Source organism: Acomys russatus, chromosome 23 (genome assembly GCF_903995435.1).
Source record: "Acomys russatus chromosome 23, mAcoRus1.1, whole genome shotgun sequence".
NCBI classification, from domain to species: Eukaryota; Metazoa; Chordata; class Mammalia; order Rodentia; family Muridae; genus Acomys; species Acomys russatus.
Genome location: NC_067159.1, coordinates 10,190,199 through 10,317,078, shown reverse-complemented (window position 1 = coordinate 10,317,078; position 126,880 = coordinate 10,190,199). Strand labels below are relative to the sequence as shown.

At 49.4% G+C, this 126,880-nt stretch overlaps 2 protein-coding genes across 4 annotated transcripts; both read left to right on the top strand.

The window, feature by feature from the left end:
* The first annotated feature begins 6,969 nt into the window (after positions 1-6,969).
* Positions 6,970-50,385, top strand: Slc6a17 (solute carrier family 6 member 17). The gene is made up of 12 exons (XM_051165599.1): positions 6,970-7,118; positions 24,590-24,962; positions 29,828-29,985; positions 31,731-31,857; positions 32,544-32,725; positions 33,969-34,079; positions 43,769-44,010; positions 44,268-44,460; positions 46,629-46,821; positions 47,404-47,563; positions 49,233-49,395; positions 49,861-50,385. The coding sequence occupies exons 2-12, from the start codon at positions 24,677-24,679 to the stop codon at positions 50,227-50,229; spliced, it is 2,184 nt and encodes a 727-aa protein (XP_051021556.1). The 5' UTR covers positions 6,970-7,118; positions 24,590-24,676; the 3' UTR covers positions 50,230-50,385.
* An 11,973-nt stretch (positions 50,386-62,358) lies between these two features.
* Positions 62,359-83,020, top strand: Kcnc4 (potassium voltage-gated channel subfamily C member 4). 3 transcript variants are annotated; one of them, XM_051165590.1, is made up of 4 exons: positions 62,359-63,452; positions 72,960-73,896; positions 75,797-76,000; positions 78,421-78,605. In XM_051165590.1, exons 1-4 carry the CDS (start codon positions 62,772-62,774, stop codon positions 78,588-78,590), a joined length of 1,992 nt encoding a protein of 663 aa, XP_051021547.1. In that variant the 5' UTR covers positions 62,359-62,771; the 3' UTR covers positions 78,591-78,605. The 3 variants fall into 3 exon arrangements, with proteins under 3 accessions (XP_051021547.1, XP_051021549.1, XP_051021548.1); XM_051165592.1 differs by lacking the exon at positions 78,421-78,605 and adding an exon at positions 82,491-83,020 and having other exon boundaries at positions 62,363-63,452; XM_051165591.1 differs by lacking the exon at positions 78,421-78,605 and adding an exon at positions 82,553-83,019 and having other exon boundaries at positions 62,365-63,452.
* Positions 83,021-126,880: the final 43,860 nt, after the last annotated feature.

The window sequence follows — 126,880 nt, the reverse complement described above, 5'->3', positions numbered from 1 at the left end:
GCCTGCGTTTGGAAGCATTGTCTTTCTTGTATCTCGGTGAAGGTCAGCATTGTCTTCTGACCACTTGGGCTGCTTTAGGACTTCTTCTACTAGGTCCTGGCCTATACAGAGGGAAGCTGGGTACACCCAAACCACCTCCAAGTTGTTCTTGACTGATTGTATAAGTCATTCCTCTGCAACTGAGCGTAGTCCCTACTAGAGAGGTTTTTCTCATATGCAATTTATTTGCGTTTGAAACCCAAGGTACTGCTATGTGACAGGAGAAGAAGTTGGCTGCTGAGCCATTGGAAGGACTGCCATCCCCAAGGTGGTCACAGATAGCCCTGTGAGGAGGGGCAGCTGCCACTCTGTGCTACCTCTGCTCATGGAAGTCCCTTCCTCTTTGTGCAACAGATAGGTGACCTTCAGAACACGGGTGTATAGGCCAAGCTCTCTCCCCACTGAGAGTCTGTCTACACAGGGTCACAGGATGAAGAGCACCCTCATTTCTAGACCCCCCCACCACATTCTCACTGTATCACATCCCCATTTCCTCTTCCTCATGATCACTGTAGCTTTAGCACCTCACAGGTATGGAAGCCTCACTCGGTACCCACTGCCGATAGGGATGTATTGCTTAGGGGGAATCTCACAGGCATCTCAGGCATTGTTGCAGGCCATGATGGTGAGTGGCTATGGGTGGGTAAAGGCAGGGAATTGAGGAGACAAAGGTGCCTGAGGGATGTATGCAGCAGCTCATGTTCTAGGCCCCTCTTTTCTATATCTCCATGGAATTACATGACACTTGCCTTTTCCTTCCGGTGAAATGTCACATAGCCGCAGAGATTGGCTCTCTCATCTGAAGCCACTGCATTCCAACAGCATCGTGTTTATTTTACAGGTTCAATAACACAGTAACAGTGATAGAGAGAGAGACTTCCTTATCAGCTGTGTTTTAGATCTTAAACACTAATTGGGTGAGATTTGCTATCTTTGCCAACTAAACACAATCTGAGGTCATGGAGTTCCCGTGGTGGCTGTTGGAAAATGCCCAGTTTACTAAATCAAGGGTAAAGGAGTTCCCCAAAGTGAGGGTATCAGGTATATGATGGGTGGTCACTGAACCTCTAGCTACTCTCATCAATACACATTGATGATTATATGGCTCGTGTGTGTGTGTGTGTGTGTGTGTGTGTGTGTGTTTAATTGTTGAATAAGAAAATTTCCCCAAATGTAATGGCTTAGGGGCTAGAGAGATTTCTCAGTGGTTAAGAGCACTGACTGCTCTTCCAGAGGACTTGGGCTTGATTCCCAGCACCCAAGTGACAGCTCACAACTGTCTGTAACTCCAATTGCTGAGCCATTGGGTGTGCATGTGGTGCACAGACATACATGCAGACAAAACATACAAATAAAATTAGAAAATAAGTAAATAAACAATTGACTGAATGAATAAATGAATTCACACATGCAGGCCCATGTCTTAAAACATCAGGGTTTTTTTGTTTTTGTTTTTGGTTTTGGTTTTTGGTGTTTTATGTCTCATGAGTTCCGTGGACCAGGTGTCTGGGAATACCTTCTCTGGACAGTTGCTTATGCTCCATGCAGAACTGACACCAGGATCTGCCTGGAGTCTGGACAATCTCCTTCCAGGGAGACTTGCCCACTTGCTGATAGGCTGTGGACAGTTTTAGGCCAAGAGCCCAGCGAGGGCTGGGGGCTTCAGCTTCTCAGTGAGTAGGCCTGTCTGCGTGGGCTTCCTCATAGGATGGTAGTTCATTCAAGAACAAGATTCCAGGACACAGACAACGGCACTACTGCTTCCTCATAGCCCATTTCTAGAAACAGTCATGATGTCAGCCACCTCTCTTGTTTAAGCAGTCATGAAGGCCAGATTCAAAGGAGAGGAGGTAAGGACTTCACTTCCTGAATAAAGTGCTGTCAAAGAAGACAGGAGCCATATTTTAGAACGCTCGCATTAGGGAAATACCAATAACTGTCACTCAGAACAAGGAAGGTGTCATTATCTTAGACTCTGTGTGTTCCACATACTCAGAAGTTACATACGTGAAAGGAGACCCACACCACAAGTCCCCAGACATCAGGAATAAGTGAAAGAGCAAAGGTTTTAAACACAGCATGAGCTCTCTGTGTGACTTGGGTGGATTGACTAGCCACACTAAGTCTTAGCATCCCCGTGACAAGATGAAGGTACTAGCCACATCGCCTTCACAGTATCACAATGTACAGTTATCATATTATGCTATATGTTATGTAAAAGGGAGATTTTTTGTTCAGGATGGTCAGAGGAGAGATGGTCTGTGTCCATGTCTATGTCCATTTCCGCCTCAGCACCTACACTGTGGCTTGCTGTCATGTCATGAGCCCTCCCACCAGTGATGCCTTTCAAGCTTCGTCTATGTCTCATTGCAGTTTTGATGCTGTGGATTGGCTTCCCTTCTAGAAACTTCTGCAACGCACACTGTCCTCCCAACTCTTGCCTCCTTGTAGTCTTTTCTGATCCTCCTTGCTCCTGCCTTAGAAGCCAGGCCTCCTCCCACCGAGATTCTCTCCAGACCATCTCCACTCTTCTTCTGGAATGTCTTGGCCACACCCTCTGTTGTTAGGTCTCCTGAATTTGCCTCCAGCCTGCTTTCCTACTCATATTTCTAACTACTCCCTGTCTATTCTTTTAGTAAATATCTGTGGCGGACCCATTCTGTGTTGAGGACAGACATGATCTCTGCCTAGAGCTTTCACATCAGCCAAGGAGACCATCTCAAGTAGCCAGTCGCATCTTTGTTTGTTTGTTTGTTTTTTGTTGTTGTTTATTGTTGTTTTTCCAAGACAGGGTTTCTCTGTGTAGCCCTTACTGTCTTGAACTCATTTTGTAGACCAGGCTGGCCTTGAACTCACAGTGATCTGCCTGCCTCTGCCTCCCGAGTGCTGGGATTAAAGGCATGCGACATCATACCTGGCTGCCAGTTGCATCGGTAAATACCTAAATACAGTGTGACAAAGGCTACAAAGGGGATGATACCCACTCAAGAGACTGGCTTTACTCTTCTCCACAGTCAGAAAAATCTGGAGGATTCTGTTGGGTGAGTGGCCAGGAAACAAGGGAAGAAGAGGGGCCTTGACTGATTCCAGGCAGAGGGGGCAGACTGGACTGAAGCCTGAGCCAGGAAAGCATGGGAAGACTGGGAAGAGCAGAGAGAAGGCTGGTGGGGCAAGTGGGCTGCAGGAAAGGCTCAGGAGGGAGGAGTGACAGATGAGACTGGAGGCAAGAAAAAGCCTCAAGTCACCTTGGGCTCGGGAAGGGCGCCTTTACATTTTCACTTCTAAAAGATTCCTCTTGTGTGGAGAAAAGAGCTGAACCTGGAATTTGAGTTAGGAGATTATGACTGTCCAGGTGAGCGATGGTTTTACTTTAGGCTATGAGTGCGACAGCAGACTTAAAAAGACGTGGCCAGACTCTAGAGGCAAGCAGTAGCTAAGGTCTCCAGGAATGATGGATATCATGAAGGGATGAGAAGGAGGGAGGTTGCAAGGTGACGGTTGAGTTTCTGGAAGGGAGACTTGGAGGTGGGACAGAAGGCAAAATGTGGACTGTTTTGCAGGAGGTGGGTGCCTCAGAGTAAGAAAGTGGTTTTAAGAGGGCTGTCCGGAAAGGTGGAGTAAGGAATTGAGTGTGTAGAGCTCAGGAAACTATAGAATGAAGGTGTCAGCAACAGAGAAGATAGTTTAGGCAACAATCCAGAGTGACAAAGGGAGATGTCTGAGAAGTCCACTATATAAAGGCCAGCAGGAATACTACAGGGGTGAGCAGAGGGCAGAAAGAAATAAGAGTGGGGACTTAAAGAAGGAGTGGGATCTAAGAAAGTGTGGTAGGAGGGTCAACAAAAGGAGGAGTGGGGGCTAGAGAGATGGCTCAGAGGTTAAAAGCACTGAGCACTGACTGTTCTTCCGGAGGTTCTGAGTTCAATTCCCAGCAACCACATGGTGGCTAACAACCATTTATAGTGTGATCTCATGCCCTCTTCTGGCCTGCAGGGGTACATGGAGGCAGAGCACTGTATGCATAATAATAAATAAATAAATCTTTAAAAAAAAAAAGGAGTGGAAAATGTCCTGCAGGTTTAGTGAGTCAGAGGCCACAGATGACATCCATCTTGACATCATGGTAGAGCAGAGCTGACTAAAGAGTGAGGGAAAGAGGAGGAAATGGGGACAGAGACTTTGGAAGCAGAAAGGTGGGGTGACTTTTAAAGGAGATATTTGAACATGCTTCAAAGCTGCCGAGAGAGACTCAGTAGTGAGGGAGAGGTGGATGAACTAGGAGAATAGATGGCGAATGTTGACTGACGCTGTCAAGAAGGTGTGGCCATGGGACCCAGGGGCTGTGTAGGGTCTGCATTCTGACAGCAGGGGATGCTCCCCTGCCCTCTCAGGGATTGGAGGGAGGAAAAGAGTGCAGCTGCCCAGGCAGGTGCAGAAGGGGCTGGCACACCTGCTCTGTGTGGAGGAGCTTCTGAGGACCAAGGCAGTTTCTGAGACCAGGGAGGCAATGAGTAGGTAAGAAGGGTGGTTGACAGAATAGAAAGCTGAGGTTGCCTTGACTGGAGAGAGGAATCGATGGACACCCAAAGCCGCATGGAGGCACTGGGAAGAGTCTATTCAAGGCTGGTGACCATGAAGGCAAAGGGAGGCGGATTCATACTGTGACTTATTCCCAGAGAACTTAGTATGAAGGAACCAGCTATTGAGTTTACTCAAGACTGTGGCCATCAGCAAGTGGATCTGATCATACAAGGGCCTTCGTACCCGTGAGGCACACTGTTCTTAATATGCCTCAAACCTGGAGTCGCTTTACCTTCTTTTCCAAATCTCTTCTTTCTAGGTTTTTTTAAAATTGTTTTTTGTTTGTTTGCTTTTGTTTGTTTCAGTGACAATATGATCACCTAATAACAGTCATTTACAAGTGCATGTGATATTAGGTAATTTAAAATAATCATCTCATGTGATCATCATAACTCTATTTCCTTGCAGTGTGCACTATTTTACACATGTGGAAACTGAAGCCCACTAGGCTATAGATCTTAGTCAACGTGGGTAAGTAATGGCACCCTAGATACAAAACATAGGTTCATCAGACTCCGAAGTTCTTTCCCATCGCTACACAAACTCAGAAACCCCTTTCCTTAAAACCACCTTATCTGAGGGTTTCCTTCCTCTCACCCCGTCACAGCACATCAGTTGCCACTCTGTATCTCTCCCATTACTTGCTTCTTCCTTCCATGTACCTCCATCCTGCTGGTTTCCTGGTTAAGTCCATAAGGGCAAGGGTCATGGCCCGTCTTGTCTGTTATGTCTGCAGGACTGCAACAGTGCCCAGCAAACTGTACTACGTACTTGTTGATTAAAAGAACTGTCTATTGGGAGAGACCATTCTCAATGGGTATCTTGCATTTCCAGATGTCCCATGGGCCAAGGTACTGATGTTTTTTTGGTTTTGGGGTTTATTGTTGTTGTCGTTTGTTTCAACCTGATTTGGTAGATCTTTGCTTTGGAGGGCAGTCTTGTTTGCTGTCCATTGGAGGCAAATCACCAGCAGGTTCTCTTGTAGTCCAATATAAAACATTAGGCTTCCCTAAAGCTGAGGCTCCTCCCACAGGAGTTGAGGATTATGAGGAACTGAGCTGCCTGTGAAGTCTGTACTGTTTGCTCTGTCACAGGTAACATAAGTCCTTTGTCTCTGACTCTGGGGTTTTGTGTCTTCTTCTGTCAGCCTCCATAAAAGAGGCAGGCCAACTAGTTAGACTGTAGGTGCAGAATCTCAGTCTCCTCAGTGTTCTGGTCTTTCACTAGGTTAGTTAAGACCTTCCACTTCCTCCATCCTCCCCCTCCCCCACCCCCAAACAGGTGCCTGCCTGTGATATACTACAGGTCCCCTAGAGCACAGACAATCGGTTCAGACTTCCAAAACAGCAGCTAGGCAGGTCCTGTCGCCCTGTCTAACCTCACCTCTCACCACCGGCTAGCTCTGTGTCAGCTCAGGGAGCCAACCACCTTGTCTGCACATACTCTTCACTTCTGCATTGCCTTGGGCATACTGTCCCCCCCCCCACCGCCGCCCCCGCCCCCACAATGGCTGCCCTTTCCCCTTTTGTCTATATATCTTTTGGGACCAGCATCCTTCAATACATTTTTGGTACCCAGTCATAATTTCTCTCTGTCTCCCTCCCTCCCTCCCTCCCTCCTTCCCTTCCTCCCTCCCTCCCTCCTTCCCTTCCTCCCTCCCTCCCGCTATGCTCATTTGTCAAGGTTCTAGGAAACTGAGGTGTTCCGGGCAGTAGGATGGAAGAGTGGCGGAGGGAAAGAGCAACCCAAAGGTAGGAACAGGGGCAACATCTACATAGGATGGAAAGACTAGCCACAGCGCGGGATTGGATTCCTGAAAGGGTCAAAAGGAGGTGAGTCTGTAAAGACAGGTAAGGTCCAGGACTCAGAAGGCCTTTGGCCACGGGAGCCCATTTTCCTGAGAGCAGATGCTCTAATAAGAGCCTTCAGGTCTCAAGAGGCGGCTCTTGGCAACCCCTCTCCTGCTGCTCGCTGCCCACCCCTCCGCCCGTGTCGGCCATCAGAGCCTCGCACGCAGCCCGGGAGCCTCGCACTGACGCGGGCCCGCGCGTGAGTCAAGCCTGCGTCACGGCGCCCCGCCGCCAGGGTGGCCTTTCGGAAAGCGAGGGAACAGTGCGCGCCGCGCTCCGCCCAGCTCCGTTCCGCTCCGCAGAGCCGACGCGGCCAGGGCGCGGGGAGGGCGGCACTCGGCCGGGGCCTTCGCAGCCACGCGCTCCTTCTGCGGCGGCACCTGTGCCCCGGGGCGGCTCCCCAGAGCCCCAAGCAGGCGGAGGGCCGGAGCAGGTTTGGGACTGGCCGCAAGGGAGGGAGTGAGGAACTAGCTGAATCGCGTGCGCCGGCGCGCGCAGCTCCCGGTCCCCCCAGCCTCGGCCGGGGCCTGTCGCTGCCTGACTCCAGTTGCCCTCGGGAAGGACGGTGCACCCGCGACCCGTCGGGGGAGCACGACCACTCCGCGGGAATTCAGGGGCCGAGTCCACGAGACGGCCCACGCGGGACAGGTGAGTCGCCGTCTGATCCCCGTCTAGCATCGCCGGGCTAGCTACAGCAACTTTGCTTGCTGTGGCCCCGCCCCAGCCAGGAAGGCCAGAGGCCAGGGTGCAAGGCGGCGCTCCTCCGGGTCTGCACGACCCTACGCTGGGCTGGCGCGGGGGCTTCTCCCGGAGCTTTAGCCACTGTTGCCTGGCGACGGAACCCGGGGCGGCGTTCGTCTGGCGCGTCAAGGGTGCTCCGCAGCTTCTGCACAGGTTGGACTTGAGCTTCATCTTCTGGAGCTCAGGATGCCCCAGAACTCCGGAGGTAACAGGACAGATGCAGAGGCGAGCACCGCCGGGGGACCAGGGAGGCCAGCTCGGTGGGTCCCTTTGCTTGGAGCGCGCCTAGGGTGCAGCTTCACGGGGAGGCTCTGGCACGGCTGGCGACCCCAGCCTCAAGTCACTCGGTCTCCGGCCCGTGACCTTGACGGTAACATTGGCTAGAAAAGCAGAGCCTTCCCTCCCGAGATGAATATTTAATTCCCAGCCCTGGGGCTGCTGCTTCACAGTGAATTTGGAGCTCGAGTGGAAGAGCCCTTCCTCCCTCGAGGGAAGCGCGTCTGGGGATCGAAAGGCAGAGAAAGGAGACTTGCACTGGGGGCCACAGTCTGGAGGGGCCCGCTGCCTGGAGAGAGGCCTCCGACACATTTATACCTGTGCAGACGATGCTCTGCTCTGAAGGGACGTTCGCAGTATGCCAAGGCTGCACCCCCCCCCCCCAGGGGCGCGGCCGCCTTGGAAGGAAGCCTGATGCTTCAGTTCTCTTTAAAGCCCAAACAGCTCTGTCAGAAGTTCCGTGGCTACTGGGACCCAGTTACTGTCAAGTGGGCTTTAGTTTTTGAAAATTTCCCTCCCTCCCTCTCTTCACCTTCCCTCCCCCATCCTTTGCTCCTAACCTTCTTCTCCTCCTCTTTAGAAATAGTTTAATGGGCCATATGAATTAGGAACTTTCTAAGTAGAGCTACTTTGGTAGGCAAAGATCGTCCGGCTGCGATCAAGAGGCAGATTGGGTTGGGTGCAGGCAATGGGTATGGAGAAGAGAGGTTGCTGTTGCCCTTCTTAACACGAACTCCCGGGACCTGAGAAAACCCTGGAAGGGTTCTATAAAAATTGCACCAGAACTTTAGTATCTGTCAAGCTTTAGTGGGCTTCAGACTGAGTGGAGCTTAAGCATCTTGTACGATGCCCGGTAAGGTAGGTCCATCTCCTGGGAGAGAAGGACTTTGAGGTCACGCCTGGTTGCCCTTGGCTATGGGCAAGGCCATCAGAGACTGTGTTTCCTTTTCATGTTGGGAGCAGCTGTGGCTAAGTAGGTGGTTGAGTGAACAGAGTGTTTCTGCAGCTTAGCCTTCAGTGACTCAGTGCTGGAGGTGAGTCGTGCCCACCAGCTGATTACAGTTTGCTTAGCCTGCGTCACAGAGTCGTGGTGTGCCAGCTCTTTGTGAATTCCTTGGAGTTCTTTAGCAGGACTCCATGAGAGGAAATGCCCTCAGCTCCAAGTAGCATAGGGATGGGTAAGTCTTCAGATCTCAGCTTCCTTTCTGTTAACAAGGGACTGTTGAGCTCTGCCCCCAGGGGATGGCTGCTGAAGAGGTCCTGTGCTCGTGGTTACAGTTTGGCCTAGTGCTCCAGCATGTGCCAGCATGGTGACCTTGGGCAAGTCACTGTATCATGGAAATGCTGTCTCCAAAGTTGTTAAGGAGGATGCCATTGGTACCATTTTGTTTTCTTACTTTGTGAGCAGTGCTAGACAAAGCAGGTGGTGCCCAGATGTTGGGTTCCCACCTCTTCCCTTATGAATTGCAGCCAGAGATCATTTCCCCCTCTCTCTGCTGTGCTCCTGAGCATGGTGGTAGTGGTGGTGATAATGGTGGTGGTGGTGGTAGTGGTGGTGATGGTGGTGGTGGTGGTGGTGGTGGTGGTGGTGGTGATGGTGTGGTGGTGGTGATGGTGTGGTGGTGGTGATGGTGTGGTGGTGTGGTGGAGGTGGTGGTGGAGGTGATGGTGTGGTGGTGGTGATGGTGGTGGTGGTGGAGGTGGTGGTGGTGGTGGAGGTGGTGATGGTGGTGATGGTGTGGTGGTGGTGGTGGTGGTGGTGTGGTGGTGGTGATGGTGTGGTGGTGATGGTGTGGTGGTGGTGTGGTGGTGATGGTGTGGTGGTGGTGGTGGTGGTGTGGTGGTGATGGTGTGGTGGTGGTGATGGTGGTGTGGTGGAGGTGGTGGTGGTGATGGTGTGGTGATGGTGATGGTGTGGTGGTGGTGGTGGTGGTGATGGTGTGGTGGTGATGGTTTGGTGATGGTGGTGATGTTGGTGGTGGTGATGGTGGTGATGGTGTGATGGTGGTGGTGGTGATGGTGGTGGTGGTGTGGTGGTGGTGGTGGTGATGGTGGTGGTGGTGGTGGTGGTGATGGTGTGGTGGTGATGGTGGTGGTGGTGTGGTGGTGATGGTGTGGTGGTGATGGTGTGGTGGTGGTGGTGGTGGTGGTGTGGTGGTGGTGATGGTGTGGTGGTGGTGATGGTGTGGTGGTGATGGTGTGGTGGTGGTGGTGTGGTGGTGGTGGTGGTGATGGTGTGGTGGTGGTGATGGTGTGGTGGTGATGGTGGTGGTGGTGGTGTGGTGGTGGTGGTGGTGATGGTGGTGGTGGTAGTGTGTGTAGGCATAGGAAGGTGGCCAGATCCTGCATGATTGAACCCACAACTCAGCTTCACATGGACCTAATTCCAACTTTCAAGTCTCCTCTGCATGGGGTAGCTGGAACAAGGACCAGGCTAGTGTGAGGTAAGCATGTATGGCTACCTACAATAGCCCCTGGATGACTCCAACAGAGAGACCTGGACTTGCTGGTATTATTTATGACAGTGGCCTGTTCCCAATCTGGGGCACTTGCTGAGTAGATTTCAGGGGTTCTTTCCACTTGAGTGGGTCTCACCATCTCCCTAAGCACATGACCTGTCTATAATGGTGTTAGAAGCTTCTAAAGAAATGCTCAGCTGAACTGCTGTTGGCTTTTCCTAGAGAGGAAAGAGAAGAACAGGCCTCCCACTTTCTTAAAGGACTCTGGACTTCTTGTCCTTCCCTTTTATGAAGTGTCCTGATCTAGGGATGACCTAAGATGTGTTCACTTCAAGAATGAAGGACATAAGATGCCCCAAGGTAGCAAGAAAAAGTCCAGGCTGACCTATGGGACCCCAGTTGGCTACTGGAAGAGAGAGAGAGAGAGAGAGAGAGAGAGAGAGAGAGAGAGAGAGAGAGAGAGAGAGAGAGAGAGAGAGGGTTTACACTGCTCACTCTGAAGTCAATGCCTTCCCTATCTTGTCTGGAAACATACCCCATGGCTGACAGAAACAGAGACGAGAGGATGCCAGAGCAGCAGCCTCCTGCCTGGTCCTCTCCCTCCCCTAGACTCTCCTCTCCAGTTTTGCTGCCGTAGGACGATCCATCATTAATCCCTTTAAAACGCCAAGATAAGCAGCAGAAGAGTTTTAAAAAGAAGGTGGATTGGAGGTACACCCACCCCACCCCTCACCCACCCCACCTCCCATTCCCCCACCCCACCCCCACCACACACACACAAAGTCTAACTTATCACTGGCTTCCAGGCTATGCTGCAGCAAGAAATCCTGACAGCCAAATATCTGAGAACCAGAGAGGGAAACAGACAAACCAAACCCCACCCCGCCAAAAAAAAACCTTTGCCTCTCAGACCCCATGGTACTAGCCTCTCCTGACCAGCATCCTAGGCTGAAAGAGGTAGGAAGCACAACCAGGATTGCTGGTGTGCTGTCCCAGACACAGATGGGACAGTGCTCTGGGGGAAATCCTCCCTGCATTCCACTCTCTTTCATACCTCCCCTCCCTTCCTCTCTTCCACCCCCCCCCCTTTTCCTCAGGTGTCTCAGGTAGCCCAGGCTAGCCTCTTACTCATTATGGAGCAGACAATGACCTTGAACTCCTGACCTCTCTGCCTCCCAAGTGCCAGGATTACAAGTGTACAATAGCGCACGCATGCTTTTAGCAGGAGGAGGCACAGGTCTGAATGGTAGCACTTCGTGCTGTGGCTGACACCCACAGAAAAATACTCAGTTTTTATTAAGGCCTCTGTGCTGTGCTAAATGCTTCTGTACAGGCCATCTCGTTCAGTCATCCCCGTGATCCCAGGAGATAGCTATTACTATCTGTAGTTTATAGATGTGGATTTTGAGGTTCAGAGAGGTTAACTAATTTTCTCAAGGTCACTCAGATTCGTGAGTGGCGACCTGAGACTTGGCACGTGCTTCTGTCAGACTTCAAATGTCATGTTTTTAACCACTGTGTGATGTGTTTCCAATAACAAGGTCTTAATAAATGTGTCTGGCAGTTTAGGCATTTATCAGAATGAAGGTTTATTAAAAGCTGCGGGCTCTGCTCTTTAGACTAGTGCCCTGGGAAAGAGAGAATGAGAAACTGATAGAAAATGACCAGACTCACGTGGCCAAGGTTTAAGAAACATGACGTTTGGTTCCAGGTGAGCTAGAATCCAGAAAAAGACCCCAGACTCTGCCTTAGTGCTCTGCTGACCTGCTCTCATCTTTCTCTTCTTTATTTCATGGCTCCAGATTTCACTCCCTTAAAGTTTGTCCACTTGGGGCCGGTGCCTGGAGATAGGAGGGTTGAGGTGGCACCGGTCGGATGCTTCCCTGAGAATCTCTGCATCGGCAGAATCAAGGACAGCAGGAGTTGATGGGAGCTCTGGTGTGTCAAGTTTCCCTGATGGACAGTATGTGCCAGGGATTTGCAGTCTCTGATAAGGCCCAGACCCCAGAGCCAAATTGCTGGCGCATCAAGGTTATTTACTGCATCTGTTGGCAGAGGCGGTCGGAGGGGGGATCCTGATTGCTTCCTGGTCACTACCCATGGAGACTCTCCTCTTCTCAGGTTTCTACCACTTGTGACCTTGGCTTTTTTAGGAAAATAGGCACCTGGTTCCTCTTGCTTATGTCTCTTCTCTCTCTCTGAGAAGTTGTCATTTCCAGAGGAACAGGATCATACTATCCCATCTGGCCTCCCATCCTCAAACCACCACCACCAGAGACCTCAGAGGAGTAGTTCCTGTAAGTAAGGCTAGATAACTGAAAAGTAAGCATTAATGGTCCCCTGCCCAAGCAGATAGAAGCTACCCAGAAATCTTTGCTTCAGGGGCAGCCATTTTGTAGAAATCCAACCTGCTGATAATTCTTTTCTCTCTCCCTCTTTCCACGAGCAATTAAAAGAAGATATTAAGACATTCATCAATGTGCAAATCCAGTTATTTAAAAACGCATAATTAGACATTCACTGTGCACAGAAAACTCACATTTGAGAAAGGCAGCATGATGAAGCTCAGAGGCAGTATGAATTATTAGGGAGTCACTAAAGTCATCTTATCTCAGAACCAGGTATATTTTGTCAGAGAATGGTTCTGGGTCCAGTGAGTCTTAGGCTGCCTCCATCTACAACTTGGAGTTGAGGTGTAAAGGCCTGTTTCTTCTGTGGTTCTACTGGCACGGGAGTGAGGCTCCTAAGGACCAGAGGAACCCAAGATCTAAGCCCTGGTGGCACTATGTTCACGAGCTTGCCTAGCCGCTCATCCGCACATGGCAGACTGCCTAGCCCACCCCATCATTTATTCCTACTGGTTTAACTAGAATTTCATACGCACTACCAGTTGGCCACTCATTCTTTTGTTAGAAAATAGAGTTCATTGGTCCATACTCCCCAAGCCCTGTCAATTATATTTTTCTCTGTATAAGTCTTCCAGACCCTTGTGGTTTAAAGACCCATGGGAGCTGTAAGAAGAATATAAGGGCTGTCCACTAAAGATGTGAATGTCACCCAGTAGGACGGTCCCAGCAGGTGCTGCCAGGTGAGAAGTCAGTGAGGACCGTTTCTTCTTGTGGGATCTAAGGGAAGTAAGAGCCCGAGTTTTTCTGCGGGTCTGTCTGCCTCCCAGGATGGCTGGGTGGGCGCTGTCCACGGTCCTGCCACACTCAAAAACCAACTGGCTGCTGGTAATTTGTGACTTCCTTACAATAGCTAGGAAGAATCTGCTTGACCAGGGCCCCACAGGCAGTATTCTAGATGAACCCAAGGAAGTACGGAAGCTTTTGACCTCAGAGAGATGCTATGGTCCATGAGGCTTGTCTACTGGGCCTGTGGAGGTGGATTTGGGTGCACCATTTTGCAAGGCAGCAGAACATACTGCAGATGTTCCCAACTGATGCCGCGGGGGGGGGGGGGGGCAGGGGGAGGGTGCGTATAGTCCAGAAACGATGATGCCCAGATCTCTTAGGATAGCTTGGGAGTGTCCTTTGGTTGTGAAGACTCCTCCATTTACCATAATATTCCAGGCCAATATTAATTTTTCTGTGTACCACGGCTTGTAAACTGTTAGAAAATACTGGCACATGAGAAAGAATCTGTACTACAGAGCTCGGCAGATCACAGTGTAAAATTCAGCTCTTGAAATTAATGGGTGGGTAACCTTGTACATGCTGGTTGCAGTTCCTTTGCCTAAGAATCTTCAGCTATCAAACGATGACTGTAAGTCATTGTGAGCATAGTAGGTCGTTGTTGTAGCTTGTTCCCAGTAAGGATTATTTTCTTGCCCAGCTGTCCACCAAGCTGCACAGAGGGCTGGTGAGGAAAGAGATCCAACCTTTCTTGCTCTTAGGAGGGAGATGCCATGTGGGGACTGTAATTAAGGGTTTCTGATTACGATCCCTTCAAGTGCTCTTCAGAACTCTGCTGGGTAACTCAGGTAATTGGACACTGGTCCTTCTGTGTCTCTTTGAAACAAGAGAAAATAATGAGTTTAAGAAAATCCAGGACACAAGATTTGGCAGATGCTAGGAGACCCATCTTCCACCATTGTGAGCCCCTGCGGGTAGGGAAAGAAGAGAGTAGCGCCTTCAGTCATTCCCTTTTGTTTTCATAATCTAATTTTAACCTTTTTTATTTCTTAAAATTGGTATGTACATAGACCTCCTGTCTGGGGCCTGGAGTGTCCTTCAACAAGCTTGCTCCCTGTTTTCTTTTCTTCAAAACCTATGCACCATGCAGCAGCCCGATCCAGGCCATCGCCATCTCTCATCTGCCCTCCCAGCTTCTCCAGTTGTTGCATTGCAGACAGCTATTGATCCTTGTGAAAGCAATTGTGTCAGATCCCATCTTGGCGCACAAATCTCCGAGATCTTTCTGCTAGCCTCAAAGAAAACCCAAATGTTTTTCGTGCCTGTAGGTCATGCCTGCCCTGTATATCATCTGTCTTCCTGCTTTGACCTCTCCCAATATCCTTTACTCAAGGTGTTCTGTTCATGAACATCTCTGTTGCTTACATTCGTCAAGAACCTTGGTGCTGGCTTGGAGCCTTTGTGTTGTCTGGTTTCTCTATCTTGAATGCCTTCCCAGGATATCTGAATACCTCATTCTCTGTCTGTTTAGGCCCTCGTGTTACCTTATCAGAGTGTGCCATTGTCATGCCCTATACATCCCATAGCACCCCTGCCCCAACTCCATCCCCTCATACTTTGTATCACATATCATATATTTATTGGTTTCCCTGAATGAGAATATAAATACCACGGGGCAGGAACATAATTTCCTCTGTCCTCTGCTGTCGCAGAACAGACTGGCACATGGTGTAGAGTGTATGTTTACTGAAAGGAATAAAAGAAATGAAGAAAAGAGAAAGGAAGAAAACAAAAAACATTTTAAAATGTACTTTCAGTGGTTGGAAATCTGCCCAGGAATCTGAGCTCCATTCTTCCATCTCAGGAGGACAATGGGAAGCCATTTTAGCCATGAGCACTTGCACTGGGGTCCTGTGAGCCTGTTCCACATCTATAGGCATCATAGGACTGAAAGGTGGATGTACCTATGTTCCTGACTGAGTCAAATCCTTACATTTGTCTCAACTGAAGGAGGCAGCCAGTACTGGCTTGTGGGGAGTGGGGAGCTCTGTTGACCACGGTCCTTATGCTTTTATACATGCGAATTAGGAGCTATCACCCCCATTTTATCAGGTCCAGAAGCTGGGTTCAAAAGAGGTGTGGTTGTGCACACCTTTAGTCCCGGCACTCGGGAGGCAGAGGCAGGCAGATTGCTGCTGGTGGATGGCAGAGCAGGACATAGGGTTAGTTTTTCCTGCTTTTAACCTCCATGTCCTCCTATGATTACAGCCAAGTTGGGAGTCCAGCTCTGGAGTCAGGCCAAGACAGTGCAGATCCAGTGGCCTCCGATCTTTGATGGTGCCCTAGTTGCTTTATTCCATCATTTCCAAAATGCACGTTTCGCTCACTGATACATCTGAGAAGCAGGATGCAATATGCAATCAATGTCCATTTCAAAATGGCGGCCATCTATGGCAGGGTGACCTACCTCCGTTGTCCCAAGATCAGAGGATCTTGAGCTCAGCGAAACATAGGCAATTCCTTGTACCCTGCACTCTGTCATTTGTAAAGTGTAGCTACCAGAAGTATTTTCCAGTTATAATTATGGAACCATTAAACAGACAGTGGCTGAATGGTGCTTAGCACCATGCCTTGCACAGAAGTGGAACTGAACCAGTGCGTGCAACATGTGTGATGCAGCTGTTGTTGCTATGGCCACACCCTTAGACTCCTTAGAAGTCCCTCAGAAGACAGCTCAGCACCTAACCCCATCAGGGTGAACTCATGCACGTGGGGCACCATGCCATCTATCTTACATACTGAGTGTGCATTTCCCCCCCTCACATGAAATGGTAAAAAGGAGACAAACAATTCTGTTTGCACTGGCCACACCCACGGCCTCCAGCGCCAGTTTCTCCCCGTCTGGACCATCTGCCCCTTTTCCTGCTTCTTTTCTCTTTTGACTAAGAAAACAAAATTTTAGCCACACAGAACGCATTCAGCAAATATGAAGGGAAGGTGTGGGGGGAGGGGCATTGCAGAAGGCACCGTTGAGTCCTTGGCTTCATTTGTTGATGGGGACCACCTCTCCCTTAGCCCTCTGACCACTCTGTGTCACGTGGTGCCCATCCACATTTATTTCTGAGATAAGGATGAATCCCATCTGTGAGGTGGTGAAGACGGAGTGCACATACTGCTCCTTTGAAAGAGGAAAAAGCCAATGGATCGCAGTCAGGATTCTTGGTGCACCTTAGTTTTACACTTCTATCCGAGGGCATCCTTGGAGGCATGACATGCTCTTGGAAGTCGGAATATTGTGTCAGAGAGAAAACATGTTTAAGCTATAAAACTAAACTCAGACTGGGAAAAAATAACTGAGGGGAAGTAAAAACGCAGGTTTAAAAATTTCATATTACATGTATTGAGCATATAGTTATTAATAGGAAAACCTCAGAGTTTGGTCTTGTCAGATCAGAGACCACAACATGAACCCAACAAGGGTGTGAAATGGGATGATGAGAAAAATCGCCACAGCCTGAATTGACTCCTCAAGGAGCTTCTCCTTCCACCCCTGTGGTAGCCAGATGTGGTTGGTAGATGGACCCCGTTCTCTGTTTCACAGATGAACAAGGCACAGAAAGCCGGCTTCTAGTTCTGGTCCTCCCCCCATGCTCGGAGAGCTGCATTGGATTAGCACCCTGGCAGGGGCCTGTGGCCTTCTGGTAGAGCTCAGTGTCCCCTCGGCTAGCTCCTCACCCTGCCTCTTTGTTTTAAAGGCAGCAGTTGACGTTTCAACATGAAAAGAAGGTTGTTCTCAGAGGGTGGGAAAGCAAGGACTCCAGAAAGTCCGTGTCTCACACAGGGGAATTTGTAGAGTGACAGACGATGGCTGCACAAGGGACAGTAAAGGATGGATAAAGAGCAGAGAGCTTGGTTCCTACAGTCAAGGGATGTCTTGTTTGCAGAAGGAATTGGGCATATGAACAGCTGGCTATCCCAGGGAGCCAAGGTAATCTTTCGGAGTGTGTTGAGAAGGGTAGCGGAAAGGGCTGTTAGTGGTCACTCAAATAATTATAGAAGGCATTACTTAGGTAAGGTGAAGAGGTGAACGCAGGAGGCATCTGGAGGCTGAAGGCATGGAAAGGGTTCTGTAGAGGGAGGAACTGAAGGTCATGGAGGGAATCGAATGCCATGAGAAGGGCTATGAATATTCTTTAGAGGACAATGGATCTGGGAGACATGGTATTTTTAGCAGTTGCTTCTGAAGACCACATGTAATGACCAGCAAGATGACCTAGCAGGTAAAGTTACTTGCTGCCAAGATTGATGGCTTGACTTTGGTCCTGGAGACCCACATGGTAGGCAGAGGGAGCCAACACCTAAAAGTTGTCTGCAGAGCCACACATGCATGCAGCCATGCACAATACATACGTATGCACACGCGCACACATACACAGCCATGCATGAAGCCATGCACAATACATATGCGCACGTGCACACACACATACACACACACACACACAGAGAGAGAGAGAGAGAGAGAGAGAGAGAGAGAGAGAGAGAGAGAGAGAGAGAGAGAGAGAGAGAGAGAGAGAGAGACAGAGAGAGACATAAGCAGGATGGCTAAGACAAGTGAATAAAGAAACTATCAACTATCAAAAGTCTTAAAAACTCAAAGGGCCCGAAGCAGAGCAGGGTGGTGGGGTCAGGACAGAGATGAACACACTTGCAAGCATGACATTTGGATGGCATGAAGGAAGGATGAGTTCAGAATGGAGCTAGGGGTCCCTGGAGGTGTGTCCTGGGAGAAGAAGCCCCAAGAAAGCTGCCATGGAACCATGCAGGATCTGTCAGCTCACCTTTGGTGACTATCAGAAATTTCGGAGAAAATAATTAAAAAAATAATCTGCAGTACAATTTGTATCTCTGATAGCAGCCCAACCTGTTTCGGGCTGTGTGGAAGCCCAGAGGCTCTGAAGTAATTAGGAAAACTGCTGGGGTCACAGCTACTTGTCACATGGAAACCAGGAAGCCACTGAGCACTCTCCAAGGGGAAGGGATCCGGCCACATTTTTGCTTCACCACCACGTACCCTTGAACTGGACCTTGGCCTTGAGGCCTAAAAGCTAGAGCTCGTTGTTATAAACTTTAGGTAGCAGAATTGGCCACACCAGAGACCAGAAAATGTGTACACTGAGGTGTGAATAGTTGGGCTAACCGCCTGCTTTCCCCAAGATGGCATCTTGTTCACCTGGCTTCTCTGTGGAGTCCATGTCTTAAATGATCTGATAAAAAACTTCCCCGGACAAAAGCTACCCTGGAACCAGCGGGGCTGACCCAGCATTCCGGGAGAGTCTTCCCTCTGTATTCAGTGGCTTTGGGGTAGGGGCCTCGGTGTGGCCCTGCTCACAGCATGAGAACAGCCAAGCCTTCCCTGTGGCTGATTACCAAGGTGTGCTTGAACATTTGTTGTGGAGCCATTAGAGCTCTGTCAGGAGACATTTTTACCCGTCTGCCTCCTTGTCTCGATATATGCCCCCCCCCCTCCTTTAAAGACGATTCACAGTTCACTGCTCAGTCCTGCTTTTCTCACATGAGCTATTCTGAGCTGTGAGCCACACGGGTTGCTAAGTGACAAGCTGGCACTGAAGGCTTGCTCTGAGCTCGAGCCCCTCTGTTGTGCTTTAAGTAATTGAGGCATTCCTTTCAGAGTACTGTGTGACTTCACCGTCTGATGTGCTGCTCGTGAAAGACTTTACAACCCCAGCTACTACAGGGGGATATAGAGTGTGGATAGGCTGGCTGTCAACACCTGCACACTACACTCCAGCAGCTGAAGGAGAGTGGCAGGACAGACAGACAGACTGCAGAGCTCACTGCACCCAGTGAGGGTTGGTGCCTTGCTCATGCCCACACGCAGGAGGGACACACTCTAGATATATGCTGGAAGGTTGCACAGATTCCTCATTTGCACACAGGGACACTGAGGTCCAGGGGAGTTAGGGTGCAGGTTCCATATCTGTCCCATGGCTGGCCCTATGGGATGTAAAGGAAGAGAAGAGAGAGATTGCCTTCTCAGGATCTTGGTGTTTGTCCTAGGGCTGTTTTAGGGCATTTGGCCATTCCCACACACTGATCTGAGCTGGCATTTAGCCTTAGACTAAGGCAGTAAATGGACTCCAGGCTCAGGCAGGGGTGTGAGGGCTAGGGTTAAGAAGCCTCTGGTACCATCTTCCTTTTTTTTTTTTTTTTTTTTTTGGCTTTTTCAAGACAGGGTTTCTCTGTGTAGCCTTGGCTGTCCTGGACTCACTGTGTAGACCAGGTTGGCCTTGAATTCACAGGGATCTGCCTGCCTCTGCCTCCCAAGTGCTGGAATTAAAGACGTGCACCACCACGCCCGGCCCATCTTCCTTTTAAAGAAGCTGTGCAGGGCTTCTGAGATGGTCCAGGAGGTAAAGGCAACTGCAGCTAAGCCTGATGACCTAAGATCAGCCTGCCCATGTGGTGCAAGGAGAGAACCAGCCCTCACAAATTGTCCTCTGATTTCCATGTGTGCCACGGCATGCACACATATACAGATGCACATATACATACATAGGCACCCAAATAAATAAGAAGTAAGAATTTAAAGCACAGTAAGGAAGGTGAGTGTCCTGGAGGATGAACAGGTAGAGGAGGCGACCTGTGAGGCGTGACGTGTGCTCTGCACCACCCTTGCTCTGGGTGGTCCTTCTGTAAGCGAAGTGACACAGTTCACAGCTTGCTTCCCTGAGTTCTGTGGCTCCTGGCCTGCATGACAATTCTCCATGTTGTGAGGGACACTTGGGACATACCTGTGACAGATAAAAGAACGGAAGCCTGGGCAGTTGATACACAGCGGTGCTGGGATTTGAACCCATGCCGAGCAAAATCTGTACCCCATACTATATGAGCATGCAAGAATGTTTTAAAATGGCTTCAAATGAGCACAAGTCCTATATATGAGCTGTGAGCTATGTTTTTTTCTATTACTAGTAACAGTGCTTAATTAATTAATTAGTTAATTAATTTTTTGGTTGTTCAAGACAAGGTTTTGCAGTGTAGCCCTCGCTGTCCTGGAGCACATTCTACAGACCAGGCTGGCCTTGAACTCAGAGACCCACCTGCCTCTGCCTCCCAAGTGCTGGGATTAAAGGTATGCACCACTACTGCCCAGCCGAGTGCCTATCTTTTATAAGTAATATTGCTGAGCTTTGTGATCCATGCCTGTAGCGACATGGTGTTTACCTGGCTCTTCTGGGCTCCAGGGTGTGATGAGTGGGGTGCTGGTTAGAAGCCTCAGGAGGGCCCAGTTCTTCTATGAAGAAGGAGAGTGTCCGGGCTACAGATGTGGCTCAGTGGCAGAGCACTTGTCTAGTGTGCACAAGGCCCTGGGTTAGATCATCGACACCACAAAAGAAAATAAAAGGTGGACATTTCTGAGGTGGGCCAAAATGTTTCTCTCAACCACCTACCTCTGCTCCCACTGGCAGCTCACTCTGGCTCTTTCTGAGGGGGAAGAGGGGGATCATGTAAGCAAATATAAATGGGAACTTATGTGTAGTTTAATGGACCAAGTTGAATAGTGTCAGGCCTCCAGGCTGCAGCTGTTGACAGCTGGGTCCTTCCTTTGTTCCTACCTCTGTGCTGGGCACATCCTTCCAGCCATTTGCTATGCCTCCCAGCAGCTTTCTGGGAGAGGGCGTCTGCCATCAAACAGAGCCATTTTCATCATGAGATGGGACCTTAAGTAACTAATGGGTCTTGCCCAGGAGCACACAGCTAGTATGTGGTCAATACCTCATCGAGAATGTCCATCTAAGTCCCTGGTGTTTTTCCTGCCCTCTCCTCTCTCTCTGGCCATTTAGACCACATTGCTATTCTTGAATTGCTCATGTTACCCGTGTGTGTGTGTGTGTGTGTGTGTGTGTGTGTGTGTGTCTGTGTCTGTGTCTGTCTGTCTGTCTGTCTGTCTTATCTCTTCTAGTGCTCTCTCTTGTCATTTAAGGCTCAGCTGCAGAGCCACCGTGATGTTTTCCCTGACTTCTCCCCTCCTCAGCATGGCAGGGAGGCAGGTGGCTCCATTCCTCCCATGCTGTTTCTATTTGTGGTGCACATTACTATTATATTTGGTATTTATTTATTTAATATCTGGCCCTCTGAAAGAAATGTGAACGACACAAGGGGGTCTGTCTTGATCACTGCAGTATCACTTTCCCCAGAACAGATCCTGGTATGCCTCCTTCTAGCAACCCCTTCCCCCAGATCAACAGTGTTGATCCTGACTGGATTAGTGGAATTCCCTGTTAGGGTGTCAGGAGGGCCTGGGCAGGTTGAACAATTCATTTCTTCCTTCTGAACCTTAGTTTTTAAATAACACACACACACACACACACACACACACACACACACACACACACACACACACACATGCATGTGAGTGCACGCATATATATCCATATACCTGTATATCAAATACCATAACTTGGCAATTACAGGGTCCCTTAAGCTTTAACTCTTTAGAATATGGTTCTGTCATCACCTGAAAATAATCGTTTGAAGTAGAACTTCCTGATTGTGGCTATAGCCCAATGCCGCATCTTGCAGGCTCACATCAAAAGCTTGCATCCTGCAGACGCAGTGGTACAGGGGTCCCTAGGCCCCTATCCCGTAAAGTGGAGGACACTCTATGAGTCAGTGACATCAGGAGAAGGAAGGTCATGCAGCACTGGGCATGGCCCTGTGACTGCTGGTCATGCAGCTGCATCTGTCCTCTGGCTTTCCAGCTGTGTGCTGCCTTTGTTCCAGAGTGTTCCTAGTTTAAAATGGTGCTACTTTTCCCCCCATATTAGTGACTAGAGCTGCACTTCATCAGGTACTTAAGGGGAAACATGTGCTTTAGTTGGTTAGCATCGAGATAAATTCTGTAGCTGCTGGGGAATCTTCCCTGGCTTTCTCCACTTTGAGCCTGATGATCAGTAAATTAGACCTAATGCATTGTAGAATGCTCTCACAAGTCCTACATAGGAAAGGTACCTGGAGAAAATTCTAAGCCAAGGTATCTCAATGACTGCAGTCTCCAGATCCCAAACCTGTATCTTTGGTTCTAATCTGCAGTAAAGGCCTTCAAGGTGGGTTGCAAGGGATTAGTAGGTTCCCAGACAGAGTGCTTGTGAATGCCTAAGGCTTCCTCCATTTGAGTGGCATGTGGCCAGGGACTTTCTGCATGTCCATGGGGGCACTCATCCTGACATGCCAGGCCTAGACACTGGTATTGCATAACTCCTAGAGTACCTGGTGTAGCATGGGCTACAGCTAGGAAGACAGCCCTGAGGGCTGAAGAGCTCACAGACACATAAGTGCCACCTTGGGCACCCTCTAGGACACAATGGGATGTTCTGCCAGCCCACTATGGAGCCTCAATAGTGTTATGTATTGGGAATTCTGAGACCTTTTAGGGAGGCTGAGTCTGCCCCAGTTCCTCCAAAGCCTGAGACCCTGATGTCATTTTCCTGGGGTGAAAAAGGCAGTTGCAAAAGATTCACTGCTGTTCTTGAACAAAAATAGCAGTCTAGTGTCACCTGATGTGGTCCATGGCCTGGCATGGATAGAGCTGGCCAGTCCCACAGACTAGCATTGATGGTTTCCCCACACTCCCCCTCCACCCCCAATCACATAAGTCTCACAGCTTTATCACAAGTGTAGCAGGGCTGGACTGCTCAGGCACTAGCCGGAGTTAGCCAGGAGAGTTGTATCAACCCCACAAGAAAGAATGCCCTGTGTTCTTCTGCACACAGTGACGTTGCCTGTGCTTTTCAAGGGGGCAGAGACCCATGAGAACAGTGAGCCTGGCTTCCAGAGACAGCTTGTTCCTGTAATAAAGTAATTACAGAGCTGGCTAATTTACATCCCTAGAAAGATGCAGGGCACCGGTAGGCTGGGGTGTGTGTGTGTGTATGTGCTTAATTTTAAATCCTCCAGCCTCTCCCTTAATGAGGAGGTGCCTTGAAATATAACAGAACTCTGGGATTCTTCAAAGCACTCATTTTCTTGGTGCTTTCTTTCTTTAAGGGAAAGCACGAAAGATAAATGAGGGATGGCAGCAGAAGGGGCGGGTTTCGCCTCCCCCACCCATGTCATGCAGACATTATCTGCCATAAAGCTGTCGCTGAAGGATGGAGAACCAGCTCTTGGCTGCAGTGGCCCTCAGATAATGTCAGTGCTGAGCAATGACCCAGGATTTGTTGGCACCAAGCAAGCGTTTCTAGGGCTCTGGTGCCAGAATCCATAGCTGAGCCCGGGCAGCTCTCCTGCCAGGAAAATGAAAGGCACTTAGAAGCTAGTGTCCAGGAGCCCCATAGTGATTCCTGCAGAGCTTCCTGAAGCACAGGTAGGCCTCAGAGCCCTCATTTCTACTGAGCTCCTGGTGACTCTTTGGCCCACAGGCTATGTTTTGAACAGGAAGAATTTAGAGATGTCAGACACTGGCTTCCGGTGTGTCTTAGTTACTTCCTTGTGGCTGTAACCAAAGACCTGACAAGAAGCAACTGAAGGGGCTGGAGAGTTGGCTCAGTGGTTAAGAGCACTGTCTGCTCTTCCAAAGGTCCCAGGTTCAATTCCCAGCACCCACATGGCAGCTCACAACTGTCTGTAACTCCAAGATCTGACACCCTCACACCAATGCACATAAATTAAAAAATTGAATAAAAATATTAAAAAAAAAAAAGAAGCAACTGAAGAGAAGAAAAAGGGCTTCTTTTTGCTTTATAGATTAAGGAAACACCATCTGTTGTGGAGAAAGCATGATGGTGAGAGGTGCATGAGGCTGCCTGCTCATATGTCTCCACAGTCTAGGAAGCCCAGGCAGGGCATGCTGACTTATTCCTTCCTTTCCCCCTTTTCATTCAGTCTGGGGCCCACCCAGCCTGTGGAATAGTATGGCACACATGCAGAGTAGACATTCCCCCTCAGCTCACTCTCTCTGGAGATACCCTCTTAAAACACTTCAAAGGGTTACTCCCATGAAGCTTTTCCTTAATCCAGCAACTTGATTGTCGAAATTAACCACCACACCAGGATCCCATCAGGTGGCTGTGGCTAAGTGGAACACAATAGGGGTAGGTGTGAGCCACGGTCATGCTACGTCGGATGGGAGAACGCTGTGGGCATTTCCAGAGGTCTTGGCCACACTAGGCTCTGCGTTCTAAAAGATGGATGTCATGCTAGATGACTTTTATTTGGGTTTGGCATATGGTTTTGTTGGTTCTGCCACAGCAGGTTACCAGGACCTTCTAGTGATGCTCAGGTGACACCTATAGGAAAGCAATGTGTTTGTTTACCTGAAGCTCCCCAGTGAGCATTCCGGGCAGGGTGGGGCAAAGGCAAGTTCAACACATGAGAGCCTTGTCCAGCATGAGATATCTACCAGGGGTCTGATTTGGATTCTGTCTACTTTAGGCTCCTTATTTCTAGCATTGTCATTGAATCCTCTGCTGCTCACCTTCTTCCGCAGGTTTTTGGATGAGAAAGAGCTGACAGGAGCCGAGCCCCACCTTTTCTGTGTGCTGGGGATCAGGGCGACGCAGCCCCAGCGGTACCCATGCCGAAGAACAGCAAGGTGACCCAGCGTGAACACAGCAATGAGCATGTCACTGAGTCAGTGGCTGATTTGCTGGCCCTCGAGGAGCCTGTGGACTATAAGCAGAGTGTACTGAATGTGGCCGGCGAGACAGGTGGCAAGCAGAAGGCGGCGGAGGAGGAGCTGGACGCAGAGGACCGGCCGGCCTGGAATAGCAAGCTGCAGTACATCCTGGCCCAGATTGGCTTTTCTGTGGGCCTTGGCAACATCTGGAGGTTCCCCTACCTGTGCCAGAAAAATGGAGGAGGTAAGAGGTACCCAGTAATTGATCAAGGGTACCCATGACATAGGCTGGGATGAGGTAGAAAGGAGCATGCCTTTGCAGAAGCAGAGCTGGAGTTCTTGGAGAGAGGAGCGCGGGGTTCTAGATCAAGACTCATAGAGACACATACACACACACACACACACACACAGACATAGCTGTAAAAAGGCTGGAGGCCATGATGAGAATGTGGGTTCTGTCTCCGGGCTGCCACAGTTCAGATCCCAGCCTAGCCCGTAGCCAATCAGTCTGCTCCTGAAGCTCTCTGTGCCATCAGTGCTTACTCGGCAAATTGATTGTAGGAGTACTTCCTGCCTCCAAGATGGTAGGAAGGATTAGATTAAATGACTTTTTATGTACTACAGTGTTAAAAACAACTGTTGGCTGTGAATGTCAGACACTCACGAAATATGAAGCACTGTTTTAAGCACTTAATGGATATTGGGCTCAACTGCTAGGAACTCCTCGCTGTGCATCTTGGCGCAACCAAAGCAGCTGATTTACACGGTTCATCTGTCGGCTCCTCCAAGCAGCCTCGTTTAAGGAGGAAGGCCGTTGTCTTTACTTTAGAGACTGTAGAACTGAGGTACAGATTGGCTGGGTCATTTTTTTCCCTGGTCCTGAGTCATGAAGGGTTGATGCTAGTGACAGAATCCCACCTGGTGGGCCTGGGCCTGGCCTGTGCACTTTACGCCACATGGGCTGGCTGTTGCCATCTCTGCCCTCATAACACAAATGGCGCAGACCTAGGCAGGGAAGGAACTGCTGCTGCTGCTGCTGGCCTTACGTTGCACCTGGAGGTGAATTCCTCCTGGGCATTGTGGCTTGCTATAAAAGTGTCATTGGCGCTGACAAAGCACCCAGGGCAGGGAGATATCCCTGTCTCTCCAGAGTGTGGAGGTTTATCAGAATTTTCCAGAGGCAGACATTTGAAACCATGGGAATTTTACAGAAAGTGAAGGACGTCTTAGTTAAGGTCATGTGTTGCAGGGTTTTTTTCCCCCTCCTGTCCCCAATCTCCTGGAATAATGACTCATGGGACTCAAAGTATTATTTACAAATATCTAGGCCATGTAGCTAGGCTCTTCTCTGACTAGTTCATAATTTAAAATAACCCAATTTTAACTAATCTACATTTTGCCACGAAGCTGGTTTACCTGTGCTCAAGTACAGTGGGTCTGTGCTCCCTTACATCTTGCCAGCGGAATCTCACCTTTCTGCCTTCTGGATGCCCCACCTCCTGTATCCTCCCTCAGCTGTCGGCTGTTGTCCTCTATCGACAGATGGTGCGTCCATACAATTAGAAGATATTCTTTCTACACTCATGTTTTAGTTTCTTTTCTATGTGATAAAATACTCTGACTAAAAGCAACTTCAGCAAGGAAAGAGCTTATTTGACATATACTTCCAGGTAACAGTCCATCCATCGTTGAGGGAAATCAGGGCAAGAACACAGGCAAAAACACCTCAAGAAACTATGAAGAAACACTGCTTGCTGCCTTGCTCACAGTATGATACTTAGCTAGCTTTTTTGTATAGCCCACATCATCTTCTCAAGGAATGGTGCTGCCCGTAGCTGGCTGGGCTCTCCTAGATCAATTACTAATCAAGGCAACCAAAAACAAAACAAAACAAAAAAATAAAGCAAGCAAACAAACAAACAAAAAACATTTTTCCAGGGACCAGTCTGATCTGGGAAATCTCTCAGCTGAGACTCCCTTCTCAGATGACTATAGTCAAGCTGATAGCCAAAGCTACCAAGGGAATCAAAGGCTGCATTTCCAAGCCCACACTTGTGTTCCTGAGAAAGCTACCAACAGGGAGTGTCAAAGCTCCTGAGTCTATGGGACCATCCTACTCCAGCCTGTTGCGTGGCTACAACTTTGCAGGGATTTTGACTCAGCTTCTTCCTGTCTTCCCCCAAGGTACTCTTGCCCCCAATTCTGCCCCATTCAGAGAGACACCCATCTTTGTATTGGTGACTTTTCTCATTCCTGGAACAAAATACCTGACAGGAGAAACTTGAGAGGAAGGTTTTAGTTTGTCTCAGGGTTTCAGGGGTATCAGCCCATCATGGTGGAGGTATGAATGAGTGTCTCTGTGCCAGCACAAGCGCACTGGGGAGTGATGACAAGGCCGGCCAAGAAACAGAGAGAAATGCAGGATCAAAGACCCACCCCAGTGACTTACCTCTGGCAGCCAGACCCTACCCCCTAAAGGTCGTACCGCAGCATTCTTGCTCGGTCTGCCTGTCCAAAGAAACACCAACCCTTTATATATCTGAAGTGGCATTTTTGTAAATTAAAAGTGGGCACATATCAGCAATTTCAGATGGGTTTTGCCTAGTATTTTCAGTCTGTCTACATTAGTGGTTCTCAACCTTCCTAATGCTGCAACCCTTTAATGCAGTTCCTCGTGTTGTGGTGACCCCACCCATAAAATTATTTTTGTTGCTACTTCATAACTGTAATTTTGCTACTGTTGTGAACCATCATGTAAACATCTGTGTTCTTTTACGTTCTTGGGCCACCCTGTGAAAGGGTCATTTGACAGCAAAGCACAAAACTCACAGGTTGAGAACCACTGGTCTACATAGATGTCAAAATAACAGCAAAAAGAGGTCAACTAATTTGTTCAAAGTTTCAAAGTAGGTAGCAGATCCTGGATTCCAGTCTTGATGATCTGACCCCAGAGTCTGGTGTGAGCTCCTTTTCAGTCCATATCTCAATAAACCTGGGCCGAAAATGGGCTCTTAAGCCCCAGAAATAGATAGGGTTTTCCAAAAGCAAGGTGCAGGGCATGACTAGGGTTCTCGGGAACTGCAAGGATCCAGCCTCCGCTCACTGTTGCTGTGCTCTGCTAAACATCCTAATGCCCCGAGTGGTGCTCCCAGCTGTTCAGTCCTCCTAAAAGACACCACAGCATCAGAAGAATCCAGAAGAGGGCACTGCTGCATGTCCAAATGATTTCAACAATGATTGGCACATTGAAGTGTCTTTAGTTATCTACAGACTCAGCTCACCTAAGTGTCCTGTCCTTGAGCCCTCTGGCCAGACTGAACTCCATGTGGTCATTACCTACAGTCATGATTGGGATAGAAGAAACTTGGGCTGCAGGAGGCCAGGCCTCCTCCTCCTCCTCTTCCTCATTATTATTATTATTATTATTATTATTATTATTATTATTATTATTATTATTAGCCACATACCACTTTTAGAGGCTCTTCTCTGTTTGTGAGAAGAGGAGAGAGACATTTATAGGCAATAGCAGCATGCTCTGACACTCTGGCGCCCATCTCCCTGTACATCTTGTCCCACCCAAGGCAAAGTAAAAAACTAGTGAGACTTTTGTTGTTGTTGTTGTTGTTGTTGTTGTTGTGGTCTTCTTGTTCTGTTTCTCTCCACCAAAGACTAGAAGGCTGAGTTAAAGACAGACTAGGTTCTTTAGTCCCGCCCTTCTCTGAGCATTTCATGGGGCTGCTTGTTAGTGACGGGGTGAATGAGGTGTGTGTGTGTGTGTGTGTGTGTGTGTGTGTGTGTGTGTGTGTGTGTGTGTGTGTGTGCATGCTGCTCTGTGAGGTTCAGTGGGAAGCTTCTCCTGGAAGGCTCTCCCCATGAATTCCCTCAGCAGACGTGTGCTCAGGTGGCCCCCTATGGTGTGACCAACCCAGGACATTTGTATACACAAGCCTGCTGACGTTGCCCAAATGAATCCAAGGAATGTGCCTCCCACGAGGTCTCCTAGGATGGCATCTGCACCTTCTGTTACTTCTGCATCCCCCAAAACCCGAGTCTGGCACAGAGGAGACCCGTGGCAAACAGCTTCTGTTGCCAACTGACAGATTTTGTGTCCAGTAGAAGCCTGACCCCCAGGGTTCATTGGCAGATTGAGTATATGCCAGAGAACGGTGAGTTACAGGGGACAGGGCAGTGTCACTGGTGGCTTTTGGAGACTCCTCACTTGAGAGGCTGTCCCTGGAGGTGCTAGGTAACCCGGGAGACAGGGACCAGCAAGACAGTTTGACAGGCAGGGCCTGGCTGATACTGTTGCTAACAGGGCCATGTTCTTGGCACAAGTCTTGGTGGGATGCACTCGACCATGTCCAGCCATCGCTTTAACTCTCCTGCTAAATGCCCTGTCACTTGGAATGGAGTTCCTGTCCGCAGCTAGGTTTAAGACAGCAAGATTAATTTGTTATCTCCAATCTTCAGCAAGATCATTCTACCCTTTATGATTCCCTTATCACGCTTTCCTGAACAACTAATTTCTCTTCCATTCCTCCCAATTAGCTGTGGATTAATGGTGATGCTGATCAGACCCTTTTCCTGGAGAGTTTCCAAGCTCCGCTTCTCTGGAGTTGCTCAGTCTGCTGTGTCAGCATCTGCCCCAGATACCAGCAGGCTGGACCACAGAGTGGGCGGGGAGGGGGTGGGGATGGGAGTGAGCCCTTGGGAATGAGTGAGCAGGAGCCATCATGTCATCTGGGTTGGTCGTGGACAGGTGTCCACAGAGTACTGTGTGACAGTGTCTATGACTTGACATGATGTTCCCTGAGAGGCAACGAGGCATCTGTTTCTGGATCCAGCCCTGTGAACGGGAGGCCCCGGCATCCATATGCCCCCTCCTTTCACATCTCAAGTCAGAGAGGATTGGGGAGAAGAAAGCCTGAGTGTGTCAGCGTTGGAGAGATCACAACCCTGAGCCACACGACTCACAGAGAAGCTCCAGACGGCCTCAGAGATGTGGCTGAGACTGCGGACATAAGATGCTACGTCTCCTGGCCACCCATTCCCTCCCACTGTCACTCTGACACAGACCTTACTCTAACAGCCTTTCTCTGCTCCTTGCAGGCGCCTACCTGGTGCCCTACCTGGTGCTGCTGATCATCATTGGCATCCCCCTTTTCTTTCTGGAGCTGGCTGTGGGCCAGAGGATCCGCCGTGGCAGCATTGGTGTGTGGCACTACGTGTGCCCCCGCCTAGGGGGCATCGGCTTTTCCAGCTGTATTGTGAGTCCTGAAGCTGGGGGCATATGCTATGTGGGAGGCAGAGGGGACACGTTTGGATACTGTGGAGGAGGTCACTGGGTTTATAGGCCAGAGTCCTTGCTAAGACAAGGGAAGCAAGAGGGACTGTCAATAGAACTGCTTACAGCTGGGATCTCTGGTCACCATGGTCACCGTATGTCCTAAACTGAAAGTTGATGGCGCTGCCAGAAACCACATGCAACATTCACAAATGATGCAAAAGAGGGAAAAATGTGACATGTTCACAAGAATATCTCAGTCCCTATTAGCTGGGGACAGATGGACTGTCCCTGGTCCCCACCACTCCTTACCTTCAGCTTTGTATGAATTCCTTTACCTTTCTTTGGGAAGCATGTTTCAAATGTATGTGGCTTAGGACCCCTTGCTGGTGTGTAAATGAACAGTTGAAATACTCAGAGGGGAGGCCTGAGATTTTGGGTGACCTCATGGGCCTTGGATGGGGACTTCTAGGCTCATCTATGGCTGATGATGAATACTTGCTGAGAGCTGTATACAGCTGAGGAAGTTGAGCATCCCTTAAAGGCAACGCCCCTACCTGACCATTCTTACACCTGAGATAAAAACTGAAATCTACTCCAGGGACTCTGAAAGGACTGAGGACTCTCTCAAACCCGGTGGAAAGGTTATCCTAAGTCAGCTCGGTCCTGTTGTCAAGCCAGGCATCAGCTTTGTATAGCTTACTCTGGTCAACTACAGTGTAAATGCAAGGTTGGCTATGTGTGCACATGCAAGAGTAGGGGAAATCTCTACTTGGACTCCAAACACCACAGTTAATGAGATGGATGCCGCTCTGTGTTTATCCAGCACAACTCCTCCCCCCTTTTCTCTCTGCATGTGCACCCCACAAATGCAATGCTCCTCCACACAGGTGCTCACATGGAAGGGAAGAATCCTTCTGCATTCACACTAACCAGCAATCTTAATTGTCTGGGGTAGCCAGGCCTCTGGAAGGGACCTCTGAGCACTGGGAGCAGATACAGCCAAGCCCTGCCTATAAAAACATAGATAGGCCCTCCTATCAATATTTATTAATTAATAAACCCGGCCAAACTTAGTTGCTGTGCCTCTAGAGGTGGGCTGCTGAAAGTTTTAAAAAAAGAGTAGCATCCGAAAGAAGGGAAGATGAAGGAAAACAGTAACCACACAATCACAAAGCAGGACTGCTTAGGCCTGCCCGGACCAATGCTGTGGTGTGCCTCCTTGGTCCTGGAAATGATGGAGAAAGGGCTTCAAATATCTTAACAGGAATTTCAGACTGGAAAGGATTAACATTTTAAGAGTTTATTGCCTAAAGGAGAAAATTTTCAATATTCCAGGAATTTCTTTGTGGATTGCCTGAGTACCAGATGAATGGAGGAGGACTGGGAGAAGCCCACCTGCCTCCCCCCTCCCCCTCTCCCTCCCCCCACCCTTCCCCCCATCCTGCACCCTTCCCCCCACCCTCCACCCTCCCCTGCCTATCATCCCCTCCCCCATCCTTGTTCAAGGCTGGTTTTGAGCTGCTGGGCCTTGGATGGTGTGGGGAGGTGTGGCTTTACCTGCAGCCTAGGCCCCCTTTCCCCTCCCCCCTTTCCCCTCCCCCGCATCTCATCCCCCTCCCTCATCCTCATTCATGGCTGGTTTTGAGCTGCTGAGCCTTAGATGGTGTGTGGGGAGGTGTGGCTTCACCACAGCCTCCCTGATCTTGCCCTGACCCTTGTCCTCAGGTCTGTCTCTTTGTTGGGCTGTACTACAATGTGATCATTGGGTGGAGCGTCTTCTATTTCTTCAAATCTTTCCAGTACCCGCTGCCGTGGAGTGAATGTCCCGTCATCAGGAATGGGACCCAGGCAGGCAAGTATGGCATCCCCCTGAGGAATGCAAGCTGTGGTGTCCTGCTAGTCCTGGCCCAGGAAAGAATCTAAACAGTTTAGTACTCAGAGGGGTTTCATTGGTTCACTAAGTGACCTTGGAGAAACTACATCAAACCCTCATTCTCATTTTTCTTTCTTTCCCTGAGGGAATGAGCTACTGGTCTCCTTCAGGCCCGGCTCACAGAGGTCTCAGGGATTCAATTTTGTTTAGTTATTATGACGTACTGGGTTACTCCAATACCTTATGTCTAAACGACTTTTATCTGTGTGCAGCAGACAGCTCCACTCCACAGATGGGAAAACTGACCCCGAAGCCACTTTCCCATTCTCTTATTATTTATTTAACCAGGGTTTCCAGCCTCTGTCTCGGGACCTTCCCACAAGAACCTGTAGACAAATGTGACACTTCTTCTTTTTATGAGTTAGTGAGCAGAGGTATTGATCTTGGGGTCCCCGCCAACTCTGGGTGGGAATTCAGCCATTTGACTGTGGCTTAAAGCCTCTTAGGTCCAGTCAGAGACTCGATTCCTCAGGATCTGCTCGATCATGGCACAGCCCACCTTCCACTACCCACTCGCCCGCTGCTACGTGGGCGGGGTCCCACAGAGGAGCTGGCCCCTAGGGCTGCAAGCTGAGGCCCAGCTGTGGCCTTTGCTCTGGTTTCAGTCGTGGAGCCTGAGTGTGAGAAGAGCTCAGCCACTACCTACTTCTGGTATCGAGAGGCCTTGGACATCTCCAACTCCATCTCAGAGAGTGGAGGCCTCAACTGGAAGATGACGCTCTGCCTCCTGGTGGCCTGGAGCATCGTGGGCATGGCTGTAGTCAAGGGCATCCAGTCCTCTGGAAAGGTGAGCTGGGAATAGGCAGCAGGGGCTGAGAAAGCAGGAGCTCAGATCCTAAGCCCACCAAGGAAGACTAGTGGAGTGATAGTGTTGGCCTCATGGGAGCGCCAGGAGCGTTGCCACTGCAGACAGCCCGAGGATGAGCTTGCTGGACCCCATCTGCCTTGGTGCTCATAGCTCAGGCCTGTTCTGCATATGTCAAGGAGAATGAAAGCTAGAGGTATTGATCTTGGGGTCCCCGCCAACTCATTTTACAGACAAGGAAACTGGACTCTGTACAGGGGAAGGCGCCTCATCTAATGTCATACAGCTAGTCTGTCTGAGATGGAACTGGAGCCCTGGCTGGCTGGCTGAAGCTCTTGGTTCTTTGTCAGATTTGATGAGTAAGGAAGCTAAGTTGTAGGAAAGCTGGTCTTACCTCGGCCACCAATCTCCTCCCTCTCTTGAGGCCAAAATAGTAGCTGACACTTCATGGCATTTGTCAGAACTGTCACGTCTGCACATCCTTGCTTCTCACCAACGTTGTGAGTTAAGAATATTACCGCCCTTTAGAGATGAGAAGATGGAGACATACTAAGATTAAGTAGGTAGCCTGAGGCCCTGGGATTGGTCGATGGTAGCGGCAGGGTCAGTACTCAGCTAGCTAGCTCAGAGGGCACCTTCTCAGCCTTTCTGCTGCCCTCTCCTTTACCTCCCCAGGATTTGTGTCACTGAAGCTGGGGCGTCCACTCCACAAGCAAATTCTTTGCTCATGGCGCTGTACCAGGGCTGTAGAAAAGTGCATGACATATATCAGCTAGCAACTGACATGTGGTTCAGGCTCAGGATCCCTAGAGGCTGGGCCCTTTTGCTGATGGGCTCTGCTGGCAAACAGTGTCAAGACCTCGCAGATGCCTTTTGCTATAGGACCCCTAAGGACAGAGGAGATCCTGGGAAAATGAGAAGGGAGAGCATAGGGTTTCCTCGCCCCATCACAGGCCTTAGGAGCGGAGGCCTAATAGTTCATTCCTGCCAGCCATTGAAAGGCAGAGCTGCCCCAGGCACAGCCACGCTGACTCCAGCATGTTCTGCTCCTGCCTGGGCCCAGGGCCAGATGGATGGTGGGTTTGGCTCAGTGCCTGGGGGCTCCAGGCTCTGAGTTCTGCTGCCTAATATCAGAGGAGAATCCTGGAGCCCAGCTGTGAGCAGGGAAGGAGGGTGCCTGCTGTAGGAGGGGCTGGCCTGACAGGGGCCTTTGTCTTCTCTGCAGGTAATGTATTTCAGCTCCCTCTTTCCTTATGTGGTGTTGGCCTGCTTCCTGGTCCGGGGGCTGCTGCTGCGAGGGGCGGTCGATGGCATCCTGCACATGTTCACTCCTAAGGTACGTGTTTGCGGCTCCCACACGTGGTGGGGAGTGTGTGTGGGGGGAGGACCCTGGCAGATCCACTGGGCCTGGTCAGCTTCATGTAGTTCCACACCGAAACCCTGTTGTGTGTCAGGTGTTTTGTCAGCTCCTGTGGAGAGGCACAAGGAAGGGGCCTTAGGCTCTGTCCTCATGTTTCAAGGATGTCTCCAAATGATATCAATTTGAGTAAAATCAGAAAAGGCTCCAGGAGAGAGGTGGCATCTGAAATGAGCCTTGCAGAGCAGGAAGGGCTTCGGTGAGTACCAGTATGGTTTATTAATCAAAGGAAACCACATAAGCAAGGATGTGGGAAAGCACCAGGCATGCCTGCAGTAATGGCACAGGCAGATTCCATTGGAATCTGAGGGAAGGGCTTCATTCATTCATTCCTCATTCATTTGAGGCATGGCTTCATTTCGTGGATCTATGACAAGAGGTGACAAGATGAAGTCCCCTCAGGAATCCCAGTTTATACCCAAATCAGGGGAACAGGGAGCTCACTCGGGTTCCCCCTTGATCCCATCAATATAGCATGTGAAGGAGTTTCACAAAATCTTTGTTTATAGAGGTTTTGGCTGAGAAGCAGCCTAGCCTTCAGGAAGGTGGTCTGTCCCCATCCGGTGGCCATGGCCATTTAGACTGCTGGGCACAGATACAGGAGTCAGGCCACTGAGGAATAATCATTTTAAATTGCCCTAAACTATGTAATCAGTGCCTCCAGCAGGTGGGGCTAAGAATCTCACCCCCAAGTCCCCCTGATAAGTAGCAGCCAAAGGGGGCTTGCTAAGACTCTCTGGCTCATGAGCTCCAGGTGAGACTGGTCCAGACCAGCCTGAAACCTCAGGGTCCGATAGTGCCACCATACATGTGTATATACAAATGCACATACACACTCCCTTACACAAGTAGTTGACACTGGCTGACACAGAAGACTCCAGACTCTGTGGAGTATGAAGTCTCCAGGTCCCTTTGGCTTTCCTGCCCTGCCGTTGTGAGTGGACTGTGGTGTGTGGAGTGTGAACATGGTTAGTGCCTGCATTCCCCGTAACTACACAAACTGCCCCTAAGCATCCTTGGCCTTAACCAAGATCTGTACAGGCATACTCACAAAGACTCACCTAAAGCAAACCATAGGGCTGTAAACACATGGGATCTAATAGATAACCAGCCTGTTTCCCCTGGGGTAATGGAGAAGAAGGCCGCCGGCTTCTACGAATTACTTCAGCAGCTGCTCTAGAGTCACGCTCAATCTCGTGTCCGCTTGCACTTCACTGAGTATATGAGTGTATGCCCTGGTGGTGCACGTGACCATGGAGCCTCACAAACATCTCCCAATAGGCTGCTGCTGGAGTTCATTGGTATGAAGACCCAAAAGCAAATGGCATAGACTCACTGGGCTTGGCCACTAGTCCCAACACACACAGTACTTCAATTCACCTCATTGGATTCAGACACCCATTACAAAGTCTCTTTAATTCTGAAATATCTCAAGCTTATAATTATGTATCTAGTAATATGATAGACATTTTAAAAAGATTTGTTTATTTTAGGTACATGAGCGCTCTATCTGTATGTACTCCGGAATGCTAGTATAGATGACTGTGAGCCACCATGAGGTTGCTGGGAATCGAACTCAGAACCTCTGGAAGAGCAGATAGTACACTTAACCACAGAGCCATCTCTCCAGCCCTATTATAGACATTCTTAAGAAGTAAAATATTACAGATGCAAACAAAGTGCCTTTGCATGCTCTCTAATGTTATATCTTTCCTTTCTCAAAAGTAGCTACTGGCATCTGCTCTTGCTGCTGTGACAAAAACCTCAGACTAAGTAATTTATAAGCAAAGTTATCACTCACAGTTCTAGAGCTGGGAAGGTTAAGGTGAAGGCAGCAGAAGACTCCATGGTGAAAGGGCAAAGGAGCCAGGCTGAGCCTCTTCTATAAATCCCATCCACAGGAGTGGATTTCTCGTGACTTAGTCACTTCCAGGGAACCACTCCTGAATATTAGGTTCCAACGGGGGGTTATAGAAACTACTACTTTGAATTTGAGGCTTATCCTGCTAATGCATTCTTTGAGATGTTATACATAGACATATTTCCACAAACAGTACATGTCATTTCTATGTATTCTTAAAGTTTACAGATACCTTCCCAAGTATCCTTCTGTGCCTTGCTTTTTATTTTGCATGGCATGATTCTTTCTGTTGTACTAATACTGACATGTAGGGCTCTAGAACATCTACTTCAGTGTGATCTAATAGTCAACCACAAAACTAAACTAAAATGCACGTATTTGTTCTCTATTTGATGGCCATTTGCTTCCAGTGTTACCATGCTGGTAACGTTATGTTCTCGTCACCTTTCTTGTTGCTGTGACACATAGTATGACCAAAAACAACTTGAGGAGGATAGGGTTGACTTCATCCTACTCAGTCCATCCAAGTCGTAGTCCATCATTGAGGAAAAGTCAGAGCAGAAACTCAGGCAGGAGCTGTGAAGGAGTGCTGCTTACTGGCTCGCTCTCAGGTTCATGGTGAGCTAGCCTTTTTATATAGCCCGGATCTGTCTGCTTGGGGATGGTGCTGCCCACAGTGGTCTGGACTCTTCCACAACAAGCATTAGTCAAGATAGTATCTTACAACAAGTCTACAGGATAATATGATGTGGGCGGCTCCTCAGTTAAGATTCCGTCTTCCTAGTTGAGTGGAGTTGACAATAAAAACTAACCAGCAGAGGCTAAAATCAACATCACCACACAAGTCTTTGTACAAGTTTCTCTAGGATGATATAGTAAATATTCAAACTGCTGTCTCAAAGGGTATGCATATCTTCAGCCCAAGTATTTCCCAAGTGGTCATATCCATGAATACTCACACCAGGTATCGAACTCTCAGTCAATCCGAGTTTGCCAGGCTTCTTTTTTTTTTTTTTTTTTTTTTTTTTTTTTTGCCCATCAAATAGATGCATAAAGCTTATGTACTCAGTGAACAACAGGGGCGTCTTCTTTCTCAAATCATTTCCTGAATGTTCCAGGAGCTATGTGAATCTATCTTGGCATTTGTAGTGGCCAGATTCTTCTGAGGTGAAAAAAACCCCTCAAAACTAGAAGACACTACAGTAGCCAAATCCCCCAAGAACCAGGGTGGTGCGGCCCATGGTTCGTTTGACTAATTGATCTCCTCCAGGTCAAACCTTTCTGACCCATCTTGACGTTGTGTCCACTAAGCGGTTTTATGGCACAGTTCCTGCCCTTGACTCTGGAGGATTACCTTGAGCAAGGAGGGGTGGCTTAGAAGAGTGGAGCTCTCGACTATCAAGTACTCCGAGGCAGCCTGTGCTCTTGTTTGCCTGGAGTGAGGTTTCTGTTAACATATATTAACTCGGTCTCAGAAACAGCCATGTAGCAGTCAGTACAGGATGAGGACCATTGCAGAGAGGTGACTGTTTTAGCTCATATGAGGTAAAACATGGGTCTCTGGGACCATGGTATGAGGATCTCTAGGGCCATTTAAAGTTCTTGGTGCCATAGAGTACCAGGTCATTGCCTAGAGCTGCCCAGGAAATTAGCACTGTTTCATCAATATAGGCTGCAATATTAATAACATCCCAAGAGGTCATGCCATTTGTCACCATGAGCAGAGTATAAGGAAACTTTGATCAGGCATCGCAGACTCTTCCCAGGCTGTGCTACATGATATAAGAGGTCTCCCTCGTCTGACTTCTTCCAGCATCATAAATTATCCGGGCTATAGCAGAGAGCTAGTGGATCTGTCAACTGCTGTGTGACCAGGATGCTGTGACAACTCACTAGTGCCTCAGAAGGGATAGTAACTGGTGCCAGTGGCTACTGAACTGTTTGAAATTCCCAGACAGTTTTCCCTTGTCACATCCTTCACCCAATTACAAAGCCAGGTCATGATAAGGTGCCATGTAATTCTTGTGTGAATTATAGAGAGTTTTCCAACTATACACACTCTGAGAGAGTCAGACTTATACACACCCATGTCCTCTGACCCAGTGATTTCACCTACAGGTATTTCCACTACAAATGTGGTCATAGATAAGCAAACTGCTCAGTATTCCGTATTGGTTGCCACAGCATTCATTTTAGTAGCAAGAGACTGACGTGCTCCAAATGCCCAAGTGCCTATCACTTGTGTTTGCATTCCTCAAGCAAAGGCTCACTGGAGGCCAAACACTGTTCTAAGACCGAGATCCATGAATACAGCAGAGAAATTTTCCACCCCTCAGAATGAATGATACATAAGTTAAGATGCAGCACTGTTACTGACCAGTGTGGCTGAGGGGAAGGGTCAGAGCAGAGAACAAAGACTTGGGGGTTTCTAGGGAGATACACTTTCACACACTTTTCCTCTGTGTGAACTCTGGCCCGAGGGAGGTCCTGGCCAGAGAAATGGAACAATATGGTCACCCTGAACCTCTTAGAAGACTGCCATAGAGAGCCCAAGAGGAGGACAGGGAGATTTGCTTATGAGGGACCCTGGGTGACAGACAACTGTGAGCCAAGTGGTGTGAGTGTGAAGTCACTGTCCATTTGGGAACAGTGGACAAGCAAGGCCCTAAAAACCATCTGGTAAATAAGGCTCACAAGTAGGCGTGGCCTCAGTAGCATGGCCACCCCTAGCTCTCAGCAATCTGCTGATGCATCTTTTTGCACAGGAGCATCCTGAGAGCACATGTCTGTGAGGTCGTTAAGCAGTTGTGTTACACTCCTCACATATGTCAACTTGCTTAAAAATCTCCTAATGGCCCTCAGGGTAAGTGTTCTTATTATTGCTATTTCCCAAAGAGATGCATTATTAACTGTGGAGTGAGGCTGTGAGTAGACAGAGTGGGGCAGCTTGCTAGGCACTCTGGGATCTCAGGAAGAACACTGAGGAAGTATTCTCAGTGACAGCAAGGTGGTGTGCTGCATGGAGTGTGGGAGAAATATACGCAACATATGCCCTTGTATGTTATACCATGGGGTGTATATCTCATGTGCTGGTATCTGTCTGAACCTCGCTAGAAGCGTACTCAGGAAGCCAGGATCATGGTCACGTATGTCTGGGGGAGGAAACTGGACTTCTCGGGTCAAGAGGTAAAACAAAGGAGCCCAAAGGACCAAGAGTGTATGTTAACTCCTAGAGAAAAAGTTGAGAGGTCCCTGAAAGTTTCAAGAACTCAAGAAAAGGGTTTGGCTGGGGGAATTTCTTGACTCCCATCTGAGCAAAGAACTCTGATCCAAAAGATGCCCAGCCTTGTGATCTGTAACCAGCCCATCACCCAGCTGCCACTGAGGAGATTCCTCATCTCTTGGGGCCTATTTTCATAGCTGCAAGATAGGGTGTGCAGTGATACCCCTGCACAGAGCTGCCAGCAGATCTCACAGGACTGCTCCTGGCAAGTGGGGAACACATGGCAAGCACAAGCTATTATTGTCCTTGTCCCTTGTGAAGGTGACACTGTTCTCAGGCAGCGGGAACTCTGCACTCCAGTGCCATCTGGTGTCTTGTGCTCAGTCTGGCTCTGAAGCAAGGTGCTAGAGAAGTACTGAGAAGCTAGGGTGTGTGCTGCTGTCACGTGTATGCTGCTGTCATTCGCCACTCAGGCCAGTGCTCAGCAGCTGCTTGTGCATTCAGGAAGTGTCTTCTATGCTGAAAAACACCTTGTTCCCTTGGCAGGAAGTGACTTAGTCACTATGCCAAAGAAACGGCAGGAAGCCAGTGCTATATCACACTGGGTGGGCACCCAGGAGGGAACGGTCTCCTCTCCAGCGGAGAAAATCCCTTCCTACCTTTCCTACTCTTATCCCAATGTTTGGAAGGGACAGGGACATGGGGCATCCTGTCTAGATAGTGATTGATCCCTGTTGACACTTCCTGACATCACTTACTGCTACCCCATGAAGCCTGACACAAATCTCCTTTAAAATCAGGTAGCATCAGGCATTTCATACAGAAGCTTCCTGACTCAGTTCACCTCCATTCTAGCTTTGGGTATTTGCTCAGCTCCAGCAGCAAACATGTCCCATTTAAGCTATGGACCAGAAGCCAGAGTATAGGAGACCACACACACAGGGCGATCTCCCGTCCAAGGGCGAGCTTCAGCTTTAGGCAATTTTATGGGGCTTCAGAGCTCAATCCGTAGCTATCAGTCTGCTTCAGAATCATCTAGGGCGGGGGTTGGGGCTTGGGGTAGGGTGGGGGGATTTAAAAGAATGAGAGTGATGGTTTCTGGGTAATGGCTATAGTAGTGGCTTGCTATACTACCCTTCTCTGCTTTTTGTTCATTTTATAATAAACAGGTCATATTTAAAAATAATAACGATAGCTATGATCTTAACAAAGAAACAATTGTTTCTAACCAAAATCATCATGTACACCTCAGTCCTGCCCTGTCCTTTGAGATGTCCCTCAAGCTCCTTGGCTGTCTCCCCTGGGATAGCTGCTTTCATTTAAGACATTTGGTGAGGCTAGACATATACCCACATTCTTGCTTTAGATTTAGGGGATGATGAGAATCCTAAGGAAGTCCAATGTTTACGTCTCAGAGATAGATGAAACCATCGCACTGGACACCAGGACACACCAGTGAAGACCAGAACACCTTCAAAGTACATGCAATCCTTCAGCCCATTTCTGGAGCCTTTTGGAGAATCATTGAAGATTTGTTGTCTGAGGAGACATGGAAATCGGGGTTGGGGTGGGGTTAGAAGAGTCCTTTCTCAGAAGTGAATGGCTGTGTTCTCTCTCTCTCTCTCTCATTTTCTCTAATCTCTACTTTTCTATCAGGCCTAGTAGAGACCTCTATTTCCTAATGCCTTAAAAAAAAAGTTGTGTTGCATTGCTTTGGTTCCTGTAGAGCTCATTTGGAGGGAAAAGAACTTACACAGACGCAAGGCTATTTATAGTCTTTATTGAGTCCCTTAGCGTGAAGATTCATATTGTGTTGCTGAAACCCTGAAGTGCTTGACTACAGGGTGCTGCCCTGAGCCTTGTGGCGGGGTCGGGGGTGGGGGATGTTACTGTCTTACAATAGAACCAGAAGCAAAAGCCTCAAGTCCAAACTCAGTTAGGCCCCAAGGTTTTACATAGGCGCCCTGGGCCTGGGTTTCTTCTATAACAAACAAACCAAAACCAAAACAAACAAACCAATTTCATCCTATGTCCAAAAGCCAGGTCTTAGTGTTAGAGCTCAGAAGTAGAGCAGGATCCTAGCAGGCAGGAGGAGGCCCTGAGGTCCAACCCTCATGCCCCTCCCCCACACAGCAAAAGCCCCTCCCCCACCCGCCCACCCATGGACTTGATGGACACACAATAAGAGGAGGAGTTCTCAGCAAGCCTGAAGTATGCAGTGAGATCCTTTCTCATAAGAAACAACAGCAGAAAGCACACCTTACCCATGCCAGCCTACAGCAGTGCAGGAAATCCCTTCCCTGGGTCTCTGACCCACCCACCGTTGAACAGAGTCTACCCTTCAGCATCCTTGCTTGCCTCTTGCTTTTCAGGGAAAGCTGGCCTATCAAGTCAAGCTCCCCTCAAATGACAGGTACAGACCTGCTCGCACCTGTCCTGTCCCTCTCCCTCTTCCATTTCGAACAAGTAGTTCAGAGACCTCTTGTGGGAGAAGCCCCACTCCCTGTTCCTACACCCCTGCCCTTCACTAGGCTTCTGGTTTTTTGTTTGTTTGTTTGTTTTTTTAATCCAATCATCAAGCCATAGCGCCTGAAACAAAACAAAACAAAACGACAATACAGAAAAGCGACAATAGTAACAACACCAATTTCACAGATTTTCCCTGATCATAGCCTCTCTGCTGCCCTCCAAGGACTAGCTTACATGCCGTGGACTCTGCCTCTTTCCCGGTGCCTCTTGCCCTCCCTCCCTCCCTCCCTCCCTCCACCTGGCTCCAGGGCCCCTGGGTCCCTAAACAGCTCAACACACCTGTGACCTCCTGGCTGCTGACTTCTGCAATCTGTCACTTGGACACTGACCTTCCCTCTACCATGAACTGTCCCCTGGGTGTCCCCTTTATGCCTCTCCTGCTCCCTTGGAGATGACTTGCTCTTCCCCACATGGAACTTGAGAGGTGGATTCGGCCCAGGCTCTGTCCTTGTCTCACTCTCTAGCTATAGCTTTACTTTACACAGGGACCCATGCCAGTCACAACCTCTGTCTCCAGCTGTGCTCTCTGTCCAGCTCTCTATTTGCCTTCTCCCAGCACATTAAGCTTGACCTCTCTAACACTGCTATCAGGGCCTGCTCTGCCCAGCCCCGTGGACCTACCTCTCTCCGCACCCACTCCCCGCCCCAAGCCTCATTTCCAGGCAGGCCACAAACATGGCCTCCCAGTCTCACATACCTGTCTTTTAGGCCTTCATTTCTCCCTCTTAAATCTCTCAGCGCCATCTGGGCACAGGCACAGCCACTACCACATGCCACTTGGACCTTCAGAAGGTATCTCCTTGCAGCTTCCTGGCTACATACACCAGTTATTTTTGTGAATGCATGTCTAATAGTGGCCTTCTTTCTTCAGCCCCTTAGTGTCTCCTGGATCAAGTGCTTTCTTAGGATGAATACAAAGATTTCTACAGGCCTTTGACTCTTTGGGTTCTCTCAGCACCACTTGTACTACCCTACCTGCACTGCCCCACCTGCACTGCCCCACCTGCACTGCCCCACCTGCACTATCCCACCTGCACTATCCCACCTGCACTGCCCCACCTGCACTGCCCCACCTGCACTGCCCCACCTGCACTGCCCCACCTGCACTGCTCCGCCTGCACCACCTCACTTGCACCATCCCATCTGCACTATCCCACCTGCACTGCCTCATCTTCCCAAACACACCTGCTCATCTGTACTGTCTTATAAGAACCATCTTACCTGCATCAGTGTTATCTGCATCACCTCTCTGCCTACACCATCCCACCTGTACCACCCCACTTGCTCACCTCACCTGCACCCCTACCTGCTCCAACACATTTCTACCACTTCAGCAGTCCAGCTGTAGCCCCTCATTGTGTAAACACCTTGGGCACTTCCATGCCCCTTTATATGTCACCCTATGCTCACACTGATCCCTCTTCCCTAATGGCTTTTCTCACTCTATTGTCACCAGTCAGATGACCAGCTTGAGGATTCCCCGACCCTGGGAAGCATCCCTCACCTCTGGATCCTCTGAGCACTGAGAGACTGACTCTCCCAGCCCTTGTCATATTTGCAATTTAGCATCTGTTGGTGGGATCAGTTTGCCAAGGTCCTTCTCTCCAACTGGACCATAAACCCCAAGGATGCTGGAGTCCTATTTCATTCTTTTTGGTTCCTAACATGAGGACTGAAGAGCAAAAGAGAATTTGATTTGAAAGGGGCTTTGGAAATAGCTCCACACTACCAAACGCTCTTGTAGGTCAGCCTCCTGTGTGAGCACTTAGCTTTTAATTCTTTTCCTAGCAAGCCTCTGATCTGTCTTTGCACCTGAGGAAGATGAGGCTCAGAGGAGTTAGGTGAATTTCCCAGGATCCCACAGCCACAGCTGCTTACTGCCAGGCCATGTTGCATCGACTCTGTTGAGGCTGAGCAAAGGGCGGGGATGGTAAACACACCATTAAAACCATCATCTCTTTGTCTCTTTCTCTGCTCCCATGGTCATGCCCGTAGCTGGACAAGATGCTGGACCCCCAGGTGTGGCGGGAGGCAGCCACACAGGTCTTCTTCGCCCTGGGGCTGGGCTTTGGAGGCGTCATCGCCTTCTCAAGCTACAACAAACAGGACAATAACTGCCACTTCGATGCTGCCCTGGTGTCCTTCATCAACTTCTTCACCTCGGTGTTGGCTACCCTCGTGGTGTTTGCCGTGCTGGGCTTCAAAGCCAACATCATGAATGAGAAGTGTGTGGTCGAGTATGTGTCATGGCCCCTCTGGTCCCTCTTTTTCCTGCCTGCCTCACCCAGGGGTAGCAGGTGGGCTGGGCAGGGTAAGAGGTCCCCTCCATCACATAAGGGATGAGGTCATCATCTTCTTCAGCCCTGGCCCACAAAGACAGGCTCATGGATGTTTCTGTCAGTGGTCTGTGGGTCCCTTTCTTGGGATTCTGGGAGGAGCCCCTAGATTCCTACTTCTACTTTTCTTACATAGTCCTGTTCTCTTTGCACTGCAGGAATGCTGAGAAAATTCTAGGGTACCTCAACTCCAATGTCTTGAGCCGGGATCTCATTCCACCCCATGTCAACTTCTCACACCTGACCACCAAGGACTACTCAGAGATGTACAATGTCATCATGACTGTTAAGGAGAACCAGTTCTCAGCTCTGGGCCTGGATCCCTGCCTCCTGGAGGATGAGCTGGATAAGGTACCGGAATAGACTGCCCTTCCCGGAACAGACAGGAACCCAAAGATAGGCTCAGATGCCGGAGCTTGGGAACAGGCCTTGAAAGCCCATAGAGAGTCGTTCATTTAATAATAGGCAAAGACTCACCATGTATACAGATGGAGAAAGAAAGTGTCAGGCAAAACATCTGCCAGAGGTAAGCCCGATTAGATGAAGGATCAAAGGAAACACTGAAATCACAGGAGCCTTTGTCAGTTTGCGTTAGCTTCCTTGTTTGCTTATATATTTATTTGCTTACTTACTTATTAAGATTTTTTTATTTGTATGTGCATTAGTGTTTGATCTGCATGTGTGTCTATGTGAGGAACTGGAGTTACAGACAGCTGTGAGCTGCCATGTGGTTGCTAGGAACTGAACCTAGGTCCTCTGGAAGAGCAGCCAGTGCTCTTAACTACAGGGTCCTATCTCCAGCCCAGCATCACCATTCCTGGAGCAGGCTTCCTGTGCAGAGAGCCCTGTGTACTCAATGCACTTAGAATAGCACCTGTGAGGCAAGGCCAAGGCCCTTCGGTTTCCAATTCCTTTGACCCCTCATGTCAACTCTGTGAACTGAGTATGTATCTTGTTCCCAGTTTTAACCTTAAGCAGCCTGTAGGCTGAGGGATGGGCTTGCTTAGCATCGCACAGCTAGTTAGCGAGCAAGCAAAAAATAAAAACTAAAAAAACTAAAATAAAATCCAGCACTCTTGCTACAGAGTCTGCATCATCCCTTGACATTTCTGCCCTCCCCAGCTGCCCCAGCTTCCACTGCCACGGTGACGATCCCTGTGCTAGAGCAGAGACCCTGCCACCTCACTGATGCTCGGGATAAAGTGGGGCTAACTTTCCTGTGTTTGCATTTGCGCCTCTGGGCACTTCCAAAATGACTGCTCTGCTACAAGTGGTAACAGGAAACAAACCCCTGAGATCCCAGGAATCTTGCTGGGGCCAAGACTCCTGTTGGGGACAGCAAACCCCTGAGACCAGGAGCTTCCTGTGGAAGTGTCTGAGCACCCCGCCGAAGGCAGCTCTGTTGGTTGGCGATGTAGTTCGGTTGGCAGAGCACTTGTTGGTAGCCACGTAGCCACGGCTTTGATTCTGTACACTGAAAGAAAAAAAAAAAAGATTAACAGAAGAAAAGCACAAAGACAGCTTCACTGGTCTGCAGGAGCTGTGCCCCTCCCTCACCTTTGACCTCTCTCCCATGATCAATAGTAAGGCAGTCCTCGCCTTCCGTCTTCCGTGAAACTCCACCCATTCTCACCAGCATGGGCTGATCCTCTGATGGAACTAGGTTTATAGCAGATTTCTCACCCAGGGCAGCCTGATGAGTATCTGAATGACAGCAAAACAACTCAGCAGGACCGTGCGTTCCCTCGAGATCACAGGTCGGTTATAATGTGAGCAGGCAGTGTGTGCGCAGGTGCCTGTGAGAAGGGCCTTGTTATGAACGCCTGGGGCTTTCCTTGAGAGCCCCCGATAGCTTTATAAAATCTCAAACCAGCTTCCCCTTCAACCAATGACACCGCTGTCTCTGTGAGAGAATCTGACATGGCATGGGGTGCTTACAGTTGCTCCATAGGAGCTGAACCTGAGTGTATTGCATTCGCCAGTTCAGAACCGGAAGTGGTCATTGTGGTTGTAACAAAGATGGCGTCTCAGAGAATGAGGGTCTTACATGGGTTGTGTTTCTAGATGTGACCGTTGTCACCTGGATTACTGGGGTCGGGGGGGGGGTGTCTTTGTACAACCTGTAGATCTTAGGTCTCCCAGAGAAACTCTCAGAGAATTTGATGTTTTGTTTGTTTTGTTTTGTTTTGTTTTAACATTTTGGTTTAGTTTGGTTGTTTTGAGACAGTCTTAATCTGTAGCCCAGGTTAGCCTGAAACTCAATGTGAAGTCCAGGCTGGCCTTGAACTCATGACAAGCCTCCCTGCTTCAGCCTCCTGACAGCTGGAGCTGCAGGCGTGAGTCACTACAGCTAACTTCCGCCCGAGATTCTGGTACCCACTGACGTTTGAGATCCACTCTCTCTCGGGCTGAAAAGAGTTCAAGTGGCAACGGGGATCCCTAATAGCCATAAGGACAGAGGGAAGGAGGCGGGGGACTTCTGGAGTAAGAGTGGCCCCCACTCTCTGCCCCACCCTCAGTCTGTGCAGGGCACAGGCCTGGCCTTCATCGCCTTCACTGAGGCCATGACACATTTCCCGGCCTCCCCCTTCTGGTCCGTCATGTTCTTCCTGATGCTTATCAACCTGGGCCTGGGCAGCATGATCGGGACCATGGCAGGAATCACCACACCTATCATCGACACCTTCAAGGTGCCCAAGGAGATGTTCACAGGTAACGCACACCCTGCTGCCCTGCCAGACACCAGCCCAGCATGTGCGTGACAGTTGGGTTCTGAGAGCCCCTCTCCCCGACTCTCACAGTTGGGCCTGAGTGTATACCATTTCAGCTAGCATCACTGTCAGGATATACCCATTTACCTCTCACCTGCATCTCCGGGGAGTATGGCTAGAGTACAGTCTCTTCCTACTCTCAAATAGGGAAACAAAATCTTCCTGGGAAAGGATCCTAGGGCCAGTCGGTTGAACCATCTCAATTCGAATCAGCAATTACATGAAGCGGGTGTCTTGAGCGTGATGCTGTGCCAGGAGCAGGGGGCGTGGCAGGAGGATGCAGCTTATGCCTTCCTCGAGGCTCCTGCCTGATGGGCTCCTGCCTGATGGGGTGGGGGGGGGGGGGCCGTGGGGGAGGAAGCTCAGAACCTCAGCTTCCGGGCCTCACCTGCTGGGCCTCACCTGTGGGGTCACGGAGAGGGGCAGCATTGTTGTGATAGAAGGGAGCGGGTTCCCCCAAGGTCCCCAGGGTCCCACCCACCCTGCACCTTTGCCCCCACACCGGCCTCCCGGCTCTCTGTAGTGGGCTGCTGTGTCTTTGCATTCTTCGTGGGGCTGTTGTTCGTCCAGCGCTCCGGAAACTACTTTGTCACCATGTTTGACGACTACTCGGCCACTCTGCCACTCACCGTCATCGTCATCCTTGAGAACATCGCTGTGGCCTGGATTTACGGAACCAAGAAGTAAGGAGGGCATAGAGGAATGGAGGGAGCATGAGGGGGGGTTCTTTCCAATAAGGACTTCCTGGGAGGAGTCTTGCATACTCATGGCTGTTTGTGAAAGGGGCAGGAGAGTGTAGGCTATGAGAGCCCAAGGGTCCCTTGGCACTGGGGAAACAGGCCTATAAAGAGGGCATGAATGCTGGAGGCTGTTTGACTAGTGCAAGACAGAACCATGCTAAGGAATCCTGGGTTCAGGTCCCAATGTCAGCCTCAGTGATTAACTACAGCAGTTCCTTTGTTGCATACCAGTCCTAAGAATTGGTAGACTTCAGCAGCCTTGTTTGTACTTTGAGTGTATGGTTTGGGGGCTCAAGTTTAGCTTTTTTTTTTTTTTGAGGGCAAAAAGTACCTTAGCAATAAGGTAAGATCTAGTTTCATGGCCTGACCCCAAGGCAGATCTCCACTTACTGTTAGCTCTTATTTATGGTCAAGTCTGCATTCCCAGGGACTTCCAGGACTGACACCTTCCTATATCCTTATTATTTACAGTGTCCACTGTCCTTGTCCTCAGAGGGACCCAGGCCTTCCGCTTAACTATCCCAGCCTAACCCCCAATGTCCATATGGGTTTGGAATCTAGTATCTCTCACAGGAGTCATTTGCTTCCTGGGAGGGCAGAGGAGGAGGAGGAGGGGGCAGAAAGCCTAGGAAAAGGGGCACCCAAGACAGGAATGATGACCAATGTATTATAATTCCATTGTATGTGAGACTGAGGCAGGATTTCCATGAGTTTGAGGGCAGCCTAGGCTACATAGTGAGAGCCAGTCTCAAAGGGAGAGGGGAGGGAGAGAGAAAATGGGAAGGAGAGATGAAGAGAAGAAAAGAAGGGAAGGCTCCATATGCACCTCATGAGCCAGGAGGACTCAGAGTCTGGGTGCCAGAGATTCCTTGTGCAGTGTCTGGAAGCCCTGGTGCTTGTTTTCCCAGCATTGCTTTTAAACGGGTGGGATAAACTGTGCACAGTTATATAGAAAACAAATTGTACTGAAATGTGACGGAGTGTTGTTTAGTGTGGCTTAATGTGTACTGTATTTTTTTTTTTTTTTTACTGGATTAAATCGGGATATCTAGATGGATATAAATGTTTCGAGGTATCTTCAGATAACTGGCATGTGATGAGAAAATGTCTGATGCAATCTATTTGGGACCAAGTCACAAGTGTTGTTAGAACTCCTGAGGTTACTTGCACTTATAATATAAGGAATTACCAGGCTTGGTTAATGTTACTGAGGTAAAGATGAGTTTTGTATACCGCTCAAACCCATAGCCTGCCTGCCTCCTGGAATTCTAAGCACAGGGTCTGGTGGGCTAGGCGGGTGCATTCCTGCCTTTCCTCCAGCAGGGGGAGGCTTGAGTCAGGCTGGTGGGAGGAAGCTATGCTTGGAGAACTCAGAGCTTTCTAGCACCTATCCACTCAGTCCTAGGCCTGCCTAATGGATCATATCTCTGGTGAGACTGGGTGTGAGGTAGGCAGGGCAGAGCCTCCTGGAGAGCACGGGAGCTTCACACTGTGAACACCGAAGGCAAAGCCAGCAGAGCTCAGAGGGACTGGTCAGAAGCAAGGGACTGTAAGGGCAAGGAGGGTCAGTGGCGAAGGGGCCAACTGCTGTGTCTTCTGCTGTGCCTGGCAGGTTTATGCAGGAGCTCACCGAGATGCTTGGCTTCCGGCCGTATCGGTTCTATTTCTACATGTGGAAGTTTGTGTCTCCACTGTGCATGGCTGTTCTCACCACAGCCAGCATCATCCAGCTGGGGGTATCACCCCCGGGCTATAGTGCCTGGATTAAGGAGGAGGTGAGTGGTGGCCCCCACAAACCCCAGAGTCACTTGCATCTTTTCAGGCCTTCGACATAACAGATGATTGGAACAGACCTTTCCAGAGCAGCTACTCTGGTCTTGCCGGGTGCCTTGTTCCAAATGCAGTCTCTAAGAAATGGCATGGTTCCTATGGCCATAAATGGAGAAACTGAGGCTCAGAAAAATCAGTATACTTTCTGGGTTTTCTAAGGCATAGTCTCTTTTTGTGTCTATGGAGTGGGATCACGCACCCTTTCTACAGAGGTAGAAACAGAGGCCCCCTTTAACCAAGCTGACACTCAGGTAGCACTCCCTGGGGACACTATCTCTACTGCTAATTGGTCAGAGTGGAGGTCAGGGAGGAGGGTAGGTCATGGGCAAGGGTGGGAAAAGATAAGTCTGTAGGCTTGGGACCAGCACTGTCTGGTGCTCTGCAATGCCCTTCCTGCTGTCACCCCTTAGGCTGCTGAGCGCTACTTGTACTTTCCCAATTGGGCCATGGCACTGCTGATCATCCTCATTGCGGTGGCAACCCTGCCCATCCCTGTGGTGTTCATCCTGCGGCACTTCCACCTGCTCTCCGATGGCTCCAACACCCTCTCCGTGTCCTACAAGAAGGGCCGTATGATGAAGGACATCTCCAATCTGGAGGAAAACGATGAGACCCGCTTCATCCTCAGCAAGGTGCCCAGTGAGGCGCCCTCCCCCATGCCCACCCACCGCTCCTATCTGGGGCCTGGCAGCACATCCCCCTTGGAGACAAGCGGCAATCCCAACGGACGCTATGGAAGTGGGTACCTCTTGGCTACCACCCCTGAGTCAGAGCTGTGAGCACAGCTCCACCGTCCCTGCCTCCCCTCAATACCCAACCTGCCCACTTGGTCTGGGCCTGGCCTCTTCCTTTATGGTGGCCACCAGACCCAGGCCAGTCCAAGGAGAGAAGATCTGCCCTGCCTCATTCCCCACCCGAGTCCCTACCTATGATCAGGGGGCTGCGGACAATTCAGTCCCTATTCCAAGCCTCCAACCCATGTACCTTTTTGAGAACTCTTGCCAAGTTGCAGCCATGTAACCACAACAACTCCAGTATGGGGGGGGGGACTTCAAGTGGGCACTTTGGGAGTCACCCGCCCCCTTATCCCTGTAAAACCTACCACTTGCTGTTCTTGGGTCTCGGGGTGGGTCACTTTGTGCTGCTGGTCATGGTGGTGGTGGTGGGCAGAGGCTTCAGGGCTGAGCTTGCAGGAGGTAGATGTTGGCTCAGACTCCACAAGGACAGGACTTACTATCCTGTCCAAGCCAGCTGGGCTGCTCCCGAGCTAAGATAGGGGTAGGGAGATGTGTGTCAAGACGCGGGCTTTGATTTAGCAGGAAGTATATGGAAACTCCTCAGTTCTGTCTTTTGAGAAAGGTGGAGCCCTCAGGCTTTAGCACGAGCCCTGGCAGTGAAAGGATTAATCCATAGCCAGCTTATGGGACCCCTGAATGTCCCCTGCCAGGGGCACATGGGGTGGGTTCCTGGTCCTGCCTGAGAGCTCGGTGATGGAGTCTCCTTAACTAGAGTTTGTTTCTCAATGTCTTCTATCCAGCCTGGATCCAGGGGTGGTGATCCTGGCCTCTGTCCCAGAGAGAAAGGGGGGACAGTGCAAGGTGAGGTTCCCAGAGCACAATTAGCAGGCTTCCAGCACAATCTCAGTGGTTTGGAGCACAAGGCAAACACACTCTTCGACGCCTCATCTTCCACGCTCGATTTTCTCTTTAAGTGGCAGCTTCTTGCCTGGAATGGAGGTTTCTGGAGTTCAGGGGCTTGTCACCAGAAGCCCTTGTTTCTGAGGAATGACAGGTAATTTCACTGCCCCTTTGGGCTGCCACTCACTCTCCTTGTCGCACAAGCACAGCCTCTGGTGTGCACGTCGTGTGTGAAGACACCTAGGAAACCTTTCCCAAACTTCCCTAGCCTGTTCAGAGAAGTGGCGCGGGCAATTCTGGGCCAAGCAGAACCTCTGGTCTTAGGCCCTGAGGGAAGGTGCAGCCTATGGCAGTGCCCCTGGCTTTCTTTCGAGGTGTCCCTGGGAGGAAGAGGGGGCTGTTTGAGAGCAGCCTGTGAAGACTCAGAAGCTGACCTGAGAACCAGAATCTCTCTGTGGTATCACCTCAGAGAGGTGTGTGTGTGTGTGTGTGTGTGTGTGTGTGTGTGTGCCTATATATGGCTGGCTGGCTGCTGACTGGGATGAACGGATGGATACGTGGGAGGAGGCATATGACAGAAGACTGCCTCTATCTTTGAAAGTTATGGTAGGCAGGAACAGACTTGGGTACCTTCCAGAGGTCCCTGAGTCATTTTCGTGGCCCGACTTCCCTCAGTACTGAGAGGGACAGACTAGGCCTAGGTGGCCACCCCCATTGCCTACTGGTGACCTCCCTCCCTAGCCTAAGAGGTTTGTCCCCTCAGCCTGCTATCTCTCTCTTTTCCTCAGTTCCTCACATCTCTCACTTCTACCCTTCTTGGTCCCACCTGTCCTAGTATTTAAGGTTAGAGGGAGTCCATACATCCTGAAGAGATGAGCTTTTGGGGCACGGCGTCCCATCATCGGCCCCCTCACCCGACCATACCTCCTACCTGGCCCCATGCCTAGTCCCAAGCAGAATTAGAAAACAGGAAAACCAGGCCCCAGCAGAGACTCCACTATCTATACTCCTCTATATGCTATTTCTATTGTACATTCAATCTGTACATGTGGGTGTAAATGCTGCGAAATGACAAACCCAATATTATACTGTGGCTGGTGGACTATTTTCATCCTCAGTGCTGTACAGATCTATTTTCATTGTATATTTGATATATTTTTAATTTTGTAGCGTGGCTGGGCCTGGCCCCAGCCTGCAAGCCTGCAGGGAGTAGGGGGGAGGGAGGGGGCTGAGCTGGGGCTGTTTGCTTATGCACTGTGGGTTCTGTAGTGTATGTTGTAGCCTTTTGCTGTAGGCCAGAACCTGTCCTGGCTGCATCCTTGCTGTGAGTTGGACATAGGACCCAGAGCTCTGTGTGTGTGTGTGTGTGTGTGTGTGTGTGTGTGTGTGTGTGTGTTACATTCGTAGGTGTGAGTGCATAAGGTGCTGATCTGTGACACCTCCCAACCCAGTGTTCACCACCTTCTGAAAACCCTGTATCTTCCTCTAAGCTCTATGGGTGAGGCCTCCAGACAGGAGCTTCTAAGAAAGTACTAGGTGTGGAGAAAGGTATGTGTTCCCTGCAGGTGACTCCTTGCCATTACACCTTTAGTGGGAAAGAGGGCCTTGGGTGGGTGGGTGGGGGGAAGCCCCCAGATTTATTTCCCAGTCAACCTTCTGTTGTTCCCACTGGGAGTCCCACTGTCTTCAGCAGACAGTATCGGGTTTCTTAGGCTAGCTAGCCTGAGAAAGGCATCTCTCTGCCCTTCTGTCCTGCATTTGACCTTGAGAAAGTCCTGAGTACTTGGAAAGCAACAGCTGCTTCTCAGACCTTGGCTGGCTCCTCCGGAGAACCCAGGTGGAATCACCTGACCACCGAGGACTCAGCCCCAGCTTCCTTGGAGGACCTGGAAGTGAGGGCAAGGTCTCCAAGTCTTTGCACAGGGTCCCCACTACCACTGGTTGGTGCTGCCTTTACAGTGCCTACCAAGAGACAAGGGGCTTGGGGGGGGGGCTGTTTGAGTTGGGGTAGTGCAGAGGTACACCCAAGGGTTCTCTGTTCCACCTGCCTCCCAGCTCCAGTCACCAGCTTCTTGTTCAGGGAGCCCTTAGCCCTTTTCCTGGAGACAGAATGAAGCCCGAGGTGCAGTTTGGGTGGGTGAGGGAGACGTGAGGAGCAGAGGGATTGCATGTAAGGTTGGCTTCTGCCATCAAGCAATAAACCTCCAGGGGCTGCTGCTTTTTAAGTGCCAGGAAATGCCCTCCAGAGGCAGCCTGTGTGAGCCGTGAGGCCTGTGAGCTGGGCCCCACACAGGCCTGCAGTATTACCGGGCAGAGGCTACTCTTTTACCCTTTCTTACCGCTAGTCCTCTCCCAACCAGAGTATGCCCCACTGTGAAAAGAGAAGTGAGAGGCCAGCAGGTTGTAATACACATGATTCTCTTGGCACCCCTGGGTCCCTCCTCTTAGGCCTGAACTGCAGGGAGCTGAAGGTGGAGGGCCCAGGGTCATTTCTCATGAGAAGTCCTGCTTTGTACAGACTTAAACACACACCAGGCAGGCAGTCGTTTCAGGTCCTTACACAGGTTCGGATCTCGGGGTCAGGATCACTCAGCCCAGGAGAAGGGATGAGGTGTTGTCACCCCAGGGCCTCCCCCCTCCATCTCCCCTATCCTGGTGTACAATAAAGTGTCTGTTCTTATCACCCTTCCTTGCCTTTTCACACTTGTGGGGGTGGGGGAGCTGATGGAGACTCTGAGACAAAGGGTTTAGGATGGGTGGGGCAGTGTTCTTGCGGGTGCTGGCTGAGGAATTTGGGGATGGACAACCAGGCAGTTTCGTAGGAACTCTCCTAGGTGTTACCACTGTGTGCACTATGCTTGCCATCACTGTGCCTCAGGAACCTTGTACATCTGAGGACTTTTCTCTGAGGGAAATGCTTGGAATCTACATTTTTCCTGGTAAGGAAAGTGAAGCTCCATCTAAAAGAGGACAGTGTTTGGTGTCCTCTTCCAGGGCTTTTCTGGGGCCATTTCTATCCTGCCTGGCTTCAGGAACATAAATATACATATTCTGCAAGGATGGGGTACCAGAGGTCTGAGTGGGAACACAAGGAAGGCAGGGGGCTGGCTTGGCCCTTGGGGGAAGTGAGCTGGCTCACAGAAAGCCATGTTCTAAGTTCTGAGAGAGTTAGCCCTCACGTCAGATAATATCTTCTGGACTCTTCCATGGAAGGTAAAGGTGAAGTATAGATGTGATACCCTAAGTCTTTGTTAAATAATCAGGATCCATAAAGAAGGGGAGGAGCAGGGGGTGGAGAAAGCCCGTCTTGCTGCCTCCACTAGGAACAGAGTCTTCAGGAGAACCTCGCTCTCTCATCTCTTCCCACCCCAGTCTGGACCAGTGCTGTGTGATCTCAGACTCCACCTTCCACTTCACTTCCCTGCCAGTTCCGAGAGCAGCCACCAGGTGGCAGGAACCCCTTTCTGTCCACATTTTAGCCCGGGAAAGCATGTCAACTGTCTGTGAGGTGTTATTCACTGACCGGTCATTAAGACTACATCATGAGCGGATGGACTCCGTGTCGGCCATAGACACCCCAAACAGGCAAATCAGCACTCATGGCCCTGAGTTTGGCCAAGGGAGGCATCTCTTTTGTGACACCAAATCCTCTTATTTATGTGTCCCAGTGCAGGACAAATCATTCTGCATACGGTTGTATGCCTGTTGGTCCTCCCGGTTGACATGGCAGCCCTCCTTCAAGGAGGGGGAACACTGACATTAAGGGTCGCTGCAATATGGGCTTCACTGCAGTGGAGCTCACGGTCAAGTTTAAGTTCAAGCATCAGCTGGGCCTTGTCTTACCTCAGAGACCGTAGGCAAGTTACTTATTGTCTCTGAGGCCACAGCTCCTAATTTGTGTGAGAGAGAGAAAGGGAGAGGGTAGTTTGGAGGCGATAACATACCCCAAACCAATTATCTTTTGCGGTGTTGCAAGTCCAAAGTTTTAAAACAAGCATTGTATCATACCTCGTGATTTTATGAATGAGGAACAGATGGGTGGGAACTCAAGCGGTATCCAATTGGTAGATGGGCTGGACTAGAAATTGCAAGAAAACCTTTCTCAAGCTCGTTTAAGTAACTGGTTCCTGGGTGGAAATGGCTAGGAGCGGGGTCCATCTGGGCCCTTTGGGCAGAGTGGCCTTTTGCAAATGGATTTTCTAGCACAGTTCATTTCCAGGGACCAGATTCTTACCTGACGGACTCAAAGTGCCCAGGGAGACCATTTCAAGAGTAGAAAAATGGGAGCTGGAAGCTGCCCATCTCTTAAGGCCTGGCTCTGGGAATATATCACTTCCACCATAGTCTATGGGTTCAGAGGCACAGAGACCTCGCTGTAGGTTGGCAATGGGTACCCATACAATAAACCTATTCTGGGGCATTGGATAGGTCTATCATCCATCTTTGGCATCATCATGGAAGATTTTCCTGAAAGGATGTTGACTTTGAAGGATAGAACTGAGGTACGGAGCCACTCTGTTCTGATGAGAAGGTGCGCAGCTAAATTTGAGCCCCGAATGGAGGCAGTTAAGTAGGGAAGCAGATGAGAAGGGCATGCTAAAAGATATGGGAGACAGCTGCTCCTGCCTCATGCTGGCCCCAGAGGCAGGCAGTATGAGGTTTCAATCATGAGTCTGTCACCAGCCTGGGGCAGGCCACTTAACCCTCTGAACCTGTACAACAATAAAATCTCTTCTTTGAGATGTTGGAAGGAATAAATGACCCCCTGAGGTGCCAGGTGGCCACAGCATAGAAGTTTTTCCAGGGAGGGGGGGATGAATATATGATGGTAAGGACCACTCTCTTAGCTCTTCCAGCCCTGGTTAAGCATGTTGGTCCTGCTTTACCTGTGCAATGAACCAGGATCCTAGGACCACTGTTAAAAAGACAGTCTCCGGCTAACCCTGGAAGCAGCCAAGGAAGGAGGAAAGAAAAGGTCCCTTTCCAGGGAAAGCAGGCACTCCCCAGTCCTATCCCTGCCCTGTTTCCTCCTTATCCACCATCAGACACAGCTCCATCCAGTCCTAGCCCCAGGCATCGGCTAAAGAATTCTATTAACTTCAGGACTGTGGCTACTTGTTTGTAGGTGAATTTTCAAAGGCATTCCCATTCTTTAACCCTTCTCCCATCGAGAAAATTCTCTGCTTCTCCTCTTGAACCTGGGCAAGCAATTTCCTCCTGCAACCAAGAGAAAAAGGAGGAAGTAATGCTATGTGACCTGCAAGGATACATCAATCAGGGCAGCGCTCTAGGGATGATGGTTCTGGGGGGAGTTAGCTGCCTTGGGAGGTAGCCCAGTTACCTGAGGCTACAGTGTTAGAAGCTGTGCGTTTGCAGGCGCTCCTGTTGCCAGCTACAGCTGAGCTCTTAGCCTGTGTCACCCACCAGCCATGTGACTGCGCCATATTGAATGTTCAGCTCAGAGGAACTTCATAGATTTGCTGTACCAATGGATGCATAGTTGCGAGGGCATGAGTTCTTAGTACTGCTCAATTGAGCCCGTCCTAAGTTCCCAGCCCATAAAATAATGAGCCAAAAGAAAATGCCTGGCAAACTTACATACAAGGGCAATTTGTTTCACAGTAGAAATAACCAAGAAGCGAATCTGAGGGATGATCTGTCCTAATCACCTTAAAACAACCAAGGAAACAGAGGCCAGGGGTAAGAATCCTCCAACCAAGTAGAGGGGAAACTGTGGCCAAAGTCTGACCCCCTGACTTCCAATCCAGTGTACTCTCTACCACATTACAAGGACCCCAGCCGTCTTCCACTTCTAACCTTCCTCCATCAATTCCTTGCATGGAGCATAGAGCAGGTATTCGGAGTGCCTGGAGTTGTGCTAAACTCTGGAAACCTACATAAAAGGTCAGGCGGGGTTCCTGGTCTTGTAGGAGCCATCGCAATGAGATTTGGTGCCTCCACCTCCCAATGGTGCCAGACACATTAGCTTAGGTGGGAAGGAACCTGGGAGAAGGTGAGGAGACTTAAGTTATTCAACAACAACAGCAACAGCAACAACATATCGCCACGTAAAGCCAGGCGTAGCGGCCCACACCTTTGATCCCAGTACTCAGGGAGGCAGAGGCAGGTGGTTTGCTGTGAGTTTGAGGCCAGCCTGGTCTACCAGATTGAGTCCATGACAGCCAAGGCTGTGCAGAGAAACCCTGTCTCGAAAAACAAACAACACAAACACAAATATTACTCCATGTAGACAAAGTGCCAGCTGCAAAGCAGAGAGCCCTGGTTGGGGGTCTCCTCTCAGGCTTCTGGGGTGCTGGTTGGCAGGATAATGTGTCCAGAGCTAGCCTAGGCAGAGATGGAGCTTTGTTATCCAACAAGAGCCTGGGTTTGAGTTGTCTTTCCAGACAGCTGTTCCCCTTTCTCGAGGATACTGCTGGAGGGGATCAGACCCATTAGGATTAATTAACTGGTTTACTGGAATGAACCTGTTTTGTTGGAACTTAGCCCAGGTAGAAGGAATCTGTACTTTTCTAGATGGAGAAATGTTGAGTGCCAAGGAGTCATGCCAGCTTGGCCCTCCTCTCTCTCTCTCTCTCTCTCCCTCTCTCTCTCTCTCTCTCTCTCTCTCTCTCTCTCTCTCTCTCTCTCTGTGTGTGTGTGTGTGTGTGTGTGTGTGTACACTCCCCAGTCCCAGCTGCCTCCCACAGCCCAACAGCCTTGAGTAAGAAGGCCTCTAGTGGTCCCTTCAGCTGCCTCTAGCTCTGTGATTCTCATAAACACAGTCCTACATGTGGAGACCACATGGGCCTCCATGTTTTCTCTGTTCTTGGTCCAAACCCAGCCTAAGGTTCACTGCTGCTGCATAGGCCTGAAGTCCCTCAACAGGAACGTGCCAATGAGGTAGCAGCCGAGCCCTCCCAGCCCTATGACTCTAAGCCACTGTTTCTGAAGCCCTGAGTTTTAGCCCAGTCCCAGCTGGTGATCTGCACCTTTCTGGTCTCTTTCTCTTAAGAGATGGGCCATCTAAAGGCATCTGGAGTTCCCTGAGATTTTTTAAAGGAACCCAACCCTGTCTGTAGCTCTGGTCAGAAGCAGGGTAGCTAACCTCCATGTTGCTTCTGGTACTCTGTGCCATTGTCTTAGGTATATTCTTTCTAGAACCTTCCTGGGACAGATGTCACATTCAGTTTGGAGCCTAAGAGTCTGGGGATGAGAGCAGAAAAATAAAATGAGCTGTTGAGCAAACAGGTTCCCAGTCTTCTCTTGCCCACCTTAGTCATCCTGCACAGAATAAAAGGCCTACCACATGTGCCTGGTGATGAAGTCTGATAACGCAATTCAATTTGCTGGGCCGAGAGGGAGCAGGGCATGCTGGGAAACGATGCTGGCTCCTTGGCCTGGATCTGAAGAAGGAGGGGTTGGTTCCTGGCAGGACCTGGAATGCTAAGAGATGTGAGTACCGAAGGATATAGCTTTGCCCTGATAGCCACAGGCCGGCTCCTTGGCCTGGAGCCCCTTAGTAAAAAGGGTCCAAAAGAGAGAGTGGAGATGTGATTAAGATGGCTCCTGTCACTTCAAAGAGGGAGACCACATACACGGTCCCAATGGGGAGAGACTTTCATTTTAGCCTTTCAGTTTCCCTCTGGCCTCAGCAGAGATGGGGACAAGGGGATTTTTAAGAGCCCTACAAAGGGGACAGAGCCCAAGAGCCTGCATCAGCATCACTCTAGATTTAAGCTTTGCCTTCTGTCCTCATTCTTTGGCTACCCCTTTAATTCTAGTTAGGAAACCTACCGTATCCGATTCCACAGTGTGAGCTGGCTCTAGATACTCTTGCCTACAGGCAAGGGGGGAAAAAACGATCCCAGGTAGGAAAAGCAAAGAAAAGACGAAGATGTGGACAAGCTTGGGGGAAATAGACCTTTCCTGCAGGACCTGGGGGCAGGCTTGTTTACGCCTGTAACTATCAGGGTCTTGGGGAACGGAGTACACAGAGAGAGCAGACATTGTTCTGGGAATGTTAGGCTGGACCTAAGGCCTGAGGTCTTGGAGTCATCTGGAAACCCTGGACCAGCTGTCATTAGTAAGCACGGTCTGTTTACTACACACCTCACAGCCTGGAGCTGAGGGAGAGAGGTCCTTAACTAGGTTGCCCTAGCACCACTAGGGGGCAGCACCCACCTACTCACAGCAGGGCAGGGGGGCCCAACCTCTTCCAGGACCATAGATTTTGGAAGAGATAAACATTACCTCACTCACAAAGCTGAGGGCAGTAAACCTCAGAAAGGCCCACAGAGCAGGTTAGTCCAGCTTTAGAATAAGCTGTCAGTAGGAGCTGGCCAGGAGCCCTCCTCTTAGAATACCTTTACGGAGTAATGTTTTCCCTGGGCTTTTCTTGGGACCCCCCACCCCACCCCCATAGTTACAGACCAGCTTTCTCATCTACCTCCCATTTTCTGTGGCCTTGTTTGTTTGTTTTTTTTTTTTTTCCTGGCAAGGTTCCCCCTCCACAGTCCTCAGATACTTGTTACTGTTCCACCAGTACTGCAGAATGAAAGCACAAACTGGACAGATGTTTCCTGGGGCTAGAGAGGGGCTGTGTTATTTACAGATGTGTTCAGGGTCTGGAACAGCTTCTGGAAGGTAGTGGGTTGAATAAACAAACAAACAAACAAACAACCCTCCCCCCAAAAAACCCTCTTGGGACACTTGGGATGGATGTGTTTCCTCCCTCTCTCATACTAGCTCTGTCCACTTGTCTGTTTTCTTAGGCTGAAGAATGGAAGGTGAATAGAGTCCCAGGGGTTTGTCAGGACATAGTCCTGAAAAGACTTTACAGCCATCATTATAGTCAGTTCTTTAATGTCCTCTTGGTAGGTCTTCCTTCCTCACTCTAGTCCTGGCCAGGCTTGCATCAGAAGGTCCAGCCATGCTGCATTTTCTTTTTGCTGCAGCTGAATTCTGGAATGCAGACATCATGTCTAAGGGATGCACAGGTAGGAGGCTCACAAATGAGTGTTTCTGACTACAGTCAGGACAGTGGATTGGTCCTCCCCTGGATGTTACTGCAGATCATCAAACAGTATAATTTGTGTGGTTTAAAAAAAAAAAAAACCCTCATTAATGATAAGACCTTTGCTTATATAAGTCTTTCTCATTTGTGTTGGATTTTTAACCTTTCTCAGAAGAACAGGAAAACGTAGGGTGGTGGATTGGTTGTTGTTGTTGTTTTGCCCAGCACGGATGGGTGCTGCCTAATCCAGAAGTCAGATGGTACTCAAGCAGTACAAGGTATGATGTGTCAATCACCTTGGGCCTCTGTTTAAAACTCCTCTTTATATCACCCAGAGTGCCTGAAGCACAGAGAGGTGGAGGAGACGAGGGAGAATATTAAGGATGTACGTGTGGTTCTGGCCTTTAAAAAAAAAAAAAAAAAAAAGCTAAAAATTAATGAATCGAGAAATTGCTTTTGGGACACGGCCAGCCAAGCCTAATGCTTCATGTTTTGGATATGACAGCCTCTCAGTTACTTCGCAAATGGGTCTTCAGAGGCGAGCACTGTGGAATTCTCAAGATTTAAAAATAAATAAATAAAAAATAAAAAAACAACGCAGCCGAGAGGAGCCCAGAGTCAGGAAGAGATGACAAGGAAAACACAAAGAGCAAGGGATGGAACAGTAAAAGGACTGTACGATGGCGCGAGGCAGAGTGTGGCGCTTTCCCTTCACGGCCAAGGGAACCAGGCTTTCAACCTGATGATCTTCGGACCCACAGGGCCACACTCATTTCTCCACAGAGAGCAGCAGGTTTACGACTTCCCTCCACTTAGATCAGAAGAAAACACTTCTCTGGCCAAGGCCATGCTGTCCTAGCTCCAAGGTGGAGGCTGTGGTGACTGTGGCAGAGATTATAAACATCAAGACCTAGAACATCCAAGACACAGGATGGGCATGGTGGTCAGACCGTTTCTGGAGGTCAGACTATTTCTGGAGGAGAAGACAGCCTCTTCTTTGATGTACATACAGTCTTGCCGCTCTATTCCAGTCTGGCTTCCAGTCAGGCACAATGAAACAGTGAAACTGCAACAATAAGACCGTGCTTCAAGGGAGACACAGGTTAGGTTCTGCGTGAAGAGGTACAGAGGCAGAAAAAGAGAGAGGTTAGAGGTCAGGGGTCGAGAGCGCTGAGGTGTCACCAAGGGCTGCAGTGGGTGGAGCCGAGGACTAGGGAGAGGCGGGGAGTGGGGCCGTAAGGGGATGACAGCGGAGGCGCGCAGGGGCTGCGCGCGACGCTGGGCACTGGCGGTGAGCGGGTTACGCGCCTCCGCCGGGGCTGGGATGCGCCGAGGAAGGCTGAGCTCCGCCGCCTGAGCTCCGCAACGCCCCAGCTCGGCTCTGCGCCGCGCCGCGCCCACCCCGCCCTGCCGAGGGCGCGCCCGGGTCAGGCGGGGCCGCGAGGAAAAGGCGCCACTTTGAGCGCCGCTACCTCTGCCATAGCGGGAGGGAGACGCTGAGCCCTCGGAGCCCCATTCCTCTGGCGCCTAGGCACTCCCTTTCCCTAGACCACCTGCGCCGCCCCTAGCAGCGAGCCAAGGCCGGCGCCCCGCCCGGAGATGGGCAGACGCGTAGATGGCGCGGCTCCCGGCGCCGCCAGATCGCAGGAACCCGGTGCCGGGGCGCTGCGCTGAGACTCCCTCTTGGCGCGGCCCCGGAAGCCTGCAGGTGTCCTTGGCCATTCGGCCGCCGCCCGGGACACTCCTTCTCCAGCACCGGGTGCCTGTCTCTTCAGAGCAGCCCCGCCCTCCAGGCTCTGCGCCGCGCAGGACGCCCCGTCTGAGCCCCCCCTCGTCCCGGCGCGGCCCCCGCAGCGCTGCACCCAGCCCGGCGCAGCTCCCGACTTCGGACGCAGGACCGGGGCTCGCTGCTGCGGGCGCGCTTGTTTTCCTGCCGCCGCCTTGTCCTGCGCAGCCCCCGCCCGCTGGTCCGTTTCGCTCGGCTCAGCCCCTCCCGCCATCGGTTGTCCGCGCTGGATTTATGAATGGGGGGAAGAGGCCACATGCTGCCACCGCCGCCTCGAGTTGACCGCACACTGCCCGACCCCGCCGAGCTCTGGCTACCGTAAAAGCATCCGCCTGGCCCCGGTAGCCGCTCCGAGGACTTGTTGCTGTTACACTGCTGCCTTGGCCGCTGCCGCCAGGAGAAAACCAGCAGCCTTCAAGCTCGCCGCCGTCTTGGAGCCAAAGGGTGGCCCGTGTGAGTGTGAGCGCGCGCGTCGCGGACCCTCGCAGTGCTCTGGACTGTGCGCTTCTCTGTCTTTCTGGGGTTGGGGGGCGTGTCCCCGGCCCGGAGCATCCTTGTGCTTGCCCCCACCTCCTGGGACTCGGGACCCTTGCCTTGAGTCCTCGACCCTGGTCTCCACCTCCTGCCTCCCTAGGTTCCGCCTGCCTAAATCCCAACCACCTGTGCACCAGAGAAACCCAACTCCTCCTGCTCCGCGCCCCAGGGGGGGGAGAGGGGAGGTAGGGGCAGAGCCACGCCGCAGAAGGGGCCGCTACCGCCTCCTGCCTCCTCCTCCTCCACCTCCTCCTCGTCGTCTCCTCCCCCTCCCCGTTCTGACGCTGCCTCCTTGGGAAGGGTGTTTGGAGGGCAGCGGCCGCCCCAAGCCGGAGCCCCGCAGCGCTTCTTATGATCAGCTCGGTGTGTGTCTCCTCCTACCGCGGGCGCAAGTCGGGGAACAAGCCTCCGTCCAAAACATGTCTGAAGGAGGAGATGGCCAAGGGCGAGGCGTCGGAGAAGATCATCATCAACGTGGGCGGCACGCGACATGAGACCTACCGCAGCACCCTGCGCACCCTACCGGGCACCCGCCTTGCCTGGCTGGCGGATCCCGACGGCGGGGGTCGGCCGGAGTCGGATGGCGGCGGTGCGGGCAGCAGCGGCAGTAGCGGCGGCGGCGGGGGTTGTGAATTCTTCTTTGATCGGCACCCGGGTGTTTTTGCCTACGTGCTCAACTACTACCGTACGGGCAAGCTGCACTGCCCCGCCGACGTCTGTGGGCCCCTCTTCGAGGAAGAGCTCACCTTCTGGGGTATCGATGAAACTGATGTGGAACCCTGCTGCTGGATGACCTACCGGCAGCACCGCGATGCTGAGGAGGCACTGGACATCTTCGAGAGCCCGGACGGGGGCGGGGGTGGCGCAGGGCCCAACGACGAGGCTGGCGACGACGAGCGGGAGTTGGCCTTGCAACGCCTGGGGCCCCATGAGGGAGGCGCTGGCCCTGGTGCTGGGTCTGGAGGCTGCCGTGGCTGGCAGCCCCGAATGTGGGCGCTCTTCGAGGATCCCTACTCATCCCGGGCTGCCAGGGTGAGTGGTAGAACTAGGATCTCCCCATCTCGGTGTCAGTCCAAGGGTGTCTTGGTGCTGGTGTTGGTGGGTCATAGGGGGGGGGGGGTAGGGCGGAAGATGACTGACATACCTGGCAGACTGTAACTGCCTGCCTCCTAACAACTCTCTGCTGGTCCCTTGGGAGTAACCCCACCACCACCACCACCACCACCACCTTCTCTCCAACATGCTCCATCAGGAGATGGCAAACACTTAACTTATTACTTGGACCTAATCACATCTGCCTGCTCTGCCACATGCCCCTCAGTGAGTGGCATGCCTTCAACCCGGCATTTCTCACTCCTTTTTGGTCAGCCCAGTTGCTCTCCACAGGACTACAATCATGGAGAGCTTAAATTTGGCCTTTTGCTGTGGTGAGGCAGGATCAAAAGAAGGAAATCATGGGTTGCGTTGGACACTTTACCTGTTTCCATCTTGCCAGCGTCCCTGTATGCAGGCAGCTATGCATTTAAAGGGGGGGGGGTGTCGCAGTTTCTAGAATGCCTATTTCATAAGAGGCAGAGCTCCCCAGAACCCAGGCCTCCTTTCCTGGCTGAGGACTTTTCTTTCAGGGAACAAGCCATGTCCCAAGCCTTTCTGTACTTCTGTCATAGCCTGGCCTCTGCTGAGATGGAGTGGGAAACTAGACAGGAAACGCCTACTGTGCTAGGCTCTTCAGGATCCCTGGGCAGTGGCTAGCCACAAGCTTCCTGGTGGCGATACCAGATTTGTCACTGCTCTTTTCTTTCTGCTGCAGCACAAAGTTGCTTCCCAGAAAGCCCTGGTTCCGGTTACACTGAAAATGGATGTATGGGGAACAGGGGAAACAGGTTGATTTAGACAAGACCTAGTGCCTGTCCTGAAGGTAGGAAGGGGCGCTCGAAAGATATGTATTCATTCCCTCAGTCCATCATCCTGGGGCAGCTAAAACCCTGAGGAAGGCTTTGGACTTTAAAAATAGAACAGCATGAAGAGCTGGTTTCTGCTCTTATGTCCTTAGCTTAAAACCTGGCTGTGATCCGTCTAGGAGACAGAAGGAGAAAAGAAGGAAAGAAAAGAAAAGCAATGTGATTTGCTGTGTCTGGGGTATGTTTTTTTGGAAGCTGAAGTTGGACTGATTGGTACCTTTGGCATTCCAAGTTGTCACGTTAATGTCTCAGAGCCTTCCTCTCCACCTCTCTTCAACACCCCATGGGCTGCTCCTCATCCTAGTCATGGGAGAAAAAGTTCCATTTCTAACCCAGGGGGCAGTGCGGGGTTGAAGAATGCAGCTAAAGCGACAGGTTAGGCTGGTATAAATACCAAGCCAAGGTAGTGCACCTCCTGTCTGGAAGAGAAAGGAGGCGAAGGTTTTAGCAAGAGGTCTCATGCAGGGCTGGGACTTGAGGTAGCCGCTCTGTGTCTGATTTCCAGACCCTTGTCTACCCCAGCTGCGTTGGTTTATGGCCTTATGGTCCTGAACCCAGCTAAGGAGATGGGAGCACAGTGACACCCTGGTCAGCACACCTCTGCTGTGACTTCATTAGCCCCTGTTTAGTTTTTCTCCCCTCTGGAATCATGGGAGGTGCTGCCATCAAGTAGAGGGCTACCTCTCCCATTTAGCAGGGAAGGACCCAGGATTCGGACTCATTAACAGGCTTGCTGAAGCCACCCTTAGTTTCTGACCTTCAGACCCATAGCGCCGATATCAATAGCCCTGTGGATCTCTGCCTGGCACGTGTAACCAAAAGACTTGCCCACAGCTGAGGAACACAGGAGAACAGGCAGAGACCAATTCTGAAGAATTGGACACACAAGTGGAATACACAATTTTATAAAAATAACTCTTCTTTGAGTATCCTGTTCCAGGACTTTGCTATGAACATAGTTCATCTACCTCTATTCTTCCTAATGAACGTAGAACAATTAAAACAGATTGAGGCTGGGAGCAAGTAAACCACTGGCCTGGGATCACAGTGCTGGTGCAGGGCTTTGAATCAAAGCTAGGGCTCCTACGTGCCTAAGCCTTCACTCCTGTAACTGCCATGTGCTTTCCCCCACTGAAAGGGGCTGTTTGCAGGATGGCGAAGTGGCTAGTTTCTTCTTCCAGCCTGCTTGGAGTCCTGAGGCTCTTTTCTTCTGTGAGTAGACATGAACCAATGGGACTCAGAAGTCCAAGGGAACATCAGAAGGGACACTTGCCCTGTGGCTCCTAAAGACCTGAGGACCCAGTGTTGTAGAGAGTTCTGAAGCTGCGTATGTTTTCTCCACTGACCCCAAGTTGGCCAAACTGTTCCCCACAGGAGATTTGTACTGTTGCATACCATCCAATCAGATGCAGGTTCCCAGAAGGAGTTTGCAACATTTGGGGTTGGTAGACCCAAGATGTCACCTGGGAGGGCATACAAGGGCAGAGGAGAAGTGCTCTGGGCCTTGAGGCAGTCTTTTCACATACAATGGTCCAGTCACTTGACTAGCATATTGTGACAAGAGCAAAACAGACACAAACGGAAAGTGAACTGAGCTAATTAGGAGAGCCTGTTGCCTAGCTACTGGCCTGGCCATCAGCTGGTCCAGTCAGGAAGGCTCCTAGGCAGTCTGATCACCCCTGCTGCCTTCATTGTAGTCAAGCGGCACTGCTTCTGTGACTTGAGCTGAGGGCAGGCTGGTCCTGTCCTCTGCCTTTCATGGACACTGCCCTGGAGCAGAGCAAAGGCTCCCCTAGATCTTTTATAACCCAGGAGGGGCCAGGAGGGGCTTGGGCAGCACCTGGAACTATAGAATTCTGCCTTGCCCCTTCTTGAGAGTAGCCTAGAGAGATACCTAATGGGCTTTAGCCCTTGGTTCCTTGCTCTGTTCTTTAGACATCCTAGGCAGAGCTGGATTTAACTCAGCTAATAGCTGGATAAAGAAAGGGCTATAGCCCTTCTCTTTTGGCTAAGGTTCCTGGGTGGATTTTTTTTTCCTACTGTGTTTCCCTTCAGAATAGAAGTGGGGTAATCACAGGAAACCCATTGCCTCAGGAGCACAGCTAGAGATCAATGTCCTTCTTTTCGTGCATCTGCTGTCTGGTAAGAGCTTGGCCTGGCCTTTCCTCTGCTGCCTCCTCTGGCTCAGGAGAGGCAGGAATCATTCACCTCAGTGAACAGATGAGAACACCGTGACACAGTGACACCTGTCTGGACAACAGGGCCAGTAGCCATAGGATCCAAACCCAGGTGTGTCATCACTCCACACCTGCTGCTACTTCTGCCTCCATAGCTCCAGCCCAGAACTGCTTCCGGAAGGCTTGGGATGCCTCTCAATGGAGCACTTCGGCCTCTGTTCCACTCCTATCCCTGTCTTTACTTCTTATCAATTCTAAAGATGCATGGGTCTGACCCTTCTCTCTCACTTTTCTGCCAGGTGACTTTGATAAGGAAAAGAGAGAGGATGGGGTGGGGGGAGGACAGACTTGGTTACAAATTAATACTAAGTTTGTAGGTAGAGGGACAAAACCCACGCCCCTCTAAAGGTCTGACATGGCTGGTAGTCACAGTAGTCAAGACAGGCTTCAGAGTGAGGGCCAGCACTTGCTGATGCTGTGCCCTCTGAGCTAGGGCGGTAGGATAGGGTGAACATGAAATGTGAGCCCAGAAGGGTAGTGCCAGCCCACCCTGGGGAGCCAAAGGCTGCAGACTCCGTGGTGCTGATCCCACCTCAGGCAGCCTCCAGATTTCTCCTAGTGTTGCTTCTTTTTTCTCACTCTGAACAGATCAACATTTGCCTCAGAGCATCCTGTTTCTGGGTGATGAGTTGTTTCTGTTTGTCACCATTTTCGTAGGAATATGGAGTGGGGGAGGGGAGTGAAATTAAACTCGAGCTATTTTGGAAATCTAAGGAAAGAGCAGGCAAGAGCAGAGTTAGGTGGCTGGGCCTTGGGATGAGCTAGCTCCTTGATCCTTCACCTCCACTGTGGACATTGTTAGCCTAAGTACTGACTGAGTACCAGCCACTCACAACACCCTGGGTATAACCAACTTACCATGATTGGCCCCGCCCCCAGCTGGATTTTTCCCTTCTGCCATGAAGTGGTCACCTAGCCCTTAGCAAGGAGTCCTGTCAGGATGTAGGTTTGGCCCACTGTAGAGAGCTGTCAAGATGCTGGGTCCTTGGTATCTGGAGGTCCTCCCAGGCATGCCTTTGTCACCTCTAGCCTCAGTTATGTGGCTAATGATGGCGTTTTCTGACAGCTTGCCAGTCCTGGCTCTACTCGTTTAGAAGACAGTTACAGAGCATTTAGTACATAATATTTGCATGCTTGGTTCTAGAAATGTACAGAAGAGCACGGTGGTCTGAGGAGATCTAGGGCAGGTAGAATAGATGGCAGTAGAGAGGGATGGGTGGCAAGAAATGGCAACAGTAATATTTGGTGCATTGTGATGGGTGCTGTGGTGGCTGGGCTGTGAGAGATAAAGTCTAATAGGCAAGGAGGAATGTGGAGTTCCACTTCTAAATGGGGTGGAGTTCTGGGAGGAAGTAGAACATTGAGCTGAATGGACCTTGTAGGCCAACGACTTATGTGTTCCATGGATAATGATTAAAAGGAGGCATGCCTTAGAAACACATGATACCCAACTATGCGGAGTCAGGGATGGGATTGTATGTCTAGGGAAGAAAGGTCCATATGACACCTTAACCTAGGGGCTCTTGGACAGTGACTTGGGCTGGATCAGATCCCATTTGGTTGAGGCCTCACAGATTCTGGGCAGGCCAGTGAAAACCCTTTCGGCAAGGGTGAACATGGGTGAAGGTCAGTTCTAGTTGCTGGCCTATAGCCAGGTTTGATAGAAAGAAAGGAGGAGTGGCCCTCGGCTCGGATAGGACCTCCTGTATGTCTCACTGGGGCCCAGGAGCTGCTCAGAGCTGCCTTCCTGGGAGGCCCTGTTCCTTCCTTTCTTTTAAGCCCAGGGCACCCCACTCCCTATCCAGAACTGCCTGGGTAAGAAGATCTGGCTTTGCCAGGAGGCTCAGCCCCTCACCCGATCTCCACAGATCTTCCTCTGCAAGTGTCTTTGGCTGTATTCTCAAATTTCCCTTCTCCTACACATCTTCCTTAATATAGGTTTTGGGCAGGAGCTTCCTTATGTTTATCTGTCCATCTGTCTCCCTGGCCCTCCTTCCTTGGACTCCCCAGCCCCAGCGGTTGTATTCGGTTTCCGTTGACTAGTGTCTGTCACCTCTGCCCTCACCCAGCCTGTGCCAGAGTCTAGACACTCCCAGGCTCTCTGCTGGGTTTCACAGGTTATCATTTCCTTTAATTATCAAACCAACTGTATTAGGCAACTTCTTCTTTCATCCCCTGCTAGACTGCAGTCTTGGGGGCCTTTGCACCGTTGGCTCCTGCTGCCTCAGGAACTCGGCTTTTCCTTTCGGATTTCACGTTGTCACTGTGACCTGACCTGACTATCCAGTTTGAATTAGCTCTCCCATCCCTGCCTCCTTTTCTGTTATTCTATGCGATGCACATACCGTTTGGATATATGCTATGTCAGTTGTCTGTTTAATGGACAGCAGTTTCTTTCCACTGAGATGGAAGATCCAAAAGTTAGGAGTGTTAGTCTGTATTTCCTCTGATGTTCCCAGCATGGTGGCACACAGTAGGTGTTCGGGTTCCACGTCATAAAAGGTTCCAAGGTTAATTGGGGCTGAGGAATTCACAGAGGTTTCATATGCATTTGGTAACGGAGCCTAATTTGAACCCAGAAGTGTGACCTTTAATTTGTTCAAAGACAGTGGATTCATAGGAAAGGCTGGTAATTTGTCTGATAGGTGCAATACTTGGGCCTTTAGAGATGGGCAGGTCCCTGAAGGCCATAGTGGCTAGCATGTGTGCAAGGCAGTCTCAGGGGAACAGGGAGCTGGTAGGAGGAGTGCTGTCCTGACAGTCAGGAGCCTCCTGTCCAGGGTGTTAATGCACAACCACCTCCTGTGGCAGGCAGAACCAGTTCATACCAGCCCTTTTCTGCTTGGGTGGCTCTGACTTCCATTAGCATCCATGGCCCGTGTCCTCATGCCAAGGAGAGAGGAGACAGCTTCAGGCATTGAAACCAGGACAAATCACTTCTAGCCCTCAAGTTTCTTTGTCTCCAAAAGCACAAAGGGAGTTGATTTGTACACACTTCTGAGGATTAGTTGATTTTAGATGTGTGTGTGTGTAGGGGAGGGGGATACCCCAGAGACTACTTCCATCTGAGCTTGGTCACCATCTTATGGAATCTTAGCAGATGCTAGGCACGTGCCGTGTTGAGGCTCGCTTATTATACAGTGGTGCTATGAAGTGGGCACTTGTGCTCTCCCAGCACACGAAGAGAGAAGGGCACCAAGGGTGCATCACCTACCTGACTAATCACAAGAGACAGCGGACTCCCCAGCCGAGGCTGCTAGCCAGTGCTCTTTAGCTCTGCTGTGCCCTCAGGCTGGCAGTGCAGAGCTTGATAAGACGGAGGCTCAGGCACAATAGACAGGTCTATCCTGCTCTTGGGGTCTAAGGCTTAAGCACAGGCTGTGACCCCTTGCAGCATGCATGCTGTCGCCGTAGCTGCCATCTCTTGGGATCTTTTGTCCTGGGCAGCCTGAGTCAAGGGCCTCGTGGGAAATGAAACAATATCCCTCTCTCAAGGATGAGACCTAGCAAAAAGCACCAATTACACCAGCCAACCACTTAGGAAACAATTGCCTGAGAGTAATATAGAGGAAAGGAATACTGAAGGTCACTGTAGGCCCTAAAGGACCTGTACCTTATGGCAATCTGTGGGGTATCTCTATGAAACAAAACAAAACAAAACCCAAAGAGACCACAGGGGTGGCTTGTTTTTCTGGCTGCATGAAGGTGGTCTGGGCCTGCTATAAGTACCTGTGGCTGAGGCAGCTAAGGAAGGCAGACAGTGCTGAAGGCTGGGCCTCTGCTCCCAGGGCTCAGCCCCTTGGCGGCTCTTCCTGACCTTGTTTTTCCACTAATTAACCTCAGGCTCAGGCTCCCAGGTGGGCTGACTCTGCTAGCTAACGGTCCCTGAGAGATAGAGAGAGAGAGAGAGAGAGAGAGAGAGAGAGAGAGAGAGAGAGAGAGAGAGAGAGAGAGAGAAGAGAAGAGAAGAGAAGAGAGAGAAAGAGAGAGAGAGAGAGAGACATACACAGACAGAGACACAGAGGTAGGGGGTGGTGTGTGCGTGTGCGTACTTTAACTTCCATGCCTCCCACAGGAAGTGATGTCCCCATCCCTCACCCTGGTTCCTTCTGCTTCTTGGGCACAGGGTGGAGCCTGGACCCTGGCTTCCCAAGATTGCCACAGCCACAGGCAGGTGCTGTAAGCAGCTCATAGCTGATGGCCATGGAGAGCCTGCAGCATCTCCTGTGTTGCCTTGGCAGCCCATACCTCAGGGGAGGAAAAGTGAAGGCCAGCAAAAGCACTTGAAATTTACTTTCCTGAGGAGAAGTAGGTAGGCAATGCTCCAGGAAGAGCTGTAAAGTAAGGAATGTGTGTATGGCTTATGGACCCTTCTCTCCAGTGTGCTCTTTCCTCACTAGTTATACTCAGCCCATCCAAGCTTAAGTGTAAAGGAAGTAATGTCATAGTGTATGGTGGGTGATCTGTCCCATGAAGGTACAAGGTACACACCCTAATGCTGAAACAGCAGCCAACAGGGAACTGATGGGACAGGCTCAATAATCGGCATCTTATATTCCTTCTATTTAGGTCTGGGAAGCAACTCTGCCAGGGGATGGTATGGTGTCAAGGGAATGTACAGACCACATGATTTTTGGTCCACATCTGGTTCTTACCCACGCTGGGCAGTATGGCCCAGAATAGCATGCAACCACTCTAATCCTTGGTTCTTCCTATGTGAAGTGGAAAGATGAAATATGCCTTCTATGTCACTAAGACAATCAAAGGCAGTGTGACACGTATAGTGTGCCTAATAGTTCCAGGGAGAGAATAGATGGTGAATTTGGTGTTCCAAATTCCTCCCTTAACTTACTTCTATTCCAGAGGGCCTGGGGAGATGGTTTCTTACCTAGTCTTCCATGCCTCCCCCACCTTGTTTTCCATTGGTATCTTAACAGGCGGATCCGAGTGCTCACTGCATGGGGATAAGACAAGGCTAGGTAGAAATTGGAGCAGGGCAGGCATGGGGTGGCCCAATGTTGTGCACTCATGGCCTTCCCTCAGCCACCTGTGTAGATTCAGTCCTCCACCCAAGGGGAAAGCGGAGCCCCGTTCACCAAGCAGGAGCCGTAGAGACAGGAAGCTGGGCCTTGACAGTGAGTGTCTAGTCAGTGCTGAATGGCACGGCAGGAATAACAGATGAAGGCTCCGTAATTGGTGTTATTACACACGAATCTCATCTCCATTCATAACGACTGGACACTTTGTCGAGCCATTCATACCGCTGCTGTCATTCTAGCTGAGATCCCCATGGCTGTCAGATCTGCTGCCACCAACCAGATCCTGACAAGTCCAGATCATTTGACTTAAGAGCCCAGTGTCCCAGTTAGCATCAGCTTGCAGGAAGAAAGACATTGGTTGTTCTGAGAGAACACCACCCTCCCACCCCATTTCTTGTCATGACTCATGTTTGTCTTCCGTCCTGGATTTACTACCTAGGCAGAAAATGGTTCTAGGTGGTAGGTGGGGTCACGGAGGTAGGTCATTTTAATGGGGTTAGTTAGCAGAAAGAGGTTATGCTTTACAGCCTTTGTCCCTGGGCATTCCTTAAAGCAATGGACCTTGAGTGTGTGTCAGGATTTAGTAAACTGGATGGTTCTTGGATTCTGTCCTCTTCAAGTTTCTCATTTGGTGGGTTTGTACATTTCTAACCTGTTTCTACTCACGTGATGCCCCTGGTTTAGGCTCCACTTCAGGAGCCTGATTATTGCAGCTGTGGTTTTGTAGACACCATTTCACCTGGGAGCCTGTGACCCTCCCCTAACCCTCCCAAAAGTCAACCACACTTGAACAGGCTTTTTCTTTTTTCTTTTTTTTTTTAAAACTGGTTTGTCCACACACCACAATTTGAAAAGCCTTAAAGCATGGACTGGCCAGGCAGCTGTAGTGCCCTGGCTTGTGGTTCCCAGACAAAAGCAGCCTCTATCTTCTGAGCGCCCCCCGGCAAAGCTTAGGAAGTATTGCCCTAGGGCAGTGGTGCTCAACCTTCCTAACACTGCGACCCTTGAACCCAGTTCCTCATGTTGTGGTCACCTCCAACCGTAAAATGATTCCATTGCTAATTGACAACTGTAATTTTGCTACTGTAATGAACCATAAATGTCTGATATGCAGGGTATATGGTACATGATCCCTGTCAAGACCCACAAATTGAGAACGGCTGCCATAGTGCATCATCCTACCCCCTTGACTAGCAACGGGTTAGTAATATATAAGCTCATGTTCCGAAAGTAGTGTCACTGTTCCCAGTGAGGCCAACTGTCACTGACTTGATGGCCACTCCCTATTCTTTTGGCCTACAGGTGGTAGCCTTCGCCTCTCTCTTCTTCATCCTGGTCTCCATCACCACCTTCTGCCTGGAGACCCACGAGGCCTTCAACATTGACCGAAATGTCACGGAGATCCACCGCGTAGGGAATATCACCAGCGTGCGCTTCCGGCGGGAGGTAGAGACCGAGCCCATTCTCACCTACATTGAGGGGGTGTGTGTGATGTGGTTCACTCTAGAGTTCCTGGTTCGCATTGTGTGCTGCCCTGACACGCTGGACTTTGTCAGGAACCTGCTCAACATCATCGACTTTGTGGCCATCTTGCCCTTCTACCTGGAGGTGGGGTTGAGTGGCCTGTCATCCAAGGCAGCTCGAGATGTGCTGGGTTTCCTGCGTGTGGTGCGTTTTGTACGCATCCTGCGGATCTTTAAGCTCACACGCCATTTTGTGGGGCTGCGAGTGCTGGGCCACACACTCCGGGCCAGCACCAATGAGTTCCTGTTGCTTATCATCTTCCTGGCCCTGGGGGTGCTCATCTTCGCCACCATGATCTATTACGCTGAGCGAATTGGGGCTAGGCCATCTGATCCACGGGGCAACGACCATACCGACTTCAAGAACATCCCCATCGGCTTCTGGTGGGCCGTGGTCACCATGACAACACTTGGCTATGGGGACATGTATCCTAAGACATGGTCCGGGATGCTGGTAGGGGCGCTATGTGCACTGGCCGGTGTGCTGACCATTGCCATGCCTGTACCCGTCATAGTCAACAACTTTGGTATGTATTACTCTCTGGCCATGGCCAAGCAGAAGCTACCCAAGAAGAGAAAGAAGCACGTACCTCGGCCAGCTCAGCTTGAGTCACCCATCTACTGCAAGTCTGAGGAGACTTCGCCCCGGGACAGCACCTACAGTGACACCAGCCCCCCTGCCCGGGAAGAGGGTATGGTTGAGAGGAAACGGGCAGGTGAGTAGGGCTTAGGCAGAAGACCCCTTGCCCCTATGTAGTCAAGGGAGTTCCCTTAGCCTTTGAAATTTGGGTCTGTGGTATATTGTGCAAGCTTCGCTGTGCATAAGATGAGCCTCTGAGAGGGCAAAGTATTAAGGTCAACTTTTTGTTCCCTGTTTGAATGATCTTGGTGAACATCAGCATCTGTGGAGTGAGTTAGCCTTCCAGTGTGGGATATGAGGGCAGTACATGGGACTGCATGCTAGAAGAACTGGTTTCTAGTTCCTTCTTGCCCGTTCTCCCCACCCCCCATCCACCCCTGCCCTTGCTTTGTTCTCAGAGTCCAGTCCCTTCCCCTCTGGGCATGACATATTGGTGGGAATGACATATCAATATCCTATCCTACTTTGATAAGACCCAAATGTGTGGTGGATGTGCCACACTTTGAGAAACTAGAACAAATGCCAGCGCTGATATGATTAGGCAGAGAGCAGGGCAGCTGTTCCTCCAAGGTGCATCGACACATGAGTCACTTCTTTCCCAACATTCACGTCTGTTGTCTCTTAGCCTAATAGATGTGATAACGTAACAGCAGTGGGAGGCTGCCTTCTGTTCAGCTGAAGCCGGAGTGAGTCCTGGGCTCATGGTCTGACATGGAGAGAGGGGAACCAGGGTCTTAGAAAAGAGGCAAAATGGAAGGAGCTTGTGTCTGTGTCCTGGGAGGATTAAGACCGGGCATCAAATTTTGTCCTTCCATGGAAAGGCCACTCAAGGAAGATCACCTGTTCTGGGTCCGGAGACAAGAAGAAAAGTCAACACAGTCCCCCAACTACATGGGAGGAGGCCAGAAAACAGGAAAAGCATTATTATATTCAATGGGCAGAGCTCCTGGGGATGGTAGGCCGGATCTGGAGGGTGACTGCATGTCAGGCCACTGAGGCAGAAGCTCCTGGTTAAACCCCAGGAGTAGGACTGGTTCTCCTTAGATAGTGCCTGAGTTGAGGCATGTCTGTGATCTCTTGGCATGGACCCATCACACGAATTGGGGCTAGTTGCTTTCTGGGATTAAGTGGGGTCTGGGTCTTCCTTGATAAAGACCTTAATGGAGAAGCTTCCTTCTGTTCCCTACCATGCTGGTGCCCCTTCCTGGTCCTGTTAGGAATCTAAGATGTGTTCTGAGGTCCAATCAGAGCTCAGAGAGGATCCTTACATCTAAATGCAGAGGGCCTTAGGCAGCCTCCTGGATATGCACAGCACTGAGGTCCTTACCCTGCTTGGTTGGCCACACTGAGGCCTTGCATGGCTAGTGCCGGAGCTACTGTCTTCAGGCCGGGTAACCCCACTGCATGTGATCAGGGGTCATAGCAGCTGTGCCCCTCTCTGACAAAAGAAAGGTGGTCTCACAGAGGAGAATTGAATTGGAGAGCCACTTCACTCTTTCCCCCAGCCTCCCCCCCCCCACCCCTCCGTCTTCCCAGACATAAGAGAGCCCTGCCCCAAGCCCTTCACCAAGGCCTGGGTATCTGAGGAACAGAATAACTGCCATATGTGGTGCCAGGGCGAAAGGCAGAGACACTACTGAGTATGTCTGGCTCCACTCATCCCTACTGTCCAGGTGTTCTTTGAGGAATGCAGACTCATCAAGAGCCTACCTGCACCAGACTCCAGGGGAAGTGAGAATCTGCCCCTGCCTGGGTTCATCTCCTGGGACATCCTCCCAAGCCCACTTGGGGATTACTGCTGCTGCAGGGTGTCTGTGCTGTGTTCCAGCCCCCAAGGGAGGTGTTAAGCCAAAGCCAAGAGAAAAGCCTCCAGACCAAGCACAGCCATCCTGCCTTGTTTCCTGGACCTGCAGTCTGAGCTTCCTCAGAAAGGGCCTAGCAACCATCTTAGCTCCCTTTCTCTCTGTCCCCTCCAGACTCTAAGCAGAATGGTGACGCTAATGCGGTGCTCTCTGATGAGGAGGGCGCTGGCCTCACCCAGCCCCTGGCCTCAGCCCCCACTCCTGAGGAGCGTCGGGCCCTGAGACGCTCAGGCACAAGAGACAGAAACAAGAAGGCAGCTGCCTGTTTCCTGCTCAGTGCTGGGGACTATGCGTGTGCTGATGGCAGTGTCCGGAAAGGTATGGTTCCCTGGGCTGGGCAGGTGGGGAGCCCCCCAAGAGCTGAGTCTCCCCAGCCCTTCCCACAGACCTTGAGATCTCCCCCTCCCCTGACCCCATGGCCACCATCTCCTCTGCCTTGGGTGCGCCCTCGCTTTTAGAATGGGTACCCTAAGTTACCAGTCTCTAGATTAGAAAGGCCTCTAGCATCCACTTTGAGTCTATGGAGCCCCTCCCTCCAAGGTACCCACCCAGAAGAGGAATGCTAGACTTATCAGGGGACACGCTATCACCTCCCCTGCTCTGATCCTGCAGCTGCCTTTAGGCCTAGCCCACAGGGTCATATCCGGACACTTCTCTAGGCCTCCTAAACACCGCCAACGCTTCCCCAAGGAAGCAGACTCAGGGGTTCCAGGTCCCTAGGGCTTCAGAGAGCCCACACAAGCCCTGCGCCTCTCATTCTTCACTGGGGGCCTGGATCCCAAGGTGGACTGACCCATATCTGCCGGCTACTGGGGTATGACAGTCACAGGACAGAGCCCGGGGCCGCTAGGAGTAGGTGGGCAGAGAGAGCGGGTCTTTCTGAGGAGTGATCTGAGAGACCCTCAAAGATAGTGGAGCAATCCCTTTCTAACCTCTGGAGAGGGGCTGGGATCCTGTCACCAGACTCCCAGCGCATGGCAGGGACAGAGCTAAAGCTGGGCTGTGTGCAGCTAGGAACTCTTAGCCTTAAAGGAAAGGGGGCAATAGAAACTATTAGAGTGAGAAGGGCCAGTGATGGGTGAGAACCAGGGGCCTCAAGACCAGGCCCTTGTCCTCCCTGACTTCTCATCTCTCTTGACCTTACCTGTCCTGTGTCAGAACCTCCCCTAACATCCTGCCCATTTCCAGGAGAAGCTATAATTCTCCCTAAACACACATCATCCCAACTTCTCTCTCTGGCCACTTCCTAACTAGCGAGATTTCCCACTCTCAACTCCCCACGGCCCCCAGTCCCAGGCTGAAGACTGGTTTAAGTCCGACAAGGGTAGTGGTTGCTGTGGGAATAGCCCGCGATGCCCCTGAACCCTAAAGATGGCTCCTAGCTACCCAGTCCAGGCAGACCCCTGGGGCACCCTGATTTGATAAGCTCTGAAAGGCGAGCACCCAGCTTTGCTGGGGCACATATCTTATTGGGTAACAGCCACAGGAGCAGCAGTCTGGCACCTGGAAGGAGATGACCCAGACGCCCCAACCACGTGGCTATAGGTAGAGAATGCTTAGAGCTCATGTCCCCTTCCCAGTCACTCCTGTGCTCCCATCTTCAGGCCCTGGACATGCCTTTCTCTCTTGCACCTGGAGAGCCTTGCTCAGGCTACAGCCTGCTAAGCTAAGATATAAAATCTATCCTCCACGCTGGTAGAGGACTTGAGAACACAGAGCTGGGCTGGAGAGATGGCTCAGCGGTTGGGAGTACTGCCTGTTCTTCCAGAGGACCCAGGTTCAATTCCCAGCACCCACATGGCAGCTCACAACTGTCTGTAATTCCAAAATCTGACACCCATAGACATACAATGCACATAAAATAAAAATAAATTATTCAAAAAAAATTTTATTAAAAAGAGAGAGAGAGAGAGAGAGAGAGAGAGAGAGAGAGAGAGAGAGAGAGAGAGAGAGAGAGAGAACACAGAGCTGAAGGATAAATGCCCTGGCTTCCTTTCTTGTGCTGTGAGGTGCTTGGTAGAAATAGGGTTGCAGAAGAGACCATGAGAGTGCAAGTTAGGAGAGCCCCGAGGGCAGGTGCTCCTACATGGATGGGCACCATGCAGAAGAGCCTGCATCCCTCCTCTTTGCCTCCCTGGGGTGCCTTTGGGTGCCCATCTGCTCTATTTTCAAGATGCCTCCACACTGCTTCTTGGCAACAGGCATGTAGCTCAGCCAATTAGAGTGACCTTCGAGAGGGAACAGGTGGGTTGCTGGGAAACAGGGCCTGCTAAGCAAGTGTGGCAATTAATATCACCAAACTCCCAGTGTGCACTTAACAACTTTCCCCACACCACACCTCTCTGCACTCATCTAGGCCTGCCACAGGGACAGGGTGAGTCCAGGCCTGGTCCAGCCATCAAACTGACCCCCATCACTAACCAGTAGCTCCCAGTGAGCCAGGAGCGCATGGGACACAGGTGTTCACTAGGGGAAGGTACATGCTGGAAGCTGTGGGACCTCTGTGCAGTTGGACCACGAGGGGGCTGAAGGGGAACAGAGACCTGAGGACAGGACAGGACAGGACACAGGTCAGCAGGGTGTAGGTCCTATGGTCTGCCATCAGGAGCCCTGGAGACTGATGTCAGGGAGAGTCCGGAAGCCACTCTGAAGAGTCTCTTGCAGTAGCGTGAACTCCATGGAGCATCCTTGGTGAAGAGATGCCCCTCCTTTGACCCATGTGCCTTTTCTTCACCAAGGCTGTGAAAAGTCCCGGAGTCTAAACAACATAGCTGGAGCAGCTGGAACCAGTCTGGGGCTGTCTCCACTGGCATCGCGGTACAGCTCGCCCTATCCTCCGAGAAAGCTCCTGCTCTCACACCCCTTCCATCCTCTCACCAGCCCCCCACCTGGCCACTCAGGTCCTTAGCTACACCCATGGCCTTCCTCAGCTCTGACATTGGGACACACATGCAAGCAAGCATGTTTACATGCCACCCCGGCCCCCATGTATCCTGAGGTCTGAGAGAAAAACAGAAGGAAACTTCAGTCAGGATGGAGAATTCGAGTCTCTGAGCCAGCCCTACATAGCACCTGGCCCTCCCAAATGTCCAGCCCTGGAGCCTGAGTGCAGGGGACAGATATTCACGGGACTCCGTCTTCATATACAGTCTCCTGAGCCATAGGTGCTGGTACACTCAGGACTTGGGGCTCCGGGTTTTGCTTCCAGCCCAGGATCCTCTATGCCAGGGAGTGGTACACGGAGTGTCTGGAATTACTCAGCCTTGCCTTAGAGTCAATATCTACATTTGTATCACGGAAATTTCATTTTCGTTCTTTATGACTTTTAACCAATAACCAAACAGCTTGTCTGTCTGTCTGTCTGTCTATCCATCCACCCCATAGCAAGATCAGCAGGTAACAAGGCTGTCTCACAGGGCATCTCTGCTGGTATGAAGAACATTTGACTCCTTGAAACAGCAGCGCCTGTGGCTGGGGATGCCCTGGGAACTGGACCTGGTGTTTCCCAGCTGTGACATGGGGTGCAGGTGGGAGTTCCTAGAATCCAAGCCCTAGGCTTGGTGCAAGCCCTGGGCAGGGTGTCTAGGTTGCAAGGAGCCTGTGCCCAGATTCAGCGGGTAACACCCAGCGGCCCATCTGTGCCCCGTGCTGCAGCATCTCTCTCTCTCTCTTCCTCTGCTTCCGCGAGCGACAGTTTGCTCCCTCTCCCGCTCCCTCAGATTCTCAGCCCTGCCTCTGAGTCACCTGCCACTCCCACCCAGCCTCTGCTCTGTATTCCTGCCAGAACCGGAGACTCATCTAATTTCTATAATTAAGTGTATTCATTTACCTAACGAGCCCGGGAGCACAACAGGTTTGTGAGTCATTGGGTGAGCAGGGGTACACCTTGCGCGGGGACAGCTGAGGGGAAGTAAGGAGACAGAAGCTATTCTACCCACACCTGCCACTGGCCTCACCTGCTGCCAAGAAACCCCTTCCTCAGCCTGGCAGAGCCTAAAGAACAAAAGTCTCAGCCATGACATTTCCTGTTTCACCTGATGGGGGTTGACCTGACAGCAGCAGAGCCACGTGCCTGGCAATTTTAGAGTCAGATTATGCAACCTTGAAAAGGGAGTGACTAAGAAAGGTCCATATTTACTCCCTACAGGGTAAATCATGACATCTGGTAAAATAGCTTTAGGGATCTGGCAGGAGACTAGGACCAAGGGGGTCAACTCAAAAGGTGGCCCAGGCATAATGGGGTCGGGGTGCAAAGCATGTGACAAGCATGTGGGTCAGCACTGTGCTGACTAGATAGCCTTCTGGAAAGGTCTGTTAGAGCAGGCTCTGAGACACTCCAGGTTGAGCTGGGCTCTGAATAGGGTCCGAAGCTACTTGCTTTCAGAGCAAAGTGTCTCCTTAGAGGCAAGAAGAGGAGATACTGAAAGGTGTCAGGGGTAGGGAAGCCTGGTGCAGCAGGGTAAGATGCCGAGTCTGAATCTGGCTTCCTTGTGCCAGGCTTAGCCCTACCCAGCAGGGTTCCTGGCACTGGGAGACTGTGGTCTGACAGAGACATGATGCGCCAGGTGTCCAGTTTAGCATGGGTACCACAGCTATTTTCTCTGACTTGCTGTTCTGGTTCGGGGAGCTGAGGCAGCTATTTCTGTGGCAGCCCTCAAGTTGTCAGGAGCCCAAGTTTCCACGGCACCCACCGCCTCCTCCTCTCTTCCCTCCTACGGGGATGGGCATGCTCACAGCACCCCTGTGGGGGGCCACAGATGTCCCTGGACGACACAGTGCATCTGCCAGACTGAAGCCCCTAGTGCTTTGTTGGAGGGATGGGGGTTCCTGTACAACCCCTTCTGATCTCCTTGATTAGCAGGAAAGAGGACAGGGACCAGTTGGTAGAAGAAATAGGTGGGCTATCTGCCCTTAGCTACTTTAGGACCCTTGGGTTTGCCCAAAGTCCTGTGAAAGAGTGAACCCGTCATTTACAGAACCTCCATGTAGAGAGGTAGTTGCCTATACAGGCCTCGGGTCCATGCGGGCCTTGAATATCCTTCCCTAGGGGAAAGTCCCCTCCCATCCAGACTCTGAGGGCATACTTACTTAGCTTTTCCTTGGGTCAGACTTGGCATCGGACCAGTTGCTTTGGCTTTAGAAACTTGGCCCTAGATCTGGGGTGGGGGTGGGAGGGTGGGGGTTTGGGCCCCTTCTTAAAAGAGCAAGAAGGCAGCCCAGGAACAAACTCCTAGACTTCCCTTCCAGTCTGTGCCAGGCTTACCAACAACCCTAGAGTTAGCTTCACAGCCCAGTCTTCTAAGACAGGTTTTTTGTGAGGTGCCACCAGTGGGAACGGGGCTGTTGAGCTATAGATAGGTCAACGGGAATTAAAGAGTATGCTGAATTCTGGCCAAAGCTCTGAGAGGCACTATGGGTCAAGGCTGCCCTTCACAAAATATCTAAGAGAGCAGAGGGCCCTGGTCAGTCTCTCTCTGAAGCTCCTGCCCGAACCCTGGTGAGGCATGTAGGTTAGGTTCCAGCATAAGACTGCGAGAAAGAATCTCCCCAACTCTCAGAGGACCCCAAGGGTGGCGAGCATACTAACCGTTGACAAAGGCCACTGAGGCCTTTCTCCCCGCAGTGTATCTTAGGACCTAATGGCCTATAGGGTGCTTGAAGCCACTCCCCGTTTCCCTGTGAGTTAGGACCAATGGCTGGGCATTTCCGAATGCACACAGACAAATCAATGTTAGGAATACAGGACAAAGAGTAGCTCTGTCTTGTCCTCAGAAAAGAGAGCTCTGAAGAGTCAGTCTCACACTCTTGTGGTTTCCTCAGCATTCAGAGGCCCAGAACTCTAGAAAGCTAAGGGGTGGTGTTGAAGGAGGCTGTTGGGGCCACAGTCGTCAGGAGATGGCAACAGGTTACTCCAAGGTGAGAGTTTATATGTTTATATCAAAGGGGGGGAAACGCTTTTAACGTATCAGGGAACCCCAGGGTAGAAGCTGTGAGAAGCATAGCCACCTTTGACCACAAACCCGATTGCTTTAGTACTCAGTCTGGGAGACTGAAACTCACAAGATTAGCCCAGTCTCCCTAGCCGTCTAGCCAGCTACTGGGAAATAGGGCCCAAGACCCAAGCCTCAGCTATCTGGACCTGAGGGTGTGGGTTTCCAAGGGCCTCGGGTGTCTTAGTAAGATGCTGGGTGCCAGCCTGCTCTCCTGAGGCTGTGTGCTGCACTCCCACCACCACGCATCATGCCTCAGCACTCTACCTATCATTTTGGGGTCAGGGGCTGGGCGTGACATGGCTCCACGCTCTAAGGACATCTTCACTGGCTCCTTGGGATAGTGGGATTGCCCATGGTGGTGAGGGCAGATGGAGTTGTTTTGAGGGTAGAGCACAAATTGAGTAGAGAACAGCTGGGTGACAGGCCATGAGCCATAGTCCACATCAGCAATTTTCCCCCACTGCCTCCCTGCTAGGCTCTATGGGGTTTGCCTTGGTTCCACTCCCTGCTGCATTGGAGCCCTGAATACCTGGGGTGGCAGTAGTTCTTGGAAGTGGTTACCTGAGCTTCACCATTTCCTGGGTCTCTTCTGCCTGGAGGGGGGTTGACAGAGGAGACATGGAGGGCTCCCCCAACTCCTGTCCCTCCCCAGCTCTTCCTTGCCTCTTAGCCCCGGGTTCCCCATGCCTTCCAGCTCTGCTCTTGGCTATTCCGTAGCCCACAGCCTGTGGGGCAGCAGCTGGCTGGCTTCCTTCTAACATCTCATTCTTTGTTTCTCCCTTTTTCTTTTGCCGAACTCTGTACACCCTCCCCAGAAGGCAATGTTGAACCGAAAGCGTGCGTCCCAGTGTCTCACACCTGTGCTCTTTAAACACAGAGACCTGCCAAGACGCCCTCTCGTCCAACTATGCCCACGCTGAAGTCCTCACCCTCTCTTAAAGCGGCACCAACGCGAGAAAGACAGGCAGACAGACAGAAAGCCAGAGCCTTAGGGAAACTCTGGAACCCAGGCACGACTCTTTTGCTGGGAAAGACTCAGATATCCTTGTTTGCACAGGACTGGTGGAAAAAAATCTTCCCATGCGACTCTCGGGGCCCAGAGCCATCTGGGCCTGACACTCTGCTCTACTGTACATTGAAGAGACATATATGCACATATAGTATCTATATTCATACATATTATATACTCCTGTGTGTAGTGCACGTGCTACTGGTGGTCTGTCTTCATCGTTAGGCTACGTCTCCCAAGTCCTCTTCCCGGCCCTGTTTCCCCTCCCCTCTTCCTTCATGGATTGTTTCTTCTGACCGTGTTGTATGGAATGTCCCAGCAAAAGTGCACCTGGGACCTGCCCCTCCACTGGGCGGTCCCAGGCTGCTCTCATTTGGGGGGTGTTTCCCCTGCCAGCAGGTGGCCTGCTGAAATCTGTTGAAGGCAGGATTGCCCTTCAGGGTCACTGCTTCACTAGCCCAACCCCACCCCAGATTGGGGTTCTACCTCCCACCCACCCCCACCCCAGTATGTGGGGGCACTTCCGGGGGCTCTTCTGCAACCCATCACTCCTTCCAGCACCCCCTTTCTATGTCCTTGACAGCAGAAGGGAGTCTCATTTCTTTTGTGTGTGTCTCCTTTGTCCATTTGTTTTCAAAGATGCTGCTGGGCAGATGGAAGGGAGAATCTGTTTGCCCAATTGGCTCAGGGGTCTGAGAAGGGGACACCTTGGGCGAGAGGAGACCAGTTGCAATACTGTACTTCCTGGTCGGTGGCCAGAGGATGAGGTCAATAGCAGAGGCCAGGCGACCCCTTCAGCCTTGGCCTCTGCCCCTCCCTCGGCCCTTCCTGCCCCCCCTCCCTGGCCCCCCGTATTGGTCAGTCCTTTTCTAAAGCTGTCCCCGTGTGTGTGTGTATGTGTGTGTGTGTGTGTGTGTGTGTGTGTGTGTGTGTGTGTGTGTGTGTCTGAGGCACGCTTAGGCCGGGCCCACTGTGCCCTGTCTGCATGCCCTCAACTGTCACGCTGTGCTCAAGCACCAATAAAGACATCTGAGTGTCGTCCTGCTCCTCTCCGAGCGTCTGCCTCGCCTCTCTTTTCTGACTGTGGGTCTGTCGGGGGAGGGCCCTCCCTGAGTTCCAACCGAACTGCCACCTGTGTCTGAGGAATGCTAGCTAGCACACCTGGGCCTAGTTGAGTCCCCACCAGGGACCCCGCCCTGTGTCCCTGTGGCTCGGCTCCTGCATTTTACAGCTGGTAGTAAATGCCCAAGGCAGCAAAGAGCATAGCTCTGAACCCCTGACTCCTGGGCAGTGTCCTGATAACCCACCTCTGCCACCTAAAGCCACCGTAACACAGAATAAGGCTTCCATGTTTAGGGAAGTCCGCTGTGTGCCTGCTTGTTTGTACAGGGACCTCCTTTTCCCTGCCGCTGCATCAGTCTAAGTGGGCCAAGGCCCTGGGGAGGCCAGCCATCGCAATGCTTGCACGATGGCTGATGGAGTGAAGCCAACGCAATGTTGGTGGCACCACCTGGAGCCTCTCGGGGATGAAGAACGAACATAGTCTGGGCCCATGGGCAAGCTCCAGTACCCTAGTATTCCTTTCACCCCCACATAGGAGCACAAACAAGGTGGGCTTTATGGATGCACAGGCCTGCAGCCAATCAAAAGGAAGGGCTTATGGATGCACAGGTCTGTAGCCAATCAAAAGGAAGGGCCCTCATGCTGGGTTTAGGGCTCATTTGTCATCATGGTAAAGTTAGTCATCTTCAACAAGATCTGTGGTTTCGCTTGCACTAAGGCTCTACAAATCACATAGCCAGGTCCAGATGCGTGTTCAAGTCCCTCTTCTGACTCCTCACTCAGTCTAAGCATACACTGAATCATGGGAGCCTCCAGTTAGTCTTGATCTGCCACTTATTTGCTGGATAACTTTGGGGGGGCAACTCCTCAAATTCACTTTTGTGCCTGTAAAATAATGGTGCCTTACCCAAAAAAAAAAAAAAAAAGTGCACGACTATACTTGAAGCCTTTGTGGGGCAGAGGCAGGAGGATCACTGTGAGTTCGAGGCCAGCCTGGTCTATAAAGTGAGTCCAGGACAGCCAAGGCTACATAGAGAAACCCTGTCTCAGAAAAAAAAAATCAATAATGGTGTTTATTCCAAAGAAGGCATAACAGCCTGGCCCAGGGTCGGGTGTCTGCACACAGCATGCAGAAGGTAGGACATATACAATAAATGCTAGCTCCCTCCTCACCCTTGCCTTTGGCTCGGGCACTCCCCCCCCCCTTCAGATTTCTTCATGTTCACACACTCTCAGAAAAGGACAAGAGCACACCCGGAGCTGTCTAGGGCAGCACAGAATGGCAGGGTGAGGACCACAGGGCCCAGGGGAAGGAAGAAACAAGGGAAAGCCTATTCCTGAAGCGGCACGGAAAACCAGCCATGAGCCTGGGCCGCAGCAGAGGCAGGGCGGTGGCAGGCGGCCAGTTGTCAATTAAAGATAAAATCTCTCATCCAACTGGAGGGCAGATAGGGCTGTGCCCTCCCCCTGCCCCCCAAGAGAAAGCCATTTGCAGCCAGGCTGCTCGGAGAAGCTTGGCCAGGCGATAATGGGATGGGATGTACTGCTGGTTCCCTAATGACATTACGCATCAGGGCTCACATCCAGAATGGCTGTTTTTTAGTATAGCTGGGGTTTTGTTTTTGTTTTTGTTTTTTAAACATAAATAGGGAACCATATTTGTGGGGTTAAAAACCTAACAAACAGCATGTGAGTATTGGGTGCCAGGAGCATCCAGAGGGGACCTAAGGGGATGTAGCCGGGATACAGAGTGACACCATCAGAACTCTGCAATAGGTGGATGCAGAGTCTCCTTTCCTCCTCAGAAGCTGCACCACTCTAGGCTTCTGCTGCCCCGGGCGGGCGCCAGACTTGAGTCCTAACCTGTCGGCTGCCTTAGAGAATGGAACAACAGTATAGGGATGGACCTTGCGAGTCAGGGATGTGAGTCCCAGGTCTGTTGTTACTTCCTAGTTTTGGGTTGCGTAAGTTGCCCGAATCTCCGTTCTTCATCATCGTAACAGGGGTAATAGTGGGATACTAGCTGTAGAAGAGCGATGCAAGGTGGTGCCGAGGAAGTGGTCCACTCAGCATGATCATTGCTTACTGAGCTGGCGAGCTAGCCCAGTGGGTAAAGACCCCTGTGCCAGGCCTGACAGCCTGCATTCGATCCCTAGGACTCACATGGTGGAAGGAGAGAACTGATTCCTGCAAGTTGTCCTGGGACATCTGCACACACACAAATAAATAAAAAATTTAAAAGCCATTGCATTTATACAAATACAGATGGGGGGGATGGGGTGTTACCACAGAGCAACCTCCACCAACAGCAGTTTGGTTTGAAGCCTTCACTTTTCAAAAGAAGTGCTAGGAATTAACTTCATTCCGGTGAGGGCCTTTTCTTTTTGACAAAGGAGTTAGAGGAGTAATTACAGAAGTAACACGCATGTGTTTCACCTGAGACGTGCATGGAAATGGAAACGCTTTCCAATCCTGGTGTGAAGAAAACGTAGCACGGCACGTAAGGTCACTCCTTCCAAGTCACAGTCCTGTAAGAGGCAAAGCTGAGACTCGGGCCCAATACCTGGACAGCATCTAAACTGAATAAGGCTTGGGAGGTAAAAACCTCTGGTGTGGAGCTTTTAATGCTTTTCACTTCCTTAATCACAATCGGGGCCTTTTGCAAAAATAAAACCAGGGCTTGAGGAAGTGGGTAATCCAGTTTCTTGTGTCTGTGGAAACACACACACACACATACACACACACACCCTGGGAAGGCATATCTCGGCTTCATTAATGATCAGGTGGTAACACATAGCTCAGGAAGTGCCAAGTCCCTTCCCAGTGCAGCCAGTGGAGTCTCTGACATGCAGAAGGGAAGCCTGGGTGGCACTGATGTGGAAAGAGGGTTACATGAGGAGCGACTTGGCCTGGAGAAGATTTGGTGGAAAACCAGCTCCTGATCTCAGGTATTTGAAGGGCACTGCGCACTTGTGGGTCCCTGTTATTGGTAGGAATGTTAAGGAGACTAATTGGGTTCAAGAATGAAAAACGCCATTTTGGGGCTGGAGAGCTGGCTTAGTCAATAAAGTGCTTGCTTTCCGAGCACAAGGAGCTGTGTGTGATTCCCCAGAATCTGTGCTTTTAAAAAGAGGGGCAAGGCAGTGTGTGTGTGTGTTTGTGACAATAGCACCGGGAGGCAGACTCTCGATGCTCAGAGGCCAGCTAGTCTAGTCCCCTAAGCAACTCCCAGGCCGGAGGGAGACCCTGCCTAAAACAACAACAATGGCACATAAGGAATAACACCCAACGTTGTCACACAGACACACACACACACACACACACACACACACACACACACACACACACACACACATGCACGCACACACACATGCACGCACACACACATGCATGCACACTTTTTGTTTCCTTCACAAATGCAGTAAGAAAAAAACGTTAGAAAATATCCCACACCAACTCAGGAGGGGAGCTGGGATAACCTTTCCCTGCATCTCATTGTCCCCCAAGAGGTGGCACTGTGAACATCTGGTCAAAGTCCTCCAGGCCTTTCAAAATCCAGCTTTCTAACAAAATGACCAAAGAAGATTAGGAACAGACCACTCTATAGGCTGGGGAGGCGGGAAGGGGGAATGCCATTCCTAGAAGTATGTGGAGACACCAGTAGCCAAGTCGTGGGAAGAATTCATTCTTGGTGTGCGAGGTGGTTAGACCTCTGACCGGAAGGCTAACTCAGCTGGGGCAGGTCCAGAACCTAGCTTGTGGGACGGCTCAGCTCTTTTCCTGATGGGACTTTCCCAAATTCCCTGCCATGGCAAAGAGCATCTGTGACACTCCTAGTCAGCAATGGCTCCGTAGACATGGCCTTCGGTTGCCACACAACCTAGCACCCTCCACCAGAGATCCCTGTGGCATTGTCACAGTGAGCCCTTGGTGCAGTACTCACACACTAGCTGGCATGTGAGCTAGCCCAGTCCCTGGGGACTGTAGTCATCACACTCAGGCCCCAAACAGCATGCATTGCCCCATAGGACTGTCAAGGATTCTTGAGACCTGGATGTCTCTTAAGTACCCCAGTTGTACTGCCCCGCACCTCCAATCCCAGGTATCTGCTTGCCCTTCCAGGGACTTCGGGGAAGGGCATGGTCAAAGTATGTATTAGGGTCATTTGGGACTAAATTACTGGAATTGCTGAATCCTGCTTTTGGTTGAAATTGGGTCCCTGCTACCGAATGCAACAACCTCTGGTTGTTGGTAGGGTTCCCTTTCCCCTCAGCACTCTCTCCTAGGTGACCTTACCCACAGATGTGCTTTGAACATTTGTAGAGGCTGATGACATCACACTTCCAGTCCCATTTCAGAAGGCCCCTCTCATATCCGTTCAGTCATTCAACAAGCACGCGGTGGATCTCCTGCATTCCCATGGTGCTCTCGGCACTGCCCGCTTAGCTCTGTCAGAGCGTCTTTCCTGCTACTCCACAGGGGCCTTTGATTCCACCCTCTGCCTCCCTTCTTTCCATCCACATGCCCTAAGGGTGACCACAAACTGGATGGTAGAGTGAATCCACCATCCCACCTTCTCACTCGCCACTTACTCCACTCAGTTTTCAAACCCTAAATTGTTAAATGCCTGTGCCGTGTCCTGAGGAAAGAGAGTGGGTAGCGCTCCTGCCTACACGGAGCTTGTGTTCTCATGGGGGACCCAGGCTAGACAGTCTACTTCTCTGGCTTGGAATTGTATTTCACATACTCTCTTTCTGCTCCCTTCCCAAATTGGCGCTGTTCTGTCTGAGGTTCCCCAGCCTGGTCTTTTTGCAAGAGGCATTTCCCTGTGACCCCTCAGCTCTTCCATCATCATCATCACCAGTCTCCACCCAGTAACCAGAAAGCAGCTTAAAATGGAATCAAGATCCTGTTACCCTAAAAACCCTCTGTGGCTTCAGGCCCATTGCATTTCAGATAAAATTCAAAGCCTTCAGGAGGCATTGTGGCATGGCTGTTTCTTAGCCCCTGTCCCTGCTCCACCCCTGTACACTCATCCTACCTCTGTACTCAGCTCCTAGGAGCCCCCAGCTTGGCTTACCCTTAGCTCCCTCCTCTCTCAGACCATTCTCCTACAAATGCCTGACACATGCTATTCCTCTCACAGGAACCGTCTCCCTTTCCCACCTGCCCCCAGCCCTTCGCTTGGCTGAGTCTTTCTTACTCTTTGCATCAGATAAAATAACCCACATTCCCAGCTTCAGTGTGCCCTCCTCACCAGCTCCCAGCCCTCACCCCTGTTTTCTCTCAATGTTTTGACTTTTGCCATTTCCTTTTCCACGACCATTGGTGGTGTAGCAGTTATCTTTACTTATCTGTGTGGGTATGGTGTATGTGTATGTTCCTGGTGCACATGTACATCATGTTATGACATACATGTGGGAGTCAGACAACAACTTTGGGAAGTCAAGTCTCACCTTCCTCCTGTTTCTGTCACTGCATTACAAACCCCAGGCTAGTTGGCTCAAGGACTTCCAGAAGAGTCTCCTGTTCCCTCTTTCTATCTTGTTGTGGAAATGCTGGGTTGGTAGAGGCATGCCACTGCAGCGGACTTTTTATATGGAGTCTGAGGATTAAGCTTGGGTTTTTCAGGCTTGTACTAGTGTGCCAAGCATTTTAGCCCCTTAGCCACCTTCTAGAACCTCTACTTTTTACTTTTTTTTTTTTTTTTTTTTTTTTAATACTCAATATGGGTCTAATCAATCTATCTAGGCTGACAGTCAATGAGCTCCAGGGACCTACCTACCTCTGCTGCCCTTCTTTCCTCAATGCTACAGTTAGAGTTGTATACCTCCTACCTGGATTTTGGGGGGGGGGACCAGGGCCTGGGTGCTGGGAATCTGAATTCAGGTCCTTACACTTGTACAACAGACACTTTACTAACCAAGCCATCTGTCTAACGGAGCCCCAGCTTGGTCCTCTGCTGTTTTCTGTCATAGCCAGCTGGTTTCCTTCATGTTACTTGTCCCTCTGTAATGCTAGGCATTTGCCTCTTGTTGGCCTCTGTGAATTGTCCAGGCCTAACACAGTTCTAGGGGCTCAGTCCCTACTTTGTGAATGAATGAGCGAGCAGGAGACCAGCCTGGTACACCACTCAACCTTGCTTCCAGTTGGCTTGTGCACCTCACTTCTGGGGCATCCCTGGGAGCCCCGAGGGAACATGTGAAAGCTACTCTCTTTCCATTATACATTTCCTGCCTGAGAAGCTGTCAGAATAATGAGAGGGAAGGAGGAAGGAGGGAGAGAAGAAGGGAGGAAGGAAGGAGGGAGGGAGGGAAAGAGAGAGAGTGCACAACAGCTCTTCATCTCTTCATCTCTCTGTCCTTCAGAGCTTTCTATTTCCTACCTGATTTTTATTTTTATTTTTTGGCACTGGTGGAGGTAACCCCACCTCACTGCAGACTTCTCACGAGTGCTGACTCCTCCTGGTTTCTCCTGCATAGTAGATACTCAGTGAAATGTTTAACTGAATGAATAAATAACAAGAAATAAAGAAGCAAGCTGAAAAGAGCAAGATAGAAGCAGTGAAGAACCAGCGAAGAAAAGAAAGAGAAGGGATGAGAGTGAGACTGGGGAGTGGGAAGGCGGAACCTGGGACCCAGCTGCCTGGACCAGCATCTGCCTCCAGCCTAGTAAGCCCAAGAATCCTATTCTTCATGAAATGCCATGCCTCATGGGCCTGCCCAGGCTTAAGGTGGGATGATAGGGCTCTTTGGTCCAGTGACAAGATGCTACGAGTCACAGTGTGCTGTGGGTCACATATCCTGGGGTTGTATGGTATGACTGTCCCTTTGTAGGGACAAGATTCCTTAACACAGGCTCAACTCCACCCCTGATCTCCAAGGTACTCTTAGCATCTCTTCTTTCTGTCCTTTGTATCTGGTCCTCTGGGCCAGTGACTTTCAGAGTCTTTGTCAGTCAGTAGTGAAATGTTCAGACAGCCATCTCTGCAGGCTCTCAGACCCAGAGGCCAGGCTTAGCAAGGTGGCTACCTCTATATCTCTTCTCTGAGGCCCAGACAAGCCAGCCATCCCTCAGGAAGAACAAGGGGACAAGCCTAGAAGGCCTGGAGGCCCAGAGGATCCTAACTGTTCTGCAGTATCTGTTGCCATGGTGGCTTCCCTGGGGTAGCATCTCCCCAGTTGACATGGAGAACAGAGGTGTACTGTGGTACCACCTCCATCATGGCTGCCTCAGGAGAAGCAGTGCTTTCCTGAGCCATCAGCCAGTCAGACGAGTGACTAGTCAGTGCGATCCTCCATGTCTGGGGACCAGAAGTTAGGCCAGCTTCACCCTAATGTCTCGCAACACTGGTGTGGTAGCAGGCCCTCCCATCCCCTTAGGGAACAGCACTGTTTATACTCCTGGCAAGCCCACTGGGGATGTCATTTCTCTTAGGACCCCACTAGAGGTAGCAACCAGCTCCCAGGAAGCCTGGGCAGGGAGAGGGAAGGCACAAAGGCCCCAGGGTAACCATTCTCTTTCTCTCTCTGGACCTTAGTGCTGAACTGTGGCAAGCTGGATTTCCCTACACAGGGTTGAAATGTTGGTTTCTAGAACTCTCCATTTCTTCCTGTTTCCCACCTCCCAGATAGGGACTCTACCCCTCTCTTGCTGCTGCTTTCTGCATGCCCCCCTTCCTGGGCTTTTCTACTCTGTTTACTCTCATTTCATCATCTAATCTAGGAACAGGAAAATGCTAATCAGCCACATTCCAGCATGAATTAGGGTCTATGTATGTTTTATTTCCCAGGAGATAAAATTGCAAGAGCTCTCACCATTTAGCGTGAAAACCTTGTTCTCTGTTACAGGAAATCCCAGCACCGAAGAGCCCTAAGCAGGATAGCGTTTGTTTTTTGTTTTGGGTTTTTTTTTGGGGGGGGTTGTTGTTTTGTTTTTTAAATCTAAAGAAGGCAGATCTTCCTTGCATGGGTAAAATTAGAGGACACGTTCTACAGGGAATTCTTGCCTGGGTCTGATTAACCACAAAACAGATGAAGACACTTGGGCTGCAGCTCGATGTTAGAGAGTTTACACGGCTTTCAAAAGGCTTGGAGTTCAATCCCCAAAATTAAACTACCAGACACGTTAAGCATTAACATTTGCCTTCGTCTAAAAGCTCCTCCCCCTTTTAACCCCTCCCATATTATTCTACTATTGAGTCTTTTCTCTGGTAAGCTTGCACCTCTCCCAAGGCCCACTCAGGTGTCACCTCTGAGAATCTCCCCTGAGCTCTCCCAGGAAGAACTCTTTTATCCTTCATTTGTGCACATTTAACACTTTGTATATTTATCACCGTGATGACTTCTTGCTTGTTCACTCAGCCACGCCCCTGCTCAGTGCTCATGAGCTCAGTGAGCAGACGAATAGTGAATGAGTTAGCCCCTTCTGTCTTTCACCTCTGTCATTCCAGCCTACATCTGAGTCTCAAAATTTGTTCAGAACAATTTCCTGGCATGCCATGCTTTACAGCCCCACCGATGAGTCTCCACGCCCTCCCCCATGCACAGTTCCCATCACAGCCAACCTGCACAGACTCTACTCCAACTAGTGTCCTTGTCCCTTTCCCTCCAGACTTCTTCCTCCTCAGTCTTCATGAAGAGTATTCGGTGCCTCTTTCTCTCCCCAGCTCTCACTCAGTATGTGGTTTGTGCTCCCGGACAACATCCCTGATGCAGAAGTGAGCCTTGGAGGCTTAGAGAAGGAAGCAGTGGTCCAAGGGGTCCAAGCCAGGCTCATGATGCTGCCGAGCTTCAGCCTCCACATTTGTGCAGCTGGAACGGACCCACATAACGTCACATCACCCAAAGGTGTTTAGGAGGATTAGACTCCTAACAGGTCCTGTGGGACCTTGCAAAGTAGGAGCTGGGGTGAAGGGCCATCAATCCCCTGACCTTTTAGGAATGCGGGTGTTCTGCAGTCAGAGGCAGTTACCCCAGGAAACTGGAGAACACAGCTCCTCCTTTGAATACATACTTGTAGCAGAGCGAAGTGAGTTGTTTCTGTACTCTGTGCAGTCACTCATCTGAACAATCCCATTACACATGCGAACAGCAATGCAGAGGGAATATTTCACCAGAGCCTGCAGGCAAGGGTTCATGGGCCCAAACCCATTCTGGCTGGTTCTGGCCTTGTGCACCCACCACTGAGTCTATGACCAGACCTGGCCATGTGTCTCACTCCACACTGCCACTGCTGTCAATTCACACTGTCTGTGGTCAGTTAATTCTAGCTGCAACTGTTTTTGCTGCCTGGGACCTCTGTGGCAATGGACAAATGACTTAAGCCCTCTGACTTTCGTTCTTTCTCTGAGGAACTCTTCATCTCAGCCTCTGTTGAGAGGAACAGCGAGATGGGCCAGACCCAGTTAGCTGAACAGTGATCAATGTATGCCTTGGGGAAACTAGCCAGGGGATAAGGTTTCAGGCCTGATTTCCACAATAGAAAGTACCAGAAATAATTTTCCACAAATCCCTTGCTAAAACCATTCACTGGGGGATGATGGGATGGTGTGTGTCCAGCTTGAGGCCAGCCCCTAGGACATTGATACCCATAAGGCTCCTCACTAATACAGCCATTTTCCTTTTAGTGACCCAGAAACAGGATAATCTGGACTTGCTTCCCATGATGCCGTCTGCTTCCTGGGCTATGCCCATGGTTAGGGTAACTCAGCCCTAATTTTAACAAGCTGCTCTTTCTCTCTCCTCCAAGGCCCAGGGCTTGTACACACACACACACACACACACACACACACACACACACACACACACACACACACATGCGCGCGCGCCACTGAAAGTGGAGTCAAGGAGATATCAGGGTGGGAGGAAGGACAGGACACAACTGAAACAGTCTGGATCTTTAGTATCCCCTAAGACTTTGTCTCCTGTTCAAGGGACTTCTGCAAGGCAACAGAACCTAAAGGATATAAGGCATAGTGGGAAGAAATTAGGTTACTGGGGAGTGGCATTAAGGAGGATCTTGAAGCTTTAGTCTTTTCCTCTCCCTTTATCTCTGGGACTCCAAGAAACAAGCCGACCTAGCTATGGGTAAACACCAGCTCCTCACTCAATGCTACCACTGCTGCCAGTTCACACTGCCTCGTATTGCTCTGCCATAGTGTAGTGTTTGTCCATGGGCCCCAAACGTCAGAGCCGAGTGACCATGGACTAACTGATGCCTTTGAAACCACAAGACAATTAAGTGTTCCTCCTACTAAGATGATTGTCTCAGGTATTTGTTACAGTAACAGGAAGCAGACCAAAGACGAAACCAACCAAACCAAACAAAACCGGAGTCTAGAAGTGGAGGAAGAGAGGAGTGGGAGAACAGAAGTTAGAGAAGAGAGAGAGAGGGGAGAAGAGACAGACAGAAAGACAGGAAGGAGACCTGACCAATGAAGGCCAAGACTGTGAAGCCTAAAATGAACCAAACAGGCTAGAAACAGAATCACCGGGAAACCTCTCACATTCATGTGCTGAGCAAATGCCCAGTGGATGGAGCAGGCACTACAATTCAAGGAAGATGCAGATCAGAGGTAGGTCAGTCCGGGAGCCATACATTCCATTGTGGCATGAGTTGGTTATGGCTCTTTTTCTGGGAATGTTTCCCTCATGCAATCATTACGTTCAACCGGTTGATGTGCAAGTGAGTTAGGCTGACACCACCTGTCTTTGGCAAATGTAAAGTTACTTTGAGACTAAGACTTGCCGAGGCGGTGGTGGTGCACGCCTGTAATCCCAGCATTCAGGAGGCAAAGGCAGGCAGATCGTTGTGAGTTCAAGGCCAGCCTGGTCTACACAGTGAGTCCAGGACAGCCAAGGCTAAACAGAGAAACCTTGTCTCAGGGGGGAAAAAAAGGAAAAGAAGAAAAAATAGACTAAGACTATTCTAGGTTTTTATTCTATGTATGGATGTTGCTGGCTGCAAGGAGAAAGTTCGGGGTTTTTTTTATATATTTTTATTTTATGTGTATCAGTGTTTTGCTTGCATGTGTATGTGTGTACCATGTTCATGCCCAGTGCTTATGGAGGCTAGAGAAGGTTATCAGAAGACAGTTTCGGATCCCCTAGAACTAGAGTTACAGGCATCTATAAGCTGCCATGTGGGTGCCAGGAATCAAAACGGGTCCTCTACAAGAATAGTGAGTGCTCAGCTTGCAGGCAGCTCAACAGACTAAAGGCCCTTTTCAGGAAGATAAGCTGGTCTCTCTGTGTCTAGGCAGCTTGGTTGGTCTGTACTTCTTACAGGCTGCTCAGCTGGTCTGAGCCTCTCGCGGAGGGCTCAGTTCTTCTAGGCAGCTCTGCTTGTCTGATGCTATCTCTCTGAAATCCTTACTGTTTGTATACACACTTAGGATGGAGGGACCTAAGGAGTCTGATCAGTTTTGGGATGGAGTATCCCACCCCACCCCCAACCCCCACCCCAACCCTAACCCCCTCTGTTGAAACAGCACTGTTATTTCATCTCCCTATAAGCATCCTGTGTCTTAACCAGCTTCTCTTCAAAATCTCAGAAGAAACTGTTAGGAACATAACACCAGGGCACCAACAAGCTTCATCTTGGAAAGTGCCTAAGCCCTCAAACACCTGGCTCACAGCTGTCTCCCCCTCTGGTGGTCCCTGTGGCATTCCTCTGTTCCTTTTACCCCCACCCTTGAAAACAGTGCCCCAGCCCCCCATGCTACCTGCAGTACCCACTTTTTTTTTTTTTAAAGCAAAGCATCCATCCTGCAGACTCCTAACCTTGAAAGGAAGTTGGCTGACTCCCCGAGCCCATGAGTTCCCATCAATTGCAGCAAAGGTTGTAAGTATTTATGGGTTTAAGTACATTTTTCAGAAAGAAGGGCTGGAATTTGTTTCTTCCACGCTGCACTGGGGCAGGGGAAACTCAGACTTGAAGGTATACACTGCATGGCCAAGCAGGAAAGCAGCAGGAGACTCAGACTTGAAGGTGTACACTGCATGGCCAAGCAGGAAAGCAGCAGGAGACTCAGACTTGAAGGTGTACACTGCATGGCCAAGCAGGAAAGCAGCAGGAGAGTCAGACTTGAAGGTATACACTGCATGGCCAAGCAGGAAAGCAGCAGGAGACTCAGACTTGAAGGTGTACACTGCATGGCCAAGCAGGAAAGCAGCAGGAGACTCAGACTTGAAGGTGTACACTGCATGGCCAAGCAGGAAAGTAGCAGGAGAGTCAGACTTGAAGGTATACACTGCATGGCCAAGCAGGAAAGCAGCAGGAGAGTCAGACTTGAAGGTGTACACTGCATGGCCAAGCAGGAAAGCAGCAGGAGATTCAGACTTGAAGGTGTACACTGCATGGCCAAGCAGGAAAGCAGCAGGTCAAGGCGCCTGCCTCCAAGTCTAATAACCTGAGTCTGATTCCTGGAACCCACACAGTGGAAAGAAGAGAATGGGCTCCAGCACATTGTTCCCTGACCTCCCCAGGCATGCCGTATTGAATGTGTATGCACAGACACACGTATGCACACATGGCACACACGTGCCCCAGACACAATGCATACATGCGCACACACACATGTACATGCACACACATGGAGGGATATTTAAATATATATATAATATATATATATATATATATATATATATATATATATATATATATAGAGGAGAGAGAGAGAGAGGAGAGGAGAGAGAGAGAGAGAGAGAGAGAGAGAGAGAGTTTCTCTGTGTAGCCTTGGCTGTCCTGGACTTGCTTTGTAGACCAGGTTAATCTCAATTTCACAGAGATCTGCTTGCCTCTGCCTCCCCAAGTGCTGGGATTACAGGCACGCACCACCATGCCTGGCTCTTTAAAAAAAAAAACTTTTTTTAAAGGGTTATACACTGCATAGGCTTTGAAGACAGACATCCTTGACTGATATTATTCCATCTACTCAGTTTTTGTTTCTTGACTGTCTTTCAGGTTTTTTGTTTTGTTTTGTTTGTTTGTTGGTTTGTTTTTCCTACAGTTCAGTTCTGGGCTACTTGGAACTGACTGTAGACAGGATGTGGGAACCTTGAACTCCCAAGCTGTGTGTGATCTTTGACAACTGGTTTAACTTCTCTAAGCTACAGCTCCCAACTCGTCTTTCGGGAATGGCACCGTCAACCTGCACAGGTTCTTGGAGCCTCGAATGAAGTCCCATACCTACTGCTGCGCTCAGACGCTGAGGCTGAAGCTTCCGGCCCTTCTCACATCTTCCCCTTCTTAAACCGGGCAGGGTGGCTGGGGGCCGGGTGCTTAGGTCTGACTGGAGGTGGGAGAGGGAGAGAGAGACCAAGGGTCTCAGCAGAAGCGCCGGCAGCTTAGGTGCCTGGTAGAGAGGCAACTGAGCAAGCATGTGATATTTGGAACACGGCTGGAGATCACACTGCATTTTGGCTTTAACCAACTATTTGACATTTTGCGAAGCTCATTTCTAAACACGGAGCTTGGAGCTGGCAGGCCTGGCTCCATTTCCCGAGTTCCAATTCAGTAGCCTCTGCTGCTGGGGGGCTTTAGTTTTCTCTCCGCTCCCCATCATCAGAAGGCATTGCCGTGAAACCCGGCAGCCATCACTTCATAGTAGAAAGTGCGAAACTGAAGGGTGGTGGGGGGTGGGGAGGTGGGGGGGTGGCGGGGGGGAGTCTTATCTCCAAGGAGATGAGATGAGCACTTCTCTGATTCTACGGAACGGCTAGTCTTGTGTATATGGTAACTGTACTGCCTCAAGTGGAGTGAGGACCCGAGCTAGAGTCCACTTGCCTAAGAAACCACACCAGCTCTCTAAGAAGCTGCCTTAACACCCAGCCCTGCAGGAGAGTCAGCTGACCGCAGACCGTTAAATCTCCCCCCACGCTGCCTCATCTTTTCCTGTCAGCTACTAGGCTCTCTCTGCTACCGAAGCTTGTTCTGTGCCCATGCACTGTTTCTCTCATAGAACTAGGAGCGAACCGAGTCCGTTTCCTGCTAACGTTGATAGGTCGGGGGGGGGGGGGGGGCTGGAGGATATTTCCAAGAATTGAGAGGTATTCTCGGTTCTTCTTACTCTGATCTGTTTCAGCTTTACCTACTCCCCTTTTGGCCGGCTTCTTCTAGAAGCTGATAACAGTGGCTTAGAGAACGCTTGTAAAGGGCTTTGAGCTTCTCACACGGAAAGAGCAAGAGAAATCCAAGTCAACTCTTATCTCCCTCCAGACGACAGGCATGAAAACTGTCCATCTATGGCCTTTCTTGCTCACTTGGCCAGTGGGTGAGTTAATGCCAGGCTTAAATGGCTATTCATATCTCATGTGAACCTGACCCAAAAGGCTGCATGAGATCAGCCATGAAGCCACCAATCCATAAATCATCCAGCCTCCCGCAGTCCCAGGAGACTTTGGTCATTGGAGACCTTAGAAGTCACTTTGCCCCCCTCTACCAATGATTTCATCATCCTGGATTTGATGATCTCTGGGATTTGATGGGCCAGAGAATATTTTTAGCTACAAACCACGATACGAATTTCATCCCCATTCACATTGGTGGTAACAAGAGGCAACCAGTCAGGGAAGACGTGCCCAGCTCCCAGGCTCAGGGCTCCTTGAAGGAGTTCGTGGTAACATGTGTCCTTTCCTTTCTGGATGTATAAGACATGTCACTGTAGCTTCTCCAGACCCTTGACCTGGGGGGCTCAATCTCCCTGCCAGACCTTAGTTGGTCCCTGCCTCACCTCCTCCACACACCCTGTTCTCCAGCTACAGCCCCACACCACTGTTCCCTAAACTTGTGCCCTTCCCTGCGTTGGCCTCACTTGGCCTTCTGCTTAAAGTGTCCCCCTGCACTCTATTCTCCAGCTATTCCGTTCCACTACGTTCCATCTACAGGATGCTGTGTCTCGTAGGCCTGGACACCCGCTGCTTTGCACAAGTCCTGTTAGGATCCATAGTTTAGGGTCTCCTTTCCTTGAACCCTTGTCTGTTGGTTCATAGAAGCCTGGAACATTGGTTCTCAAGAATTACCTAAAGTACAGATGAGGCCAAGTGGACGACGACAACACTTCCTCAGCGTCATATGGAGGCTTTGTTTAACACATCCACACAGAGCTTATTGACTTCTCCAGAACTGCAATTCACAGATGGCTGCTGAGCTCTTGAAATGTGGCTAGTGCCATATGCCAAAATGACAATATTTTGGACTTGTCGGGTTAAAACATATTATTCAAATAACTTTTGTGTTTGCTTTTACTTCTTTTGTGTGTGTGTGTGTGTGTGTGTGTGTAGGGGGCTTTGTTTCTTCCAAGACAGGGTCCCGCTTTGTGGTTCACAATGACCTTAAACTCAAAATCCTCTTTCCCCAACCTCCTAAGTGTTGAGATTACAGTATGTGGGCCATACCTGGCTTTTGGTTTTCTTTATTTTATTTTGTTTTCCTAGACAAGGGTCTCACTATGTAGCTCTGGCTGTTTTGGAACTCACTATGGAGGCCAGGTGGGCTCTGAGCTCACAAAGATCCATCTGCCTCTGTCTCCCAAGTCCTGGGATTAAAGGCATGTGCACCACACCTAGCTTATGGTATGTATGTATGTATGTATGTATGTATGTATGTATGTCTGTCTATGTATGTATGTATTTTGTTTTTTGAGACATAGTTTCTCTGTGTAGGGCTGTCCTAGAGCTCACTATATACCAGGCTGAACTTGAACTCACAGATCCACCTCCCTCTGCCTCCTGAGCACCCAGATTAAAGGTATGCACCACCACTGCCCAGCTTTCTTTTTTTTTTTTTTTAATTTAACTTTATTATTTTATTCATGTGAGTGTTTTGCCTGTGTGTACATCTGTGTATACCACCAGTGGGCCTGGTGCTTTCAAAAGCCAGTGCTGGATCCCTTGGAACTGGAGTTAGAGATGGTTAGGAGACATCACGAGGGTGTGAGGAATTGAACCTGGGTGCTCTGAAAGAGCAGCAGGTGCTCTTAACTACTGAGCCATCTGTCTACCCCCATGGTTTTATTTCTTAATGTGGCCTCTAGAAACAGCTACATTCTCTCACAGGGCACACATCTATTGGAAAATAGCTCTAGAAGGTGGACTATCATATATTATTAATATTAATCGAGGAACCAGACTGTGAAGTTGCATATTAACTTGAGCCATGTTTTCTTAGATAGAGTCCCAATGACTTCTTTCCTGTATGAAATAAATTCAGTATTATTGCCCTGCTGCTATCTGAATTTGTCTTAAATGGTTAAAAAAAAAAAAAAAAAAAAAAAAAAACAAGCAAACAAGCATAACAACAACAACAACAAAAGCAGGATCTTCATTTGTTTTTTCTTTTACATGCCATTCCTCAAATGATCTTTGAACTACCATTATCATTTTATTGTTAAGGAAACCATTTGTTGTTTTAAAATAATATTTGGGGACTTTTAGTTTCCTTTTTCTAATTCTTGAACGATTTCATACAGGAATATAATGAATGTTGGTCATTTTCAAGACCCAGTACCCTCACTTATGAATACCCCCCCCCACCACCTAGAAATTCTTTTTACCAATCAACCAAATCTTTCCATGAGACTCATACTGTTTTTCTTTTTACAACTTTTTTTGGAAATTATATTTTGAAAAGAACAAAAGAAAATTATACTTTGATAGATCTTTGTCTCTGCCCAGCTTTAAAGCAAAAAAACTAAACTGTTGATATGCCTAACATTACTTCACGTCTCCATAAATAAATCAAAGTGAGTGAATAAAAGCACTTTTTGGGCTTGGGCTTGAAGTTTGTACTGTCAACCATATTTTCCAATAGGATTCCTATGAGCTGCAGGTCTAGGCGTTAGAGAGGCAGAAGGAAAAAAAAAAAAAAAGACCGTCTTTTCAGACTCTAGATTATTCTCTGGGTCCTGGGACCTGGAACTCCAAAGGGAGGCTGGCCAAAGCAAGTTCCTTTTGAAGTGGGAGCTGGGAGCTGGGATTGGCTTCTTAGCCCTTGCTGCCCTGCTCACCAATTCTAGTGCTTCGATGATTCTGTCAGCTAAGCCTAATGTTCCTTGTGTCTAGAGCCAGACGTTTTTATTGTTAGAGGTCTCCAGCAAGGTCAAGTAGCAATGCCCACTGCAAGAGCCAGTTCATACAAGCAGTCCCGGTGAGATGTCTCTAGGTCCCTCAGTCTTGGCTAATTATTGGAAAAAACATGTCTCTTTCCCTTTCCCCTCCTAGGCATCTCCACAGTGAAGCCTGGCTGGCTGGCAGCTGAGGGCCAAAGGTGACTGCCGATTCCTCGAGGACAGAGTTTTTCACCTGCATGCCTGGCACCTGGTTAGCACATGGCCTGGTGCGCAGCGGACATGAATCTTCCTTCCCCTCCCTCTGCCCTGCTCCAGCACAGAGGCAACTTCCAATGAGCCTCGCATATAGACTCCTTGGCCTGCACAGAGTAGCATTAATCAATGCCCCCTCTGGGAGTCTAGGCGGGATCAGCTGATAATTAGGTATCAAGCTCAGGGCTGGTGACCTTTCAGAAGGGTCACAGTGAGTCTGCCCTTGTCCACATTCTTCAGGAGAAAAGAAGAAGAAAGCAGTAAAACCTTTGCTTCTGGAGAGGAATGAAAACAACATTTTTTTTTAATTGCTAAAATGACGACAGCGTAGATTTACTGTTTTAACCATTTTTAATGCACCCATGACATTAAGCGTGCTCACACTGTTACACAGCCATCCCCACCATCCATCCCCAGAATACATCATCCCTAAATAACTAAGCAACAATCCTTGAGTCCCCCTAACCCCACTCTGCAGGCGATCATTCTACCCTTTTTCTCTGAGGTTGACTACTCAAGTACCTCTTCTAAACAGAATTGTACTGTTTGTGTGTGTGTGTGTGTGTGTGTGTGTGTGTGTGTGTGTGTGTGTTCTACTGGAATAAAGCCCAGGGCCTCATATATGCTAGCCTCATAGCTAACACTTGTAAAAACTCCTATTTTGAGACAATGTCTCACTAAGTTACCCAGGCTAGCCTTGAACTCGGCCTGAAACCCAAGCAAGGCCTTGAACTTTTTTTTTTTTTTTATCTGAAACCAAGGATTTATTTTTTTTAATTGAAAAATAAAATAATTCACATTACATCTCATTTTCTATCCCATCCCATACATCCTCCCATTCCTCCCTCCCTTCCACTTTCACCCCAATCCCCCTTCCCTATGACTGTGACCAAAGGGGACCTCCTCCCCCTGAATATGGTGCTAGGGTATCAAGTCTCTTCTTGGTAGTCCGCTATCCGATCTCCCCCTGCTGGAGCTTCCTGGGTAGCTGGGATCTCATGAGGGCACTGCCAGCCCAGGCGTGTCTTCCTTTTCAAGACTGAAAAGTATTGTCAGATGTGTAGATGGTATTTTATTTGTCCTTTTCCATAATGGCCCTCCCCACCCCCTTGGCATTTTGTGAATAGCATTGCCAGGAACATGGGTAGACCAATAACCTGCTTAAGTCCAAGTTTTCATTCTTTGAGGGTATATACTCACAAAGTAGAATTTGGGGACCTATGGCAATGTCATGTTTACTTTTCCGAAGTAAAAGCAACATGGCTGCGCTATTTTATGCAGGCTCTAAGGTGTAGTCACTGTGTCTTCTTTAACCAGCCTTAGGGATGGAGATGATTGTCACTATATACAAAGTGAGGTTTAAAAAACAAAAACAAAAACAAAACAAACAACAACAACAAAAACAGCTTATGTCAGTGACTAACAACAGGTTTTGGCCCAATTCTGCTTGATCCCAAAGCCACTGTCATCCCTGCACTGGAACACTGAGTCATGGAATCTGGTGTTTGAAGCCAGTGAGGCTATGCTGGGAGAAGAAAAGGAGGGGGTAAAGGTGAAAATCACCTCTGAGAAGGGGGTCCCACCTTGCAGCTGTTACAAAGTACCACTCCCTTTGCCAACAATAACATCTTAGCAGGAAATCAATTGCTAGAAGAACAAGGTATAGCTCCCTCTTTTCTTGTATCAAATGGAAGTTTTCCAAGTGGTTTCTAGATCCTCCTAACTGGGGTACCCCAACCTTTCCTCCTCCTACTGGCCAGACTATCTCCCTCATCTAGCCTCTTAGCATAAACTTTATCCTCCCCTGGGAAACCAGCTGTGCCCCGCTGCAGGGGGGCTCCTCTGTGTTTTCCTTCCACTGGAGAGTCTTTGCCCTTGTTGTTTTTTATATAGTTCAACCCATCTGAATAGTTCACATCTACCAATGACTCTTGTGAACTGATATTTTCAAGAAAATGCCATACCTATGAAAGACTCTGCAAGGCTCAGCCTATGGATGGTAACCCCTTTTGGCAAACCTCCATCTCCAAAAACAGGTACGTTACGATCCATAACAGTAGCAAAATCACAGTTATGAAGTAGCAACAAAAATAATTTTGTGGTTCGGGGAGGTCCACCACAACTTGAGGAACTGTATTAAGGGCCGCGCATTCAGTAGGTTGAGAACCACTGGATTAGAACTTCATGATTGTAAGGAGTTGGAGTGTTGCATTTCCAGAACCAAATTATCTTGGGCTATTTTTTTTTTTAATTTAATTTTATTTATTTATTTATTTATTTTTTTTTTTTTTTTTTTTTTTGCCCTCTTAACAACCATTCACTGTCCCCTCTGTGTCTGGCCCAATATCCTTCCTCGTAAATATCTTTCCTTCAAGTAAATCTTTTAGAATATGCTAGCTTAACAAACCACTAGCTTCCACCAACCCCGAGGCTAAAATGGCTGTCAGGATCTGGGGCCTACAACAGAGATGAGGTGTGCTTGTTTGACTGTAGCCCCACTCGTATAATGCCTCCACTAGCGGAGCTGAAGATGCCTTGGCTTATGATGTTCTTTTATTCTGTGCCTATAAAAACCTAGTGAAATGGTTCCCATAGGCCATGGTGCTGGGGAGACCTGTATCCATGTTTCCAGGCCATTGTGACATCACTTAATCCACATACTTGGATCAAGAGTAAATAAACATGCAATTCCCCCTAAGGAGAGAGCATTGCTTTGTGTGGATGACCCGGTACTCTGCAAGCCTTCGAATCACTCAATCAGTGGCAGAAAAAGTAAACAAAAGAGAGAGCCGGGTTTTCCCTCCTCTACCTCAGGACTTGTGAGAGATCAGTTTGTTGAGCTCTGAGTAAAATTTCTGTGTCGTATTTGTTATCAGAAGCCCCAGCCATTTATGGTGAGAGATTTCCAGGAAAGGAAATGAAATTATCCTCTCTGACAAATAATGTTCACACACAGTTTGGTCTAAGGGTGTGAGAGAGGGGCTTCTGATGGGGGCTGAAATTGCTCTCAGGAGAAAAACCAAATCCAAATTGTTTTTGAGGCCTCCTCGGTCATTCATTCCTGTTCTCATCCATTTAATCATCCCACGGACCCACAGTTGGGTTTCACTGAGGGAAACAGCAAAACGAAGAGAAGAAAGTGGGACTGTTTACTTGACTACTATAAGATGGGACACAGCATCCTGCTAGGAGAGGACCAGTAGCCTACAAGAGGCCCTGGCTTCTGAGGCCTCCCACACTTAGAAAGAGCCTCAGGAGAAACATGGCAGCCATGATGAGCCCATCAGGCTGGAAGGCAGGTGGCTGTTCCCAAGGCCAAGCCCTTGGATTTCCAGGAAGCCCTGACTTCGCCCTCTGTAGGCTCACTGCATGCTTTGATGTCTGTGCTGAGGGATGGGAAGACAGAGAGGAGAAGTGGGGTAGTGGGCACAGAAAGATAAACAGCCAGGTACCCTGCATGGCAGCTCCTTGTGCGTAGCACCTAGCCCTTAGGGTGGGGGCTCACTGGCAGAGCCTTTGTAGAACCTGCACAGGAGGGGCCCTGTGCTCATCCCCTAACCCTGAAGGCTTCAGCAGCTTGGCTCCAGGAGTCAGTTTACAGCACTTCAACTCCATGGGCCAAGAGCACAAAGTGTGTAGCAGAAAGAAAACTGGAGTTTGCTCAGTAGTCAGCGATTGGGGATTATTTGCCCAAGAGGGAAGGAGGCACTTAAGTGAGCCAGCTGCGAGATTAGTCGGAAGGAAGGTGTTGAGCTGGCAGCGATGACTCAGAGGGTCCTTACAACAACACTCTGAGCCAGCAAGGCAGGGACAGCGATCCCACTGTGCAGGCAAAGAAAACAAGATAGCCAAAGACCGAAGGCCAGTTGGGCTACTCATCCATTCATAACGCAAATGGGGCTTGATCCCAGCGCTTCTGTCCCTAGCTCAGGTCTTTGCTCCTGCAAGCTGCCTGTCCTGCGGACATGAGTCTAAAGAGTCCCTCATTTATTGGACTTGGAGGACAAGTCCACACTAGTGAGTTGTCCAGCTGCTCCAGTTAGCTCCCCCGAGGACAGGCCAAGGGAAGGAACAGAGGTGGGGATAGATTCTGAGTCACCTTGGCAGCCCACCACATGCCACCTCCAGTCTAATCAAGGTACCTAGAGCCCAGTGGCCTTGCACTTGAGTGCATTTCTCTGATGAGGCCTTGGCAGGGGCGGCTTGAAGAGCTCAGAGCCTTCATGGCTGAGGGAGGGTGTCCAGGTTCTGTGACTCAGTAGTCTTGCAGGAAAATAAATCCACTAAAATGATTTCTTTTTCCTTCCATCAAGGAAATGAGGTTCACAATGCATCCCTGGCTGCCAGAGGAGAGCCGCCTCCGAATGCCTGAACTACCCTGGCTATAGCTGTGGAATTGGTCGCTGGGGTTTGTTTTTGGTTTTCATTTTGTTTTTTTGTTTTGTTTTGTTTTTTGTTTTTGTAGTTGTTGTTTTGTTTTTTGTTTGTTTGTTTGTTTGTTTTTTAGATGGAATGCTGCCTGGCAGGGTTGGGGGAGGCCTGCTTCATTTTCTAGCATCAATCTGGGAGAGGTGGGAGCAGAGTGCTTCGCCCCTCACTGGGTTCTCCCTGCTGGGCACAGTTGTGTCTTATTTGTTGGAGCACTCTGAAATGTTCCCCTTGGTCACAAGAGAGCGTAGATGGGGCCAGATGGGGATGGGAGGGCAATCTTAGCGTGGCATCTGTCACACCATTGATTGCCAGTGTTGACTCAGCAGATCTGGTGGGCTAGATGGGTGTCCCCTTTCTACCTCCCTGCTGCTCCATGTGCGTCCTTCCCACAGTTGTGTGCTCAGTGTTAGTTCTTAGGACAGCTCTTGAGTAGCTACTTGCCTCTGCTGGATCCTCTAAGAAAAGGTCTCAAGGTCCATTGGCAGGAGAGTGTAGGGTAGTTAAGCTTCCAAGACTCCAGACACATTCAAATGAATGCTAGGTGTAGCTTCTTAACATTTTATACACAAGCGCTCCTCTTGTCCCCTTCAAATCTTCCTGTGTCCTCCCCTCTCCCTTCAAAATTCATGATCTCTTTTTTGTTATCATTGTTACATGCATATGCACGTGTGTAAGTGTGTGTGTGTGTGTGTGTGTGTGTGTGTGTGTGTGTGTACAACCTATTGAGTCCATCTGGCACTATTTATATGTACATGTATCCAGGTGTACTTCTTCTTTTTAAGTTTAATTTTATTAATTTATTCATATTACATCTCAATGGTTATCCCATCCCTTGTATCCTCCCATTCCTCCCTCCCTCCCATTTTCCCTTTACTCCCCTCACCTATGACTGTGATTGAGGGGGACTTCCTCCCCCTTTATATGCTCATAGGGTATCACAGGTGTACTTTTTAAGATTGGAAAACCATTGTGGGAGCTTGTCTCTGGAGGAAATTGATTCTCCCTCTCCCAGCCTCCATTAACTACATGTATAGACCTTTATCCGGGGGTGAGACCATGTGGAATTTGCCATGTTCACACTCAACTGGTGTTGTCATTAAGCAGGTCTTGTTCAGACGGCCATCTTGTTGAGATGGGTACATCTTCCCTGTCACATCTAGGAAGTGCTAGTCAGCAGCAAGTGTCCAGGGCCTCTGGCTCTTTATAATCTTTCTACCCACCTACTCTACAAGTTTCCTAAACCTTGGGTGCAGGAGTTATGATGCAGATTCATCAACTGGGGTTGGGCTCCTCAAAGCCACCTACTTTGACCAGTTATGGATCTCTGCAACCTCGGTTACAAGAAGAAGCTTCTTTGATTAGAGGGAATAATATCTGTGGGAATAAAAATAAATATTGCAGTTAGAAGTTATATTGGTTTAGAAAAATGGCAGTAATAGGTTCTCCTCTTGGGTCTGTGGCTTCTCTAGCTATGAGGAGCTGGCTAGGTTTACTGTGCTATGTCTGAATCCTCTCCTATTGGATGAACCTTAAGTCCAGAAAGATGGCTGTGCCACTACTGCACCACTGTAGATGCTATGCCAGTCCAGCCATTGTTGTGGTGTGTAGGCTTTACAGCCCTCTCCCTTGGCAGCTTGTGTAGCACCTTCTCCTCAGGGAAGAGGATTCCAGGTCCGTTAGCTCAGTTTCTCTAAGTCCTGTGCCCAAAGCGTGTGGTGTCCTCCGCAATAGGGTCTTACCTTCAAGTTCTGGAAGGCGACCAAGGGCAGTGACAATATTCCATACTGTCTTGGAAGACTCTTTCAGTCCCATCGGAAGTTTTTCCCATGGCCAGCACTTGTGGGCAGGCTATTGATCTATAGTGTACGTTTCTTGGGAGGAACACTGTCACCCATGTGGCGTAACTCCATGTGTGGAAATGTCACCACTCTATAGATTGAGGAACATAGTGCTCAGGGAAGGGAACTGACAGGGTTGGACAGTTAGTGAGCCATAGAACCATGGCCTAGATGTAGTGTGGTCCTCAAAATAGCCACTTTATATAGAAGCTGTCAAGAACTTTTTGCTGGTGAGGACATTGAGACTTGCAGCTGGACATTGCCATAGATATAGAGGCTAAGATGGGAAGAGGTGACTATAATTTTAAGGCCAAATCAGCCTATATAATGAGTTTAAGGCTATTTCAGACTATACAGTGAGACCTTGTCTCAAAACAAAGTAAACCATAAAAGGAGAGGGACAGAAATTGAGACTTTGCATGGCTAACCACATTTATCCCAGGTAAAGAGCCGCAGAATGAGCCACAGGTGATAGACATAACACTGCAGGCCAAAGGCCGACTCATGTTTAGTGCTGCACCTCCTGTTTGCTCAGAAGGAAACCAGATTTACGCCAGGCCAAGAGCTCCATCCTTTGCTCACTGGGTCCTCTCCACAGTCCATCTCAGCCAATGTATTCAGCTAACTCCCCGAAGCCCAGGCAGGCACGGGTTTCTTGATAAGGGATATACTCTAAGGAAGACTCCTTAGTCTTGGAAGACTCCATGGGTGCATGAATATGTGTGTGTTTAAACTAAGACGTCTGCCATGCTTCTAGGAGACAGAATCTCATGGGAGTACCAACAGATAGCCCGCTCTTCACTCACGGAAACATTACAAGGGGACTGCGGCTGTGTATCTTCATGCTCCAACTCACAATTTTCTCCATGAAAGCTCTCCTGACACTCTGAGCTTTCCCTTCTTCCTGTCCTTTCATTTCTCATCTCACTTCGGACCATGAAGGTTCTTTGTCATGGCCTGTTTATGTGTCCTCCTTGTTTCACACGTGTGTCTTCCTCCTGTCTGCCTTAAGGAACAGCAACCAATTGTGTCAAGAGCCACATTGCTCACACCCCTGAGAGACCCGCTTCAGAGCACACAGCTTCTTCAGGGTGGCAGCCACCCCTTCTGTACCTGGGTTGCAGCACGCAGCACAGGGTCAGCCACACAGGGGGTATGGGACACACTCTGCACACCTTTGTGTTCCTTGGTCAAAGCATTTGAATGTACACCACACCAGCGGATACTTTTGAAACCCTTTGACATGGGACAGTACTGTAACTAGCTGAGGTGATGACTGAGCTCGGTGTAGGAAAAGCATGTGAACTGAGTCCTGATCAAACCCAGCATCCCCTTCTCTGCAGAAGCCACAGACATGATAGATCTGCTGCCTCTGGCCACTGGGTTTTCTCTGCTGTTTCTTCTGTGACGTGAAGGGGCCTTCTGCTAGGGCCTTGAGAAAGAGGGTCATCAGCCTGGGTGAAGGCAATGATGTCACACTGGCATAGGCGTGAAAATCACATCAGGAAAAACCTGAAGGAGTCCAGCACCCAGCCACGCTAAAAATCTGTCCACAGAAGATTCTCCCCAAGTCTTCAAAGGGTCCATACAAATACTGGTTTAGAGGTCTACAGGGTCTGTGCCCCACCCTATGACCATAGCAAGCCTCCAGTGGAGGCAAGTGATGTTTTACAGACCAAGTTCCCAGTAGCCCCAAGATCCTTTCTCCCTCCAGCAGGGAGAGAAAAGCATCAGAGGCTCCTAGCTTCTCTTTCACCAGACAGAGGAAATAGAGCAGAAGGAAGAAATGTGCTGTAGTCTTAGCTGCAGGGTGGCAGAGGGGACCTGAAGTAGCTCAGCCACTCTCTCCCTCCTCCCCCCCTCCCCACAGGTATCCCTGGAGCTTCCTTGTCAGGGTTGGGGATTAGGTAGCTCCTAAACCCTCACTCTTAGCCGGACTAAGGAGGATCTAGACTGCTTCCCTGCCCCCAACATTCACCATAACATCGGTAGGTGATCTGGGGCATCATTTGTACCTAAGTTACCCGCCCATACTGGGTATCCAAGGACAGTCCCCCAAGAGCTGTGGTCGTGTTCCATTTACCCATCTGTGGTTTATCTTTCTGTGGAGGAGGCTGGAGCTGACAATTAAGATGGAGCCAAATGTGCAACACCTGGTTGCGGTTTGTTGTTGTTGGTTTGGTTTGTTTGTTTGTTTGTTTTGTTTTGTTTGTTTTTGTTTTTTGAGAGCAGTCCTGGCAAGGGCTGCATGCTTTAAACTCTGTACAGCCTCCTGCTCTGGGAAATGCAGAATTAATTGAATGACATGTGCAGTGATTATGGGAAGGAGAGAAGGAGACCGGTTGGGGAAAGACTATCTGTAGTCCTGCCAGAGAGACTAGGAATTAATTCAGCCTGTCACTTCATAGTGAGCTCCCTTAGCAGGTGTCAGCAGAGCAGTTACCTCATTTATCCTGAATACAGTACCTCATAGCTGGAGCATGCACTTTGCAGAGCCGGCCAAGCCTCACGGAGGCCCTCAGGGAAGCCGTAGCACTAGGGTGGAAGAGGCTGCAGCTGGAACTGCATCGCCTTCCTATTCTACCCCATTATATCTAATCCCGGATCAGCTTACTGCCTACTAGGTGCTGGAAATGGCTTTTCCAGATGCAGCAACTCACTGCCTAGCAGCTATGTCATCCAGATAGATCCGTAGTGTATCTAGACTTTCACAGCTAATCTTGACTTTAACACCCACACTCCTCCCCCCACCCCACCGCCGTAAAGTCTGCTGAGATCAGGGAACAGACATGCTTTCTTAGTCACCTCTGCAACCTCGGTGCCTGGCACAAAGCCTGTAGGTGCCGAAAATACACTTAGTGAGGGAGCAACTAAACAGATGATCAGAGTTGAGCCAGCAGTACCCCCAAAACTCTGCAAGGAGTTAGGACTTAACATGCTCTTTGCTGTTTGTCCTCTTCAAACCCTTCAGTTCCCCCACCCCGGGGTGGGGCTCTTCTCACAATGCCTCTCTCTAGCCCTGAGCTTCACAACCTTGCATTCAAGCCCCAGTCTGAATCTCCCAAGTACAAATTGGCAAAGGTACTAATATTAGCAGGTCAGAGTCAGTGCCGAGATACTTTAAGGTGCTTTGACTGGCTGGGGAGTCCTGGACAGAGCTGGGTGTATTTTTTAGCTCTTTGGGTATCTGGAAAGGTATTGAAATGCAGTCAATGTTGCAGACACACGAGCAAATCAGTATTCTGCTACCGGCCTCCCCATGCCAGCAGTTTCCATTCAGTGTCTCTGGAGCAAGGGTTGCCATGGAGATTGAGTGCCAGGACAACTGAACTTCCTGTCAGAAAGCCACAGTACAGGTAGAGCTCTGGGCCAATGAGAAACAAGCATCTCCCTAGATGGCCAATCTTTCTGCCTTGAAGATAAATGGTGGCAGGACTCCCTGGCCGCCTTGCAAGGGGTCAGCCAGAAGACAGAGGGCATTGGTCTCTGCAGCTGCATTCTTCCGAGGGACTAAGTCTGTTTCTTCCACATACATCCCTCTCTCTCCTCTTTTGCTCAAAGAATTTCGGTTTTCCTGAGTGGCAGTTTGGAAGATGTGAGGGAGAGAAAGGGAGGTGGGACAGACAAGTCCTGGCATCAAACCTGTAAGTGCTGTGTGAGGATGGAAGAGGCCAGGTCACCCCAATCCTGGGCCTTGTACAGTTACAGAAGGCCCTCTCTTCTGGGTGACCCTGCATAGAATCGCCTCTTTTTATCCTTGCTGTTCCTGTGGACTTCATATGCTAAGCAACTGGGATGAAAATTGGAGAGTCCAAGAAGCTGTTAGCCCACCTACACTGCAAAGCTAGAAAGCCACAAAGCCAGAAGAACTCCTACACCATCCCACCCAAAGACTCTCTTAGCAGAGTATTTACTCTTCTCCTCACGCGATGTAGAGAGTCAACTGAAGCTCAGAGAGAGTGTATGATTGAGGTGAGGCGTTTTAGCTCTTTGGGTACCTGGAAAGGTGTTGAAACACAGTCGATGCTAGAGACAATGGGGCAGAGGCAAGATCCTTTGCTTCGTTTTCTTCTCTTTCACATCTCCTGTCAGAGAAATGTGCTATCCTAAACATTTTCTGGACCGACCTTTAACAATGGCAAATCTGAGGGCTGTATTCAATTGCTATTAATGGGGAATTTATTTCATGCCTTCAGCGTTTGTTCATTCTCTCTCATAAAATAATTCATGCTCATGAGGTTGAGGCAGGAGAATCACAAGTTGAAGACAGGCCTGGGTACCGAGTTCAAGAACAGCATGGGTGACTTAGAGAGGGCCTGTCTCAAAATAAAAATTAGAACAACAATAACAACAAAAAGAAGTCCAGAGGCAGCTATTTCAGGGCTCTCTTTGCGTTCCTTCATCTCCATCTTAGCACACGGCTTTAATTCTAAACTGCTCAAGATGGCTGCCATATCAGGACATTACACCCACACTCCATATAGGTAAAGTGGGAAGAGAAAGGACAGAAGGAGGTGTGTGTGTGTGGGGGGGGCAGCCAAATGCTTCCTTTCATGTAGGACTCTTTCTCCAGTATAAGCTCCATTTAAAACCTATTAGCATCTGGTGGCTGTAAGAGAGGCTGGGAACAAATTGTCTTTCACCTGGGCACATTGCTACTTGAAATCAAAGTAAGGATGTGGGAGGGGATGAAGAAGTCAAGGATGATGCTGGAGAAGAGCAGTTTCTGCCATATGCACCTTTCTAGGCACATTTCTTCTTATGATTAATGATGACACTGTGTTTCTTGCTTGTTTTTGTGTTTGCTTTTGTTTTTCAAGACAGGGTTTCTCTGTGTAGCCCTGCCTGTCCTAGATCTCACTCTGGTAGACCAGCCTGGCCGTTTCTTTCATCTTAAAAGTTTTCTGAAGCTGGGGAAATAATGCACACCAAGTAAAGCGCTTATGACTTTAGTGTGAAGACCTGCGTCTGATTCCTCAGAACCCGTATCGTGCCAGGTGTGGGGGCCTGCGTGACTCTAATTCCATCTCTCCTGGTGGGAGCCGGGAGGTGGAGAGAAGAAAAATCTCTGAACGTTCAGAAGATAGCTAGCCAGGCCTGTGCAGTGGGGGAAAACAGAAACAAACAAGCAACTAAAAAACATTCTCAAAAATAACAATCCCTGCCTCAAGGAAAGACAGTGAAAACCCTAACCCCTGAGGTTACATTCCACCAAAGTGCCGTGGTGTATGGGAGCTGGCATTCTCATGCATAAATCTGTGCACACACTCATGTAAAGTTTCTGCAGGCTATATGGGTTTATTTGGCAATGAAGAAGGAAAACGACATCTGTCCTTCCAGTCATCCGTATAGGTGACGATTAACTTCTTTCTAGAGTCAAAATGAGTGTCAGTTCAATTAGGTTTAAAGGAAATCAATGGGCCATATCACAGCTGGAAGAGGCTGCAGCAAAAGTAACTAGTCCACTAAGGAGCTAGAAGGATGTTACAGCTTCAAGCGCAGCTCCCAAGCCCAGAACCCTCCTGCAGGGTCCAGCTCTGGAATGCTGCAGTCTGGCACTCTCAGGCTAGGGCAGCCAGCAATGCTGCCTAGAGGTTGCAGAGCCTCCACTGAGGTGTAACCTCCTTCACACAGAATTCACAAGGCTGCAGTCCTTTCTGAATAGGAGGCATCTTTGAGTTAAAGGCAGGTTTAAAAAACAAAGACAAAACAACGGGGGAGAGCTCTCCTCTTCCACAGGCCAGGAAACCGGAAGGTAATTGAAAGCTTTGGTCCCATGCCTTCAACTCCTGCTGCAGTCACTGGAATTCTTCAAGAACGGTGGGGGGGGGGGGGGGGGGGGTGGGTGGGGTGGGGGGGGGGGGGGGGGCACAAGTGTCCCCAGAGTGGCGCTTTCCAACACTATCCTCCAGGCTTTGTTGTTCAAGGCATGATGAAAGGTTTTGAGGTGCGATGATGACCAAGCTAGGATCGGCCTATTCACAGGCAACTGAAACATGAATGGCTCCTTGGGATGAGCCCAGACATCCCTACTTACCTCAGAAATCCTCTTTTTTTTTTCCAGCATAGACAATGGACTGGAGCTGGGGAATCTTGTCCTCAGCTGAACACGGGACTCTTCAGATACATCTGCAGATAGTCACAGCCCTGAACAACAAAATATCCACTGGTAGAGTCTGAGAACCATATGATTCCTGAACAAAAGGCAAAGACCAAGAAGAGACCGCACAAGGCTCCTACTCACTCCTTCTTACTGCTTGGAAGAGGGTGGCCTGGGAAGAAAGCCCTGGCTTCAGTCTTCATCGACTTCATGCGGTGGCACATTAACCCCAGTACATGGGAGTAGAGCAGAAAGTCAGAGGTTCAGGGTCGTCCTCTGTCATATAAGAGATCTTGATTAACACAGAGAAACCCTGTCTCAACAAAAAGAAAAAAAAAAGAAAAAAGAAAAAGAAAAGAAAAAAAGCTGATTAAAACAAAAGGAGAGAAAAGAAAATGTTGCCTGGTGTGGTGGTACACACCTTTAATCCCAGCACTCAGGAGGCAGAGGCAGGTGGGGTGCTGTGAGTTCGAGGCCAGCCTGGTCTACAAAGCAAGTCTAAGACAACCAAGGCTACACAGAGAAACCTTGTCTCGAAAAACCAAAAAAAAAAAAAAAAAAAAAAAAAAAGAAAAGAAAAGAAAGAAAGAAAGAAAAGAAAAAAGAAAATGTCTAGGTGACCCTTCTCATTCTTTATATGGTCTTTATAACTTGCTTTATTTCTAAACAATTCATTCTTATTTTATGTGTATGAGTGTTTTGCCTGCATGTTCTTACATCATATGTATACCTGATATCTGTGAAGGCCAGCAATGGATCTCCCAAAATTTGAGTAACAAAAGATTGTGAGCTGTCATCTGAGTACTGGGAACCAAGCCTGGGTCCTCTGCAAGAACAACAGGTGTCCTTAACTGTTGAACCATTGCTCTATCCTATTTATTACTCACATTATAAGAGAAAAGAAATTACAGTAGAGATCTGAAAATAATAACAAAACATTTAACGTCTTCAAAATAATTACCTGGTTGATAAGTGGTAATGAAATTTTTTTGTCCTAAAAGCTTTTGATTTTGAGATATTAGCTAATGTTAGAAGAAAAGGCAACCTAATCAGTAAGATATTAAGAAAAAGAGACATCTAGACCATGAGGATAAACTTTCTCCATTTTTCACTGATGCTTAAAGTCACCATACAGCTTCTTCTAGAATTTAACTCTTTGTTAGGTATAATAATAAACACACAAACTGTTTCTAGTGCTTCTTAGTCATGGCAAGACATGAAAAGCCACATGCCCCCAGGGAAACATTTGCCTTTTCTACCATGAAAAATGGTTGAAATAATATAGAAAAGCAATATGGCAATTAAAAAATGCAATCTTTTGTCATCAGGTATTTGAGAGATGCATAGAAAACATTACTGAAAAAAATTTTAAAATGAATATCGAGACAGCATGCCTTATAAAAGTGTGCTATGAATTTGATTAAAAGTGTGGAGGTTTCCTAACATCTCAGTTAATGGGATTTACTAGGTTTTCCTGAAATGTATGAGAGAGCTGGCTTTGATCCATTAAAGGGAAGTTGCATGGAAGAAGAATAAATAACTTCCTTGATAGAAGTGTTTTATGGGAAAATTATTGACCAGAATAACAAGAGGAGCCTCCTGCGGTTACAAACAAGATCCACACTTGTCGTTCAGTTGCTGTGCTGCCAAGATGTTAAAGCCAGGTATGCACAAAATGGACGCACACCATTGATGTTCTTTGTTTTATAAATATAAGGTCCTTAAGCTGCAGTAGAGATGTCAAGCACGTTATAATGGGAGACAGAGTGACCAGGAAGGCCTTCAGTTTATATAGTGGCTCACTAATGCTTCTCCTGGCCAGTACCTAAAAATTCACCAACATCAGGCTGGAGAGACGATGGCGCAAAGGTTAAGAGCACTGGCTGCTCTTCCAAAGATCCTGAGTTCAACTCCCAGCAACCACGTGGCAGCTCACAACCATCTATAATGAGATCTGGTGCCCTCTTCTGGTATGGTGCTGTACATGCAGACAGGACACTGTATACATAATAATAAATCTTTTTTTAAAAAATCACCAACATCAAAGATAAATAATGCCGGGCGTGGTGGTGCATGCCTTTAATCCCAGCACTCGGGAGGCAGAGGTAGGTGGATCGATGTGAGTTCGAGGCCAGCCTGGCCTACAAAGTGAGTCCAGGACAGCCAAGACTACACAGAGAAACCCTGTTTCGGGGGGGGAAAAAAAAAAAAAAAAAAAAGATAAATAACATGTTTTGTCAATACCAAAAAGATAATGGTTTCTCGTTCATGTCTGTATCTGTGATGGCAAATGGCTGTCAGATAAAATTTTTGCTTTTGTTTTTGTTTTTGTTTTTCAAGACAGAGTTTCTCTGTATAGCCTTGGCTGTCCTAGACTTGCTTTGTAAACCAGGCTGGCCTTGAACTCACAGCGATCTGCCTGCTTCTGCCTCCTGAGTGCTGGGATTAAAGGTGTATGCCATCATGCCTGGCCCAGATAGAATTTCAATAAGCACTTTTAAATTGTGCCTTTGAGACAAAAATGGCACTCTCTCCAATCTTTTTTCAAAGTAAAATTATACTAAAGAAAGAGCATTTGAAAATTGATGTTTGTTTTACTCATTACAGAAATCTCTCCTCAGTACTGCTCACAGTGTAGTCCAGCCCTGCCCCATCTGCCAGTTCCGTATCTTCAGATTAAATAAGTCCTGAGTGGAAAATGTAGTTAGGGCTAGCATGATTGCATGTACTGAACATACACAGACAAAGGACACTTTCTTCATCGCTGTTGTTTCTAGACAACCCAGTTTGGGTCTGATGACATGGCTTAGCAGGTAACAGAGCTTGTCACCCATTAAACAATAAAATCATGACATTTGCAAGTAGATGGGTGGAACAATGAAAAAGAATCATCATAACCATTGAGATGTAACAAGAATAAATTAATAAAAAAAATCATCCTGAGTGAGGTAACTCAGACCCAGAGACAAATGTGGTATGTGTTCTCTCTTAGCTGTTAAGTTTTGATAATCAAGCTACATTCTGTGTAACCGCAGGAGTTAGGTAGACTAAGGGATTAAGGGAGAGGAATGGATCTCCCTAGGAAGGGGAAATAGAATAGATAGTTATGGATGGTTGGGGTAGTGCTGAAACGGAAGGATCAAACTGAAGGACAGAGTGGGGGACAAGGGAAGAGAATACAGGGAGTGGCAGGTAAAACTAAGGGCCATTTGAGGGCCCTTATACGGAAACCTAATACAGTAGAAGCTTCCTAAAATATACACATTAAGGCGATCTAAATGAAACTGCCGAATAACAGGGAGACTTCCAGCACTGGGAGTGGGTTACATACAACTGAGTTCTTAGCCAAAGGGGTCCCATGGGAACCCTCCAACAACCCAGGCTAGTGGTTTCTCTCCACAAACTGATGGTGAGGCCATATTGCTAAAGACAACCCCTACACAACTCAGTGGACATGAAGAAGTCAGGCCAGTGGCTACCTAGAGCCTTTACTCCTGTGAAATGGTGTTCATGATACTGAAAGAGAAAGGTAAACACCAACCCAGCTACAACCCCTTTGATTTACAGTGGTGACCTGGCTGAAAGACACTCCAGTGAAATAATGCCACAAAGCTTGTGGGAGTAACCAACAAATACCCGATTTGAGTTAAGGCCCACGCTATGAGATGAAACCTATAGCCAGCACTGCTTGGATGGCCAAGAATCTGAGATTAGATAGGCCAGGGACCTAGGGGCAAACCAAATGCTGCTCATCTGCTGAAGGGATCATAGCAATAAAATGACTCCTGAAACATTCTGCTACACTCCTAGATCTGTGCCTTGCTCAGCCATCTTCAGAGAAGCTTCATCCTACAGCAAATGAGAACAAAGTATAGAGACCCACAGCCAGAAAACATGCAGAGAGGGAAAGACCTTGGAACACTCAGCCCTAAATGGGATGTGTGTATCCAATCCCTCCTCTCGAGCTCAGGAAACTTCACCAAGGTGTTGGCAGAAAGAGTGTACGAACCAGAGAGGATACCAAGGAATTAAGGCCTTCTCAACACAGCAGAGATGGCACACACACACACACATACACACTGACATGGACTGCAGTAGCTTGCACAGGTCTGCACCAGTTGGGGTGCCAATGCTGAAAGGAGAGTGGACACATGCCCCCATCCCTAACCTAGAAGCTGTAATTGTTAGCCACTTGTCAAGAAAAACTAATTTTCTCAGTTTTCTCCAAGGATGTGTTACCAGGGGAAACAAATCACTCTTAAGGGTCGGCCCATGCCCAGCAGTATATGGCCAACACAAAAGGAATTCAGTGGCATCTTTGGAGGTTCTTAGTCTCATAATGTTAAATCAGTACCTTTTTTTTTTTTTTTACCCTTATAGGTACTTTGTGTATATGTTATGGCTTGCTTTGGGAGCATTCCTCTGTGTGTGAACATGTGCCTCTGCATCTATATTCTTTCTATCTCCTCTTCTGTCTGGGTTCCCTGAGCTCTGAGGGGAGGAATTTGATGGAGTCATCCCATGTAAGGCTGAGTGTTTCAAAGTCTCTCACTCTCTGCATCTTATCTGGATGTGGGTCTCTGTATTTGTACCCATTTGTCTCAGGCAGAAACTTCTCTGAACAAGGCACTGGTCATATTTGTCTTTCTGTTTTATCTATCTGTCTATCAGTTTCACCTATTTAGAATTCTCTGTTTAGATCTGTACCACATTTTATATGGGTTATTTGTTTTCTTGATAACTAACTTTTTTAGTTCTCTGTATGTTTTTTGACATTAACCCTGGGATACCTCACTCAGAGTGATTTTTCTAGTTCAACCCGTTTGCGTGCAAATTTCACTGTTTTTGTTTTTTTTTAAATGACTGAGTAATACTCCATTGTGTAAATGTACCACATTTCTTTGCCTATTGTTTCTACTTTCTGGCTATTATGAAGAAAGCAGCAAAGAACATGGTTGAGCAAGTGTCTCTCTGGTAGAATGAAGTATCCTTTGGGTATGCCCAAAGAGAGGTACACCTGAATTCTGAGGTAGATTGATTCCTATCTTTCTTGTTTTTCTCTTCTTTCTTTCTTTTCTTTTTTCTTTCTTTCTTTCTTTTTTTCTTTTTCTTTTCTTTTTTTGTTTTTGTTTTTGTTTGTTTGTTTTTTGTTTTTTTGATCAGGATTTCTCTATGTAACCTTGGCTGTCCTGGACTCACTTTGTAGACCAGGCTGGCCTCGAACTCACAGAGATCCACCTGCCTCTGCCTCCCAAGTGCTGGGATTATAGACGTGTGCCACCACCGCCCAGGTGGTTCCCATCTTTCTGAGGAACTGCCACCCTGATTTTTATATTGCCTGTATGAGTTTGCACTCCCACCAGCAATGGGTGAGTCTTCCTCTTACTCCACATCCTTGCCAGCATGAGCTGTCACTTGTTTTGTTGATCTGAGCCATTCTGACAGGTTTAAGATGAAATCTCAAAGTAGTTTTGATTTGCATTCCCCTGGTGGCTAGGAATGCTGAACATTTCTTTAAGTGTTTCTTAGCCATTTGAGTTTTATCTATTGGGAATTCTCTGTTTAGATCTGTATCCCGTTTTTAATTGGGTTATTTGCTTTCTTGATATCTAATTTTTTTTGAGTTCTTTATATATTTTTGGACATTAACCCTGTATTGGGTGTGTAGTTTGTTTAAAAAAAAAAATCTTTTCCCGTTCTGTAGGCTGCCAATTTGTTTTAGCCTTACGGAAGCTTTTCAGTTTCATGAGGTCCCCCTTATTAATTGTTGTTCTGAGTGCCTGTGCTAATGGTGTTCTGTTCAGAAAGTCCTTTCCAGTGCCAATGGCTATCGCCCACTTTCTCGCCTATCAGGTTCAGTGTATCTGGTTGTTCGTCTAGGTCCCTGTTTGTTTTCTAATGAGAGACAGGAGGGGTGAGGATATGGATGGGAGTGTGAGGCTTAAGGAAGGAACCAGACCATGAAAGCCACACTGAGGCCAAAAGTTGAAGCTTTATTGAGGCTGTGAACTTCCAGACTGTTCCCAAGGAAGGGAAGTAAAGCACTGCAAAGAAGGAGTTTGAGAGCAGGTGTGGTGGCGCACACCTTAATCCCAGCCCTCAGGAGGCAGAGGCAGGAGGATGGCTGTGAGTTCGAGGCCAGCCTGGTCTACAATGTAAGTCCAGGACAGCCAAGGCTAGACAGAGAAACCCTGTCTCAAGGAAAAAAAAAAAGAAAGAAAGAAAAAGAGGGGAGTTTTTTTTAGGAGTGTGGTAGGAGTCTATTAAGCAAAAGGAACTGCTGTAGGTAAAAGAGACTGCAATAAGCAAAGATTTTGGGGGCCTCGGAGGAGGGGGTTCTATCCATTAGAATGGCAGGTCAAGATGTTCTGCTGAGACGAAGGATCAGCAGGCTTCTAAGGGGTGTAGAACATTCATTTTCCATTTCCCTAATGGGCCTAGGTCACACACTGATCACTTACCTTGGTGTCTTCGGTGACTCCACCTCAGGCCAAAGATCTAAAGCCCCACTTTTAAACTGTGGCTACAGACCTCATGTGGTGTTTCATGACCAAATGTGAGGATCTTGAAAATGTTGGCAACAGTAACACACACAAGCATGTACACACACATGTATAGCCATACATAGTAACATGCATGCACATAGCACACACACACACACACACACACACACACACACGTATGTGTGTGCACTCATGCAAAAAGAAGGAGGAAAATGAAAATGCCATTTGAGCTGTTGACTTGAATTTCACCAAATATCATTGAATGATTTTTTGGCTTGGGATCAGGACAGAATTTCTAACAAGTCTAGAATGATCCTAAACATAGCTCTGCCATTTTGTATTACATACTCATGCAAATCAGTGCCCTCAGCATTGACAATTATAAAATCAAAATATTGACCGTCTCAGAAAAATGTAGAAGATGCTCTAATCCTGCAGCATTGAATATCCAACCAAGAGTTAATTCTCTGTGAGAAGTTAATTGTTATGATAAGGATGTCCAGTTATTTCTACCTGAGCATCAAACCACGCGACCCTTGCCCCCACCCCCATGAACAACAACGTGAGCTGCACAGATGTGGTCAGTCTCATTCAGAAACATTTGCTGGTGGCATTTTGGTGACTGGATTAGTGACCCATTTGCATCTGTCACTTGCACATTCTTCTGTGGTAGAAGGGGTAGCCATGTGCTGTAGTCCTAGAACTGATGCACCTGGTGGCAGAGGGGACGTGTAGGGTCAGGAAACCTGGGCAGCCAGCTATCACGAGCCCAAGAACTGAAAGCCAGATGTTGCCTCATCTCTTTGGTAAGAGTTTCAGTAGTAACAGCTGTTTTTGACCAAAAACAAACAAACAAACAAAAAAACCAAAACAAACAAACAAACAAAAAACATAGTGACATTCTGGAGATTTGGATGCATGAGGTACAACTTAAAAATATATAAGAATGTAACTGTTTTCTTCCCCTACACCTGCTGTAAAAACATGTCTACATGTCTAGGCTAATATTAGGCTTGTTTATTTTCTGATACTGACATCCCCTTGGCCCTCTGCGATTACTGCTGGAGATAGAATGATTGATGTTTGCCTTGGCACCCTTGGACCAGTAAGGATTACCAAGGTTAAGAAGAAGCATGTCTGGGCAGCACAGACAGAGAGACGCCCAGAACTATGCACACTGCCCTGAGTGGGGCCATCATCTGACCCACAGTTATTTCTGGGATTCAGAGGGGTCCTTATGTAAGGATGACCAGCTCCTAGAGGGAAGTGCTTCAGGTGGAGAGACAGGTTCAAAGCTCCAGCTTTAGTCGTAAACTAAGAAATAGTCTGCATCATTAAGATGGCTCAGCGGGTAAAGGTGCTTGCCCTGCATGCCTGGAAATCTGAGTTTCATCTAGGGAGCCCACCCCTATGAAGACATAAGGGTAGAATGGATGAACCAACCCCACAAAGTTTCCTCTGACTTCCACATGAGTCACATGTGCCTATATACATCACACACACACACACACACACACACACACACACACACACACACACACACACACAAGAAGGAGGAGGAGGAAGAGGAGATAGCTTACCATGGGAAGACCACTTCAAAGTGCACTCAGCTTCAGGCTTGGAAGGCAACAGTCTCCCTTGAAAAATCCATTTTTTTTTTCTAGTTTTGGAGGGTGTAGGCATCAGAAAACCCTCGGGAAATCTCTTTACCAGATCATTCTTCCCTTTGGGTACAAAGCTCTCCAAGTCTCCTAGTCTAGTGGGTAGGAAAACAAGTCTCTTTGCAGCGGCCCTTAAGGCCACGGAGGCAGACAGAAGCTGCTGAAAGGAATGTGACATGTACACAGTAGGGGAAAGTCCCATCTGCCCACTGAAAACTGCATTCTGAATCTCTGAGTAAACAGTGTAGAGAGATGAACACAAGAAGAAATTTACAGCTTTGTTATAGGCACAGGGGCATGACAGAAAAGGAAAGCAGACACCTCAAGTCTGTGGGCAACTAGGAGCCTGTGCTCTTCTTCCTAACGAAGATGGAGGTGGAGGTAGATAACAGAGGAGGTAGATGAGGGAGGAGGTAGATGAAGGAGGGAGATGGATGAAGGAGGGAGGTGGATGAAGGAGGGAGGTGGATGAAGGAGGGAGGTAGATGAAGGAGGGAGGTGGATGAAGGAGGGAGGTGGATGAAGGAGGGAGGTGGATGAAGGAGGGAGGTGGATGAAGGAGGGAGGTAGATGAAGGAGGGAGGTGGATGAAGGAGGGAGGTGGATGAAGGAGGGAGGCAGATGAAGGAGGGAGGTGGATGAAGGAGGGAGGTGGATGAAGGAGGGAGGCGGATGAAGGAGGGAGGCGGATGAAGGAGGGAGGTAGATGAAGGAGGGAGGCGGATGAAGGAGGGAGGTGGATGAAGGAGGGAGGTGGATGAAGGAGGGAGGTGGATGAAGGAGGGAGGTGGATGAAGGAGGGAGGTAGATGAAGGAGGGAGGTGGATGAAGGAGGGAGGTGGATGAAGGAGGGAGGGAGGTGGAGGAGGGAGATAGGTGGAGGGAAGAGGTATATGGAGGAGGGACATAGACAACTTAGGAGAGGATGATTTTGTGCAAGGATGAGTAGGTCTCAGAAGAACAGGTAGCAGCCTGTGACAGTCTGCGGGGCTGTGTCCACTGCCGAGCTTCTCTGCTGTGATGCAATTAATCTTCTCTGGCTGCTGAGAGTCCCTAGGAAGGATTCCTGACAGCTATGTTCCTTTGGGGGAAGATCTGTCTTTAGCCAGATAAGGGAAGCTCAGAGAAAGCCTCTGCTTCTGTTTGTTATTCCCTGAACGTTCTCAGAAGTAGTCAGCGTACCAAAGCAGCACCGTGGACTGGTACTTCTTGAAGGGAGGAGGTGGAAGAAAACCCACCAAAGCAGTTGCACTACAAAACTTAATTTACGGCAGGATGGAGCTGGAGCTCAGTTGCTAGAGAGCCTGCCTACCATTTGTAATTCCCTGGGTTTGGTCCCCAGTGCTGCATAAACTGGGTGTGGTCATGCCTGTCTGTAATACTAACGCTTGGGAGGTACAGGCAGGAGGTTGTACAAGGTTATCTTCAGCTACACCGAGAGTTCAAAGGCAGCCTGGGACATGAGACTTTGTCTCAAAAACACGAAACAAATTTCTAGAGATAGGCATAGTAAGCCCCAAATCTGAGGGAAGCTGAGGCAGAAAGACAGTAAATTCAAACCATCCTGAACTACATAGAGACCCTGCCTTAAAAGAAAGAAAGAAAGAAAGAAAGAAAGAAAGAAAGAAAGAAAAAAAGAAAGAAAAAGAAAAGTCAACTTGTCCTGGAGAGAGAAGTCATCAGTTAAATCTTAATGGATTAATCCTCTTAGCTGTTATGAGGAGAAGAGGAAGTAGAACTTTTGCACAGAACCTGAATTTGGTTTTCAGCACCCATCTAAGTGGCTCACAACCACCTATAACCCCAGGGGGCGCTGAGTCTCTTTTCTAGCCCCTGGGGGCCCCTGAATTCACATATGCACATGCATATAACCATATGCATAATTGAAGAATAAATATTTAAAATAGTAAAAAACGATAAACATAACAATAATTTATTGGTGCCGTGTCAGTAACTTCTTTTCCTATTTCCCTTCCAGTCTGAGAGTTTCCCCCAGAGAAATCTCTGGGGACATCTGGAAAAACAAACCTGCAGGAGGCTGCTCGAGTGAACAGTAAAACTCTAGGTCTCCCTCTGTGTCCAACAACAGCCCAAATTAAGTTAAATCAGATTAAAAATTGCCCATCCCAAGGATGGTCCTTAGAATGTTGGCTTCCAGGCTTCTAGAAAAGAGCTGAATTGACCCAAAGGCGTTTTTCTCCGAGAGCCCTTCCTGAGAGTATCTCTGGGCAGCCGTCCCCAGGAAATGGTCATTCTACTTTCTTCTCAGGATGCTTGAGTTTCTTGCATTACAGCACACTTACATTAGCCCTCTGTGGTTTGGAAACAGAGCCCAAGGAGTTGCCATGGCCACATTAGTCCAGGTTGTCTGTTGTGGGACCTCAAAGAAGCTTTTGGGGCCATGACAAAAGTCTTTGCATGGGTGGGACAGGAAAGGTCTTATCAGGCAATGGACGGTTGTAGAAAGCATGAAGAGACTGTGCTGTGCGGGGACATTAACTAGGGAGAGAGTGGCTCCCGAGGCTCTACATGGAGACAGAAGCCTCAGTCGAGAGCACCACAAGGCACAGCCGCTCCCGCTTCTCTGTGCAGTGATGGGGGGAGAATGGGCAGGAAAGCAAATGACATGGCTTATCCTGGAGGGTTCCTGTGCTGCTGGGTGGGAGGGTGATCTTGGCTGAAGAACTTGTAGACCATGAAGAATCATGATTGGGGCTGGGTTCACACCTTGAGCGCTGAAGGAGAAGGGCTGGGCCAGAATGCAGAATGCACTCTGTCTCACCAACAAGGCCAACTCCAAAACACCACTGTCATCAAGAGAAGAAACAGTAATTGATAGCAGGCTCTTGGAACTTCTTGGAGTCTCTCTAGAAACACAATCCTTCGTTGTTGGGAACTCGCATTGAGTCCTTACCATAAGCCAGGCTTGCCCTAAGCCCATGACTATTTAATGACTTAGCTTCCCCAGAAATCTCAAGAATTAGGGACAACATTCTGTTTGTAAACAAGGAACTTGCCTAAGTGTACAAAGTCCATAAATGGTAGGGCTGGGATTTGAACCCACGTTGTTTGGCTCCAGTTTCCACTCGTGGGAACTGTACATCTTCTACAACTGTTGCTGCTTTCACTAACACTCACTCTTGATGATGGACCTCACTTCTTCCAGCTTAGGTCTTTATACCCCAAGAGGTCTGAATATGAGAAGATGCCTGAAGCCATGAGTGTCCTGGGCTCCTGAGGACCCAGGCCTTTATTTCCCATTTTTTTTGGGGGGGGGGATATTTTTCCTTTCAAGGTCCCTTTATCATCTTCTGGGTAGCTCTCCAAGGAGACCCGTTTCTCACTTTGCTGGATACACTGAACAAACAGCATCTGCCAAGGGGCCTACAGTGAAACAAACTGCAGCAGGCCCAGAGGTCTGGTAGCTTCCATGTAGTAATCAGCCTGCACCTCTGTGAGTGGAGTTGGTGGGGGAAAGAGCTGCTATTCAAGGCTTATTTGATTGTAGTTGTCTCAGGCACCTGTGCAGAGTGGGCTTTGCTGAGCTGACTCCTGGCTTTGGGGAGCTGAGGCTGGGGGGGCTGGAGCTCAGTGGGACCGTGGCAAACTATGTTTCAGAGTCTCAGGCTGCCCCTGTCCCAGCCAATGCCTCTCTCTGTTTGGTTTGGAAGAGCATTGCATTTGCTCCTTTATTGTTATTGTCTAGGGATTTTCTTGCAAGCGAACTGAGGCTCTGAGGCACAAAGATACATTTCTGTCTCCGTGCCATATGTACATGTGAACAAACACACACACATACACACACTCACAGGCACACACACACACATACATGCACACACTCATAGGCACACACATACACACATGCACACACACTCACAGGCACACACACATGCACACATGCACGTGCACACACACACAGGCACACAGACACACACGTGCATGCACACACACACACACACACACACACACGTGCATGCACACACACACACACACACACACACAGACATACACACACACACACACACACACACACACACACACACACACGGCTGACTAGAGCCCATCTCTTTCCTGCTGCTTCCATGGCCTTCCTGAACTGGCACATTCCAGACACCAACACTCTCCTCATGGCCCCACCTTCCTCAGGAACTCTCTCAAAAGACATTTAGGATTTGGCTGCTGCCTCCTTCCCTGGATTAGACACACTCTTAGCTACTATCTCACCGAAAACAAGCAAACAGGATTAGTCCTCCAAAGTCAGCCACTGTGTTTAGGCTTATTCCATTTCCTGTATCCCTCAACCCCCCAAGAAAGGGCCATGGGTGTGCTGAAGAAGCAGGTTCCCCCAAAGTCTTCCTTTAGTACAGGATCTAAACCACATAGAATTTGTTTTTCAGTCAGGGATGTTGTGTAGATGGTATGCCTTCAGGCATACAGTTCTCAGATTTTTAAAAAATGAACATCCAAGATTATGTATTAATAACTACAATGCTAGTCAAGGTACAGACATCTTCTGTACCCCCATAAACCCTTGAGGCTGCCGGCTTCACCCATTCCCTAACTCTCACAAGCACCAGTCTGGGTGGGTTTCATCCTTTTCTGGATTGTCATGCAATGGAACCTAAGTCTGGCTTTTTTTCACCTCGTTGGAGATTCATCCATGTGGTTAAATACATCTTAATACTAGGTGATAATCTAAATATGGGCATACAGCCAGGCATGGTGGCACATGCCTTCTATCCCAGCACTCGGGAGGCAGAGGCAGGTGGATTTCTGAGTTCGAGGCCAGCCTGGTCTAAAAAGCAAGTCTAGGACTGCCAAGGTAACATAAAGAAACCCTGTCTCAAAAAAACAAAACAAACAAAAAAAATCTGCCAAGCTGTGTTCAAAGGTAGTACATTATTTTGTATCTATTTTTTAACTTATTTTTGAAATTTTCATAAATGTATATAATGTATCTTAATCATATCCACCTCCCAGTTCCTCCCTTCAACTCCCGCTGGCTCCTTTTCCCAGTATATGTCCCTCCCTTCCAAGTTCAAGTCTTCTTTTTAAATAACTCACAGAATCCAGTTAGTGCTATCCCTTCGTGCATGGCATAGGCAGCTTGCCAGCAGTCAACCCCCCATGAAAAGTGGCTCTTCCTCCTGCAGCAGCCGTGGGTCACCAATAGCTCCTTAGTCATGGGCAGGGCCTCAGAAGCCATTCCAGCCTCCCTGCTGGGACTTTTAACCAGCTTGAACTCATGAAGGTAACCATAGCTGCTGTGCATTCGTGT

Bases quoted from the DNA above. Each gene is read 5' to 3' on its own strand.
- Kcnc4 (XM_051165590.1), top strand. From the start codon at position 62,772: ATGATCAGCTCGGTGTGTGTCTCCTCCTACCGCGGGCGCAAGTCGGGG. The intron at 73,897-75,796 runs GTGAGTAGGGCT...TGTCCCCTCCAG, and splicing joins GGTTGAGAGGAAACGGGCAG to ACTCTAAGCAGAATGGTGAC. The intron at 76,001-78,420 runs GTATGGTTCCCT...TTCTTCACCAAG, and splicing joins TGATGGCAGTGTCCGGAAAG to GCTGTGAAAAGTCCCGGAGT.
- Slc6a17 (XM_051165599.1), top strand. From the start codon at position 24,677: ATGCCGAAGAACAGCAAGGTGACCCAGCGTGAACACAGCAATGAGCAT. The intron at 34,080-43,768 runs GTACGTGTTTGC...TCATGCCCGTAG, and splicing joins TGCACATGTTCACTCCTAAG to CTGGACAAGATGCTGGACCC. The intron at 44,011-44,267 runs GTATGTGTCATG...TTTGCACTGCAG, and splicing joins AATGAGAAGTGTGTGGTCGA to GAATGCTGAGAAAATTCTAG.